At 41.8% G+C, this 144,179-nt stretch overlaps 1 protein-coding gene across 2 annotated transcripts; it reads right to left on the bottom strand.

Annotated features, from left to right (window-relative positions):
* Window positions 1-12,633: 12,633 nt before the first annotated feature.
* LOC149127964 (uncharacterized) lies at window positions 12,634-71,447 on the bottom strand. Of its 2 annotated transcripts, none has more exons than XM_089327383.1 (4): window positions 70,648-71,447; window positions 27,878-28,004; window positions 27,541-27,633; window positions 12,634-24,100 (listed from the first exon to the last, which is right to left on the bottom strand). In XM_089327383.1, the coding sequence occupies exons 2-4, from the start codon at window positions 27,999-28,001 to the stop codon at window positions 21,528-21,530; spliced, it is 2,790 nt and encodes a 929-aa protein (XP_089183509.1). In that variant the 5' UTR covers window positions 28,002-28,004; window positions 70,648-71,447; the 3' UTR covers window positions 12,634-21,527. The 2 variants fall into 2 exon arrangements, with proteins under 2 accessions (XP_089183509.1, XP_089183508.1); XM_089327382.1 differs by having other exon boundaries at window positions 70,652-71,393.
* Window positions 71,448-144,179: the final 72,732 nt, after the last annotated feature.

Genomic DNA, 144,179 nt, shown 5'->3' on the forward strand with positions numbered 1-144,179 from the left:
CCTTGTGTGATTACTGACATCATAAATAAGACTGTCAATTGTTAAATCAACAATGGGAATCACTGTGCACCGTCTTCCCATGTAGGATCTCTGTCCTCAATGTGTTGTACTATGTGAATTAATGGTAAAACTACTACGCAGGCTGGCGCCATGGCTCACTGGGCTGATCCTCTGCCTGTGGCACCAGCACACTGGGTTCTGTCCCAGTTGCTCCTATTCCAGTCCAGCTCTCTGCTGTGGCCCAGGAAGGCAGTGGAGGATGCCCAAGTGCTTGGGCCCTGCACACCCATGGGAGACCAGGAGGAAGCACCTGGCTCCTGGCTTTGGATTGGAGCAGTGCACTGGCTGTAACGGTCATTTGGGGGTGAACCAATGGAAGGAAGTCCTCTCTGTCTCTCTCTCACTGTCTAACTCTGCCTCTCCAAAAAAAAAAAAAATCAGGCAGACTTTATCTTTCTTTTTAAAGATTTTATTTATTTATTTGACAGGTAGAGTTATAGACAGAGAATAAGAGAGAGAGAAATATCTTCCATCTGTTGGTCACTCCCCAAATGGCCAGAACTGGGCCAATCCAAAGCCAGGAGCTTCATTCTGAGTCTCCCACCTGGGTGCAGGGGCCCAAGGACTTGGGCCATCTTCCACTGCTTTCCCAGGCCAAAGGAGAGAGCTGGATGAGAAGTGCAGCAGCAGGGACTCGAACTGGAGCCCATGTGGGATTACGGCACTGTAGGCAGAGGCTTAGGCCACTACACCACAGTGCCAGGTCCCAGACTTTATCTTGAAACTTAACTTTACTCTGACTGAAGTTATCCCATCTCACAGATATTCATCTGCATGTTCAGGCTGTTGAAACAGGATGTGTTATTCAATGCTAATGGACCACATGATTTGTGAGCTCATTTCCTTTAGCAATAAAATTTTTTGTATGACATGTTATGCCCAGTTCAATTGTCCCCAAAGACCACCAAGGAGCCTATACTGTTGTAAAACACATGAGTTTGGCTGGCGCCGCAGCTCATTAGGCAAATCCTCCACCTTGCGGCACCGGCACACCGGGTTCTAGTCCCGGTCGGGGTGCTGATTCTGTCCCGGTTGCTCCTCTTCCAGGCCAGCTCTCTACTGTGGCCCGGGAATGCAGTGGAGGATGGCCCAAGTGCTTGGGTCCTGCACCCCATGGGAGACCAGGAGAATCACCTGGCTCCTGCCTTCGGAGCAGTGCGGCGCTCCGGCCGCAGTGCACCAGCCGCGGTGGCCATTGGAGGGAGAACCAATGGCAAAGGAAGACCTTTCTCTCTGTATCTCTCTCACTGTCCACTCTGCCTGTCAAAAAAAAAAAAAAAAACACATGAGTTTTATTGCAGGTCTGGTCTTGGGCAATGAACTATCACTGATGCCATGGTTCTGGTTGAAAGTCCCAACTTCAGTTAATGGGGTTTTTATAGGGTTTTCAGAGACAATCTATACATTCTAACACCATTCAGGAAATCATCTCATTCCACAGGAAATTCAAAGAACATCTCTTAAAATTGATTAGTGCATCCAGTGGCAGGAATGGACCTATTAAAAGTGGTGGGATGCCTTTTGGGGTTGATGCCTTTTAAAATAATTGGCTAAAGTATAGGGTCTGAGCCACTAGGGTATATGTGCCAAACTGCAGGGTCTCAGGATATTATCAGTTACCTTAAGTGCCTGAAAAGACACCTGAAACTTTAGGTATCTCCATGCTATCTGATGATTGGCTGTTGCAAGGCGGGGTTTATTGCAAGGGGAGTTCATTTATTTATTCTTTCATGAGCTTCAGAGTTCAGGGCTTGGTCAGGCCCAAGTTACAAGATGGAGGCCTATTCTAAAATAGCTGCGCCTTGATCCAGGTTCAGGTCTCTCAGATACAACACAGTTTACTCATACATTCACCTATTGAAGAATATCCTGTTTCAAAATTTAGTTTTTTTATATTATTGCTCATGTGGAAATTTGATTTCTTCAGTCATTGCAGTTGGATAATGTTTGCATTATGGATTAGTCCAGATGTATTCTTCCTCTTTGTCTTTTGACAAGTGTGTAGAATTACATTGGTTTTTCCCACTTTTTCTCCAGTTTTATTGATTTCTGCATCCTGTCAAAATGAAATTGATTATGAAAACAGACTGGTGTTCAGACATCGGGACAGACAAGTGCTTTTGGGGGCATGGCTCAGCAGCAGTGGTGTGCCTTCTTTATGTTGACACTATCCTTGCTGACTGAGGCCATGCCATGCACTAAGCAGTGCTGTGGGGCCTGCTTGGCCATGTCTCAGATTAATTCTAGGCAGCCAAGGGATGAGCCAAGTTTTGTATGGAACTAAGGCCTCACAGCCAGCATGATTCACGTGGTAACCAGTCCTGAAGTGAGCAATCCTCTGCCTGCAACAGGAAGTCCACCAGAGGCACACTCACTGTCCTCTGTGAGACATGGGGAACTCCTGGCCACACTGCCATGGGTCCTTGCCCCTTGTAGAGACTCCAGCTCCAGGCTCCACCACCGCCACTGTGGGACTGTCCTTGTTCTCTGCAGTGATGCTGGCAACCCAGTTTCCTGTAACAGAGAATGGGGAGCCATGCCGGGGTCATGCTGAGGTCAAGGTGGTCAAAGTCAGAGGGGCCTCTGGGTCCATGCAGGAGGTGCTGCAGATCCTCAGGCTAAGTTTTACTGATTTTCAAGGGCAAACGAGCTATGGCCTGACCAGAGTCACTCCATTTTGTCCCTGATTGTCCTCTATTTGTTTCTAACCAGTCCCACAACTGCTAGCTACTCAAAAACTAATCTTCTGAGAGGTTTTTTGTAAGTTTATTTACATTAAGTACTGGGAAACTTGTTAATATCCCCAAGATAAGCATAATGTTGCTTGCTCTAGCTCCTGTAACAAATGCTTGGCTTTGTAATTAACTTCAACAAGATATGGTTTTGGCCTTTAGAAGCTTAACCTTGAGCTCCTTCAGGGCAGTATGATTTGGAGAGCACATGCCCCTGTGCAGCCACTGGCTTTTAGAAATAAAAGACTCCATAATTAGTCCCTGAGACTTCAGCACTTTTTAATATTTCTGAAATTAATAGTCTGTGTGGGTTCTTGCCATGAATTCAGAGACAAATTCTGAATACTGGCTCAAATAGACCAGATGATAAGCTGAGTTTTTAAGCTTTTATTCAGTGAGAGAAACACATAGGAGAGTGAGGGCTCCATCTAAAGGGGAAAGGAAAGTCTGGAAATTAAGTAGGGGCCATACCAAGCAGGGCGCAGGCCAAGAGCTGTGGACTTGTCCTGTGAGGCCCACACCATCAGGGAGAGTGAGGCAATGCTGTTCTTCCACAGGAAGCACCGGGGACAGGCTTCAGTGAACATGTCCACCTTTATTAATCACCATGTAAACTTTTAAAGGGCAGGCAGAAGGGGTGTAACTAATTCAGGGCAACCCTAACTCTATAGGATAGAACCAACACTGGCACCAATATCCATCTCCAATTAGCTTGAAGGTCTCATAGTTAGGGTAGCTTTCCAGGTGGGCCTGGACCACCCCCAGCAACAGTTTACCTAATTGGCAGAAGGTGGGGTTGGGAGAAAATGTGCCTGAGGCTCCCACCTCCCCCCATCAGTCAGGCTAGCCACATGGGCTAGGCAGAAATTCTCACAGGATCACCCACATCTCCCCCCTTTGTTTTAGGGCAAGTGTAACTCTGCAACAAGCTGCAGCCCACAATAAGCTTTAAATTAAATTGAAGAACGCCGAGCACGGAGATTAAGGCAGGGAGGAAAAGAAGGGCAAAGGGAAAAAGGCCAGGCCCACCATGTTTCAGGCCTTTGTAATTGGCAGCAGTGCACAGGTATGGGAAAGCAGGGGCATGAGATCACACGGGGGCTGGGAACAGTGTGATGAAGGTGTAGCCTTCCAGCTCTCATCTAATGATATATGACTGCCTGCATCATTCCCCCTTCAGAGACTCCATTCCCTTAATCCTAGGGATGTTGAAGGGTGTAGAATCATCACATCTTCTATAGCTGCTTCCTGTTTATGAGGGATGTAGTGCAGGCCCTGCCTGTCCTCAGTCTGGAAGGCTCTGCCTATCTCATCTAACAAATTCTCTTTGTGAGCTGGAGCAATCTTGGTTACCACCAATGTCTGTGTCCCCTGCATGGTCAGTGACTCCCAGAAGTTGTTGAGTTCTGGAACATATAAGTTTGTTAATTAGTATGAGCCAAACTGGAACATGACCAATTTTAAGTGGAGTGCCCCTTTAAGATTAAAAGACCACATCCTAGACTCCCAGATAGTGGGTGGTGATACATTATAAACCTATTTAGCTTGAGTATAGAGTATTATGTTAGAAGAACACATTAGGAGTTTTATTGTTCATAACAGGGAGAATCAAAGAGGCAGGTACACCATGCCTGCCTTCAGGTGCAGCACTCGTGATGTGAGGAAAGCAAAGGCTCTACTTTTCTTTTTGCTTAAGATCTCTGGCTTACAGGAATAATCAGGCATGTCTTTTGAGTACACCTGTGAGGACTTGAGAGGTAGACATTTAATCCTAATTTTACTGAGGTAGTCATGTTTAGTAGCACCTGGTAAGGTCCCTTCCATTTAAGCTGTAGCATCTGAAGAGGATCTTTCTATGAATGGCTTGTTCAGGGAAAGGTGCTGAAGTTGGTTTGTAGAGGGTCAGCTTTCAGAGACTGGGTCCAGGGTTTGGCATTTCAGGCTGCTATACACACAGGCTGCAGAGTAATCTCTGGAAAGCACAAGCAAAACCTTTGCCCATAATTATGAGGGGATCAGGCCCCTTCCATTGTTGGGTGGTTAGGTCCCTCCATCAAACCAGAGGCAATTGGATTGCACCTGTGAGAGGTCTCCAGTGTTTCTCTGCTGGTGGCTCTCCAGGGGGTGAGACCGGTAAGAACTTTATGGTGAAAGGAGCAAAGTTAACACACTCATAGTGGGGGTACCGTACTCTCTCCTCTGTTTTTTAAGCATAGTCTTAAGGTCCTGCATGGGAAGTTAGTGCACAGTGACTCCTATGGTTAATTTAACAATTCACACTCTTTTGTGTTCTGTCAGTGATCACCCAAGGCTCTTGACATGAGCTGTCTAGGCTATGGAAGCCTTCTGAATCCACAAACTCCATCAATATTTAGAGAAGGCCGTAAGCAAAGTGAAAGTTCTCCCTTTGAAGAGAGTACATCCTTCTTTGATGACCACTTCTTTCCACAGGAGTCTCACCCAGGGAGACTCTCCATGTAGGCACACCTTTTTGCATAAGTGTCCTAACTTTCCACACCTGAAATGCTCTTGTGGGCTTTTTAGCCAGTCCAGAATGCCTTTAGGGATGACTCTGAGGTCACTGAGTGTTACTTAGAGCAATTGCCATTCTTTGAGTCTGCTGTATGGACTGCTTCCCATGTTGAAGCCTTTACTCCTCTTTAATTCTATTAATTCTATTGATATGATCACTTTAACAATTAGTGCCTCCTATATGACCAATTTAAAACTTAATGCAATCAAATACAGTCACTTTTAAACTTAATCATATATAAATATGTTAAAAGTTAAGATGTCATTTTCACCATCTAGCCCAAGGGGATTTGGAATCCCATGGTGAAGTAAATCCAGCTGTGAAATTATGATTTAAGCTCTCATTTTGGCTATGTTGTTACACAGAATATGTTAGTCACTCCTTTCATAAGATCAAAAAATCAAACTACATCTTGAGGAATCCCTCAGGACAGAGTCAGTGTCCCATCTTAAAGAGAATAGAGAAATGTGGGAGCAAGTCAGGCTTGCCAGAATGCCCACAGACAACGTCAAATGGAATCTTAGCAAGTGGTTTTAACCATTAAATAATAGCCTATAAAATATTTACTGGAAGGTCCAATGCCTTCTATAAATTTTAAGAATACATGTATTTAAATATATCTTAAATATCTAACATGATGAGGCTTGTTTAAACAGCAAACAGAAACATAAAACATTTTTTAGTTCCTTTTTCTATCAACAAATTTAAAACATCTGACAAAGAGATTCAGGTCACATGAATCAAATGTATCTTCAATTAATTTTAGCTATTAAATTTATGAGTAATCTTTCCTTTACAAACCAAGTAAGACAGAGCTCAAAATAAATTTTCCCATGTATACATACAATATGAACACACACATAACACAACATACAAGATAGAACAATAAAGCAGTTTTAGTAATAGTTTCCTAACATCTTTAGCTGTTTTATTATCAACCAATTAAAATTACTTTCTGTTCTTGGTAAACTTGATTAACCATACTTTCTTCCAGTTGGAACTGTGGGGAGCAACTCGGACTAGACTGTTACTGGAATTAAGACTTATTCTATGCATCTGCTCTCCCACAATATGGCGCTGGGAGAGGAGGAAACAGCTTCTACACAACTGCCTCCAGTTCAACCAATAAACAGCAGGACCTGCTCATGATTGGAGGAGAGCAGTGTGCTCGGCGTGTGGGCAGCCGAGTTGGGATTGGTGGAAGAGGACTATAAAGGAGGAGAGAGACAACATGCACCAGGAACATCTATGAGGAATACCTGAGCAGCCCCCGAGAGAGCCGGCTGGCGGTGTGCCGCTCCCCCGCGGAAGTGGGGAAAGTGGCAGGGGGAATCGCCCTTCCACAGAGGTGGAAGGGACGGTAGCCAACCCAGGAAGAACCAGCAGCAAACCTGGGGAGGGCCGAGCAGACGAAAGAACAACGCAGGGTCCTGTGTCATTCCTCAACGAAGAGGGGGAGCGACAGGAACCTGTAGTGCATTATTCACTTCATCTGTTTACAGAACAATTCAAAATTACTGAATTCAATAGAAGTGGCTGGGAAAAATCCATCAGAACCTATAGGAGGGCAGCTAAACACAGAACCAACAATGTTTTAGTTTAGAGCAGCCAAATCTGATATACAAAACTGTGGATGAGAAAAGACTTTAAATAGCTATGTTCAAAATGATAAACTCATTAACCAACAAGAGGCATTTGCTTACTTTACACAGTATTTTCAAAATCACCTGTAGGATTTTACAAAACATTTAATTCTTTTAGGCCTCTGGGCCTTTCTCATTAAGATAACCATTATGTCTAGTAACACAAGATCATTAGACTTTTTAACTTTCAGACATTTGTATCAGTGGCATTTTATATTATCAAAACTTAAAATTTAGCATGACTTCACATTTTAACAGTACCTGTAATATAACCCAAATAGCCTGATTGATTAGTTGGTGCCTCTCCAAGATGAGAGACATATATCCTTTGACATTTCCAGGAACCCAACTGGAAATATCAAAGTCCAAATTCTTTGGAACTTTGATTTTTTTTGAATGCCTGTAAAAGATGACAAGAAGGCTTAAAATATCTGGTTGAAATAAGATCCCTTAACATCATAACAAAGTATAGACCAGATTTGATCAAATCATAACTCATTTAAAACTCAGTTGTTTTAAACAATTAGAACTTAAGAGGCATTAAGAGAACATAATAGATTACTTTAACACAAAATCTGTCTCTTTGGTTGTTCGAAAGTCAGAAATAAAACCTTAAATTTAAGACCTGGTGCATTGAATCAAATCCCATAATTTGGAACAGTTTTAAGGGTCAGAAATAGGGAAGAAAGAATAGCACCTGCATGGGAGACCAGGAGGAAGCACCTGGCTCCTGGTTTCAGATCAGCGCCAGCCGTAGTGGCCATTTGTTGGGGGTGAACCAATGGAAGGAAGACTTTCTGTCTCTCTCTCTTTCACTGCCTAACTCTGCCTGTCAAAAAAAGAAAGAAAGAAAGAAAGAAAGAAAGAAAGAAAGAAAGAAAGAAAGAAAGAAAGAAAGAAAGAAAGAAAGAAAGAAAGAAAGAAAGAAAGAAAGAAATCAACAAATGACAAAACTGCTGAGGATGTGGAAAAAAGTTACCCTGGTCCACTGTTGGTTGGAATGTAAGTAAACTGGTGCAAGCCACCATGGAAGACCGTATGGAGATATCTTACAAATTTGATTATAGACCTACCATTTGATCCAGCAATCCCACTCCTTGGAATTTACCCAAACCAAAAGAAATTAGCATATGCAAGAGTTATCTATAACCCTATGTTCATTGCAGCACAATTCACAATAGCTGAGATCTGGGAACAATCCAGATATCAATCGTTGATTGATAAAAAAAATTATGGTATATACACACTATGGCATACTACTCAGTTATTAAAAAAAAAGAAAGAAAAAGAAACCCTGTCTTTTGCAACAAGATAGATGAAACTGGAAACCATTATACTTAGTAAAATAAATGAGTCCCCAAAAGACAGATATCATATGTTTTCCCTGATCTGAGGTAGCTAATAGAGTACCTAAAATGTAATGTATTGGAGTTAGATACACATTTTGAGATTTGATGATTGTTTACAGCCCTTGTCTCTTCCATTGAGGAACAGTGATTTTTTTTTAATTTATTTTTTTTCTTCATACTATTCGCTGACTTGTTGAACTCTTACTTAGTGTAGGGTTAACTATACAATCATTAAGTAAACTCAAAACAGATTTTGTAAAATTAAGTGGGAATGTGAGAGGGAAGAGGAGAAAGGGTTGGAGTGTGTGTGGGAGAGAGGGTATCGGGGAAAGTGTCACTTACATTCATTAGTCTGTATATATGAAATATATCAAACTTATATTAAATAAAATTTTAAAAGTAAATATTTAAAATTCAAAACATTTATACCAATGACAAGGAGAATTTTAAAGGTGTTTATATATAATATATAGTGTGTGTTTATGACAATATAAAGTACATATATATAATTTGTAATATAGAGAGCAACATTTTGAAATTTTTATAATGTATTTGTCATCAGAAAAGAATAGCTCAGATTTCTGTAATAATTCAGTTTCTGATCATTACAAGAATGAAGAATAAGCCACCAAGTTGTAGCTCATAATCTTTGTTTCTCTGTGTCTCCAAGTCTACCAACCTCTAATGGTAGCCTGAAGTTCCCTGCACTAGAATTGGCACAAATCAGGTTATTATTTATTGAGGTGGTAATAATAAATTTGAATAAACATGAAAAATAGAGACATGTATTCATTTCAATATATTGACAGTTGTGTGTACAAATGGTAAATATAGTAGAAGCAGGAATAAGGTTACAAGGAGATGTAACAGATATTAATAAAAATAGCCCTAAATACACATTTAAATACAGAAAATTTGTCCTCTCTTAAATCAAAGAAAGCTTATGCCATTGAATTCAGTAATTTTAAAACCAAGATAAAATTGTCTCGATCCAATGCATGGAAATTTTAAAGAGAATGACAATTTTGATTCTTGAAATATAAAGAAGCTATAAAAAAGTGTCCTTGAAAGTGTAAAAGAATGTAATGCAAAAAAAAAAAAAATGTAATGCTCTAAAATTATTTGATAGGCCATAAAGATGGAGGTTGCTAAGACAACTTGAACATTATTTAGTGCATTCATGATATGAAAATATAAGTGCCCAAAAGAATCATACCTTGGCAGTGCTAAGATTGCTTTCCATGTGGATATTGACATACTCAGATGAAATTAATAAAATGAAAGACAAAATAAAAAATAGAAACCTGATGCACATGGAAGTTAAAACTTTGCCTTGCCCTTAGTAACAATGTGTCTTTTAATGTGAGCCATAATTAAAAAATAAATATGCGGATGAATATTTGGTGAAAAAACAGTCCGGAATAAACTGGAAAAATTACAGTATGATACAGACTTGCAGTTTGGAAAATTTCCACAATCAGAAAATAATTTACAGTTCCAGGAGCATCTAGAAACATTAAGAATGTATCCTATGCTGATGACCATGATGGTGCTGGCACTGTAATGTACTCAAATCCTATACACATGACAATTGCTGGGACAACTTCCAGCATTTAGAGTGAGTTGATGACCACACAATTATAAATCAAACCATGGTACCCATCATTTCCCTGTGTTAGGAATGTCACAAATCAGGTTATTCATTACACATGCAGGTGATAGTAGTAAATGACAAAATAAATATGCATTCCATGGAAGGCATTTAATTTTGATTATATGGTGTATAAATTAGTAATTTGGCAGAAACAGAGTCATAATCATATAGAGATGGGCTAATAATTGGATGGTAGAGTTGGGAGGGAGCTTACTGCTCTAGCCCAGGAGAAGATAGTTTTAAAAAAGTGGAAATAGAGTAGTCTCAGGGAAGAGTTAGGGAAAAAATGACAGAGGAAATTCTACTGACATGAGAGGGACATGGTGGACCCACATGGAGAGTCTTTATATATATATATATATATATATATATATATATATATATATATAGTATCCTGTATATCCCAACAGTCTTTTTTAGATTTCTAATCTCCTTTTCTTGTGTTTGGTTTGACTGTATACTTTCCTGTACTTTGTCTACTAAGTCTGGTATTCTCTCTTCTGCCTCACTGATTCTATTTCTAAGGCTCTCCACTGCATTTTTTATTATATTGAATTCTTCATTTCATTTTGATTTCTTTTTAATATCTCAGTTTCATGTTCTGTTGAATTCTTCATTTCATCTTGATTCCTCCTGATAATTTTTACTTCATGGGAGAGATTTTCTTTCATGTCCTTCATGGATTTCAGTAGTTTGTGCATTTGCTCTTGATTACTTCTATGTAATCTTATGACCAAATTTTTGAGTTCTATTTCTTGCATTTCGTCTCTCATCATCTTCATGACCTAGTATTGAACTGTCATGTTCTTTTGGGAGCATGATGATGTTTTCCTTATTCTTCCTTCTTGGATTCTTGCATTTGGCATTTGTGGAAATACTTTTTTTTTTCTGGCAATTTTTATCATTGTATTATGACTGTAGATAAATGGACTTTCTGCTTTCACCAAATCTCTAGAGACTTGTAGTGGGTGTGGCCAGAGAGCTCTGTTCAGTTTTCAAGGATAAAGGGTATGCCTAAGGTGACACACCCAGGTTTGGCATGGTAAATCTTTTTTTAATTGGAAGGGAGTTATATTCTGTTCAGCTGAGTTCTTCTCTTCAATGGAGACCAGTGCCTGAGTACTAAATCAAGTGGGTATAATATTCATTCACTATGTCCCAAGGACCACTTAAGGATCTGTGCTCTCAATGTGGGACCTCTGTCCTTAGTGAGAATTAACAGTAAATCTAGTCTTCAAATACCTGTTTAGCTGGGAGCCTAGGAAAAAGTGCTCAGGCAAGTAATATTGTGAAAAATTAGTTCTAAGTAATATGAAAGATAACCCAGACAAAACAGTAGTCCAGCAAATCATTCAACCTCACTGAAACTACCAGCAGCTACATCATTCATTTTCTATTAAATCTGTTTATAGTAAGATTTAATTTGATGAACATTTGTAAGAAGCTGTGGGGACTTAAACAGGGATGAAGAGCTATTTCTCATGGGTAGTAATGGAGGTGGAATGGATTAGTTGCACAGCTATTATCTAGATGGGAAATAAAAGAGCTACTGAAGCTAGATGCATCATAGCATTTGTAGCCCTGTTATCATGGGATAGCCAAGCAACCTAGGAAAAGTGTTCCTCCTGAGGGTATCCTGAGGAACAAACTGAATGTAAATCAGATTTATATTAATCCAGAAAGGACTTTGTAAATTGGAAATAAAAACACACATTTTCAATAAAAATCAGGGCCACCTGCAGGAGCAGGGAATAATGCAACAAAAAAAGGTTATAAAAATTATGTTAAATTAATACAAAAGTGTACTACAGGGGCCAGCACTGTGTCACAACAGGTTAATGCCCTGACCTGAAGTGCTGGCATCCCATGTGGGTGCTGGTTCGAGACCCAGTTGCTCCACTTCCAAGCTAGCTCTCTGCTATGGCCTGAGAAATAGTAGAAGGCCCAAGTGCTTAGATCCCTGCACCTACATGGGAGATCTGGAGGAAGCTCCTGGTTTTGGATCAGCACAGTTCTGGCTATTGTGGCCAATTGGGGAGTGAACCATTGCATGGAAAATTCTGTTTCTGCTCTTTCTGTGTAATTCTTTCAAATAAATAAATCTTTTTTAAAAAAAAATACTACACTTATGCTCCTGCTTCTCTATTGCAATGGGTACCACCTGGATAGACTTCATTCCATGTTCTTGTCTCAAGGCAATTAGGAATAGAATGAAAAAGCGTAGAAAAGTGGCATCATGAATGAAAAAGGTATTATACACTCAGTAATACAGGAAAATTCAGATGAATGTTGCAACTTATAGGGTTTGAGGTTGTCCCTTTAAAGAATGAGGGTAATGTGTGTGGCAACATCTACTTGCATCTTCAAATAGACCTTGGGTAGTGGAGTCTAATCCAGATGTGCACACAGATTAGTTGAAATTTCTCATGGGTATATAAGTCACCACAAACTCATTCCCTTGTGTTGCACACAACATTTATTATCCAGGGCCAGGGTACACTATTATGGCTGGAACATGTGTCACTTGATATGCCTATGGTCACATCACTGGTTTGCACTACAATAATGTGGGGAAAGAATCCTGGGTGGCCAACAAAGCAGCTATAAAACAAATAACTTTGTAATTGATGAAGATGGTATTCCAAATAACTGTTGAAATAACTGTTACTCAACTTTTAAATATTTATTAACAAAATTTACACAAGAGAGCACAGTTCAGTTCATACACTTGATCCCACTTACAATAATGAGAAACCAAAAGTTCAGGTTGAATAAGAGAAAAATTTCTGAAGAACGGTTAACCACTCTTTGTCACAATTCATCATGAAAACTGCCCAATACTCACTAAGGTGTGATTCCACCAAAGAATTCTTCCACACAAATTATATTTCAGGGACTTCTCTCTGTAATCTTGCTATGTTTTGTGGAAGTTTGCCTAATAATAAAGGTATTTCCCATGATAATACAGTCATAGAATTTTTTCTTTCTGTGAGTTGTCAGGTAACCATTGAGGTGTGACGTATGGTACATGACTTTTCTATGCATGTATGTTTTCTCATTTCGGAGTCTCTTCATGTGAATTGATTGATGGCAGAAAAATTTTTTCACATTCATTAAATTCCATTCATAAGCTTTCTCCCCCATGTGAATTCTGGTGTTTTATGAGGTGTTACTTATGGATAAAGGCTTTTCCATATGCATTATATCCAAAGTGTTTTCCCCCATATGAATTAGATAATGTGCAATGAGGGCTGAATTATGGGAAAAAGCTTTCCAAGTGCATTTCCTGTGCATTTTCTGATGCATTCTGAGATGTGACTTATTGCCAAGGGCTTTTCTACAGTCATTGCATTCATGAAGTTTCTCCCTATTGTGAATTCTTGGGTGTGATATGAGCTATGATTTTTTGTTTGTTTGTTTGTTTTTTTTTTTTAGAAGTTGCTAAACTTTATTTTTTTGAATTCTTTTTTTTTAACTTTTATTTAGTAAATATAATTTTCCAAAGTACAGTTTATGGATTACAATGGCTTCTTCCCCCCATAGCTTCCCTCCCACTCACACCCCTCCCATTTCATGCTCCCTCTACCATTCCATTCACATCAAGATTCATTTTCAATTCTCTTTATATACAGAAGATTGATGTGAATGGAAGGGGAGAGGGAGTGGGAAAGGGGAGGGTTGTGGGTGGGACGGTATGGGGGGGAAGCCATAGTAATCCATTATTCGTACTTTGGAAACGTATATTCATTAAATAAAAGTTAAAAAAAAATAAAATAAAATAAAATTTAGCATGCTCAATTGGACTTGTACCAAATGGAAGAGTTAGAAATGTGCCAGGGGATTCCAATACAATCCAATTAAGGTGGCATGTACCAATGCCATCTCACTAGTCCAAGTGATCAATTTCAGTTCACAATTGATCACACTGATAGGTCTAAGAGTCAAAGGGATCACATTAACAAGACTAGTGTCTGCTAATACTACCGGATAGAATAAAAAAGGGAGAGAACAATCCAGCATAGGAAGTGGGATACACAGCAGACTAATAGAATGGCAGATTCCTAAAGAGCACTCTGGCCCCAGAATCAGCCCTTAAGGAACTTGGATCTGGCTGAAGAGCCCATGAAAGTATTTTAGGCATGGAAAGCCAAGACTCTGGCAAAAAAAAAAAAAAAAAAAAAAAAAAAAAGGACTTAAATGAAAGCTCTTTGCGAGCGAGATCCCGGTAAAAAGAACAGGCCATTAAAGAAGGAGGTACCTTTCTCTGAAGGGAGGAGAGAACTTCCACTTTCACTATGACCTTGTCTAAATAAGATAGAAGTCAGCGAACTCAAGAGGCTTCCAGAGCCTTGGCAACTCATGACTAGAGCCTAGAGAGATTTCTGACTCCATAAACAAGAGTGTCAATTTGTTAAGTCAACATCAGGAGTCACTGTGTACTTACTGTGGGGAGCAATTCGGACTATACTGTTACTGGAATTAAGACTTATTCTATGCATCTGCTCTCCCACAATATGGCGCTGGGAGAGAAGTAAACAGCTTCTACCCAGCTGCCTCTCACCAACTTGACAAGCTGCAGGAGCTGCTCCTGATTGGAGGAGAGCGGCGTGCTCGGCGTGTGGGCAGCCGAGTTGGGATTGGTGGAGAGGACTATATAGGAGGAGAGAGACGGCATGGTGGTGTGGGTTGGTTGGAGAGTGCGTTGGAGAGTTCGCGGGGAAGTTCGTTACTTCGTTCTTTCTCATTTCTCTCTACTCATTCTTGCTTTGGGAGTTTGCTGTTTACTTATTCTTACTTTACTATTGAAAGGACTTGTAAAAAAAGGGAACAACAAGCGCCCGGTCCGGTGCGGCTCCTCCGCGTGCGGAGGAGCAGCAAGTGGTGCCATGACTCGGATAGGAAACCTAGGAGGGAAAGACCGGGAAGAAGTGGGAAATTACTGGAGAGAGAGACTAGCAAAGAGCCTAGGGGAAGGCCGGACGGAAAGAGTGCCGGTGAAAAGCTAGTCAGAACCTAGGAAAAAAGCCGCGGGGGAGGAAAATTAGAAGCTAGGAAGGAGGTATTAACTGGGAACGTCTGGGAGACTCAGTCTTCCATTGCGCCCACTGCTCCAACATGTCACAGACGGTACAGACAATGGAGTTCTTTGGCTACTCTTTGCCCACTGGCTACCTCTTCCTCCTGCTGGGCACCATCCTCTGTTTCTCCCTAAAGATCATCTATGGGCTAAATATGGTTTCTCTCTCTCTCTCTTCCTACTCCCCACCTCGTCGCAGCTTTTCCTCTAAGCAAGGGAAACGAGGGGGGAGGAAAATTCATGCATTCGTAAGAGCAATCGTAGAGACGTCCCCCTGGTTTCCACAGCAGTGGAGGCAGGTGGGACGGAAAATGCGCGAGGCTGGGGAACCGATAGAAGTGCTGAAGCTGTGGCAACTTGTTGATCAGGTGCTTCAGAACCCCACGGAAGGGATCGAGTTGTTGCTTAATGAGGGGAGTGAAATGCAGGAAGAATTATGGCAGGGCAGCCAGGCGAGCAACTATTGTAACGAACAAGTGAGAAGAAAATCAAAGAAGGATTTAGAGAGCCAGGAAGCTTATGGGGGGGAGAAGGAAGCTGAGGAGGGAACCTCGCCCCCGAGAGAGATGCCAAGAATATATCCTGGCCATACAAGGCTGGCAAATTCAACCATAAAGGATGAATCACCACCCCGGTATCGCCCATTGGTACTACCAAAGTTTCCTCCTGTAAAGAAAAGCCCCTTTTTTCCATATGAGATTGAAGAAGAGTGGGAGGAAGAAGGAGTGATGGAGGGAGTAGGTATGCAGGAGGAGCTAGAAAGGCCAAGAACCGAAAACAAGCAAAGGGGAGCTGTTTATAGAAAACCTGCTTGGGAGCAGTACCAGGAACCAGGCCAGGTGTTTCCTGTAATTCAGGATCCACAGGGAAACAGGGGATGGACGCCTCTTGACCATAAATTACTTAAAGAGTTGCAGCAATCAGTACAATTGTATGGGCCCCATGCAAGTTACACTCAGGCAATCCTTGATAACATCGGGCAGCAAGGCCTAATACCTGAGGATTGGAGAAACTTAGTAAAGGCGGTGTTAGGCGGGGGTGACTTCCTCTTGTGGCTAGCTGCCTATAAAGAATTTGCGCGAGAATATTCAAAGCAGAACTATCAAACAGGGAATCAAGCATGGGATGAGGAAATGTTAAATGGAGAAGGGCGATTTGCCAGTCCCGATGAGCAGGCCCGATTACCAACAGCTGTCCTCTTACAGGTGAGGGAAATAGTAAGAAGAGCCTGGAAGGTGATACCCAGAAAAGGAGAAGTAAGACACAGCCTAACTAAGATAGTACAGGGCCCTACTGAGCCTTACGCTGATTTCGTGAACCGATTAATGGAAGCAGCAGGAAACATTTTCGAAACCGTGGAAGAAGCAATGCCCTTAGTCAAAAGATTGGCGTATGAGCAGGCCAATAAAACATGTCGGGAAGCTCTTAGACCATGGCAGCATAAGGACATCCCTACCTTTTTGAAAATCTGTAGGGATGTCATGGATGATGTAGTTTCTGGATCACATGCTGCAGTAGCAGTAACCCGACAATTTAGACAGAACATGAGGGGACGTATATGCTTTAGATGTGGTCGAGAAGGGCATCTAATGAGGGAATGTAGGGCCAGATTTCCAGCCCGAGATCGGCAGGGCATAGAGAACTCGAGAAGACCAGGCCTTTGCCCACGCTGTAGAAGAGGAAATCATTGGGTCAGTGAATGTTACTTTAAAATAAACAGCGCAGGCAATCCCCAGAGGATGCCAAATGAGCCGGGCCCCATAAGAAGATCAGGTGTATATGGTCAACAGCAAAAAAACGGAATGTGGGCCCCTGCACCCCGGGGCCAAAACAATCGGTGGGTGCCACGGTCCCAAAACCAAATATTTACCGCGCAGAGTTACGAGCCACCGAATATTCGGTACTGACACCTCAAATGGGGCCACAAGCCATAGAGGTGAGGGCAGAAACAATTTCAGCGGAGCATAACGGACTTGGAATAATCGTAGGAAAAGAAACAAATGCTTTGAGAGGCCTAATGGTCATCACCGGAGTCATTCAATTACCTTGTGATAAGTTAAAAGTGCTAATACAATCTACAAAGGGTATTATTCAAGTCAAACCAGAAGAACCTGTGGCTCAAATACTGATCATGATTGGAGCGCAGGACGTTCATGGACCCCAAGGGGAGAAATTTGCAGCCTTGTCCCTATCTCTAGCAGATCGACCTCTGTGGACCTTAACCATTAGAGGAAAGTCGATTCAGGGCCTGCTAGACACAGGTGCGGATGTAAGTATAATTTCGGAAAATGATTGGCCGAAGTCATGGCCCCTTCAGCCAGGAGATAATACTTTAGTAGGCCTAGGTGCGGCCATGACACCATCAAGGAGCGCTCAGGTGCTTCATTGGCAGGATCAAGAAGGGAACAAGGGAAATGTGCAACCTTATGTTAGTGCACTCCCCATCACATTATGGGGAAGAGACATTTTAGAACAATTGGGACTGACGTTAACAAATGAGGATCAATTGGAGAGTTCTACAGAACGGCGTATTATGTATAAAAAGGGATATCAGGAGAGAGGATTAGGCTCCAGAGAAGGCAGAAGGGACCTAGCCCAGCCCAAAGGCGATTTCAAAAGACAGGACACGGGTTTTTCGTGGGGGCCACTGAGATGCAGCCGCTGCCATTGTCATGGCTGGACAACAAGCCAAAGTGGATACCACAGTGGCCCCTTACCCAGGAAAAGTTGGCTGCGGTAAATGATATAGTATCACAACAATTAGAGGCAGGCCATTTGCAACCATCAACCTCCCCATGGAATACGCCAATATTCGTGATAAAGAAAAAATCAGGGAAATACCGGTTGTTGCATGATTTATGGGCTGTTAATCAGCAGATGCAACCCATGGGGGCATTGCAACCCGGACTCCCGGTTCCTACTATGATCCCGAAGCATTGGCCACTAATAGTACTCGATCTGAAGGACTGCTTTTTTAGCATACCTCTACATGAACAAGACACTCAGAGGTTTGCTTTCACCGTACCTTCCATTAATCATCAAGGTCCCGACAAAAGATATGAATGGAAGGTGCTTCCCCAAGGAATGACCAACAGTCCTGCCATATGCCAGCTATATGTTGACCAGGCAGTAGAGCCGGTTCGACAACAGTGCCCAAAGGTACAAATTTTACACTACATGGATGACTTGTTAATAACGGCTGAAAGTGAAAGTCACCTAATGGAAGCATATAAGCTGCTGCTATTATATTTGGAAAAAGTTGGGTTACAAGTAGCGCCAGAGAAGATACAAAAAGGGGAAGTAGTACAGTACTTAGGACTTAAAGTAACTTCTGAAAAGGTAACCCCATTAGAATTTGAAATTGCAATAGATGGGTTACAGACCCTTAATGACTTCCAAAAATTATGTGGCAATTTAAATTGGTTGAGGCCCTATTGTAAATTAACTACCGAAGATATGATGCCATTATTCAATATTTTAGAAGGAGATGCCCAGCTTGATTCCCCTCGTAGACTGACAATAGAAGCCCGCTTGGCGTTACAGAAAATTGAAAAACAAATTAAAGCAATGCAGATGGAAAGATGTGATCCACAACAAGCCCTAGAAATATTAATTTTTATGGAACAGCTGTATCCCTTCGCAGTCATTTGGCAAGGAGGACCCTTGTTGTTTGTATACCCACATTCACATGCACCGCGTGTACTATACACCCAAGGCATTGCGGTGGCCGATTTAATATTAACAGCAATAAAAAAGGCGACAGAAATGGCGGGGAAGACTCCAAAGCGATGTGTAGTTCCCTTTGCTCAAGAGGCAGTAGAAGCCTTTACAAGGGAATGCTGGCAATGGGCATACATAGTTCTCATTCTACAAATAGAGATTGACAATCACTACCCTCGCCATCCATTTGTTAACTTCTGCACACAGGTTTCAATAAAACGGGTGCAGAAGGTGCGAAGGGATCCAATTCAAGGGGCAGTTACCGTATTTACGGATGGAGCTAAAGGCGGAACAGGAGCAGCTATATTTAACAATCAACGATATTTCGTTTTAACAGCATCCCCTTCTCCACAACATGCAGAATTAGCTATTATCGCAACAGTATTACGCAGAGAGAGTGCACCCATGAATATTTTGTCTGATAGTGCATATGTGGTGAATGCAGTTCAGATGCTCGCTACACAGTGCCTTATTCTTAAATCCTCCTCAGTCTATTCTTATCTAAGTGAAATTCAGGGGTTATTAAATCAAAGAGAGCATGCTATTTACATAGGCCACATAAGAGCTCATTCTAATTTACCTGGCCCACTTACTCGAGGAAACATGATGGCAGATCACTATTCAAGATTCTTGCTTGCATGCACCGCTTTGGAACAAGCTAAAGAATATCACTCTAAATGGCATGTTAACACCCACACTTTAAGTTTTAAATTTAATATTCCCCGCAAGCAAGCAGAAGATATCATTAGATCCTGTGAAAAGTGCGTTGTTACCATAGTTCCAAAGATTCCTGCGGGAGCCAATCCCCGTGGCCTTAAACCAGGACATATCTGGCAGATGGACGTTACACATATCCCCTCTTTTGGGCGACAAAGCTGTGTTCACGTCACTGTAGATACATACTCAGGTGTAATTATGGCCACAGCCATGAATAAAGAAGGAGTACAACAAGTAATCCAACACTGCTTGCAGGCTTTTGCAGCCTGGGGAGTTCCTCATGTGATCAAAACGGATAACGGCCCAGCGTATACATCAAAGCGTTTTGCTGCATTTTTGAAAGAATTCGGAATCTCCCATATTACCGGTATTCCATACAATCCACAGGGGCAAGCTGTGGTAGAACGCGCTCACTTATATTTAAAAAATTTAATAATTAAACAAAAAGGGGGAATAGGGGAAATGGCCACATCCAACAAGGATGTCTTGGCCCTAGCTCTTTATACAATTAATTTTTTGAACAAGAAAAAGAACGGTAAAACACCTGCAGAAATGCATACTCAATCAGCTGATAAGGAATCAATACAGTGGGTAATGTGGAAGGATTTACAGGACAACCAATGGAAAGGCCCGTTCCCCTTACTCAGAAGAGTACGAGGCGCCGTTTGTTTTTTTCCACAGGGTGCGGCACAACCAATATGGACCCCTGAGAGAAGAATTCGGTTGATAAACCTGCCAGCAGAAGATCTAGAAGAAGAAAACTCCATTTGAGGAAGAAAACAATGAATAACCAATCCCTGAGATCTTTGGAATACGGGACATTTTTCAACAAACTCTGAAGTAGCACGACAAACAAGAGTCAATAGCATGAAGATCACACTGAACTTTACACAGGCGCGTATCAACGCCAAAAAAATAAAAAGAAAGGGGGATCTGTGGGGAGCAATTCGGACTATACTGTTACTGGAATTAAGACTTATTCTATGCATCTGCTCTCCCACAATATGGCTCTGGGAGAGAAGTAAACAGCTTCTACCCAGCTGCCTCTCACCAACTTGACAAGCTGCAGGAGCTGCTCCTGATTGGAGGAGAGCGGCGTGCTCGGCGTGTGGGCAGCCGAGTTGGGATTGGTGGAGAGGACTATATAGGAGGAGAGAGACGGCATGGTGGTGTGGGTTGGTTGGAGAGTGCGTTGGAGAGTTCGCGGGGAAGTTCGTTACTTCGTTCTTTCTCATTTCTCTCTACTCATTCTTGCTTTGGGAGTTTGCTGTTTACTTATTCTTACTTTACTATTGAAAGGACTTGTAAAAAAAGGGAACAACAAGCGCCCGGTCCGGTGCGGCTCCTCCGCGTGCGGAGGAGCAGCACTTACTCCTCATGTGGGATCTCTGTCCTTAATGTGCTGTCCAATGTGAATTAATGCTCTAACTAGTACTCAAACAGTATTTTACACTTTATGTTCTGTGTGGGTGCAAACTGAGCTATGATTTATAACATATAATTTATGAAGGCTTTTCCACACTCATTAGATTCATAAGGTTTCTGCCCAGTGTGAACTGTTTTGATAAGAGTATAACTTATAGAAAAAGGCTTTTCCACAGTCATTACATTTATAAGGTTATTTCCCTGTGTGAATCTTCTGATGCATTTGAAGTTGAACTTAAGTTTTTCCACAGTCATTACACTCATGAGGTTTCAATACTGTGTTCATTCTCTGCTGCAATATGAGGTTCGACTTTTGTCCAAAGGTGTTTCCAGTCATTACATTCATAAGCTTTCTGCCCTGTGTGAATTCTCTGATGCATGATGAAGGTTGACTTATGCCTAAATGCTTTCCACAGTTATTACAATCATGAGTTTTCTACCCTGTGTGAAATCTCTGCTGTGATATGAGGTTAGTCATTTGTCCAAAGGCTTTTCCACAGTCATTACATTTATGAGGTTTCTCCCCTGTGTGAATTCTCTAATGTAATATAAGGTATGACTTTTGTCCAAAGGCTTTTCTAGAGTCATTACATTTATGAGGTTTCTCCCTGTGTGAATTAGCTGATGTTTCCTGAGGTGTGACTTTCATCCAAAGGCTTTTCCACAGTCATTACATTTATGAGGTTTCTCCCTTGTGTGAATTCGCTGGTGTATGAGGAGGGCTGACTTGTGTCCAAAGGCTTTTCCATAGTCATTACATTTATGAGGTTTCTCTCGTGTGTGAATTCGCTGATGTTTCCTGAGGCTTGATTGTGTCCAAAGGCTTTTCCACAGTCATTACATTTATGAGGTTTCTCCCCTGTGTGAATTTGCTGGTGTACGAGAAGGTGTGACTTTTGTCCAAAGGGTTTTCCACAATCATTACATTTATGAGGTTTCTCTCCTATGTGAATTCGCTGATGTTTCCTGAGGCCTGACTTGTTTCCAAAGGCTTTTCCACAGTCATTACATTTATGAGGTTTCTCCCCTGTGTGAATTCGCTGGTGTATGCTGAGGTTTGACTTTTGTCCAAAGGCTTTTCCACACTCATTACATACATGAGGTTTCTCCCCTGTGTGAATTTGCTGGTGTTTGAGGAGGGCTGACTTTCTTCCAAAGGCTTTTCCACAGTCATTACATTTATGAGGTTTCTCCCCTGTGTGAATTCTCTGGTGTATGATGAGGCACGACTTTTGTCCAAAGGCTTTTCCACAGTCATTACATTTATGAGGCTTCTCCCCTGTGTGAATTCTCTGGTGTATGATGAAGGCTGACTTGTGTCCAAAGGCTTTTCCACAGTCATTACATTTATGAGGTTTCTCCCCTGTGTGAATTCGTTGGTGTATGATGAGGTGTGACTTTATTCCAAAGGCTTTTCCACAGTCATTACATTTATGAGTTTTCTCCCCTGTGTGAATTCGCTGGTGTATGAGGAGGGCTGACTTGTGTCCAAAGGCTTTTCCACAGTCATTACATTTATGAGGTTTCTCCCCTGTGTGAATTCGCTGGTGTATGAGGAGGGCTGACTTGTGTTCAAAGGCATTTCCACAGTCATTACATTTATGAGGTTTCTCCCCTGTGTGAATTCGCTGGTGTATGATGAGGTGTGACTTGTATCTAAAGGCTTTTCCACAGTCACTACATTTATGAGGTTTCTCCCCTGTGTGAATTAGCTGATGTCTCCTGAGGACTGACTTGTATCCAAAGTCTTTTCCACAGTCATTACATTTATGAGTTTTCTCCCCTGTGTGAATTCGCTGGTGTATGAGGAGGGCTGACTTGTGTCCAAAGGCATTTCCACAGTCATTACATTTATGAGGTTTCTCCCTTGTGTGAATTCGCTGGTGTATCATGAGGTGTGACTTTCTTCCAAAGCCTTTTCCACAGTCATTACATTTATGAGGTTTCTCCCCTGTGTGAATTCGCTGATGTCTCCTGAGGCCTGACATTTCTCCAAAGGCTTTTCCACAGTCATTACATTTATGAGGTTTCTCCCCTGTGTGAATTCTCTGGTGTATGATGAGGCACGACTTTTGTCCAAAGGCTTTTCCACAGTCATTACATTTATGAGGTTTCTCCCCTGTGTGAATTTGCTGGTGTATGATGAGGTATGACTTCTGTCCAAAGGATTTTCCACAGTCATTACATTTATGAGGTTTCTCCCCTGTGTGAATTTGCTGGTGTATGCTGAGGTTTGACTTTCGTCCGAAGGATTTTCCACAGTCATTACATTTATGAGGTTTCTCCCCTGTGTGAATTCGCTGGTGTATGATGAGGTTTGACTTTCGTCCAAAGGCTTTCCCACACTCATTACATTTATGAGGTTTCTCCCCTGTGTGAATTTGCTCAGGGTTTATGAGGTCTGACTTTTTTCCAAAGGCTTTTCCACAGTCACTACATTCATGAGGTTTCTCCCCTGTGTGAATTTGTTGATGTTTTCTGAGGACTGACTTTTGTCCAAAGGCTTTTCCACAGTCATTACATTCAGAAGGTGAATTAAAACTGAGGGATTTTCCACAAGGTTTACTTTTGTAAAGGTTTTCCCTTGTATTTAGTCTCTGGTTTATTGCAAGATGTGACTGGTGAATGACAGGTTCAACATACATAATGTACTTATCAAACTTCTTTCTTGTGTGAGTTTGTTGATGCACACTGAGGCTAGAATTTTCATGGATAGCTTTTTCTATTTGAGTTGCTTTTCCAAAAGTGACAGTTGATTTATTACAGTTTTCTGCCATATGAACCCTCTCAGATTTACAGAACATCTTTCTTGTGAAGACTTTTGCTTGTCCAGTGGGTCCAAATGTCTGCTTCATCATGTGAATATTGTCATGCTGACTAAGAGGCTCACAGAACTGGAGAGATTTTCCAGGTATCTTAGTGTTATCAAATTTTTCTCCAGCCTGTAGTTGATCAGGCCCACTGGGGGGATACAGAGTGTGACATTTATTGCATTCCTCAGGCTTCAATCCTGAATAGATTCCCTTTTGAATAATCAGTGTTGGAATATGGCTTGAATTTAAACTAAGAGTTTTTCTTAATTCAACTCTCTTGAGAGCTGATGTCTCGTTATTTTTCATAAAATCCTGATTCAGATTTTTGTCCTGACTTTCCTGGTTGATCTTAATCAGGTCATCCCTTTTTATGACCACTGAAATGAGAAAAAAGCAATCATGTCACTGAATCACATGTAACTGTTTCTCCTGGCATTCTCATGTAAAGGGAATGAAGTTACTTGTTATCCAAGTGGCATAAGATTTTCACAAAATCAGTATGAAGTACTTATTTGTGACCATTATATGGTTTTTCTCCTTAATACATTAATATACCATAAGGTTTCCCAATGTTCAAACATGATCCTTTTTACTATGGGAATTTGTCAAGGATGGTAGAATGACTTTTGTGCTATGATGTGTGGGATGCCTGCATCTCAAAACAGTGTCAGTTTGAGCCCTGGCTACTCTGCTTTCAGTACAGCTCTCTGCCTATGTAAACTGGAAGGAAGCAGATAATGGTTCATGTGCCTGGGAACCTGTGAGAAACCAGGGAAGACTAGAGGGATTCTAGAGTTTTGGCTTCAGACTAGTTAGACCTAAGTGTTGCAGGCATCTGGGAAGTGAGCTAATAGAGGACCTCTTTCTCTCTCTCTCTTCTCTCACTATCACTCTGCCTTTCACAAAGATGAAATAACTACAAAATATTTTAAAGAATGGGCAAATGTTTAATAAAAATATTCACCCACTACCTAGCAACCATTTTTTTCCCTGTCCTTTTTCTCCAGTTTATTTTTATAAAAATTGTGTGCTTTATGCTTCTCTGATATCTCCACCATAAACATGAGAAAGTTTTACTGATCATTTACTTGCAGGTGGAGAAGAGTGAAATTGCCTGTACTTTAAGCAGGACAACATTTAAGGAGTATGATTTGAATCTATGACTGTCTCATGCTCAGTCTTCCTAGGTAAACATCATTTGTGGGATTTTTCAAATGAAAAACTACTTTGTCTCTACTCTATGACAGCTTCCCCAAATTCCTAAGGACACCCAACACCTTCAGCTTCTCAAAAGTACAACAGGTACAGAAAATTCCCAATATACCACTTTAGTTAAACACTCCCAATCAGTTGGAAGAATTTGTTTCTGCAAACCGGGATGTGCTCATCTTCTTTGAAGTGTTTTCTAGCTCATTCTGAAATCATCAGTGCTGGTTACCTCCTCTCAATTCTTTCTAGAAACATTCCAGTGTGATGATTTGAATTTCTGCAGGCTTTTGATCAGTTGCCTCCTATTTTCACTGAAAGCTTCATTTTCTATGCTTTTCTTATCTTTTTATTTGCTTATTTTTCAATGACATTGAAAAATAAGAGAGAAATCCTTCTTCAAACTCCACCCTTAAAGAAATCTGAGCTACTCAACATAAACCCATGAGGCTACTTGACCTTGGGTCTCAAAATCTCATTAGTTTCTTGGTGAGTCTAGGATCACTTATTTTCATGTTTTATATAAGTTCATGCTTAGTTTATGATTTCTTTTTTTCAAAGATTTACTTTACTTATTTGAAAGCTAGAATTATAGAGAGAGATAGAGACAGAGAGAGGTCTTCCATCTGCTGGTTCACTCCCCATATGGGCACAACAACCAATGCTGGGCCAAAATGAATTTAGGAGCCAGGAGTGTCTTTCTTGCCTCCCACATGGGTACAGGGGACCAAAGACTTGGGCCAACCTCTGCTCTTTTCTCAGGTGCATTAGCAGAGAGCTGGATTAGAAGAGGGCTAGCTGGGACTTGAACTGGCACCAATATGCAATGCTAGTGTTGCAGGCTGGAGCTTTAACACACTGCACCACAGTGTCATTCCTAGCTTCATAATTTCTGAAGTCACAGCACAGAGGCTTACTCATGACCATCTTTTATTTTTAAAGATTTATTTATTTATTTGAAAGTCAGAGTTACACAGAGAGAGGAGAGGCAAAGAGAGAGTCAGGTCTTGATCCAATGGTTCACTCCCCAATTGGCCACAATGGCCAGAACTGTGCTGATCTGAAGCCAGGAGCCAGGAGCTTCTTCTGGGTCTCCCTTGGGTGCAGGGATCCAAGGACTTGGAACATCTACTGCTTTCCCAGGCCATAGCTGAGAGCTGGATCGGAAGTGGAGCAACTGGGTCCTGAACTGGTGCCCATATGGGATGCGGCTGCTTCAGGCTAGGGTGTTAATTCACTGCGCCACAGCAAGCCACATGACCATCTTTTAGCATTTACTTATTTACTTACTTGAGAGTCAGAGAGACAGAATGAGAGATAAAGACAGACTGAAACAGAGGTTTGCCAACTGTAGGCTCACTCCTCAAATGTTTCCAACAGACTATAATTTTCTTATTTATTTGAGAGGCATAGAGGAAAAAAAAGAAAGAGACTAAGAAAGAGAGAGTTCACATTTATTGATTCAGTCCTGAGCAAGTTCTATGCCTGGGAAAAATCATGAGTGGGAACTCAATCTGAGCAATGAGTTAGAAATAAGTTTCCGGGGGCTGGCGTTGTGGCATAGCAGGTAAAGCCACCATCTGCAGTGCCAACACCACTTATGGGCACCAATTTAAGTCCTAGCTGATCCACTTCTGATCCAGCACTCTGCTATGGCCTGGGAAGCAGTAGAAGATGGCCCAAGTCCTTGGATCCCTGTACCCATGTGGGAGACCTGGAAGAAGCTCCTGGCTCCTAGCTTCAGATCAGTATAGCTCCAGCCATGACAGCCAATTGGGAAGTGAACCAGTGGATGGAAGACCTCTCTTTCTCTCTCTGCCTCTCCTTCTTCTCTCTGACTTTCAAATAAATAAATAAATAAATCTTAAAAAAAAAAAAAAGAAAAGAAACAGGCTGGTGCGGTGGCTCAATAGGCTAATCCTCTGCCTGTGGCACTGGCACACCAGGTTCTAGTCCCAGTCGGGTTTCTGGATTTTGTCCCGGTTGCCCCTCTTCCAGGCCAGCTCTCTGCTCTGGGCCAGGAGTGCAGTGTAGGATGGCCCAGGTCCTTGGGCCCTGTGCCCACCTGGGAGACCAGGAGAAGCACCTGATTCCTGGCTTCGGATCAGCACAGTGTGCCAGCCACAGCACACCAGCCATGGTAGCCATTGGAGGGTGAACCAACAGCAAAAGGAAGACCTTTCTCTATGTCTCTCTCTCTCTCACTGTCCACTCTGCCTGTTTCAAAAGAAAAAAAAAAAAACAGAAAAATTAATCTTAAAAACAATAAGTTTTTGTATGTTGCCTAATTAACAAACACTGAAGGAACTAATAAGTGCATAAAGGAAAAGGTATGGAAGTGCAGAGAAGGAGAAGTTAGAATTTGGGGAATGTATCAAACCTAGATGAAAGCCTTAGTAACAGCAGAAAATGACTGGATTTTGTTTAATCAAAGAACATCTTCACTAAGAACAAAAGTTAGAAAGATACTGGTATCTCTAAATGCCTGTGTCTGATGCACAAAACCAGCTGTCATCAGGAGTAAGGCTTGAGAAAAATTCATGGAAAGAACACCAGTCAACATCTGCACACTTTCTGCCTTGGCCTCCCTGTCTGTTATGTGCAGACTGACCTGAAAGACTCTGATTCAAGCATTCATCCACCATCCATGGCTCTTCTCCCCGCTCCAACTTGAAGATTAAGTCAGGTTTGGTAATGCAGTGCCCTATTAATGGAAAAAAAGTAAGACTTTGTAAAATCACTATCTTGGGTTATTTAAAGGACTACAGCTTGGTTCAGGAGCTATGCAACAAATGTTTCAATTTGAATCTTTTGTTAGATGGTAGATATTCAGATTATTCGTAGACTCAAATTCTAATCCTGCCCAATATTAAACATTATAAAGTGTTCCCTTGCTTGTCAAATAGCAAGAAAATGTTATCACTGGGCATGTGATGAGTGTTACTCACCCAAGGAGAAGAGGCTGCTGTAGGTCTCCAGCATCACATCTCTGTACAGGGTTTTCTGAGCATTGTTCATGTTCTGCCATTCCTCCCAGCTAAAGTACACAGCCAGGTCTTCAAATGCTATCATCACCTGTAACATTACACATATTAACATATTAACTCTGTCACAAAACAAACACTGACAGTCATGTATGGATATGAAGGAAAAAGGAAAGGATATGGTTTCACATTAGATTTGTTGAGTGTTTAGAAAGCCATGCAGAGCATTCAACAGAGTCAAACCCATGATCTACAGGCAGTGAGAAATGCCCAAGCTGGAGGGAAACAGGAGGTTCAAATCACAAAGGCCACATCATTCAAGGGGAATTGCACAGCAGGCTAGAAGAGGGGCAATACTGACTCTTGAATGGGCAGTGTTAAGGAGAAGTATGTAGAAGCATTGAGAAAAAAGGCAAGAAACCATCAGTGAAACTATGATAGGAATGAACAGAAAACAATTTCCAGGAAAACACCATGCATATCATTTCCAATATGTCAGAGAAAAAATGTATTAAAAGACAGGGCAGACATTCAGCTTAGTGTTGTTTATGATGCCACTTCAGAGTGTCTATGATTTCCAATGCCAGCTCTAGTTTCTAGCTCCCAGATAATGCAAGCCTGGCGAAGCAATGGTGATGTCACCAATGAAGGAGGGCTAGATTCCATTCCTCAATCCTGGCTTCAGTCCTGCCCCACCTCTGTTTGGTATGGTTATCTAGGAAGTGAATTAATGTGTCAAAGCTCTCTATCTCTCAATCCATCAACTATTTTCTCTATGAAGCTAATAAATATTTTTAAGTAAGAGAAAAAATACTGGTAAGACAAAGAATACAAATTAGATTTGCCCTTTTCTATGATTATTCCACTGATAAACATTTGAAATAACATTATACATAATTAAAGTGAAAGCAATGGAATTATTTTCCCAAAAAGAGAACCTGGGAATGTCTGCCGTACAATCTGCATTTGTGACTCACTGAGAAAAATGCTTAGAGATTTGTTTCAGAACCTGCAATAGTCACCAGAATTGTGATCCAGCAGGCTAAGCCTCCACCATCAATGCTGGCATCCCATGTAAACAGAGGACTTGACTCCTTGCTGCTCCACTTCCAATCTAGTTCCCTGCTAATCTGATTGAAAGAGCAGTGAAAATGGCCTGAGTATTTGGACCCTTCCACCAATGTGGGAGACCCATGGAGTCCCAGGCTCCTGGCTTTGGCCTGGCCCAGTCCCAGCCATTGTGGGCACTTGGGGAATGAACAGTAGATAGAAGATATATCCTTTTGTCTCCCTGTCTCTCTCAATCTCTGCAAGTCCACCTTTCAAATAAATAATCTTAAAAAAAATAAATGAGCCTCCAGTAGATTCTTTTCTCCACACATTCCTTATCCTATTCCAGAATCCAATTCAACTTCTCAAAGGTATTAAGAACTCCATTACTCTAACAATTTGAAAACAAATTTAACTGATTTGTGTTCCAGCACTAGGTAACTCTTCCTCTTGCAAAATGCTAAGTGTTGACTTCATAGGTAGCACTAAAACACTGTTCAGTACATCATCTGTGTGTACACTGTTTCAGACATGACTCCAAAAATGTAGCATATTGTGCTTAGTTTCAACTCAATTCATGTAACAGATATATATTTTGCTATAGCAACAGAAAGACAAGATACCAAATTGCATTATTATAGATGACAGTAATATTTCATAATCATGCCAAATTCATAATTCATTTCTGTATATTCTGTGAGAACAAATTTTATGTTTATTTTTCTATTTTAAAATTTTATAAAGATTTATTTATTTATTTGAAAGTCAGTTACACAGAAAGAGGAGAGGCAGAGAGAGAGGTCTTCCATCTGCTGGTTCAGTCCCCATTGGCTACAATGTCTGGAACTGCACCAATCTGAAGCCAGGAACCAGGAGCTTCTTCTGGGTCTCCCACGTGGGTTCAGGGGCCCAAGGACCTGGGCCATCTTCCACTGCTTTCCCAGGCCATAGTAGAGAGCTGGAGCAGAAGTGGAGCAGCCGGGTCTCAAACCAGTGCCTATATGGCATGTCGATGCTTTAGACCAGGGCATTAACCCACTGAGCCACAGAGCTGGCCCCATATTTTCCATTTTAATTAACTAGTATACTGGGACTGGCACTGTGGCTAGCAGGTAAAGCCACTGCCGTCAGTGTTGGCATCCCATATTTGTGCCAGTTCAAGTCCCAGTGGCTTCACTTCCAATCCAGCTCTCTGCTATGGCCTGGGAATTCAGTAGAAGATGGCCTAAATCCTTGGGCCCCTGAACCCATGTGGGAGACCCAGAAGAAGCTCTTCACTTCTAGCTTTGGACCAGTGCAACTCCGGCCATTGTGGAAAACTGGGGAGTGAACCAGCAGATGGAAGACCCTCTCTCCCTCTCCCCCTCTGCCTCTCTGTAACTCTGACGTTCAAATAAATAAAAAATCTAAAAAAATAAATAAATAAACTAGCATTAAACACCTAAAATGAGTACTGACAAGCTGGGGAATAATTAAAAAAAAAAAAAACACTTATAGGTGATATATTAATTTTCTTTCCTCTTAGAAACATGTGGAGGACCCAGAATCATACCTGGGAGAGAAGGTGAATGGCAGGAGTTCAAAGAAAACTCAGGAGGCCAACACTGTGGCATAATGGGTAAAGCTGCTGCCTTCAGTGCCAGCATTCCATATGGGTTCTGGTTCGAGTCCTGCCTGCTCAACATACAATCTAGCTTTCTGCTATGTCCTGAGAAAGCAGTGGAACATGGTCCAAGTCCTTGGGCCACTGCACCTGCATGGGAGACCCAGAAGCTCTTGGGTCTTGGCTTTGGATCGGCTGAGCTCTGGCCTTTGCAGTAATTTGGAGGGTGAGCCAGCAGATAGAAGACTTTCTCTCTCTGCAACTCTTTCAATAAATAAATGAAATCTTAAAAAAAAAAAAAAAAAAAAAAAACAACTCTGGTTTCCTTCTGCACTGAACAGTGGGAAAAAAGGATATAATATAATGAATAAATAATAATAAATACATTAACCAAGAAAACATCAGCTTCACTGTGGAGGAATAAACCTGTAAAAATAAAAATACAAAGGAAAATGCACCCACCTATATTAAGTGGCAGAGATTAAACAGAAGTTATCATTGGTTTAACGAAAGCATTATCTACAAATTTTGTAAAATAATAATGTGAAAGTAAAAAGAAAAGTTGAGTGTTCAAATGAATAAGGTTATCAGAGATAAACATTATGTTGTTAAAGTTTATACTAAAGAAAGTTAACAAATACACATAATGTATATTTAATGCAGTGCACTTTACCAGTAATGATTCCAAGTAGCACCTTTCCCTGTATTCATCCCTTCACAAAACCCTGGATTGGGGGTGGCACTGTGGCCTAGAGGGTAAAACTGCCACCTGCAGACTGGCATCCTATATAGGCACTGGTTTGATTCCCAGCTGCCCCACTTGTGGACCAGCTTTCTGCTATGGCCTGGGAAAGCAGTAGAAGATGGCCCAAGTCCTTGGGCCCCTGTACCCATGTGTAAGACCCAAAAGAAGCTCCTGGATCCTGGCTTTGGATTGGCAAACTCTGGCCATTGCAGCCAACCGGGGAGTGAACCAGCAGATGGAAGAGCTCTTTCTCTTTCTCTGCCTCTCCCTCTCTGTGTGTAACTCTTTCAAATAAATAAATAAATCTTTTTTAAAAAGACCCTGAATTTCACCATTTCAATTGATTTACCCCATGAGATACCAGTAAATGTGATAGAAATAGACAATTTGTTAAAATATTTATTTATATGAAAGAGTTACACAAAGAGAGAAGGAGAGGCAGAGAAGAGAGAGAGAGAGAGAGAGAAGGAGGGAGAAACAGAGGTCTTTGAACTGCAGGTTCACTCCCCAGATGGCTGCAATGGCAGGAGCTGTGTAGATCCAAAGATATGAACCAGGAACTTCTTTCAGGTCTCTCACAAGGGAGCAGGGACCAAAGGACTTGGGCCATCTTCTACTGTTTTCCCAGGCTGTAGCAAAGAACTGGATCAGAAGTGGAGCAGCCGAGTCACAAACTGACACCCATATGAGATGCTGGCACTGCAGGCAGTATCTTTACCTGCTATGTCACAGAACCAGCCCCAGAAATAGACAATTGGTAAAGTATTTGCCTTCTCAGATTTTCTTTTTCTGACAGTTATCTTCTGAAAAACCCTGGGGCCTGCCTGTTGAAGAGATAGTATGTAGGCTGGTGCCATGGCTCACTAGGCTAATCCTCTGCCCACAGCACTGGTATTCCAGGTGACAGTCCCAGATGGGGTGCCAGTTCTGACCCAGTTGCTCCTATTCCAGTCCAGCTCTTGGCTGTGGCCTGGGGAGGCAGTGGAGGATGGCCCAAGTTCTTGGGCCCTGCACCCACATGGGAGACCAGGAGGAAGTGCCTGTCTCCTAGCTTTGGATCAGCACAGCATGCTGGCCATAGCAGCCATTTCAGGGGTGAACCAATGGAAGGAAGACATTTCCCTGTTTCTCTCTCTCACTAACTCTGCCTGTCAAAAAAAGAAAAAAAGAGATAATATGTAGCCAAGATTCACCACAAACCCCAGACACTGAAGTGAAGCCTCAATCAGTTCCTCAAATGGCTAAACTCTCATTTCTGCTCCTGGACTGATCATAGAAACTGCCCAGCTGAGTACAGCCCATAACACAGAGTCAGAACTGCAAATCAAACGGCTATTTGTTAAGCCATTGTGTTTTCTGATTTGTCCTACATCAAATGCTGATATATATCAGTAATTATGGCAGAAAGTTGAATTACGTGCAAACTACAATGCATACAACTTCAAAATTTCATTTGGAAGTTCCCATAAAACAGGGCCAGCATTGTCACATAGCAAGTAATCCTGCCGTCTGCAATACAAGCATCCCATATGAGCACTGGTTCATGTTCTGGCTGTTCTGCTTTTGATCTAGCTTCCTGCTGATGGCCTAAGAAAAGCAATGGAAGATGATCCAAATACTTGGGCAAATGCTACCAATGTGGGAGATCCAGATGAAGATCTTGGTTGCTGGCCTCATTCTTTCCTGGCCCTGCTCAATGCAGCCATCTGTGATGTGAACAAGCAGAAGGAAGCTCTCTCTGGGTCTCTCTTCTATATACAATATTTTCAAATAAATTTTTTAAAAAACTTAGAAAAAAGCTCCTATAAACACAATATTTGCCTATCAATTAGACCTTAGAAAAGCTGCTGATGCTTAAAAAAAAAAAAAAAAAAAGAGTCCTGGGATTCATAAAAATAAATTATCTGGAGACCATAAGGTTGTTCTTCACATTTTGGCTTATATATGGTCATTGTGTTCTTTTGGTTTATATTTTAAGAAGCTTATTATCATATGAAATCTAATTTAATATAATTTTACTATCTCAGAAGGCAGGATAAATGTTTACAGTAATTTTCTGTAGCTGCATGTATACTGCATATTGTTCAAGATGAAATTACTGAAAGGGGGAAAATGTTTATGATATCTTTTTCTTTTTTTTAAAGATGTATTTATTTATGTGAAAGTCAAATTTACGCAGAGAGAGAGAGAGAGAGATCTTCCATCTGATGGCTCACTCTGCAAATGGCTGCAATGGCCGGAGGTACACCAACCAAAGCCAGGACCCAGGAGCTGCTTCCAGGTCTCCCACATGGGTGCAGGGACCCAAGGACTTGAGCCATCTTCTACTGCTTTCCCAGGCCATAGCAGAGAGCTGGATCAGAAGTGGAGCAGCTGAGTCTTGAACCCGTGCCAATATGAGATGTGGGCACTTCAGGCCAGGGCATTAACCCGCTGTGCCACAACACCAGCCTCATAATATGCTTTTTGAAGTCACACACTCCAAACATAGCATTAGTAGCAAAAGGGAAGACATGCTCATGAAAGTTTTCTAAAGCAGTACTATTTGAACTGGTGACAATGTCTGAAATGGATCTGAAAAATAAATGTTTTTTAATTAAGTGTGGCAAGATAGAGAACATTAGGCAGAAGTTAAGGTGCTGGGTATTCACAAATCATGTGATACTACACAAAGCACTTTTCTCCTGAAATACAATTTATTTCATCTTTTTTACAGAGATCCTGGCAAAACTTCCTTGAGCTACCAGGAAGGACTATTAGAATACAGGGGGCAGGAGTCCTCCAAGATGGTGGAATAGGGAGGGAGAACACTGATAGTCCAGGAAAAGATAGTTTAATAAAAGTGAAGATACTGTAGTTTCAGGGAAGAGTTAGGGGAAAAAACTGCAGAAGAAACTCTTCCAGAACTAGTGGGTCATGGTGGACCTACATGGAGGGCACGGGTGCCCATGGCTCAGGACCCCAGCTGCCGAGTCATCACACCAGTGCTGGAAAGGGAGGTGAGGCAAAACCTCAGTAGCCCAAGACACTGGCAGGGAAGTTGCAGGAAGAGCCTAGAGGGAATGAGGCTTGAAGCCCTGTGGGGGAAAGTCCATCAGGCTAACTAAAGGAGAGAAATGAGATGAGATGAGATGAGATGAGATGAGATGAGATGAGATGAGATGAGATGAGATGAGATGAGATGAGATGAAATGGACCAGTATGGACATGATTCTCTCTCTCCACTCACCTTACAAAGGTGAGCAAGACAAAGAGCAGGCACCGTTTTGGACATATGTAAGAGCTGTGCCACCTCAGGGCTGCACCCACCCTCACACAAGTAGAAAAACCTGACTCTGGTGGGAGAAATAAAAGGAGGTTAGGACCTAGTGATGTGTGGGAGCTTATGAACTGTGACTGTGAAAAAAAAAAAAAACTGAGGGTGTGTGAGAGAACTCATGGAGTGCCTGAGATGAGAGTACTCTCGAGAGACGCCGCAAACTTGGTAACCTTGGCAACCTGGTGGAAGACTTCAGGGGAATCGGAGCTTTCACTGAGGACTGCACAGATATTTTGTGTGGTTCTTGGGACAGAGCAGACGAATATTATACCCACAGGGGCCAGAGCTCAGACACTGACTGCCTTCAATTCCACTCAGCTGTGTGGAATTACTTCCCGTCTTAAAAAAAAAAAAAAAAAAAAAAACAGAGAAAGAGAAAAAATTTAATACACCTCACCAGGGCGTGTCACCCTTAACCCTGAAGAATCAAACAGAGCTCTCTGGCCATACCCATCACAAGCCTCTAAGGATCCATCAAAAGCAGACAGTCCACTTAATCGAGTCATAGTATAACAAGAAAAACCACAACCGCAAAAAAAAAAAAAAAAAAAACAAGGAATAACTCCATAATGCCAAGCAACAAATGCAGAAACTGAGGAAACAAGAACAAAGAAGACATTATGATGCCCCCAAATGAACAAGACACTCCAAGCCAAGATTATAAAAGTGATGAGATAGAAGAAATGCAAGATACCAATTTCCAAAAATATATGATAAGAACACTTAGAAGTTCTCAAAAACAAATTCTTGAACTACAGAAATCTTTACTGGACAGGGTAGAAATTCTCTCTCATGAAAATGAAATCTTAAGGAAAAATCAAAATTAAATGAAGCAATTAGTAGAACATGAAATTGTGATAGTGAAGAGAAATCAAAATGAAATGAAGAATTTAATAGATCAAATGACAAATGCATTTGAGAGCCTTAAAAACAGAATCAGTGAAGCAGAAGAGAGAACACTGGACTTAGAAGACAGAGCACAGGAAAGCATACAGTGAAACCAAAGAAAAGAAGAGGAAATTAGAAATCTAAAAAATATTGTTGGGAATCTACAGGATACTATTAAAAAAACCAACATTCAGGTTCTAGGAGTTCCTGAAGGCATGGAGAGGGAGAAAGGCCTTTTTAGTGAGATACTAGCAGAAATCTTCCTGAATTTGGAGAAGGACAGAAAAATCCTAGTACAGGAAGCTCATAGAACCCCTAATAAACATGACCAAAAGAGATTCTTGACATGACACGTTGTAATCAAACTCACTGAAGTGAAACATAAACAAAAGATCCTAAAATGTGCAAGAGAGAAACGTCAGATTACTCTCAGAGGATCTCCAATCAGACTCACAGCTGACTTCTCATCAGAAACCCTACAAGTTAGGAGGGAATGGCAAGATATAGCCCACGTACTAAGAGAGAAAAACTGCCAGCCCAGAATATTATCTCATGCAAAGCTCTCATTTGTGAATGAAGGTGAAATAAAGACCTTTCATAGCAAACAGATACTGAAAGAATTAGTCACCACTCGTCCGGCCCTGCAAAAGATGCTTAAAGATGTGTTACACACAGAAACACAGCCATAAATATGAAAAAAGGTAAAGGAAGAAAATCTCCCAGTGAAAGATCACAGGAAGTTCAAAGCATATATTAGAAATATCTTTGGGAAAATGGCAGGGCAAAGTTACTACTTACTAATAGTCACATTGAATGTTAATGGACTCAAATCTCCAGTTAAAAGACACAGACTGGTCGAATGGATTAAGGAAAAAAACCCATCTATTTGCTGCCTACAAGAAACACACCTTTCCAACAAAGATGCATACAGACTGAAAGTAAAACGTTGGAAAAATGTATTCCATGCCAACAGAAACCAAAAAAATAGCAGGTGCAGCCATACTAATATCAGACAAAATAAACTTTAACACAAAAACTGTTAAGAGAGACAAAGAGGGGCACTATATAATGATTAAGGGAACATTTCAACAGGAAGACGTAACTGTTATGAATGTATATGCACCTAATTACAGGGCACCGGTTTATTTAAAAGATATGTTAAGGGACTTAAAAGGGAGACATAGACTCCAATACAATAGTATTGGGGGACTTCAATACTCCACTTTCAGAAATAGATCAACCCGACAGAAGATCAACAAGGAAACAGCAGATTCAATTGACACTATGGCCCAAATGGATCTAACAGATACTACAGAACTTTCAATCCTACACTTAAAGAATTTAAATTCTTCTAAGCCGTGCATGGAACCTACTCTAGGACTGACCACATATTAGCCCATAAAGCAAGTCTCAGCAAATTTAAAAGAATTAGAATCATATGATGCAGCTTCTCAGATCATAGTGGAATGAAGGTGGAAATTAGCAACTCAGGAATCCCTAGAGCATATGCAAACACATGGAGACTGAACAACATGCTCCTGAATGAACACTGGGTCATAGAAGAAATCAAAAGAGAAATCAAAAACTTTCTGGAAGTAAATGAGGATAACAACACAACATATCAAAACTTATGGGATACAGCAAAACAGTGTTAAGAGGAAAGTTTATATCAATAGGTGCCTACATCAAGAAATGGAAAGGCACCAAATAAATGAACTTTCAATTCATCTCAACATTCTAGAAAAACTGCAAAAAACCAGACCCAAATCTAGTAGAAGAGAAATAATTAAAATCAGAGAGAAATCAACAGGATTGAATAAAAAAAAAAATTACAAAAGATCAGCCAAACAAAGAGCTGGTTTTTTTGAAAAAATAAATAAAATTGACACCCCATTGGCCCAACTAACTTAAAAAAGAAAAGACCCAAATCAATAAAATCAGAGATGAAAAAGGAAACATAAGAGCAGACACCGAAGAAATAAAAAGAGTCATCAGAAATTACTACAAGGACTTGTATGCCAGCAAACAGGGAAAACTGTCAGAAATGGATAGATTCCTGGACACATGCAAACTACCTAAATTGAACCAGGAAGACATAGAAAACCTAAACAGACCCATAACTGAGATAGAAATAAAGGCTCTCCCAAGAAAGAAAAGCCCAGGACCATATGGATTCACTGCTGAATTCTACCAGACATTTAAAGAAGAATTAACTCCAATTTTTCTCAAACTATTCAGAACAATCGAAGAAGAGGGAATCCTTCCAAATTCTTTCTATGAAGCCAGCATCACTTGAATTCCTAAGCTGGAAAAAGATGGAGCATTGAAAGAACATTCAGACCAAAATCCCTGATGAACATAGATGCAAAAAACCTCAATAAAATTCTGGCTAACAGAATGCAACAACACATCAGAAAGATCATCCACCCAGACCAAGTGGGATTTATCCCTGGTATGCAGGGACAGTACAATGTTCACAAATCAATCAATGTGATACACCACATTAACAAACTGCAGAAGAAAAACCATATGATTACTTCAATAGATGCAGAGAAAACATTTGATAAAATACAACACCATTTCATGGTGAAAACTATAAGCAAATTGGGTATAAAAGGAACATTCCTCAATACAATCAAAGCAATTTATGAAAAACCCATGCCCAGCATCCTATTGAATGGGGAAATGCTGGAAGCATTTCCACTGAGATCTTGTACCAGACAGGGATGCCCACACTCACCACTGCTAGTCAATATAGTTCTGGAAGTTTTAGCCAGAGCCATCAGGCAAGAAAAAGAAATTAAAGGGATACAAATTGGGAAGGAAGAATTCAAACTATCCCTCTTTGCAGACAATATGATTCTTTATCTAGGGGATCTAAAGAACTCCACTAAGAGACTATTGGAACTCATAGAAGAGTTTGGCAAAGTAGCAGGATATAAAATCAATGCACAAAAATCAACAGCCTTTGTATACACAGGCAATGCCATCGCTGAGAAAGAACTGCTAAGATCAATCCCATTCACAATAGCTACAAAAACAATCAAATACCTTGGAATAAACTTAACCAAGGACGTTAACGATCTCTATGATGAGAATTACAAAATCTTAAAGAAAGAAATAGAAGAGGATACCAAAAAAAGGAAAAATCTTCCATGCTCATGGATTGGAAGAATCAATATCATCAAAATGTCCATTCTCCCAAAAGCAATTTATAGATTCAATGCAATACCAATCAAAATACCAAAGACCTTCTTCTCAGATCTAGAAAAAATGATGCTGAAATTCATAGGGAAACACAGGAGACCTCGAATAACTAAAGCAACTTTGTGCAACAAAAACAAAGCCAGAGGCATCACAATACCAGATTTCAGGACATACTACAGGGCAGTTGTAATCAAAACAGCATGGTACTGGTACAGAAACAAATGGATAGACCAATGGAACAAATTGAAACACCAGATCCAAACATCAATAGGCAACTTATATTTGATCAAGGATCCAAAACTAATCCCTGGAGCAAAGACAGTCTATTCAATAAATGGTGCTGGGAAAATTGGATTTCCATATGCAGAAGCTTCAAGGAAGGCACCTACTTTACACCTTCCACAAAAATCCACTCACATGGATTAAAGACCTAAATCTATGACCCAACACCAGCAAATTATTAGAGAACATTGGAGAAACCTTACAAGACATTGGCACCGGCAAAGACTTCTTGGAAAATACCCCAGAGGCACAGGCAGTCAAAACCAAAATTAACACTTGGGATTGCATCAAATTGAGAAGTTCCTGTACTGCAAAAGAATCAGTCAGGAGAGTGAAGAAGCAACTGACAGAATGGGAAAAAATATTTGCAAACTATGATACAGATAAAGGGTTGATAACCAGAATCTACAAAGAGATCAAGAATCTCCAAAACAAAACAATCCACTCAAGAGATGGGCCAAAGACCTAAATAGACATTTTTTAAAAAGAGGAAATCAAAATGGCCAACAGACACATGAAAAAATGTTCAAGATCACTAGCAATCAGGGAAATGCAAATCAAAACAACAATGAGGTTTCACCTCACCCTAGTTAGAATGGCTCACATACAGAAATCTACCAACAATAGATGCTGGCAAGGATGGGGGGAAAAAGGGACACTAACCCACTGTTGGTGGGAATGCAAACTGGTCAAGCCACTATGGAAATCAGTCTGGAGATTCCTCAGAATACTGAATATAACCCTACCATACAACCCAGCCATCCCACTCCTTGGAATTTACTCAAAGGAAATTAAATTGGCAAATAATAAAGATGTCTGTACCATAATGTTTACTGCAAATCACTTCACAATAGCTAAGACCTGGAATCAATCCAAATGCCCATCAACAGTAGACTGGATAAAGAAATTATGGGACATGTACTCTATAGAATACTATACAGCAGTCAAAAACAATGAAACCCAGTCATTTGCAACAAGATGGAGGAATTTGGAAAACATCATGCTGAGTGAATTAAGCCAGTCCCAAAGGGACAAATATCATATGTTCTCCCTGATTGGTGACAAGTAACTGAGCACCAAAGGGGAAACTTGTTGAATTGAAATGGACACTTTGAGAAACAGTGACTTGATCAGCTCTTGTCCTGACGGTTGATGTACAATGTAATACTTTATCCATTTTAGTTCTAGTACCATTGGTTGAACTCTGTAATTAACACACAATTATTCTTAGGTGTTTAAATTTTAACTGAAAAGTGATCCCTGTTAGGAATTTGGAAAACATTATATTGAGTGAAATAAGCCTAAAATAAACCTAAATGAAAGACCTCTGCGAGTGAGATCCCAGTGGAAAGAATGGAACCAACCTAAATGCCCATCAACGGTAGACTGGATAAAGAAATTATGGGATATGTTAATTTGAGAAGCTTTTATATGGAGTTTGAGCAAAGTGCTCAGATTTAGAAAGATGAAGCCCATAGCTAAATTTGAATTTCTGCTAAACAATGTAATTTTTGGCTTGATGATGTGCCACACAGTATTAGGGTGTCCTGAATTTTATCTGGCAGACTCACTCTCTAGCAATGTGATACACATACTGCATACACATATTACCATCCAGTGAAACATGTTTAACTGAAGCCTGTAAAACATAGCTTTAAACTGTGTTTCTGCCTGGCACTGTGGCTCAATAGGCTAATCCTCCACCTGCAGCACCAGCACCCTGGGTTCTAGTCCCAGTCGGGGTGCCAGATTCTGTCCCAGTCACTCCTCTTCCTGTCCAGCTCTCTGCTCTGGCCCAGGAGTGCAGTGGAGGATGGCCCAGGTCCTTGGGCCCTGCACCCACATGGGAGATGAGAAGAAGCACCTGGCTCCTGGCTTCAGATCAGTGCGGTGCACTGGCCACAGTGCGCTGGCTGCAGCAGCCACTGAGGGGGTGAACCAACGGAAAAGGAAGACCTTTCTCTTTGTCTCTCTCACTGTCCACTCTGTCAAAAATAAAAAAAAAGTAAAAATAAAACTGTGTTTCTAAAAGATTTTCAGGCTCCGGAGTAAAACATTCAAGGACAACCTGAGAGAATCCAGAGAAAAAGATGACAATGAGTTGAGGTTGGGGCAACTGGCCTTTGTTTCCATTAGGTCAATGAAATATTAAAGGGAGTGTCCAAGACTAAATGAAAGAAATGGGCAAAGAAAAGACCCAGTCACTTTCACTGCTTTATTTCTAGGACATGTCTGACACCTGCCTATGGGTTGTCTAGTTACAGATGATGCCTTCCTCAAATCCCCCTAAGGGGAGTGCTTTCCTGAGATTAACAAAGTGCTGTCATCTAGTAATGGACTCCTGTGTGGACCTCCTCCAACTGGATGACACTCCATGGATTGTTTCACCATTTTTTCTTAGGCAGAGAGATCAGTTTTTTTCAATGTAATGATTTTATGGTTTAAGTCCTCTCAGAAACTGTCTACATAAACCTTTCTGGGATAAAGAATTAAAAAAATAAAGTATGAAGGAACTATCAGATGGGAAAACACATTGTGCAATATGAAGTCTAACAACTCTGAGTGAAGTAAGCCAGTCCCAAAGGGAGAAATACCATATGTTCTCCCTGATCGGTGACAACTGACTGAACACCAAAAAGGAAACCTCCTGAAGTGAAATGGACACTATGAGAAATGGTGACTTGATCAGCATAGCCCTGACTGCTAATGGACAACTTAATACATTATCCCTCATAGTATTTTTTTTTGTCTGTTCTACTTAATATGACTGGTTTAATTCTGTAATTATCACACAGTTATTCTTAAGTGTTGAAAATTAACTGAAATGTGATCCCTGTTAAACATAAAAGTGGGAATAAGAGAGGGAAGAGATGTATAATTTGGGGCATGCTCGGGCTGACTTGCCCCAATTGGTAGAGTTGGAAACATACCAGGGGATTCCAATTCAATCCCATCAAGGTGGCATGTACCAATGCCATCTCACTAGTCCAAGTGATCAATTTCAGTTCACAATTGATCATAATGAAAGGACTAAGAGTCAAAGGGAGCACATAAACAAGTCTAGTATCTGCTAACACTAACCGATAGAATAAATAAAGGGGAGAGTGATCCAACATGGGAAGTGAGATACTCAGCAGACTCATAGAATGGCGGATGTCCTAAATAGCACTCTGGCCTCAGAATCAGCCCTAAAGGCACTCGGATCTGGCTGAAAAGCCCATGAGAGTATTTCAGGCATGGAAAGCCAAGACACTCTGGCAAAAAGATCTCTGTGAGTGAGATCCCAGTGGAAAGAACAGGTCTTCAAAGAAGGAGGTACCTTTCTCTGAAGGGAGGAGAGAACCTCCACTTTGACTATGACCTTGTCTAAACAAGATAAGAGTCGGAGAACTCAAGGGGCTTCCATAGCCTTGGAAACTCATGACTGGTGCATAGGGAGATTACTGATGCCATAAACAGGAGTGTCAATTTGTAAAGTCAACAACAGGAGTCACTGTGCACTTACTCCTCATGTAGGATCTCTGTCCTTAATGTGCTGTACACTGAGGCTTAATGCTATAACGAGTACTCAAACAGTATATTTCACTTTGTGTTTCTATGGGGGTGCAAACTGTTGAAATCTTTACTTAATGTACACTAAACTGATCTTCTGTAAAAAAAAAAAAAAAAAGAAATTATCAATTCCCAACTTGACTCTCACTGGGATTAAACATGACAATAGGTCTGATCTGATTTCATCATCATTTAAAAAAAATCATCTATTATTTTTCACTTTATGTTTCTGTGTGGGAACAAACTGTTGCAATCCTTACTTAAGGTATACTAAGCTGATCTTCTGTATACTAAGATAATCGAAAATGAATCTTGATGTGAATGGAAGGGGAGAGGGAGTGGGAAAGGGGAGGGTGGCGGGTGGGAGGGATGGTATGGGGGGGAAAGCCATTGTAACCCATGAGTCGTACTTTGGAAATTTATATTCATTAAAGATAAAAAAAAAAAGGTAAAAAAAAAAAAAAGAGAACCCTCTTTCTTTCTTATATTGTCCCAATGTTTGGAGGTTTATTATACTTGAGACTTTCTCTGTCTCTTACGTGGAAGTAGCTTTATTAGTCATTACAAGGACATTAAATGTTACAGATATTTAAATAAAAAAAAAGAAATTATGGGACATGTACTCTATAGAATACTATACAGCAGTCAAAAACAATGAAATCTAGCTGGCGCCACGGCTCACTAGGACAATCCTCCGCCTTGCGGTGCCGGCACACCGGGTTCCAGTCCCGGTCAGGGCGCTGGATTCTGTCCCGGTTGCCCCTCTTCCAGGCCAGCTCTCTGCTATGGCCTGGGAGTGCAGTGGAGGATGGCCCAAGTACTTGGGCCCTGCACCCCATGGGAGACCAGGATAAGTACCTGGCTCCTGCCATCGGATCAACGCGGTGCGCCAGCCACGGCGCCATTGGAGGGTGAACCAGTGGCAAGGGAGGACCTTTCTCTCTGTCTCTCTTTCTCACTGTCCACTCTGCCTGTCAATAAATAAATAAATAAATAAATAAAAACAATGAAATCTGGTCATTTGCAACAAAATGGAGGAATCTGAAAAATATCATGCTCAGTGAATTAAGCCAGTCCCAAAGGGACAAATATCATATGTTCTCCCTGATCAGTGACAACTAACCAATCACATAAAAGGAAGCTTGTTGAAGTGAAATGGACACTTTGAGAAACATTGACTTGATCTCCCCTTTTCCTGATTGTTGATGAACAACTTAATATTTATCCCTTTTCGTATTTTTTTGTTCTACTTAGTACTTTGGTTGAACTCTTAAATTAACACACAATTATTCTTAGGTGTTTAACTTTAACTGAAATGTGGTCCTTGTTAAATATAAGAGTGGGAATAAGAGAGGGAGGAGATGTACAATTTGGGACATGCTCAATTGGACTTGCCCCAAACAGTGGAGTTAGAAATGTGCCAGGGGGTTCCAATTCAATCCCATCAAGGTGGCATGTACCAATGCCATCTCACTAGTCCAAGTAATCAATTTCAGTTCACAAATGATCATAATGATAGGATTAAGAGTCAAAGGGATCACATAATCAAGACTAGTATCTGCTAATATTAACTGATAGAATTAAAAAGGAGAGAACGATCCAACATGGGAAGCGGGATACACAGCAGACTCATAGAATGGCAGATGTCCTAAACAGCATTCTGGCCTCAGAATCAGCTCTTAAGGCATTTGGATCCAGCTGAAAAGCCCATGAGAGTATTTCAGGCATGGAAAGCCAACACACTATGACCTTGTCTAAATAAGATCAGAGTTGGTGAACTCAAAAGGCTTCCTCAGCCTTGGCAACACATGACAAGAGCCTAGGGTGATTACTGATGCCATAAACAAGAGTGTCAATTGTTAAATCAACAACAGGAGTCACTGTGCACTTACTACCCATGTAGGATTTCTGTACTTAATATGTTGTTCAATGTGAATGCTATAACTAGTACTCAAACAGTACTTTACACTTTGTGTTTCTGTGTGGGAGCAAACTGTTTAAATCTTTACTTAATATATGCTAAATTGATCTTCTGTATATAAAGATAATTGAAAATGAATCTTGATGTAAATTGAAGGGGAGAGGGAATGGGAGAGGGGAGGGTTGTGGGTGGGAGGGATGTTATGGGGGGGAAGCCATTGTAATCCATAAGCTGTACTTTGGAAATTTATATTCATTAAATAAAAGTACAATTTGAGACATGCTCAGGCTGACTTGCCCCAAATGGTAGAGTTAGAAACATACAAGGGGACTCCAATTCAATCCCATCAAGGTGGCATGTACCAATGCCATCTCACTAGTCCAAGTGATCAATTTCAGTTCACAATTGATCATAATGAAAGGACTAAGAGTCAAAGGGAGCACATAAACAAGTCTAGTGCCTGCTAATACTAACCGATAGAATAAATAAAGGGGAGAGTGTTCCAACATGGGACGCGAGATACTCAGCAGACTCATAGAATGGTGGATGTCCTAAACAGCACTCTGGCCTCAGAATCAGCCCTAAAGGCACTCGGATCTGGCTGAAAAGCCCATGAGAGTATTTCAGGCATGGAAAGCCAAGACACTCCAGCAAAAAAAAAAAAAAAAACCTAAATGAAAGATCTCTGTGAGTGAGATCCCAGTGGAAAGAACAGGTCTTCAAAGAAGGAGGTACCTTTCTCTGAAGGGAGGAGAGAACCTCCACTTTGACTATGACCTTGTCTAAACAAGATAACAGTCAGAGAACTCAAGGGGCTTCCATAGCCTTGGAAACTCATGACTGGAGCATGGGGAGATTACTGAGGCCATAAACAAGAGTGTCAATTTGTTAAGTCAACAACAGGAGTCACTGTGCACTTACTCCTCATGTAGGATCTCTATCCTTAATGTGCTGTACATTGAGACTTAATGCTATAACGAGTACTCAAACAGTATATTTCACTTTGTGTTTCTATGGGGGTGCAAACTGTTGAAATCTTTACTTAATGTACACTAAACTGATCTTCTGTAAAAAAAAAAAAGAAATTATCAATTCCCAACTTGACTCTCACTGGGATTGAACATGACAATAGGTCTGATCTGATTTCATCATCATTTAAAAAATCATCTATTATTTTTCACTTTATGTTTCTGTGTGGGAGCAAACTGTTGAATTCTTTACTTAATGTATGCTAAACTGATCTTCTGTAGATAAAGACAATCAAAATGAATCTTGATGTGAATGGAAGGGGAGAGGGAGTGGGAGAGGGGAGGGTTGCATGTGGGAGGGACGTTATGGGGGGGAAGCCATTGTAATCCATAAGCTGTACTTTGGAAATTTATATTCATTAATAAAGTTTTAAAAAAAAAGAAAGAAAATGAATCTTGATGTGAATGGAATGGGAGAAGGAGCTGGAGATGGGAGGGTTGCAGGTGGAAGGGAAGTTATGGTGGGGGGAAGCCATTGTAATCCAAAAGCTGTACTTTGGAAATTTATATTGATTAAATAAAAGTTAAAGAGAAAAAGAATACAGTGGGCAGAAGCATAGCCCAGGTACCAAGTATATAACAAACTAGATTTTACATACCTCCATTTCTAGAGATGCTGATAGTGGAATGATGTAATGGGCATATGCAAATAGTGACTCTCAGATTGGAGAGGTTATTCCACCACCCCAGGCTGTACCCTTGAGACCACTGTCTTTCTAATCCACTCACAACTCTTTTTTGAATGCTGGTCCAGAACTTCTATTACCACCAAGTTTTGAAAACTAATGGATGAGGTAATGTAATATCAAGTACATCTTGTTTCTCTGGTCAGTATGCCCCATAACTGCTTGAACCATGCAACTAGGATCTTTACTTTTTAATGACTCTTGTCTCTGCTCTGAGCCTGAAGGTATTATCTCAGAGAGCATTAAGTTGTATTCTGTTAGAAAAGATTCCTATTTATTGAGCTCCCTTCTTCAAATGCCATAAAAACTTCTCGCTTCCAAAGGAAATGGGACTGTCCCCCAGTACCCAAACTTCCATGTTCCCAGAAACTATGTATTGTATAAGTTCTGTAACCTCGAATGAGTAGCACTGGGCAGGCTATACAGTGCAGGAAATGAGAAACTTCATTTAAAGAAGATACACCAGAAACCCCATAAATGCAATTGCAACACAGTGTAAGTCAGCATGCACACATCTCACAGTAAAGACATTTCACTAGTATTGTTGCTATACTCATCTTAAAGATGAGTAAACAGTGACAGAGGTGCAACCTACTTTCAGCTCATATACAATTCAGCTCAAATGGTCTGAATACCCATCTCCATTCCATGACTATCTTGTATGAGACTAGCTGTCTACAGAAATTTTAGAAGCCCTTTCTATATACCTGGAGACCCACTGGTCTTCTGTCAGACACATTATCTTCTTTTTTTAAAAAAAAGATTTATTTTTATTTATTTGACAGATTTACAGAAAAGGGTAGAGAGAGAAAGAGAGGTCTTCCTTCTGCTGGTTCACTCCCCAGATAGCTACAACCGAGCTGTGCCAATCTGAAGCCAGGATCCAGGAGTTTTTCTGGGTCTCCCACACAGGTGCAGGGGCCCAAGGACTTGGGCTAACTTCTACTGTTTTCCCAGGCCACAGCAGAGAGCTGGATCAGTAGAGAAGCAGCCAGGATTAGAACTGGTGCCCATATGGGATGCTAGCACTTCAGCCCAGGGTGCTAATCCACTAAGCCACAGCGCTAGCCCTTCATCTTCTGACAATAAAAAAAAAAAAATCCTTGAAAATCCAACATTATTCATTCCTTCTATGGTTTTAAAACTGAGGATCTACCACTGGGATCCCTTCCTGAACCAGCCAAGGTCTATAGGGTGTACCTGAAAGAGAGATTATAATGCCTCCAATCTACAACTGCACCTATGCCATCAAGAGACAGGAACCTGCCCTGCTCTCCAAAGTTCCTTTTACCCCCACACTAACATTAACAGACATAGAAACCAATCACACAATTCTTGAGCAATATGAGGACAGCTTCAGGACCAGAAATTCTCTAAAGATGGTGGGAGTATTGCAATGGCATATGCTGAGAAGAAAAACAAAGGAGACTTTCCATGATCTTTCCCTGTTGACATCACAGGCTGATGAAGCTACTTTCCATGTAAAACAGTGCACACCTCCATTAGGAAGAAATTTGCTGGAAAATCAACCTCTTAGGATACAGCGAGGATACATAAAACTTGTCTAACCACATGAAGTGCTCACATAATATTCCAATTCCTCATTAATTCCTGGCTTGGCAAATACATTTGAAAGAAACATACTATAAGTTGGCCGGCACCATGGCTCACAGGGCTAATCCCCAACCTGCAGCGCCAGCACCCTGGGTTCTAGTCCCAGTCGGGGTGCTGGATTCTGTCCCATTTGCTCCTCTTCCAGGCCAGCTCTCTGCTGTTACCCAGGAGTGCAGTGGAGGATGGCCCAGGTCCTTGGGCCCTGCACCTGCATGGGAGACCAGGAGGAAGCACTTGGCTCCTGGCTTTGGATCAGCACAGTGTGCCAGCCATGGCAGCCACTTGGGGTGTGAACCAACGGAAAAAGGAAGACCCTTCTCTCTGTCTCTCTCTTTCTCTCACTCTCTCACTGTCTAACTCTGCCTGTGGAAAAAAAAAGAAAGAAAGAAAAGAAAAATACTATAAGTGGAGAAATTAAAACGTGGAAAGAATTTTTGGAAATTGTCATTATATATATCAATTTTTTTAAATTCTCATAATTAAATTGTGGTTCTAAAACCTCAAATACTTCTACAGATACTTAGAAAAAACCTCCAAGGACTCTCTTTAACTTTAGTGTTTAAAGAAGAAAATAATATCCTGAATAAATCATTTTTAATCCTTTAAAATGATGCTTGATCTTACCTATTAAAAGAATTTGTGAACCATCAATGGATCATATTTTACAGTAAAATAGTAATTTGGTGCATGAATATGGCTGGAAAACAGGGTGAATGCCTTGTGAAATCTTTGTGAATATTTAAAACTGCACTATCTAGAAATTCTTTACCCAAAACATCCTGAAATTCATCTATCCATCACATCCAGTTATCTATATATTTTTAACAAAGCTATATTTAAGAAAAAAACTGCACTTAAGTAGTGGTTTCTGACACAAATTAGGCAAGAGACAAATATTAGGGTGTCACGGAGCTCCTGCTTTTACTCCTCTTCTACTCTAAATGAGAATTGCCATGAAATTATAGACAAACTCTTGAGGATTTGAGTGATGGTCTCATGGGCCACTGTTGGCCAACAGCTACTGGTCATTTTTTCTATGTATAGTGTATGAATTGTGCCATGCAAATGCCTATATCAGCACTTATCTGGTAATTGCCTTTCAGTGACTTCATTCTGCAAATTGAAGGACCCCAGTCTTGAACTTCAATCTTACATACCTTCACCTCAGACCCAGAATAAAATTATTACTTCATTCTCAGCATCATACAATGTAAGCAGAAAATGAAGTTGTAGGCATCAAACAAGAATAGTATCATGAGGCCGGCGCCATGGCTCACTAGGCTAATCCTCCGCCTAGCGGCGCCGGCACACCGGGTTCTAGTCCCGGTTGGGGTGCCAGATTCTGTCCCGGTTGCCCCTCTTCCAGGCCATCTCTCTGCTGTGGCCAGGGAGTGCAGTGGAGGATGGCCCAAGTCCTTGGGCCCTGCACCCCATGGGAGACCAGGAAAAGCACTTGGCTCCTGGCTCTTGCCACCGGATCAGCGCGGTGCGCTGGCCGCAGCGCGCCGGCCGCGGCGGCCATTGGAGGGTGAACCAACGGCAAAAGGAAGACCTTTCTCTCTGTCTCTCTCTCTCACTGTCCACTCTGCCTGTCAAAAAAAAAAAAAAAAAAAAAGAATAGTATCATGAAATAGTGAATTCCCTTGTTCTTTCTAAAAATTATTGCTCCCCATAGTGGTAGCCACACACTTCTGACAGCAGGAGTTGCTGATTTTAGAATTATGGTCAAAAATTCTGTGGGGATTGCTGAGAAGAAAGTGGGAAGACAGCATGCAACACTCAATTGTTGTTGATTGATCTTTTACAATTCATTTTCTCTCACTGATTTTAAATACACCTTTGTTTTTATTTGACAGGTAGAGTTATAGACAGTAAGAGAGAGACAGAAAGGTCTTCCTTGTGCTGGTTCACTCCCCAAATAGCCGCTGTCACCAGCGCTGCATTGATCCAAAGCCTGGAGCCAGGTGCATCCTCCTGGTCTCTCATGGGGGTGCAGGGGCCCACGCACCTGGGCCATCCTCCACTGACTTCCCTGGCCACAGCACAGAGCTGGACTGGAAGAGGAGTAACCAGGACTAGAATCTGGTGCCCATATGGGATGCCGGAGCCACAGGTGGAGGATTAACCAAGTGAGCCATGGCACCAAGCCCTAAATACACCTTCTGACCAGCATTTATAATTTCAAGCACTTAGAAATAGGAGCTCTAACACTTGATTTTACTGAATCAATAATGAAAAATATAGTCCCTAAGATATAAAGAGAGTGAGGATCACAGACTGAAACTAATTCAGGATCCTACAAGGACTAAATTTGAGGTCAAGCTTGAGCTACTTATCACTAATAGAAGAAACCAGTGTTATCTGATCAAGTTTTACTAGATGGGAATGGTATCCCATATTTGTGCCAGTTTGTGTCCCAGTCTCTCCACTCCTGATCCAGCTCCCTGCTATTGAACCTGGGAAAATAGCAGCAAAAGATGGCCCAAGTGTGTGGGCCTCTGCCCACACCACAGTGGCAGCCCTAAGAAGTCTTAAAAACCTAAAGAAAGAAAATGTAAAATATATCAATTATAGTTGTATATAGGTATACATTTCTGAAATGTACATAATTTCATCCTTTTAGACATCTAAAACTTATTTGTAAATTATATAATTAAAAAAGATAAAAAGACATTGATTCTTATGTCTCTTCAGCATAAGTCATCAACTTTTCCAGGTTCCAGATGCACTTATTCACAGAGTTTCATAGAAGTAATCAGTAATGTGGCTCAAATAACAGTCTTACACAGGAAATCCCCCTAAATTTAAACAGGGTGCTCAATACCATTTTAGAAAAGTTCCAAAATATGTATCAGAAGAAAAAAATAATTTATTTGGTACATCTCATTTTAACTATAGTATTACCTAAATTTCCAATAGTCAGATGTAATCCAAAAATCCCACAGGTGGGAGAGATGGCCTAACACAGCAAGTAATTATTAAAATAAAAATTTTAAGCTACAACTTAACTAGGGAAAATAACAATCCACAGGTCCCAAACTAAAATAATTAAGATGACATAATAAAAGGAAACTCAATGTCTTCATGCATTAAAATTTATTACATTAGGCTTAATTAACAAAAAGGTGATTATTCCAGCTGTTTCCCACTTGGCAACCCAATTTTACCTGTTGGATCTGGAAAAAAGTAAATGGCATCTCATGGTAGATTACTAAAATCTTAATGCTATATGCCATCGATTTTGTCCACCATACTTTATATCTAATATTAACATATCTGATGCCTCTTAATAGATAAATGACTTGTCTTAACTATTACAAAAGTGGCAAATGTGTTTTTGCTCAAAGCTTTTCCAACAGCTCCTCAGTCTAGTCTGCCTTCACTTTGGAAAGACACTTCTTCTAGGGTATACATGAGCATTTCATTAACAATTTTTGCAAAGAATTTAACTGTACCCAGCTTTTATCAGGAGCACAAGAATATATCACATTGATGACTTCCTCCCTGAATGAGACTATTTGACACACTTGTGAAGAACATACAATGCTAATACCTTTTAGTCCTTCCTGGGTTTTGGTGCAATGCATGCCTCATTTAAAAAATTAATTGTCATGGATGCTACAAATCAGCCCAGCTTATATGGCCTCCCTTCCAATGAAAAGTCAAATTGAATTCTGTAGGCACTATCCTTAGTGCTCTCAGTGACTTCTTCACTTGTGGAGCTCATATGCCTTCTAAATCCTCTGGATCACTTGTGATATCCATTACTTCTCAAGGGCTGTGATGCAAGGAATAACCTCTTTTGGAACCTTGCTATGAGCCAGTAAAATTAAATTAGATTTCTATTAATTGTGCTATACTGAAAAAACAGTCACCTACACACCTTGAGCCTGTGATTCTACAAACTTTGTTATCTAGTAGGACTTTGGCCATGGAGATAGAACAGTAAAACATGAGAATGGCTACTGAGACCTCCTTAATAGATGATGGACCCAAACTTGGCATACTCCATTTGGCAAAGGGAATGGCTTCCAATGTCTGCTGTCTATGTCCGGATGCCAGGGTACAGCAGGAGGTCACTATTCTAACAATAATAAAGAAAAAACATTTTAAGTTCAGCTGGACACCATTCTGCTGACTGTTGATTTCATTACTATTAATCTGGATGCCCTCACTGGTGAAAATCCAGAGACCCAAAGTAGTCACAGCCGTTATCTGCTAACAAAAGCTTAAACCAAGAGTTATAAATTAATATCTATTATAACACAATTCCTCAGAACCCATCTAGTCCAAACCTTGAGAGTTGGAAGCTGTTATACTTGGCCCACCCATAAATAGGACGTTAATTGTGCAAGATGGGCTCTATATCCATGTACTGCAAGGAGGATGTCACAGATATTGATGCTCCAAACTTATCCCGCTCCCTGCTAATGTGCCTGGGAAAGCAGTGGAAGATGGCCCAAGTACTTGGACTCCTGCCACCCCCATGGGTGACTCAAAAGAAGCTCCTGGTTTCAACCTGGCCCTATACTGGCCATTGGAGACACCAGGGGCGTGAAACAGATGATGGAAGATCTCTCTATGTCTCTCTTTCTCTCTCTCTCTCCCTGTAACTGTGACTTTCAAATAAAGAAGTAAATAACTTTTAAAATGATTTTAGAAAGGGCAGAGAAACACACAGAAAGTGGGTGAAGAGAGAGAGGAAAAGAGGTCTTGTACATGTTGGTTCACTCTCTAAATGTCTGCAACAGCTATGGCTGGACCAGGCTCTCAGGTCCCCTAATAAGTAGTAGATATTGCACTTAGGTGAAAGGAACTGAAGAATTTGAGCCACTACCCCATGCTTCCCAGAGATATTAAGCAGGAAACTAGTTTGGAAGTGCAACACTGAAAACTTAGATTAGCACTGCAATATAGAATGTGGGCATCACATGCAATGACCAACAAATTAGAAAACCTGGAAGAAATAAAGATACATGCTAGGTAAAAAAATTGAGCCATGAAGACATATAGAACACCTAAACAAACCAAAAACCAAAACAGATATTGAATCAGTAACAAAACAATCCAAAGAAAAGCCCAAGACCAGAAAGCTTCACTGCTAAATTCTACCAGACTTTTAAAAATAGAACTAATTGGCAGGTGCCGTGGCTCAATAGGCTAATCCTCCACCTTGTGGCACTGGCACACCAGGTTCTAGTCCCAGTTGGGGCACCGGATTCTGTCCCATTTGCCCCTCTTTCAGGCCAGCTCTCTTCTATGGCCCAGGAGTGCAGTGGAGGATGGGCCAAGTCCTTGGGCCCTGCACCCCATGGGAGACCAGGAGAGGCACCTGGATCCTGGCTTCAGGTCAGAAAAATGCACTGGCCACAGCGTGCCAGCCGCGGCAGCCATTGGAGGGTGAACCAATGTCAAAGGAAGACCTTTCTCTCTGTGTCTCTCACTGTCCACTCTACCTGTCAAAAAAAAAAAAAAAATAGAACTAATTCCAATTCTTCTTAAGCTATTCAAAGCAATTGAAAGAGAAGAGTATTCCCAAATTCCATCTATTTGACCAGTGTCACCTTATTTTCTAAACCAGAAAATGGTACAATAGAGAAAGAGAATTAAAGAACAATATCTCTGATAACCACAGATCCCAAAATTCTCAACAAAATACTAGCTAATAAAATCCAACAACAGATTATAAAGATAATTTACCTGGACCAAGTGGAATGTACCTATGGTATGCAGGGATAGTTCAGCATATGCAAATCAATAAATGTGATATGTGACACTAGCAAACTAAATAATAAAAACCACATGATGATCAATAGATGAAGAGAAAGTATTTGATAAAAAACAACCTTTCACTATAAAAACCTTAAGCAAGTTGGGAATAGAAGGAACATTCCTTATCACAATCAAGGCAATATATGACAAATCTTCAACCAACATCATATTGAATGGGAAATCGTGGAAGCATTTCCACTAAGATCTGAAACCAAAGTTGCTCTCCATCACTACTTCTGTTCAATACACTAATGCAAGAAAAAGAAATCAAAGGAAAACAAATTAGAAAGGAGAAAGCCTAATAACCTGTTTGCAGATGACATGATCCTAAATATTGGGAAACCAAAGGACTCCACCAAGAGATTATTAAAACTCACAAGAAAGTTTGGCAAAGTTGTAAAATATGAAATCAACACACAAAAATCAATAACCATTATATACACAAAAATGCCATGGCTGAAAAATAACTTATGAGATCAGTGCCATTCTCGATAACCATAAAATTTTTTATTACCTTGGAATAAATTTAGTCAAGGGTGTGAAAGATCTCTATAAGAAAAATTACAAAACATTAAAGAAAAAAAAAGAAAACACAAAAGGGGAAAAATCTTCGATGTTCATAAATTGGAAGAACTAATATCATCAAAATTCCCATTCTACCAATAGAAATAATTTTTAATTTTACTTTTATAATCATTTATTTATTTGAGAAGAAGTTAGAGAGATGGAGAGACAAAAAGCGATGCCTTCTAACTGTTGGTTAATTCTCCAAATAGCTGTAATGGCTGGTGCTGGGCTGATCTGAACCCAGGAGCTAGGAGCTTCCTCCTCATCTCCTATGTGAATACAGGAGCCCAAGCACTTGGGCCATCTTCCACTGCCTCCCTAGGCGATGAGCAGAGAGCTGGATCAGAGGACCAGCTGGGACCCAAACTGGCATCCATATGAGATGCCAATGCTGCAGACAGAGGCTCAAACTACTATTCCAGAGTGCCAGCCCCTCAAAAGCAATTTACAGATTCAACATGATCTCAATCAAAATACCAACAATGTTCAGAAGGAAGACCTTTCTCTCTGTCTCTCTCTCACTGTCTGTAACTCTACCTGTCAAAATAAAAAAATAAAAAAAATTTAAAAATAAAAGAACATACAGCATTACCTGATGGTTCAGGAGCATGACAAGTAGGACCCTGTGGTGGCCTATTACTGAATAGTTGCTCAAGAATTGATCTGAGGGGTGTTTGTTGTCAGCCATTGTTTGATCATTATGTATTTCACCAAGGGGGTCATTTATATGCCATGCAAATTAGAATGAAGATTGATAATAAAACTCCTGAGTGTCATAAATTTTTATCAAATTAACAGGTCAGTTAAGAGCTCTTAATAAATAGTTGGGGGGTTGGCACTGTGGTGAAGCAGGTTAAAGCCCTGGCCTACAGTGCTGACACACCATATGTGCTCCAGTTCAAGTCCCAGCTGCTCCACTTCTGACTCAGCTCTCTGCTCTGGCCTGGGAAAAAAGTAAAAAGATGGCCCAAGTCCTTAGGTCCCTGCACACATGTGGGAAACCTGGAAGAATTTCATGGCTCCTGGCTTCAGATCAGCACAGCTCTGGCCATTGCGGCCATTTAGGGAGTGAAACAGCGGATGGCAGAGGCCGACTCTCTTTCTGTTAGACCGAACTTGGATGGGACTCAATTATCCCAAAGACAGACTTCAATGATGCAAAAGCAAAGAGGTTTATTGTTCTAGCTTGATCTAGGGTCCACTCCTCCAATCATCACAGTGGTCATCTGATGAGGACCCATCCCGTATACTTTGTAGGGTTTATATAGAGTTTTCAGAGACATTCTACATATTATAGCACCATTCAGCAACTCATCTCATTCTGCGAGAATTTAAAGAACGTCTCTTAAAATTGATTAGTAAATCCAGTGGTGGGAATAGACCTAGTAAAGGTGGTTAGATGGCTTTGGGATTGATGCTTTTTAAAATGATTGGCTAAAGTGTAGGGTCCAAACCACTAGGGTGTATGTTCCAAACTACAGGGTTTTGGGATGTTATCAATCACCTTAATGGCCTAAAAAGACACCTGGAAAAGATTCAGATTCCTTTTGAAGCATTTATCGGTAGCTTCAACCAGTTTTTATTGTCCATTTAATGGCTCCAATAATTTATGGGTACATAGGGCTGATGTTGGCAAAATCCTAAAAACACCCTTTGAACCCTGCTTCAGCAAATGAAAATACAGAAAATATATATTGGAAATAAGTTTTATTAATTTACATACATGAAGAGAATTTTTTAAAAGGCATACTATTTGGACAGATCATATTACTTTGCTGTAAAATTCTAAATCTAATGAAAGATTCCAGAATTGTCTAGATTAGAGATTACCTTTTTGTTTTCCTTAAGGCTTATAAAACAAAAACAAATGTCCTAAAGTGCTAGATTAACCTGAAAAACTTATGTTCAATACACAATTTTTATTCATTAGAGTTTAACATTGACAGAAGGGAAAGTCATTCAGTAAAGAGGTAGAAATGCTTTCAGACTTAATATTAATAATGTGGGTTTCCCACATGCTTTTTCTTATACATTGAAGCTTAAGGTGAATTGGTATTTGCTGCATCAGCAGTCTGACTGCATGTCTTAGAGAATGAAAAATAGCCTAGCCTAGCCTGAAGAGTTGGTGCTTTTAAGTTAAGATTCTTCTCAGCTGCTGAGGAGTTCATTCCATTGAGTGCATAACTATGAATGATTCAGAAGATTTATAAGACTTAAGATACTCAATTATTAAGTTAATCAATTTTATGGGAAATTATGGACTTAAGGTATCACCTGAGTTTGCTGTATTAAAAAAATAAATACAAAGATTCTTTTTAAATAAAACTTAAAAAAAGTATAGGCTTGTATTGAACAAGATGTATCTAAACTTCATAAAATGCTGTTATTTTAATACAAAACATACATAAGCATATGTTTTAAACATAAATAATTGATTATAAAAGCTTGTGTTTCTACTCAAATACACTTGTGAAAAGAAATTACAATTTACTCACAAAATAATCTAGAATTTCCTAACAGTATCTAACTTAAATAATGAAGTAAAACATACTAAAACATCTTTTGTTTGTGTGAATTTAATTACAGTACCTTAAGTTAGCATTCTCCATCCCAAAGGTTATTAAAAGTTTTGAAAGGGAGATAAACTCCATGAGGTTGGTAGATTTTCTGTTCTAAATTCTTCATGTACTTGGGGCTGGTGATGTGGTGCAGAGGTTAATCCTCTGCTTGTGGTGCCGGCATCCTGTATGGGTGCTGGTTCTAGTCCCGGCTGCCCCTCTTCCAGTCCAGTTCTCTGCTATGGCCTGGGAAAGCAGTGGATGCTTGGGCCCCTGCACCCGCATAGGAGACCAGGAAGAAGCAGCTGGCTCCTGGCTTTAGATCCATGTAGATCTGGCCATTGCAGCCATCTGGGGAGTGAATCAATGGAAGGAAGACCTTTCTCTCTGTCTCTCCCTCTCTCTGTCTGTAATTCTACCTCTCAAATAAATAAATAAAATCTTAAAAAATATATTCTTTATATATTCATATCACTTACAACCTCTTATTTTAGAAAAATGAGGGTTAGCCGGCGCTGTGGCTCACTACGCTAATCCTCCGCCTAGCGGCGCCGGCACACTGGGTTCTAGCCCCGGTCGGGGCGCCGGATTCTGTCCCGGTTGCCCCTCTTCCAGGCCAGCTCTCTGCTGTGGCCAGGGAGTGCAGTGGAGGATGGCCCAGGTGCTTGGGCCCTGCACTCCATGGGAGACCAGGAAAAGCACCTGGCTCCTGGCTCCTGCCATCAGATCAGTGCGGTGCGCTGGCAGCAGCACGCTGGCCGTGGTGGCCATTGGAGGGTGAACCAATGGCAAAAGGAAGACCTTTCTCTCTGTCTCTCTCTCACTGTCCACTCTGCCTGTCAAAAAAAAAAAAAAAATTTAATTAATTAATTAAAAAAAAAAAAAGAAAAATGAGGGTTAATGGTTTATGACTTCTGCTAGTCTGTGATTGTTACAAAGTAAAACTTCTAGTTAAGGTATGAATTTGTAAATTCCTTATCAGCAATCAAATTATTATAACAAAAATTGTCATACTGAGTTAATAGTCTTCAAATAAATACAAATTAGGAGAATATTTAGCAACTTAAAAACACCTGGCTATCAAAATTATTCAGATGCAGACAAGATAAGACTCCTTGTCGGGTAACCACATGCTGAATATCTGGTTTTTTTATTTCCATGTCACTGTCACAGGCTGAACAGCAACAGAACACAGTATGAGAATGATGAGCACACCTCTAATTCTAGAGACAAATGTGCCCTGTCAGGACTTCATTGGCCTAACTCATCAAAAGACTCAGGAATAAATGTTTCTGTTTTCAAGAGAATTGTGGGGCCAGTGCGATGGCACAGTAGGTTAATCTTCCACCTGTGGCACTGGCATCCCATATAGGCACTGGTTCTGGTCCCAGCTACTCCTCTTTCACTACAGCTCTCTGCTATGGCCTGGGAAAGCAGTAAAATGTGGCCCAAGTGCTTGGGCCCCTGCACCCATGGGCAACTAGGAAGAAGCACCTGGCTCCTGGCATTGGATCAAGCAACTCTGGCTGTTGTGGCAATTTGGGGAGTGAACCAATGGATGGAAGACCTTTCTCTCTGTCTCTACCTCTCACTGTCTGTAACTCTGCCTCTCAAAGAAATAAATACAATCCTTCAAAAAGTCTGTTAAAGTGAATTACAACCACCATTGTAGGTTTCCTTTCACAACTTCAAGTGGACATAGCTCATAAAATAAAATAAATCATAGGCTGATGCCATGGCTCACTTGGCTAATCCTTCACTTGTGTCACCAGCACCCTGGGTTCTAGTCCCAGTTGGGGTGCCGGGTACTAGTCCCGTTTGCTCCTCTTCCTGGGCCCAGGAGGGCAGTGGAGTGTGGCCCAAGTGCTTGGTTCTCTGCACCTGCACAGGATAACTGGAGGAAGTACTTGACTCTGGGCTTCGGATAGGCAGAGCACTGTCTGTAGTGGCCATTAGGGGAGTGAACCAACGGAAGGAAGACCTTTCTCTCTGTCTCTCTCTCACTGTCTGTAACTCTGTCAAATATAAATAAATAAACAAACAAACAAATAAATAAATAAATCATAGTTTCATATACACTAAAGCTTAGACAATTGGTACCAATGAATAGCTTCTTTCATAGTCTCACTTTATAAATAATTAATAAACCAATTATTTTCTTCCTACTCTGCAAAGTCAGTCAATGTAGTTGATTTCGAATTTAGTTTCCAAATCACCCAGAAATGCACAATGTTAATGCTTTTGCAGCTTTATAAGAGCATAAAATAATAGCAATTTTTAATTCTTGTACTTTTTAACATTAGAGAGTTCTAAGACATTAAATGGCATTTTTTTCTAACCCATGTAAGACTAACAATGTGCAGAAAAAATTGAGGATTTTTGTTATGCAGATAAATAATTGTGCTTTGCCTAGAATCATGCTTCAACTGTGGTTATTTTTCCTCTCCACTGAAGCCAGGAAGAAGAAATTCCTGTGAAACTAATGAAATGCCCCTGATGTTCTTAAATGATTACTTTTTGGACAGGAACTTCCAAGAAACAACATCACAGTCATAGTGAGCTTTTTCTGTGGTTGGAATCTTCTCTTTGCTTCCAGGAGACTAAGGAAAGCCACCTGGAGATCTCAGGGGAAGGCCATGTGGGAATGAAGAGGCATGCATCTCCTCTGGAAGCAGTTGTGTCTGTGAAATTTTTTGCTCATGGCAAATTTGACAGGTCTCTATCCATTGATAAAGATGAGACTCATCATAAAAATTAGTAGTAATACAGAAAAAAAATCATTGAAATCACATTTTTTTCTGCCACAGGCAAGTGGAACAGCATCTCTCACAGTAAAACAGATTGTAAAGAGTCTATCCAATATGTCTGGCTCTCCTCACATTCTAAGGAAAGACCTCAGAGAACTTCCAGCTGCCTCTTCCAGAAAGGTAAGTCAATAAATAAATTATTAATAAAAAGAAAAAGGAGGTAACTTTTTTTTTCCATATTTCTGGATAGGATTCCTGTCTTTGAATCACTATCTCATGTTTTTTATTCATTTTTCCTTCTTTGGAATTGGAGTAGGAGTAGGCAAAAACATGCATGAAAGAAGGGGGAAAAATCTTAAAGTACTAGATTGTAAAGTAGGAGCAAATGGACAGGAAGGCTGGAGGTGAAGGGGTAAAGACTAGGTTAGGGAAAAAAAGCCAGCTTATTAAATCCTTAAAAAGAGAAAGGAAGAAAGGAGGGGGAAATAGAAAAGTATGGTAATGTTCTTCTGGAATTACAATCTTATACAATCTGTTCTCTTTGTATTAATAAAAATAAAAATGTTTAACAATTGAAAGTTCATTCCTTTATTGCATCACTACTGCCTCATTCCAACACTCTATGAAAGCAGAATCCAAAGGCAGGCATGGGTTGCAGGGTGGAAGTGACAGTGATAGCCCTATTTCTCTAATGTCAACCTCTGCACCCCAACTTCTGATCCAACAAAATTCTATACAGTACCCAGAATCAGCTTCATAAAATAAACCACTTAGGGCAAAAGCTCAGAAAAAATCAATGTCCCCATTATTCTTTGCCTATGAAGTACTCATAAAAATTAGCATGCTGCTAAAGAAAATGAGATTGTGGCCCAGCTATGTATAAAGAACATAGGGATGCAAAGTCAAGAGGCAGTTTGGTGTTTTATGAGCACCCAAAGTGAACTGCAGATGATGGAAGGGGATGCATTACAGAATGGGAGCTGAGTAGGCAGCCCAGCCAGTAGTGACCACCAAGCCTTTAACCTGAGATTTGTGAGTATTTGTGAAGTGTACAAATGAGTTCTAGCTATAACAACAGTAATTACTTTTTCCTTAGGACACAAGGCAAAACACACTTTTTCCAATGTTTATCTGTTTTTCATTTTATTTGAAAGGTAGAGGGAGATGGAGAGGGAGAGAGATTTCTTCCATTTTCTGGTACACACCCAAATGCTCACAACAGCAGGCAATGTTCAGCCTGAAGCCAGGATCCCAAAACTCCAGGCAGGCCTGGATGAGATCAGTTGATTCTGAGGACACACAGTCTTCAATGACACCTGTCTTTATAAAGACACATCTCAATACAAAATAAAACTCCCTACTCAGGACTTTTGAGATCCAAGAGAAAACTCAAATATTTTGCAGATGAGTGCAAAACAGAAATCTGGAGACTTCTGTGAGCCAACAAGTTCCCTGTCTATCTGAGAATCAGCCTGGTCACCAAGGAGATCAAGGGAAGAGAACCAAGCAAAGCCACTTGGGACCTGTTCCCAGAGTCTTATCTCTTGAGTGAGCATAAAGGCAGCCCAGTCATTGGGCATTGGCAGTTTTGGACCACCTTAATCCTGAAGTGAGTACACAAACTAGTCAACTCCAATTTGGGCTGAGTTATCAGACTGGCAGTCTGGACAAAGATTGTCACCCATTAAGGAATCTGGACACAGGAATGGCCAAAAAAGAACCATCAGGAGATGCGCACAATAGGAGTCAGAGTACTAAGTGCATAATAAATGCACAGATCCTAGACCAAGGCAACAGGCAATGCCAACCTTCTCTTTTGTTGCAAAATTTGCTTATTTTATCTTAAAGGCCTTGAGAAACAGATCTGTCGACATCTCATGTGTAAGACAAACATGCATCATTCATAATTGGCCTATAAATATTAGCATTCTTGCCCTGATCAATAAGCCTCAGGAACTAGCTCAGGGAGGGGCAAGGAAAGGGAATCACTTCTGTCTCATTTCTAGGGAAGTACACATCCTCCATGAACTGCTTCTTACAAAATATTTCTCTAATTATCCAGGAGAAATACATCAACTCTGAAAAGGCTACTTTTTTTTTTCCATAGAGCGCAACACCTGTCTTGGGAATCACCTGTGATGCCAGGTAGATGGATAAGAAAGCCAATTGGAATCATCTACTAGAAGACAAGATACTTTACCCAAATCACTATATTTCACTCTACAGAAAAATGCAAACTGAATCACAAAGAACTCCAGTTGATCAATCCCCTGGTTTAAGCAAAGGGCTTATTTGCATTACTCCAGATATGCAGGCCTCTCTTTCTATTGTACTCTCATGTGGACTATCTGCATAGGGATACAGAGTGAGGGGGAGGCTGCAGCAGTAAAAATGGTCAATGTTTCAATTATGAAACTGATTTTTAATTGTCTCAAATTCAGTCAAAAATTCTGCTCTAAGCAAGACACACATAAAGCCAAGCTCATCCCTTTCTCAACAAAAATTTAATGCTATTGCATATTTAGGAGTGTACTATTGCATTTAATTCCAGTATTTCTCTACATCTTATTTTTTAAGATTTTATTTATTTGAGAGCTCAAATTATAGACAGTGAGAGGAAGAGACAGAGATAAAAGTCTTCCATCTGCTGGTTCATTCCCCAAATGACTATAACAGAGGGAGCTGCACTGATCTGAAACCAGGAGCCAGGAGCTTCTCTGTTCCCCCTTGGGTACAGGGACCTAAGCACTTGAGCCATCTTCTACTACTTTCCCATGTCATAGCAGAGAGCTGGATCAGAAAAGGAGAATCTGGGACTAGAATGGTGCCCATATAGAATGCCAGTGCCACAGGCAGAGGATTAAACTACAAAGCCACAGTACCAGCCCCTCTACATCTTATAAGCACATCTTATCTGTAAGAAGAAAACTGAAAAGTGAGTCCAGTATATCACAAATCATGTTAGAAATTATCTCTAATTAACAAGAAAAAAAAAAGGAAAACCCTATAATGGAAACCTGCACAAATGACCTGTGTCCTATTACTTTATCCTTTGGAAGACTTTTCAAGATTTCTTCTGGCCTTCCCATCTTCCCTTGTTCCTCATACCCTTTCAATATCACTGCCTCTCTGTCCCTGCAGCTCTCTCCCTTTGGAAGCAGTCTTGTGGACTGTCAATCACTATTTCAAAATGTATTGTAGGAAGGGCCTGAATGGCCTTCTACTGTCCCTTAAATATTTCCATAAAACAGATGATAGAGGGGCTGGTACTGTGTCCCAGCAGGGAAAGCTGCTGCCTGCACTACTGGCATCCCATGTGGGTGCTGCTTTGAGTTTCAGCTGCTCCATTTCTGATCCAGCTCTCTTCTAAGGTCTGGGGAAGCAGTAGAAGATGACCCAAGACCTTGGGCCCCTGTACCCATGTGGGATAACTGGAAGAGTCTCCCGGCTCTTGGCTTCAGTTCAGGGTAGCTCCAGCCATTGCAGCCATCTGGGAGTAAACCAGAAGATGGAAGGCCTTTCTCCCTCTCTCTTTCTGCCTCTGCTTCTCTCTAATTCTCTTTCAAATAAAAATAATAATAATAATAATAATAAACAGACAGTAGAGCATAGTGGGAAAGCCATTGCCTGTGATGCTGGTATTCCATATTGTGCATGAGTTCATGTCCCAGCTGTGCCTAGGAAAGCTACCAAGTTTGGTGCCTATGCTCCTACTCCCACATGGGAAATGTGGAAGAAGATACTGGCTCCTGACTTTAATCCAGTTTCAACCCCAGGTTCTGTGGCCATTAGGGGTGTGAAACAGTGGATAAATAATTTACATCTCTCCTTCTCTCTTTGTAACTCTGCCTTTCAAATAAATAAATACTTTTAATTTTTTAAAAAATTTAACAAATGGCCCTAAATATTCTGACTCATCTTGACATGTAACAAGAGCCAAGAAAGTTGCTGCTGACTTTATGTAGTGCCTCCTCAATCCATTCTATAAGAAAAAAAAATATGTATTTCTTTTGCTATCCAGCCACTCAAATCCAAAAGAAATAATACTACCCAGTACAGCTCTCTTTAAGGCTGCTCCTGCACTGAAGAAAAGTAAAGGAGCAAGGGGCCCAAGCCCTGTGTGGCAGGCTGGCAGTCTCCTCCTCACTCTGCATCTGAATTTCTGGTTAGAGATGGAGACAAAGGCAACTCCAGATACTGCAGTGGTACACAAACAGCCTCAATCACAGACACGCCTTGTGTGTGTGCAACAGAAGGAGAGCACAGAGCACTATGTAAGGAAGGAATACAATGAACAAAAAGGAAAGGATGTGAATGGACATAGCAAAGAATTTCCCCACTCTGCTGATCATGATCTCAAGGATGTCCAGGCCAGAATTCCATTTCACTTTGGAAAACCCACTCCTTGAAGTTTTCTCCACCTAGGTGTATTCTTCTTTGAGGAATCTATCCTCCTGTGAGAGAGGGCACCACCACAAATTGAAAACCAGTCAAAAAGCAGAGTGATGGCTTTAATTCTCAGAGGTGAATGGATAACCATATCTATGAATTCTGCCTTGAAGAATAAGCTTCCTTCTGCTCTAGGAATCTCATGTAGGTTTGGGCTAAAATGAGAAACACAGAGACCAGCTGGGTCTGTTAGGTGAGAAGGAAGGAAGCTTGATTTCCAGTTGTTACTTGTAGCATGTTAGTTTTGAGAGGGTCTACTTCTACTTGAAGAAATGGAAAGGTAGAATCAGTGCCAACCTAACACATGGCAGCTTTAGCCACTGATGACATCACAGCTTGCTACCAAAAAGTGGCAGCCAAAATAAACTCAACAAATGAGAACCAAAATAAAACAGAAGAGTCTAACATAATACCAACAGTTGTTCAGCAGATATTACCCAGATCTTAACACACAAGTCACCAGGATAAAGGTGGGACTGGCTTTGTGGCACAGTGGATTAAGCCACCACCAAATAAAATGCTGGGATCCAATATGTGTGTCCACCCTTTAAAAAAGATTTATTTATTTGAAAGTCAGAGTTTTGGGGGCCAGTGCTGTGGCACAGCTGGTTGAGACACTGGCCTGCATCCCATATGGTCACCAGTTTGGGTCTTGGCTGTCCCACTTCCAATCCAGCTGCCTGTTAATGTGCTTGGGAAAGTGGCACAGTATGGCCCAAGTCTGTGGTCCCCTATATCCAAGTGGGAGATCCAGAAGAAGCTCCTGGCTCCTGGCTTCAGATCAGCTCAGATTTGGCCACTGTGGCCATTTGGGGAGTGAAACAACAGACTGAAGACCTCTCTATCTGTCTCTATCTCTATCAGTAACTCTGTCAAATAAATAAAATAAATCTTAAAAAAAAGTCAGAGTTATGGAGAGGAGGGAGAGTCAGATGGGATGGCATTGTGGACTAGCAGGTAAAGGTGCTGCCTGCAGTGCTGGCATCTGGTATAGGCACCAGTTCATGTCCTGGCTGCTCCACTTCTGATCCAGTTCTCTGCTAGTGGCCCTGGAAAAGTAGAAGATGGTCCAATACCTGGGTCCTTGACACCCAAGTGGGAGACCCGGATGAAGCTCTTGGTGCCTGGCTTGGGCCTGGCCCAGCTCTGGCCATTGCAGCCAGCTAGGAAGTAGACCAGCAGATGGAAAATCTCTTTCTCATTCTCTCCCTTTCTCTATCTCTGCCTTGCAATTAAATAAATAAATGCTAAAAAAGAGAGAGATCTTCCATCTGAGATGGCTGCCATGGCCAGGGCTGAAGCACACAGAAACCAGGAGCCAGGCACTTCATCTGGGTCTCCCACATGGGTTACAATGGCCCCAACACTTGAGTCATCCACTGCTGCTTTTCTCAAACCATCAGCAGGGAGCTAGGTTAAAAGTGGAGCAACTGGAACATGAAAGGCTGCTCATCTGGGAAGCTGGCATTGCAGATGGTGGCTTTCCCCATTGTGCCACAATGCCAGCCCCATGAGTGCCAGTTTGAGTCACAGCTGTTCCACTTCTGATCCAGCTCCCTGCTAATGCAACTAGGGAAGCAGAAACAGATGGCACAAGTACTTGGGTCCTTGCACCAACGTGGGACACTGGGTTGGACTTCCAGGCTGGGCCAGCATTATTCATTGCAGTCTCTTGAGTGAAGCAGCAGATGCAAGATCCCCATCCTTCTGTCTCTGCCTCTTTCTCTGTAACTCTGCCTTTAAAATAAAATTTTTAAATCTTTATAAAATAAAGAGAGAGGGTGAGAGAGTAGCCACAGTAAAGTAACAGAGCAAAGCTACAGTTGTGCTGTCTCTCAGCAGCCTTCTGCCTTAAGTGGGAAGTCTCTGGCTTACAGACACTGACATAAAAGACACATTCACAAAACATTTCAAAGCAAGAGATGAGAGGTTTACAAAGTATATTGATTTCATGATGACTTCAATTCATTAGGTACACTGGGTTTAGATATATGCCTTTTGTGCAGCCATGTTAACCCAGGGTCTAATTCAAAGAGACGCACTGAGGAAGATGTGCTGCCAGGAGAGAGAGCTGCAATGTCCCATTGCTCTTGTAGCATCATAAAGAGAAGGAAAAGAAATGGTGCCACGGCTCAATAGGCTAATCCTCCTCCTTGTGGCACCGGCACACCGGGTTCTAGTCCTGATCGGGGTGCCGGATTCTGTCCCAGTTGCCCCTCTTCCAGGCCAGCCCTCTGCTATGGCCTGGGAGTGCAGTGGAGGATGGGCCAAGTCCTTGGGCCCTGCACCCCATGGGAGACCAGGAGAAGCACCTGGCTCCTGCCTTTGGATCACCATGGTGCACTGGCTGTGGTGGCCATTGGAGGGTGAACCAACGGCAAAGGAAGACCTTTCTCTCTGTCTCTCTCTCTCACTGTCCACTCTGCCTGTAAAAAAAAAAAAAAAAAAAAAAAAGCGAGAGAGAGAGAGAAGGAAAAAGGCTACTCATGTCCATGGTTATAAGGAGGAGAGAAGCACAAATATTTCAGAAAGGGGGAGCAAATTTCAAATATAGTTATTTTAAGAAAATAAAAGGAAGTAAATTTCAGAATATAATGTGGGGTAGAAAAACACCATCAGCTCATCAATTCTCACAGGGATCCAGGAAAACTACCCTGCCTACCCACAGATCAAATGTTTCAAAACACATTTTCTGATTAAATTCAGAAGATTACAGGACTCAGCACTCTGGGTGTTCAAATGCCAAATTAAGTTTTAGTTTCCACTACGGGCAGATGTAGCCCAATCACTCAGAACATGAGAAAAACTTTTCCATAAGAAGGAACATGAAATATTCAGTCACACAGAATAACTGTGCTTAGTGCTCAAAGTGAACCCCAAGATAAGCACCCAGAAAACCTGTTAGGTCTTGGGGCCAGCTCCATGGTGTAACATGTAAAAATTTATTTATTTATTTAAAAGGCAGAGTTACAGAGAGGCAGAGGCACAGAGAGAGGTCTTTCATGCACTGATTCACTCCCCAAATGGCTGCAATGGCCAGAGCTGGATCTATCTGAAGCCAGGAGCCAGAAGCTTCTGTCAGGTCTCCCATGCAGTGCAGAACCCAAGAACTTGGGCCATCTTCCACTGCTTTCCCAGGCCACGGCAGGAAGCTGCATCTCAAACAAGCACCCATATGGGATGCCAGCACAGTAGGTGGCAGCCTCACCTGCCATGCCACAGTGCCAGCCCTCAAAATAAACCTATTTTTAAAAGCATTTTAACTGAGGGATGGGAGAGAGTTTATTTATCCAAAGCAAGGATAACATAACATAACATAACTACTACACAGAAGAAACTCCTGGCTCCTGGCTTTGGATCGGCACAGCTCCGACCACTGTAGCCAACTGGGGAGTGAACCAGCGAACAGCCTCTCCTCTCTGTAACTCTGACTTTCAAGTAAAATAAATAAATCTTTACAAAAAATAAGATAACTACTAGTACTCATTAACTTCAAAAATATAGAAATTTAATGAAACTCAAAATATAACCAAAATCATCATCTACTACAAATTATAATCTTTGAGAGTCATATTAGAAAAATTTAACCCCTCCCCCTCTTTGAAAAATGCACATGGGACTGGTGTAGTAGGTTAAGCAGACCCTGGCAGTGCCAGCACCCCACATGGGCACTGGTTCAAGACCTGGCTGCTTCATTTCCAATATAGCTCCCTACTAACTCACCTGGGAAAGCAAAGGATGATGGCCCAAGTGTTTGGGCCCCTGAAATCAAGTGTGAGAACCAGAAGCTCCTAGCTTCTCATTTTAGCCTGGCCCAAGCCAAGTCATTGTGGCCATTTGAGGAGTGAACCAATGGATGGAAGACCTCTCTGTGTCTCTCCATCTCTCTGTAAATCTGCCTTTCAAGTAAATAAAATGAATTTTAAAAACCCTATACAATGTAGTATTTTGGTGATTCCCTCATACAAGGAAAGCTCAGATAAACTGTAGAGGAATCTTGCTGGCTTGATGCAATTCAGAAGGAGGATTGCTTCTGTCACCCTGTGCTGGACATCAATGAGAGTCATTAATGGGAAGATGAATGGACACATCAGACTGCTTCCTCACATGGCACCTTTTCTTAAAGACATCACTGCTGCATTACCAGATTATGTCTCTCATATGAAACATATCTCTCCTAAAAATTTTAAAGAACTTGCCAGAAACTTATTGCAGAGCAGGGAATGATGTGCCAAGGACAGTGAGTTAGCCTGAGTAGTCCAGGAATCCTGTTCTTGGCTGTTTTCAAGTTCATATTAATGTACACACAACATAGTTGCTAAGAAAGTGTCTTACAGTTGTTTCCTGGGTGTGAAGCAGCTCTTTTCAGCAGAAACACATCACTGCTTGTCCACTCGCAAACACTGTGATAGGGAGTACATGCGAGAAAAGGTAAAAAACACACTGGGTTTGAGGGGAAGAATGCTGTCACCCTAGCAACCTCTATCCAGGAGTCACTTTCTATTTTTACTTCCTAGGTAACCTTACTATGCTAAATGAGTTTCACAGATTAGTAATCTGGTGACAACAGGACTCTAACAGAATCTATGAATCACTCAGTCAATCAAGTGAAAACTTCATTACACTGAAAGTCTATAGCAATAGTTTTCAGGGCCACATTTCTCTTTTTTTAAAAGATGTTTTATTTATTTATTTGAGAGGTAGAATTACAGATAGTGAGATGGATAGACAGACAGAAAGGTCTTCCTTCTGCTGGTTCACTCCCCAGTTGGTCAAAATGGCCAGAAGAGCTGCACTGTTCTAAAGCCAGGAGCCAGGAGCTTCTTCTGGGTCTCCCACATGGGTTCAGAGGCCCAAGCACTTGGGCCATCTTCTACTGCCTTCCCAGGCCATAGCAGAGAGCTGGATCAGAGGAGCGGCTGGGACTCAAACTGGTGCCCATATGGGACGCTGGCACCACAGGCAGAGGATTAACCTACTGAGCCACAGTGCCAGCCCAAAGCCACATCTTTTACCGTACTGTGTGGGCATCTCTGTGGGGGGAGAGGGGCACATTTTCTCTTTTCTTCCTTACCCATCTTCACATTAACACCTGTACAAAGGCTTCCACAGACCAGTCATTTTGAAAATCTATCACCAATATCCTCCCATGTTGAAAATATCATGGGGTTAAACACAGAACCCAGAATAAGAAAAGTAACTTGAAGCTGGTGTTGTGGCTGAGTGGGTAAAAGCATACGGGTGCTGGTTCAAGACCTGGCTGCTCCACTTCTGATCCAGCTCTCTGCTATGGCTTGGGAAAGCAGTGGAAGATGGCCCAAGTGCTTGGTCCCCTGTACCTGTGTGGGAGACCTGGAAGAAGGTCCTGGCTTCTGGCTTCAGATCCATGCAGTTCTGGCCATTGTGACCATCTGGGGAGTAAACCAGCAGATGGGAGCTCTCTGTGTGTGTGTGTGTGTGTGTGTCTTTGCCTCTCTGTAACTCTGCCTTTCAAATAAATAAATAATTTTTTTTTTTTTTTAAAAAGTAACTGGCCGGTGCCGTTGCTCACTTGGTTAATCCTCTGCCTGCAGTGCCGGCATCCCATATGCACACTGGATTCTGTCCCATTTGCTCCTCTTCCAGTCCAGTTCTCTGCTGTGGCCCAAGTGCTTGGGCCCCTGCACCCATGTGGGAGACCAGGAGGAAGCACCTGGCTCCTGGCTTCAGATCAGCACAGTGCACCAGCCATAGTGGCCATTTGGGGGGTGAACCACCGGAAGGAAGACCTTCCTCTCTAACTCTGCCTGTCAAATTAAAAAAAAAAAAAAAGTAACTGGCCCCCTTAATTAAAACCGTACGGACTGTAAGATAATCAGCTTGGTGGAGCATTGAGTGACTGTAAAGAACTAGACAAGAAAAACTGATACTTTTCTGTATTTATGTTTTTGTAGCTCTCCACCATGAAAATCCAGATTGAAGTAGCTCATTATTAACTCACACAGTAGACTTGCATTAATTTCAGTTCACTTCTCACTTTGCAAAGGGATTAGCAGCAGGTAATAAAAGTTCACATCCCTAATAACATGAGAAGAAAGAAGGGTTGAAGACAGAAATCAAAAAGCAGGAAAATAAATCAGCTACGTTTCCATGGCCTCAAGCTCCAGATTGAAAAAGTCTGTTAATTAAACATGGAGGAGCGATCAATCCACAAAGCTACTGCACAAGCTTCACGTGCTGCTGGGAAAGTCATCCAAACACATAGCGCCCCAGCTGTTAAATGTGTCCGCGGGGTTCAGCATGGGGGCCAGGAGCCAGAGCCCACTCTGATCTGCCATCTCCACCTCTCCACTGCCTCGGGCTCCAGATGAGGGCCACTGAGCCCTGCCCAGCTGGAACTACCAGGGGATATAGCCGGAGGCCCAGCCACAAGGCATTCTCTGACCCACCAAAGTGAGAACTGGGCTTATTTAAATATAGGGAATGGGACTCTTTCCTTCAGCGTGCTCTCAACTGCCCTGCTTGTGCTGTTCCTTGTCCAGTGTACTTTAAGGAGAATTTGAGTGAGGCAGCCCGTGGGACCGGCTGTACATCGGGAGACTGGGAAGCGGCGGTGGGAGACACAACACCTGGGCCCCAGCCTTGACTCTGCCGGAGAAGCTCCCAGGATCACTGAGAAGCAAGTGATCGAGGTCTGGGAGCTGCCACCCACCATCGCACCCTCCCCTCTCCCACACACGCATAGATGCCCCTCCTGTTCTCCATACTTGCCGTGGAAAATCTCGGGAGCACGTCCCCTTTCTTCAGGACACACGGGGAGCAAAGCGGAGAGTGTGGGACAGGAGAAGTCGCTGGAACTTGGGGCCCACGGTGGCAGATGCAGAGGCACAGAAGCCGTGGGCGGCAGGTCTGGGGTGTGTGCTCCCGAACCGCCTGCAATTGCACTTGCAGAGCAAGACTCCCCAGTGAATGTGGGAGAAGGAGCAGCGCGGCCTCTCAGGGACCTCTCTGATCAGTAAATCAACTTCTGTTCCCAACCCGGAACCACAGGGAAAGGCACGCGCATGCGCACGTTCTCCCACATGCACGCGCACAGGCGTTCAGAGCAGGAGACGTTAGAGCGCCAGGTGACTCTGGGAAATGGAGTCCAGGCCAGGACATAAGATAGACTTACTGGCCCTCTCCTAGGACTTCAGTGCAGGGTGGGTGGAGACATGCTGGGAACCAGAGGGCGTTTGCTTTTGTTTACATCCCTCCTTCCCTTCCTTCCCACCCCAGATCTCGAGGATCAGCTGCTGTTCATCCTTTCTTGATCAAAATCTTAAGAACTGACAGCCACTGCTGCTGAGTCCCAAATCCCGGTTCCCTCACACATGCTGTTTCCCTCAGGAAAATCCCCCTGCTGCTTTATTCCTGGACAGCTTTTCTCAAGTAATGAATGACAAGGATTTCAATGTAACTCTCAGCACAGGTGTACACGGCATAGTTTAACATCTAGATTTGAGAATACAATTTTTATTTGTGTCTTATTTGTGGTTCTTTTCAAAGCATTTTACACTACCCTCTAATTCACCAAGTACAAAAAAAAAAAAAAAAGAGAGAGAGAGAGAGAGAGAACTGGATACTAACATTGCCAAGTATCTTCTAGGGGCCAGATTAACAGAGTAAATGCCTTACTTTGTATCAATTATACCTTAGGTTAATTCTGGATTAACAAATTTACAAAGAGAAAGCTGAGGTGGAAAGAGATTAGAATTGAATTTGCCCATGGAAGTATGGTAAAAAAAAAAAAAAAAAAAAAAAAAAAGTCTAGCTTAAAGGCCAACCAATGTGACATATTGGTTTAAGAAGTCTTTCAGGACCAGCGCTGTGGCGTAGTGAGCTAAGCCTCCGCCTTCAGCACCGACATTCTATACGGGGACTAGTTCAATTCCCTGCTGCTCCACTTCCAATACAGCTTTCTGCTGTAGCCTGGGAAAGCAGTAGAAGATGGCCCAAATGCCTGGGACCCTGCATCCACATTAGAGACCCAGAATTTCCTGGCTCCTGGCTTTGGATCAGCTTAACTATGGCTATTGCAGCCATTTGGGGAGTGAACAAGTGGATGGAAGTCTCTCTCTCTCTCTCTCTCTCTCTCTCTCTGTCTCTGCCTCTGCCTCTCTGTAACTCTGCCTTTCAAATAAAAAAAAATCTTCTTTAAAAAAAAGAAATATTTCTTTTATCTTGGGGCTCAGTTTCTAAAACCCCAGATTTCTCATCTCTAAAATAAAAAGTGAGGGAGAGGAAGAGTATCTACAATCCTAATCTTCACTGTAGAGAAACACATAGGATTATAACATCTAAAAAAGAAAGGAGGTTCAAAGTTGCTATTGCTGTATGGTTATTTTTCTCATGCTTAATATCAAGATAGCATATAAATATTATGCATTCTTAGGTATATGTGTGGTGTTTGATTTTTAAGATTTTAAGTAGAAATATAAATGGAAGCAGGATGACATGGAGTTCTGTTTGTGATTACTTCTGTCAATTATAATTCATGGGATTAGAATTGCTGGATTAGGAATGCTTAAATGTATCCATTCATTTCACACTAATGTTTATTATATCAGGCAATATTCTTTGTGTAGACTGCTTTTTCTTGCCAGATTGAAATTCAGGAGGGCAAGAAACATGTTTGCTTTGACATTGAAACTCAGCATCTTGATAGAGTCATTCTTTTAGTTGAATGAATAAATGAGGATATAAAAATTAAACAAATACAATTTCTGACCCCCAATAACTACCTAGTTGAAGAGACAATGAAATAGATATCTATTTGACAACAGACACAATTAGATGAATGTATAATTTGTTGCTCAGAGACAACTTTGATAATAAAAGAGACATATTAATAATGACACAGGGTTGAAATGTATAAACAGAAACCATCCAGGGCCAAGTAGGTTAAATGCTCACCCTAGCTTTGTAAGGCATTCCATTCATTATTTAGTAAGCACTTACTGAGCATTCTTTTGTGCGGTGTGTAGAAAGAACTACCAGCCACATGATTTTCCTAGTTATTGGAGTAAGAGAACCTGAGCAATCAGAAAAATATTTAGATGAACTAAGAGGCTTTACACAAAGGTAAGAAAAACAAAAAGCCGAGAGGTCAATTAAAAAGTATATCAAAGGTAATTTAGTAGGAACTGAACCAAGGTATGGTGGTAGTGGGAATGAAGAAGAGGCAACAGATTACAGGGAGATCCAAAAGGCAGAAACAACATGATTTCAATGGTAGATGAAGGCAGGAGGGAACTCATGTGTAAATCTTCATTTGGATTTTATTATTTAATGGAGAAGGAGTTCCCAGTACATTCATGTTCATCAGTAATAAAAGGCTACCTCCAACTGACATAAACTTCCCCTAAATCCAAGACACAATCTCATGGGCAGCTACTATCTATAAGCCTTATCTTGATCATCAAGTCAAATATTTTTAACTGCTACAATCTACAATGGTCCTCATTATGATGCAGTTACTTAGAAACTAGAAGACATAATCCATTTCTATAAGAAAGGTCTAAATAAAAAAGTAAAATTCAAGGGCTGGCTCTGTGCAGCAGGTTAACACCCAGGCCTGAAGTGCCGGCATCCAATATGGGCCCCTGTTCAAGACCTGGCTGCTCCACTTTCAATCCAGCTCTCTGCTATGGCCTGGGAAAGCAGTAGAAGATGGCCCAAGGCCTTGGGAACCTGCACCTGTTTGGGAGACCTGGAAGAGGCTCCTGGCTCCTGGCTTCAGATTGACACAGCTCCGGCCATTGCAGCCAATTGGGAATGAACCAACGGATGGAGGACCTTTCCCTCTCTTTCTTCCTCTCCTTCTCTCTCTGTGTAACTATTTCAAATAAATAAATAAATGTTTAAAAAAACAATTTCCTGGATTAGTCAAAATGCACATTATAAAGTCCAAGTAAGGTGTCTAGCCACTGGCTCACCATCATGACTCATAAAAACTCACTCTGTCCTGGCTACTCTGATATGAGTGGATGGACACAAAGCAGAAAAGAAAGCAACAGGTTTGAGCAGTGAATAAATGGAAAGGGCTCCAACAACAATGCTGCAGAGCTCTGTGGCTCCTAAATCAATGGGATATGCAGGCAGGCATCTCCTTAATTCTTGCCATGTCCTCAGTTGTCATAGGACCATAGAACTGAGCACAACAATCAGAGCTTTCAAGGCCAACATCCACAATTCACTTAGTGATAGTGGAGCTCTATAGCTTCGCTTCATGAGTACAACTAAACCTCCACTCTTGATATGTCATCCTGTTAGGATCCACTGGAACTGGAGAGTGTATGGGGTCAGAGGGAGTAGAGGAGCATTGTTTGTAGGTCTCATGGTGGTGGTAGCTGTGCAGAGGGAGGGGTGGAGGAGGAGGAGAAAAACAAGAGCCCCTGGCACTGTGGGAATGAGGAGCCGAGGATGAATGGAGACAGGGGTGACTTGTCTGCATTATGCCTGGTACTCTCCTGGGTATGATTGATGCAATATGAATAATGTGAATATCATTATTACCCTAAAGGTTATTTCAGTCCTGGTGAACAAATGACAAGGACATAGATAATTAAAAACATGATAAAAGTTGTGGGTGCAGAATACAATCACCTACATCATTTGTGGATGCCATGCCATATCAGGCAGGAACCACCAGGTTAAGGTCAGATCTCAGGGTTGCCAGCGCTGTGGCTCAATAGGCTACTCCTCCACCTTGCGGCACCGGCCCACCAGGTTCTAGTCCCGGTCAGGGCACCGGATTCTGTCCCGGTTGCCCCTCTTCCAGGCCAGCTCTCTGCTGTGGCCCGGGAGTGCAGCGGAGGATGGTCCAAGTGCTTGGGCCCTGTACCCCATGGAAGACCAGGAGCAGCACCTGGCTCCTGCCTTCGGATCAGCACGGTGTGCAGGCTGCAGTGCACTGGCCGCAGCGGCCCTTGGAGGGTGAACCAACAGCAAAAGCAAGACCTTTCTCTCTGTCTCTCTCTCTCTCTCACTGTCCACTCTGCCTGTCAAAAAAAAAAGAAAAAAGAAAAGGATCTCAGGGCTGGCATTGTGGTGTAGAGGGTAAAGCCACCCCCAGCAGTGCCAGCATCCCATATGGGCACTGGTTCAATTCCCAGCTGCTCCACTTCTGATCCAGAACTATGCTGTGGACTGGGAAAGCAGATGGCACAAGCCCTTGGGCCCCTGCACCCTCACGGGAAGACCTGGAAGAATCTCCTGCCTCCTGGGTTCTGAGCAGTGCAGCTCTGGCTATTGCAGCCACCAACTGTGAAGTGAACCAGTGTATGGAAGACCTCTTCTCTCTCTGCCTCTCCTTCTATCTCTGTGTAACTCTGACTTTCAAATAAATAAATAAATCTTTTTTTAAAAAGAGTCAGATCTCAGAGGTAGCAGAGCCCAGAAATGACACCATTGTATGAAATGAAAATAGGAAGATGGTAGGTAGAAGCTTGGTAACTAAAGCTGGGATCAGCACATGGATCTTGACTGGCAGGATGTCAAACCAATCATTAACCTGGACAAGGCTGGGATCTCCCAACTTCTATCCTAGTGCCCATGTCTTTGCAGAGCGGCATAACCAAGAAAGAGAAAATCATCTCTGGCCTTGGCTGAGGGGACTGTGGGAGCTCCCCACATTTGAAGCCAGAATCTTTTTAACCCTGAGATTCCCTCTTTCATAGGAAGTCTCTTTTCTGACCTTGTCTTCTTAGCATAAACCTCTCAAGCCATCAGACCCCCCATAGCCCCACATCACAGGGCACATGTGAATGTGAATGGCTGAATGAACAGAATCTTGAGGTATCATGTAAATGGAAGACTCATGAATCTATTCTCACCTTATGGGTGTACTTGAAGGTGAGAAAACTGAGGCAGGGGACTTTGGTCATGTTTGACCATAGAGTCCTCCTTACAAAGGAAAAAACAAAACAAAACAAAACACAGAAAATCCTGTTCACACTTCAGAAGTGCCCAGCCATCCACCCCTGAGTACATGCTCCTGGAACAATGACAAATCCCCTAAGACCAGAGTTGGGCAGGCACTGTCTTGACAGTGTAGAAAACATTTGGGGAGGAAAGGCCCTGCCCCTCTAGAGCCCATTGGTTAAAGGATCCAGCAGGAGACTCAGAGGCTTGCCACATCACACATCTGCCCACAGAGTAGGATGGTCACAGATGTGCTGTGAGCTGTGGCCTCGTGGAACTGGCTGCAGCTGTTGACACATCAGGGATGACTGGTGGCAGTGGTTTGAGCTAATCCTGCCTCTGTCTGGCCAGCATTGCAGTATGCATGGAGCGAGTCTGCTCCTGGAGTGCCTGATGAGGCCAAGGGATGTGTGTAGACCTACAGTCAGAGGAAGTATGAAGCACTGGCCTCAAGGTTGGAAAGTTGCCATAGCAACAATATTTTCAGAAGGTGATGTGGCAGGGGTAGCCCTGCAAGGCAGGGTGGACTCCTGACTACAGGTCCTTCCCCGTATACTCCTGTGAACTTAGATGAGCCTAAATTGAGTGCAACAACTTGGGTGGGTGATGCTGAGAGACCACCAGATGAGATCCTGGTTAATGTATGCAGGTTGTGGGTCATAATGACAACTGAATGTGCAATGTTGGGTGCTGTCCCATGTGTTCACTCACATGCCTGATATGAATGAGGGTCAGACAGAGGGAGAGTGGGCAATGGGATTTTCTTTTCTTTCTTTCTTTTTTTTTTCTTTGGACAGGCAGAGTGGACAGTGAGACAGAGAGAAAGGTCTTCCTTTTGCTGTTGGTTCACCCTCCAATGGCCGCCATGGCCAGCATGCTGCGGCCGGCGCACTGCTCTGATCCAATGGCAGGAGCCAGGTGCTTCTCCTGGTCTCCCATGGGGTGCAGGACCCAAGCACTTGGGACATCCTCCACTGCACTCCCAGGCCACAGCAGAGAGCTGGACTGGAAGAAGGGCAGCTGGAACAGGATCCGGTGCCCCGACCGGGACTAGAACCTGGTGGGCCAGTGCCGCAAGGTGGAGGATTAGCCTAGTGAGCCGTGGCGCTGGCCGTGCCATGGGATTTTCAAGAAGAACCTATGAGCAAGTGAAGAAGGCTTATTTCTTACCTGGGGCTACTAGAGAAGAAGAAAGGTTTGCAGGCTAGAAAATGAGCAAAGAGACAGGAAACAGCATCTCCTTTGCCCCTTCCCCAAGATGCACACCCAAGGTTAGCAATTGCCCTCCTCTTAAATCTGAATTGGCGGTAGTAATGATGTTGGAACTTGTGAATAAAGGGCCTAATGTGGCTAATATTCTGCTTGTCTTTCCTACAAATGGCCCAACAAATAATATTTGCTTAAAACAAATATAGGCATGCACATAGCTTGAGACTTGACTGAGAGTTCTTGCAACATGTAAGTACTCCTTGCTGACTTGAAAGATGCTAAATGTGTGGCTCCATACTGGGGATTGGGAGTTCTGTCATTAGAGCTGGATTTTGCCATTGGTGGTGCACATCATTTTCTCTACTAGGTCTCTGACAACTCCTATGGCATTTACCCTTGCTAGACATTTCCTCAGGTTCCCAGCTGAAAGGCAGCCAAACATGAATCCCATTATTGAAAGACTGACATCTGTGGTCTCTTTGCGTGAGACCCTCAGCTGTCGGGCTGGAAGAGCAACAGCATCTCTCCACAAGAAACACTGGAGACAGGCCTGATGAGCCTGTCTGTTTATTAGCAATCAGGCTCAGAATTTATAGGCTAAGAGGGGAAGAAAAAACCTTGGGTGGCAACAGCAATTCTATAGAGCAGAAGGGGCAACATGCCAAAAGGCCTCTAACTAATTGACTTATAGGTCACTAGCACACATAGGCCCCTGGGCTCCTTTGTGCAACCAGCCCATGTCTGGGAGTTGCTTATCAGCTCTCTGTTTATGAGCCACAAAAGCATAGCCACAAGGCTTCCAACAGGAAGAGGAGATGTTGGAAATGGGCCTGGAGCTCCTGCCACTTGCCAGCAGCCAGGCTGTGGGGTCCCTCCTGGGAGGCATAGCGCACCATGCCCTCTCAACCTCCTGCATGGGCAGGGCAGGCAGTCCCATGGGATCACCCACAGAAATCTATCCCAACTACAAAAGATTGTGATTGGCTAAATTTTTATTATAGAATTTATATCAGAAATTTCCCACCAAAGTCTGCTTTATTCTGACTTTGTCATACACAGTGATGGAGAAAGGACAAAAATCCTTATGTCCATGTTGACCTCTCACCTACACAACAAGCAGTCCCCTGTTTCTCTGTCTTGCTAATACAGCCTCTTCCCCCCCGCCCCCACCTAGACCAGCCATGCCCTGCCTCAACTTTTGGGCACAACACTATATGAAAACTCTGCTATCAGCCTGAGATCTCCCCCACTCCTCCCAAGCTGTCTCCCTCTATCTCAGCGCTAAGCCTCAGAGTCCAGCCTCAGCCCAAACCCCTCCCAGCTCACACTGTGACCTCAAAGGACCTTGAAATCTAGCCCAAGCTCTTCTCTATCTCAGCAGCCCTGCTTTAGCTCAGACCTCCAAGCTCCTTCCCACCACTTTGTGCTATATAAAGCAGAAGTCTGTAAGACATGGAGTTCTTTCTTTGCTGTTTGCTGGGAACTCTCTGCCATGCATTCACCTTGGAGTGAATCAACCTTCTGAATAAACCTGGCCTGCCTGTGGCTCCATGCTCTGTCACCTCTTTCTTGGCACACAGCTTGTCTTGTTTTGTGGACTTGTGCATGGAGATTAAGATTACTACCCCAATCCCTGACCATTTAAAAGCTAATTTATAAACACAGACTTGGAATGTGGCTCCATTAATGTGTGTCTGTGATCTTAGAAGTTCTTTTGGCTGCTTTTATTGGGAGGTGACTGTCAGGAAATAAACTGCTAGGAAGAGATTGATGAGATTTCCTCTGAATTCTGTGGTGCATCACTGAAACTTGGAACACTTTGGTGATCTAAGATTAAAAACTCATTAACAATTCTTGCTCAAAGATGCTAAAAATAATCAGCTATCTAGATCATAGACCTTGGATAAATTTTCTCTCCAACTTGAAATTTCTTTTCTTTTCTTTTCTTTTCTTTTTTATTTGACAGGTAGAATTATAGACAGAGAGAGAGAGAGACAGAGAGAGAAAGGTCTTCCTTCTGTTGGTTCACTCCCCAAATGGCCGCAATGGCCAGAGCTGCACCAATCTGAAGCCAGGAGCCAGGTGCTTCTTCCTGGTCTCCCATGCAGGTTCAGGGGCCCAAGCACTTGGGTCATCCTCCACTCCCCAGATGCCAGCACCGCAGACAGAGGATTAACCAAGTGAGCCAGAGCGCTGGCCCATCCAACTTGAAATTTCTAAAGAAGTCTTCACTTAAATGTTTTTAGCATTGATGTTTTCAGAAAGGAAATACAAAGAGCTACCCTTTTTCTTTGACTTAGCTGAACTTAGTTGTGGAAAGGAAGGGGAATGTGGAACCCAGTGACTGGTGATGTCTGGAGACCTAAACTCCTAATGGCTACTTCCATGATTTCCTACAGCTTTTAAATCTGAGTGAAATCAGATGAGGAACTCCAGTGTGCAAGCAAAGCACTCTGACAATCAATACGTGGTCCACAGTAGAGACTAGGGTACCTGAGGAGTCAATATAGTCATTTTTCAGCATGGTGATTGCCTTAGAGCCATGCTGGGTGTAAGAAATTCCCAATTTTTGGTCCCCCAAATCCAGAGAGGATTCCATACAGCTCAGGACAAGAGAAGTTTTGACCAAACATGTGAAGCCCTTTTTGCATTCTTGATAGGATTTCTCAGGATCAAGGTTCTAAGCATTTTGACCTTGAGATTTCTAGCTGGACCCTTGGATATGTCAAAGGATAATTTTGTATTTTCTAAAAACACTTGAAATCAGTTTAACAAAAATATTCTTAAATACAGATCTTAGGCTACTTTAGACACTAATTTCCAGAATGCTGAGGGAAAGAAAAAAACTAAAAATCGCATTAAACTGCTAGTAGAGGGGCCAGTGCAGTGGCACAGTGGGTTAAAGCCCTGGCTTGATGCTCCAGCATTCCATATGGGCACCAGTTTGAGTCCTGGGAGCTCCACTGTTGAGCCAGCTCCCTATTCATGTTCCTGAGAAAGCAACAGAGGATGGCTCAGGTCCTTGGGCCTCTACATCCACATGGGAGACCCAGAAGAAGCTCCTGGATCCTAGCTTCAGATCAGCTCAGCTCCAACTGTTTCAGCCACTTGGGGAGTGAACGAGCAAATGCAAGTGCTCTCTCTCTCTGTGTCTCTGTCTCTCTCTGTAACTGTCTTTCAAATACATCGAATTAGTTACATCAGATTGAATTAATCATATTTATGGATTTCTATGCTTTTATTTAAATTTTTTGGTTCTGCATTTCAGTGTTTCATCTAGATTCAGGAAGATTACTTTTTTTTTTAACTTTTATTTAATGAATATAAATTTCCAAAGTACAGAATATTGATTACAATGGCTTCCCCCCCATAACGTCCCTCCAATCCACCACCCTCCACTTATCCACTCCCTTTCCCCTTCCATTCACATCAAGATTCATTTTTGATTCTCTTTATATACAGAAGATCAGTTTAGCATACATTAAGTAAAGATTTCAACAGTTTGCTCCCACACAGAAACATAAAGTTAAAAATACTGTTTGAGTACTAGTTATAACATTAAATCTCAATGTACAGCACTCTAAGGACAAAGATCCTACATGAGGAGTAAGTGCACAGTGACTCCTGTTGTTGACTTAACAAATTGACACTCTTGTTTATGGCATCAGTAATCACCCTAGGCTCTTGTCATGAGCTGCCAAGGCTATGGAAGCCCCCTGGGTTCAATGACTCTGATCATATTTAGACAAGGCCATGGTCAAAGTGGAAGTTCTCTCCTCCCTTCAGAAAAAGGTACCTCCTTCTTTGACGACTCATTCTTTCCACTGGGATCTCACTCATGGAGATCTTTCATTTAGGTTTTTTTTCCCCCAGAGTGTCTTGGTTTCCATGCCTGAAATACTCTCATGGGCATTTCAGCCAGATCCGCATGCCTTAGGGCTGATTCTGAGGCCAGAGTGCTGTTAGGACATTTGCCATTCTATGGGTCTTCTGTGTATCTCACTTCCCATGTTGGACCATTCTCTCCCTTTTTTATTCTATCAGCTAGTATTTGCAGACACTATTCTTGTTTCTGTGATTCCTTTGGTTCTTAGTCCTATCATTATGATCAATTGTGAACAGAAATTGATCACTGGGACTAGTGAGATGTCATTGGTACATGCCACCTCGATGGGATTGAAGTTGAATCCCCTGGTATGTTTCTAACTCTACTGTTTGAGGCAAGTCAGCTTGAGCATGTCCCGAATTGCACATCTCTTCCCTCTCATTCCCACTCTTATATTTAACAGCAATCACTTTTCAGTTAAGTTTCAGCACTTAAGAAGAATTGTGTATTGATTACAGTATTCAACCAAAAGTATTAAGTAGAACAAACAACAAAAATACTAAGAGGGATAACATATTAAGCTGCTCATCAACAGTCAGGGTGAGGGCTGATCAACTCACCGTTTCTCATAGTGTTCATTTCACTTTAACAGGTTTCCTTTTTGGTGCTCAGTTAGTTGTCACCTATCAAGGAGAACAAGTGGTATTTGTCCCTTTGGGATTGGCTTATTTCACTCAGCATAATGTTTTCCAAATTCCTAACAGGGATCACTTTTCAGTTAAAATTTAAACACCTAAGAATAATTGTGTGTTAATTACAGAGTTCAACCAATGGTACTAGAACAAAAAAAATACTAAAATGGATAAAGTATTACATTGTACATCAACCGTGAGGACAAGAGCTGATCAAGTCACTGTTTCTCATAGTGTCCATTTCACTTCAACAAGTTTCCCCTTTGGTGCTCAGTTAGTTGTCACCAATCAGGGAGAACATATGATATTTGTCCCTTTGGGACTGGCTTAATTCACTCAGCATGATGTTTTCCAAATTCCTCCATCCTGTTGCAAATGACTGGGTTTCGTTGTTTTTGACTGCTGTATAGTATTCTATAGAGTACATGTCCCATAATTTTTTTATCCAGTCAACTGTTGATGAGCATTTGGGTTGGTTCCAAGTCGTAGCTATTGTGAATTGAGCTGCAATAAACATTAATGTGCAGACTGCTTTTTTGTTTGCCAATTTCATTTCCTTTGGGTAAATTCCAAGGAGTGGGATGGTTGGGTCGAATGGTAGGGTTATCTTCAGGTTTCTGAGTAATCTCCAGAGTGACTTCCATAGTGGCTTAACCAGTTTGCATTCCCAACAACAGTGGGTTAGTGTCCCTTTTTCCCCACATCCTCTCCAGCATCTATTGTTGGTAGATTTCTGAATGTGAGCCATTCTAACTGGGGTGAGGTGGAACCTCATTGTGGTTTTGATTTGCATTTCCCTGATTGCTAGTGATCTTGAACATTTTTTCATGTATCTGTTGGCCATTTGGATTTTCTGTTTTGAAAAATGTCTATTAAGGTCCTTGGCCCATCTCTTAAGTGGGTTGTTTGTTTTGATCTTGTGGAGTTTCTTGATTTCTTTGTAGATTCTGGTTATCAACCCTTTATCAGTTGCATAGTTTGCAAATATTTTTTCCCATTCTGTTGGTTGTCTCTTCACTCTCCTGACTGTTTCTTTTGCAGTACAGAAACTTCTCAATTTGATGCAATCCCAAATGTTAATTTTGTCTTTGACTGCCTGTGCTTCTGGGGTGTTTTCCAAGAAGTCATTGCCGGTACCTATATCTTGCAGGGTTTTTCCAATGCTCTCTAATAATTTGATGGTGTCAGGTCATAGATTTAAGTCTTTAATCCATGTTGAGTGGATTTTTGTGTAAGGTGAAAGGTAGGGGTCTTGCTTCATGATTCTGCACGTGAAAATCCAATTTTCCCAGTACCATTTATTGAATAGACTGTCCTTACTCCAGGGATTGGTTTTGGACCCTTGATCAAATATGAGTTGGCTGTAGATGTTTGGATTGATTTCTGGAGTTTCAATTCCATTCCATTAGTCTATCCATTTGTTTCTGTACCAGTACCATGCTGTTTTGATTACAACTGCCCTGTAGTATGTCCTGAAATCTGGTATTGTGATGCCTCCAGCTTCGTTTTTGTTGTACAAGATTGCTTTAGCTATTCGAGGTCTCCTGTGTCTCCATATAAATTTCAGCATCCTTTTTTCTAGATCTGAGAAGAATGTCTTCGTTATCTTGAGTGGTATTGCATTGAATCTATAAATTGCTTTTGGGACAATGGACATTTTGATGATATTGATTCTTCCAATCCATGAGCATGGAAGATTTTTCCTTTTTTTGATATCCTCTTCTATTTCTTTCTTTAAGGTTTTGTAATTTTCATCATAGAGATCTTTAACATCCTTGGTTAAGTTTATTGCAAGGTATTTGATTGTTTTTGTAGCTATTGTGAATGGGATTGATCTTAGCAGTTCTTTCTCAGTGATGGCATTGCCTGTGTATACAAAGGCTGTTGATTTTTGTGCATTGATTTTATACGCTGCTGCTTTGCCAAAATTTTCTATGAGTTCCAGTAGTCTCTTAGTAGAGTTCTTTGGGTCCCCTAAATAAAGAATCATATCATCTGCAAAGAGGGATAGCTTGAGTTCTTCCTTCCCAATTTGTATCCCTTTAATTTCTTTTTCTTGCCTAACAGCTCTGGCTAGAACCTCCAGAACTATATTGAATAGCAGTGGTGAGAGTGGGCATCCCTGTCTGGTACCAGATCTCAGTGGAAATGCTTCCAACTTTTCCCCATTCAATAGGATGTTGCCCATGGTTTTTCATAGATTGCTTTGATTGTATTGAGGAATGTCCCTTCCAAACCCAGTTTGCTTAGAGTTTTCATCATGAACGGGTGTTGTATTTTATCAAATGCTTTCTCGGCATCTATTGAGATAATCATATGGTTTTTCTTCTGCAGTCTGTTAATGTGGTGTATCACATTGATTGTCTTGCGCACATTAAACCATCCCTGCATACCAGGGATAAATCCCACTTGGTCTGGGTGGATGATCTTTCTGATGTGTTGTTGCATTCTATTGGCGAGAATTTTATTGAGGATTTTTGCATCTATGTTCATCAGGGATATTGGTCTGTAATTCTCTTTCAGTGCTGCATATTTTTCCGGCTTAGGAATTAAGGTGATGCTGGATTCATAGAAAGAATTTGGGAGGATTCCCTCTTCTTTGATTGTTCTGAATAGTTTGAGAAGAATTGGAGTTAGTTCTTCTTTAAATGTCTGGTAGAATTCAGCAGTGAATCCATCTGGTCCTGGGCTTTTCTTTGTTGGGAGGGCCTTTATTACTGTTTCAATTTCTGTCTCAGTTATGGGTCTGTTTAGGTTTTCGATGTCTTCCTGGTTCAATTTAGGTAGGTTGCATGTGTCCAGGAATCTATCCATTTCTGATAGGTTTCCCTGTTTGCTGGCATACAAGTCCTTGTAGTATTTTCTGATGATTCTTTTTATTTCTGTGGTGTCTGTTGTTACGTTTCCTTTTTCATCTCTGATTTTATTGATTTGGGTCTTTTCTTTTTTTAGTTAGTTGGGCCAATGGGGTGTCAATTTTGTTTTTTTCAAAAAACCAGCTCCTCGTTTGGCTGATTTTTCGTAATGTTTTTTTGGATTCAATCCTGTTGATTTCTTCTCTGATTTTTATTATTTCTCTTCTCCTACTAGATTTGGTTCTGGTTTGCTGCAATTTTTCTAGATCCTTGAGATGCATTGAAAGCTCATATATTTGGTGCCTTTCCAATTTCTTGATGTAGGCACCTATTGATATAAACTTTCCTCTTAACACTATTTTGCTGTGTCCCATAAGTTTTGGTATGTTGTGCTGTTATCCTCATTTACTTCCAGAAAATTTTTGATTTCTCTTTTAATTTCTTCTACGACCCATTTTTCATTCAGGAGCATGTTGTTCAGTCTCCATGTGTTTGCGTGTGCTCTAGGGATTCCTGAGTTGCTAATTTCCAACTTCATTCCTTTATGGTCTGAGAAGCTGCATGGTATGATTCTAATTCTTTTGAATTTGCTGAGACTTGCTTTATGGCCTAGTATGTGGTCAATCCTAGAGAAGGTTCCATGTACTGCTGAGAAGAATGTAAAATCTTTAGCTGTAGGATTGAAAGTTCTGTATATATCTGTTAGATCCATTTGGGCTATAGTGTCGTTTAAATCTACTGTCTCCTTGTTGATCTTCTGTCCTGTTGATCTGTCTATTTCTGAGAGTGCAGTATTGAAGTCCCCTAGTACTATTGTATTGGGGTCTAAGTCTCCCTTTAAGTCCCTTAACAAATCTTTTAGATAAACCGGTGCCCTGTAGTTAGGTGCATATACATTGATAATTGTTATATCTTCTTGTTGTATTGATCCCTTAATCATTACATAGTGTCCCTCTTTGTCTCTCTTAACAGTTTTTGTGGTAAAGTTTATGTTGTCTGATATTAAGATGGCTACACCCACTCTTTTTTCATTTCTGTTGGCATGGTATATCTTTTTCCAGCCTTTCACTTTCAGTCTGTATGGATCTTTGTTGGAAAGATGTGTTTCTTGTAAGCAGCAGATAGATGGGTTTTGTTCCTTAACCCAATCAGCCAATCTGTGTCTTTTAACTGGACAGTTCAGGCCATTAGCGTTCAATGTGACTAATGATAAGTGGTAACTTTGCCCTGCCATCTGCCAAAGATAAGTTCTAATATATGCTTTGAATTCCCTGTGATCTTTTGCTGTGAGGTTTCCTTCCTTTACCTTCTTTCATATTGATGACCGTGTTTCTGTGTTTCTGTGTGTAACACATCTTTAAGCATCTTTTGCAGGGCTGGATGAGTGGCGACAAATTCTTTCAATTTCTGTTTGCTCTGAAAAGTCTTTATTTCACCTTCATTCACAAATGAGAGCTTTGCATGAGATAATATTCTGGGCTGGCAGTTTTTCTCTCTTAGTACGTGGGCTATATCTTGCCATTCCCTCCTAACTTGTAGGGTTTCTGATGAGAAGTCAGCTGTGAGTCTGATTGGAGATCCTCTGAGAGTAATCTGACGTTTCTCCCTTGCACATTTTAGGATCTTTTCTTTATGCTTCACTGTGGAGAGTTTAATTACAACGTGTCATGGTGAGGATCTCTTTTGTTCATGTTTATTAGGGGTTCTGTGAGCTTCTTGTACTAGGATGTCTCTGTCCTTCTCCTAACCTGGGAAATTTTCTGCTAATATCTCACTAAAAAGGCCTTCTAATCCTTTCTCCCTCTCCATGCCTTCAGGAACTCCTAGAACCCGAATGTTGTTTTTTTTTTAATAGTATCCTGCAGATTCCTGACAATATGTTTTAGATTTCTAATTTCCTCTTCTTTTCTTTGGTCTGACTGTATCCTTTCCTGTTCTCTGTCTTCTAAGTCCGATATTCTCTCTTCTGCTTCACCCATTCTGTTTGTAAGGCTCTCTATTGTGTTTTTCATTTGATCTATTCAATTCTTCACTTCATTATGATTTCTCGTCACTATCACAGTTTCCTGTTGTACTAGTTGTTTCATTTCATTTTGATTCCTCCTTAATATTTCATTTTCATGAGAGAGATTTTCTATCTTGTCCATTAAGGATTTCTGTAGTTCAAGAATTTGTTTTTGAGAACTTCTTAATGTTCTTATCAATTTTTTGAGATCTGCTTCTTGCATTTCTTCTATCTCATCATCTTCATAATCTTGAATTGGGGTGTCTTTTTCATTTGGGGGCGTCATGGTGACTTCCTTGTTTTTATTACCTCGGTTTTTGTGTTTGTTATTTGGCATATTGGAGATATTTGGTTTCTTCACTGTGGTGCCTTTTCTTGTTATACTATGACTCTAGATTAAGTGGACTGTCTGTTTTTGATGGAGCCTTAGAGGCTTGAGATGGGTGTGGCCTGAGAGCTCTGTTTGGTGTGCCAAAGGTGACACTCCCAGGTTAGGTGTGGTAGATCTCTCTCTCTCTCTTTCTTTCTTTTTTTGATTCAAAAGGGAAGTAATTCTGCACAGCTGAACAAAGTTGGAGTTAGTTAGCAGGCAAATGATATACCCACAGGAGCCAGAGATCAGAAGCTCTTTCCCAAGGACCACACAGGGAATCTGTTCGGCCCTCAGAGTGGGCTCAAATTCTCCTTCAGTCTCCCACTGGGTTGCCAAAGTTACGGAATTGTAGTGTCTCTGGAGAGTACTCAGGTGAATTCCGTGAGTTCTCTCCCCCACCATCTCTTTTTTCACAGTCTCAGTTCAGTAGCACCACAAATTTACTAGGTCCTAATCTCCTGTTAATTCGCCCCACCCAGAGTCAGGTTTTTCTGCTAGGCTCAGGGCCGGTGCAGACCTGAGGTCGCTCTGCTTATGACGTATGTCCAAGATGGCGCCTGCTGTTTGTCTTGCTCGCCCTTGAGAGGTGAGCAGAGAGAAACCCGTGTCCGTACTAGTCACCTTTTTTTTTCTCTCTCTCTCTCTTCCAGTTAGCCTGGTGAACTCCCACCACCACCGGGGGTCATTCCCTCTAGTCTCCTCTCTCCGCTTGCCTGCCGGTGTCTCAGGCTATTGAGGTTCAGCTCACCTCGCGTTCCAGCGCTGGTGTGTTGAGTCTGCCACTGGTGCCCCAAACTGTGGGCTCCCACGCTCTCCACGCAGGTCCACTGTGAATCAGGCATTCCGGAAGAGTTTCTTCTGCTGTTTCCTCCCCTACTCTTCCTTGAATCTGCAGTATCTCCACTTTTATTAAACTGTCTCTGCCCGGACTATCAGTGTGCTCCCTTCCTATTCCACCATCTTGCCTCCTCTAGATTCAGGAAGATTTCTACAATTTCTACTGGTTACTATTCTTTAGTATAGTTTTGTAAATAGATGGAAATGTTTACCTTTCCATCTACTTAATTCCTCTAAAATGCAAAACTTTTTTGATTTCTTGTGGCAACGTTATTGTATGAGCTCAGTAAGAATCCATTATCAGGGCCGGCACTGTGGCATAGCAAGCAAAGTTGCTACCTGCAGTGCTGGCATCCCATATGGGCAATGATTCAGGTCCCGACTGTTCCACTTCTGATCTGGCTCTCTGCTATGGCCTGGGAAAGCAATGGAAGTTGGCTCAAGCCCTTGGGCACCTGCACCAGTCTGGGAGAACCAGAAGAAGCTCCTGGCTTCAGATCAGCACAACTATGACCTTTGTGGCCATTTGGAAGAGTGAACAAGCAGATGGAAGACATCTTTCTCTCTCTCTTACCTCTGCCTCTTTGTAATTCTGGCTTTCAAGTCAAAATGAATAAATTTAAAAAAAGAAGAATCTATTATCATCATACCACAATATCCTTGAAAACATTAGTATACACAAAAATGAAGCACAGAATATCTGGCATCATGAACTCCTAGCCTTACAATTAGTGAATAGAGTTGTCACTTCTTAGTGAACCCCAAAACTTGAAAATACCAGATATTGCTGTTAAAAAAGAAAATATAAGCCTGTCTTGGATTCAATTTTTAACTTTCAGAATTTTTGGGTCAGACATTATACATATTTCATGTAAGTAGTTAGCACACTGTAATATTCCTTCTTTCAGATCACAACTCTGTTCATTGTTTTTGTTTTATTTCAAAGATTTAGTTTTTAATTTATTTGAAAGGAAGAATTACAAAGAGGGAGAGACAGAGAAAGAGAGATCTTCCATCCATGGTATACTTCACAAATGGCTGCAATATATGGAATGGGGCAAGGCTGAAGCCAGGAATCAGGAACTTCATCTGAGTCTTCCCCATGGGTGACAGGGGTCCAAGCACTTATGTCATTTTCTACTGCTTTCCCAGGTCCATTAGCATGGGGTCAAATCAGAAGTGACTCAAATTGCCACTCATATGGGATGTAGGCATCAAAGATGGCAGCTGAACCACTGGGCCACAATACCAGCCCATGTTCATGGGCCTGAAAACTTTCACTGAGGTTAATAAGCATTTCCTGTGTACTTATATGATGTTAATTATGGTATTCTGCTATTCGCTTGTAACCTTGTTCATTGTTTTAACATATAACTTCTGCATAGCTTATAGGCATAGATGTAACTCAATTTGTTATCATCTTGTTGGTTTTATTAAACACTTTTATTTTGAACTTTGGGCCTATTGAATGGCATACTTCTGCAGAAGTATAATTCCCAGCAAAATAATCCTGGCTAGGTACTTTGGGGCAATGACTTCTGTATACAGAACAGATATATCTAAGTTTAGCAACGGACTACAGATAAAGTTAGTCTGAAGACCACTCCTAAATCTTCATTGTTAATCAAATGTCACTAAAAACATATTTACACTGACATCTTCTCATCAAATGTTTCTATCTTGCCATGAGTCTGCATGAAAAACCAGGTCAAATACAACTTTGCAACAAGAGACAGATGGAACATGATTGATCATCTGTGATTTCAGAACTAGATCTTGATCACATGGAAGAAACAAAAGTCAAGATGTAATGAGTCACTGGTGTGAACTCTAAAGCAAATTAGATAAAGCAAAGAAGTTATAAAGATTTTTAATGAATGATGGATAGTAACTGGCACAAAAAGACTCTGCTAGAACTACAATCTCTAGAGTGCCCTCCCATTTTGAAAAAGAGATGAGAACTAGATATGATAGTTAATATTCTCACACCTAATGCTACATCTATATGCTATTTAAAATGATTGTCATTCTATGAGTCTGCTGTGTGGACTGCTTCCAAACTCAACATGTCTTAAAATGCAATGTCTGGCCTCATTCTAAGTCTTATTTATTTTTGCTAAATATTTATTTATTTATTTGAAAGATAGCCTTACAAAGAGAGAGAGGGAGAGACAGAGAGATCTTCCATCTGCTGGTTCACTCCCCAAATTGCTGCAACAGCCAGAGACGGGACCACCCAAGTCAAGAGCCAAGAGCTTCTTCCAGGTCTCCCAAGTGGTTGCAGGAGCCCAGGACTTGGGCCATCCTCTGCTCATTTCCCAGGTGCATTATCAAAGATGGATCAGAAGTGGAGCATCTGGGACTCAAACCCATGTCCATATGATGCTGCCAAGGCAGGCGGTGGCTTTATCCTCTACACTAAAGTGGAAGCCCCATGCACACAAAGTCTTAATCAGTGACTCTTCCTGGTTTTAAACTGAAAGTTTTCAGGCAGAAAAATCACTAATTTCTCTGGTTTCATTTGAGGTACAGAAATACTAGCATGTTGCTTTTATTACTGCTGGAGAATGGTGATGTACCTGCAAGATAAAGCTATGCAGAAACTGGCTGTGTAAACCTTCTATTTATGCAGAAGATCACTACAGCTAAACCCAGAACTAGGGAGTTTTTTCTTAAAGAAACACCTACAGCAGCTGCTGTTGTGGTGTAACAGGTAAAATAGCCAACTATGACTCTAGCTTCCTATATGAGTACTGATTTTAGTCCTGGCTGCTCCACTTCCAATCCAACACTTTGCTAATGGCCTTTCAAAAGCAGTGGAAGATGACCCAAGTACTTGTGCCCCAGCTGCCCAGGCAGGAGACCATGAAGAAGCTCCTGGCTCCTGGATTTGGCATGATCAAGCCCTGGCTGATGCTGCCATCTGGGGAAGTGAAACAGCAGGTGGAAGATCTCTCCCTCTCTCTCTCTGTTAATTAATAAGTAAGCAAATAAATAAATTAAAGAAATGCCTACAACCTCCTCTCCTTTCACCCTTAAAATACCCTCACATTACCCCATAAATTTCATGAAGCACTCCAGGCTCTCAATGTTATCTGGATAATTTCTCTTCAAATGCAAAAAGAATTGGTTGAAGAGACTACTCATTTTTCTTCATCTGTTCTAGACACCTTAAAAGTCAATTGACTATAGGTTAATGACTTGTTCTCTATTCTGCCCCATTGCTTAATGTATCTGCTTTAATGCCAGTGATATGCTATTTTGATTAGTTAAAGAGGGGCTTGTTGGCACTGTGGTTTAGTGGGTAAAACCACCACCTGCAGTACCAGCATCCCATAAGCATGCCAATTCAAGTACCAACTACTCCACTTATGATTCAGCTCTCTGCTATGGTCTAGGATAGCAGTGGAAGATGGCCCAAGTCCTTGGAGACCTGGAAGAAATCCCGTTTCTTGGCTTTGGATCAGCACCCTGCCGCAGCCTTTGTGGCCATCTGTGGAGTGAACCAGTGGATGGAACACTTGATTCTCTGTCTCTGTCTCTCTGCAATTCTTTCAAATAAATAAATCTTTTAAAAAGTTTTGTTAAAGAATAGCATTGAAACTTTGCAATTGCACTGTGTCTGTATATTTCTTTGGATACTAAGAATATCCTAATATTATTCTCATTTAGGAATGTGAGTAATGTGTCAATTATTTCTGTTGTATTCAATTTCTTTTATCAACATTATAAAATATTCAACATCCAGGTAATTATCTTCCTAGATTAAATTCACTCCTATATATTTATTTTTTCTGCTAGAATTTTTCAAAAAATTGGTTCTTAGGTTATATAAATTCTCTTAATTTTGTATTCTATAACAGCTGCAAAGAAAAAACATCTGGCAAAACAAACCCAGATTCATTATTTAAAAATTTCAAGAGAGAGGGCCAGGGGCTGATGCTGTGGTGCAGCAGATTAACGCCCTGGCCTGAAGTGCCAGCATCCCATATGGGTGCCAGTTCTGGAACCAGCTGCTCCTCTTCTCCTCCTCCAATCCAGCTCTCTGTTGATGGCCTGGGAAAGCAGTAGAAGATGGCCCAAGTCCTTGGGCCCTTGCACCCAAGTGAGGACCTGGAAGAAGCTCCTGGCTCCTGGCTTTGGATCAGCGAAGCCCCAACTGTTGCGGCCATCTGGGGAGTGAACCATTGGATGGAAGACCTCTCTCTCTCTCTCTCTCTCTCTCTCTCTCTCTCTCTCTCCCCCTCTCTTCTCTCTGTGTAACTCTGACTATTAAATAAATAAAGCTTTAAAAAGGAGAGAGAGAGATGGAGCCAGTGTTGCAGTACAGATGGTTAGGCCACTGTCTACAGCATCAGCATTCCACAAGGTCACTGATTCAAGTCCCAGCTGCTCCACTTCTAATCCAGGTCTCTGCTACTGTGTCAGGGAAAGCAGCAGTGGATGGCCCAACTGCTTGCACCTATGTTGGAGACTTGGATGAAGCTCCTGGCTCCTGGCTTTGACCTGGCCCAGCCCTGCCATCAGTTGGGCATTCATTTGGAAAGTTGAACTAGTGAATGGAAGATCTCTGCCTCTCCTCTCTCTTTGAAACTCTGACTTTCAAATACTAAATAAATCTTATAAAAAAAGAAATGTATCTCAATAAAATAAAGGCCATAAATGACAAGCTCACAGCTAACATCACAGTCAACAGTGAAAATTTGAAAACTTTTCCTCTTAGGCAGACATTGTGGAATACTGGATAAAGTCACATCTAATGCCAACCTCTCATATGGCATTGGTTTGTGTCCCAGATGCTCCACTTCTGATGAAGCTCCCTTTTAATGACCAGGAAAAGTCAGCAGAAGATTCTCCAAATGCTTGGGCTCCTGTAACCCATGTGAGCCCCAAAAGAAGCCCCTGTCTTTGGGCTGGCCCAAGGCTGGCCATTGCAGCCATCAGGAATGAACCAGAGCATGGAAGATTTCTCTCTGTCTGTCCTGACTCCTTGAAAATATAAACATTTCCAGGGCCAGCACTGTGGTGCAGTGGATTAAAGCCCTGGCCTGAAGTGTCGGCATCCCATATTGGTGCTGGTTCTAGTCCAGCTGCTTCTCTTCTGATCCAGCTCTCTGCTGTGGCCTGGGAAAGCAGTAGAAGATGGCCCAAGTCCTTGGGCCCCTGCACCCATGTGGGAGGCCCTGAGGAAGCTCCTTGCTCCTGGCCTCTGATGGCACAGCTCCAGCTGTTGCAGCCATCTGGGGAGTGAACCAGCAGATGGAAGACCCCTCTATCTCTCTCTGCCTCTCCTCTTTCTGTGTAACTTTAACTTTGAAATAAATAAATCTTAAAAAAAAAAGAAAAGAAAAACATTTCCTGTAACAACAAAAAATACAAGGATGTCTACTCTCATCACCTCAATTGTGTATAGGACTGAAACATCTAGTGGGAGCAATTAGTAACAAAAAGAAATAAAACTGGAACTTAGCTATTTAGAAAACCCTAATGATTCCATGAGAGGCTATTCATTGTCCTGAATTGTGCAGCATGTCAAGCCATTGTTTGTGTTGCCAGCATTCCATATCAGAGCACCAGCTCTAATCCCAGCTACTTTGCTTCGGATCCAGTTTCTTGCTAATATGCCTGGGAAAGCAGCAGAGGATGGTCCAAGCCTTATGTGCCTGTTACCCAATGTAAGAGACAATGATGGCTGCTGGCTTCAGCCTGCCAAAGATCTGGCTGTTGTAGCCATTCAAGAAATAAACTGTCATTCTTACTCTCTCTCCCCATCTGTCTCTGCCTATCTCAGAGTCTCCTGCTTTTAAGACAAATAGGGACCAGCACTGTGGCAGAGGAGGTTAAGTGGCCTCCTGTAATAACAGCATCTCATATGGATACCAGTGTGGGTTCCATCTACTCAACTTCCATTCCAGTTTTCAGGTAATACACCTGGGTCCAAGGTCCAAGTGCCTGGGCCCCTGCAACCACATGGGAGACCTGGAAAGAAGCTCCTGGCTCCTGGCTTTGGCCTGTCCCAGCCCTGGTTATTGCAGAAGTGCACCAGCAGATGGAAAAACTGATTCATTCTCTCTCTCTCTCTCTCTCTCTCTCTCTCTCTGTAGCTGTCTTTCAAGTAAATAAATATTATAGCAAGCAAACATAGCAAATAAATATTTTTCAAGACTTCTTTCATTTATTTGAAAGGCAGAGTTACAGGGAGATAGAGAGATCTTTGATCTTGGTTCACTGCCCACATGTCTACAGTGGCATGGCTGGGGAGCCAGAAGCATAGGTTGCAGAGGCCCAAGCACCTGAACCATCTTTCCCTGATTTTCCAGTGCATTAACAAGAAGCTAGATAGGAAGTAGAGGAGCCAGGACTCTAATCAGTGCACACGTGGTATAGCTGAATGGCAAGTGGTGGCTGGACTAAAATAGTTATATCTTTAAAAAGGAAAATTTAAAAAACTATTAAATCCAAAAATGCATTCCATAAAGTTGCAGGATACAGAATCAACCAGGTTGTAGTAATTGTGCCACATCAAAAATGTTTGAAGCAATGCAGATTTATCTTGGAGAAGGACAGACTGAAATATTAATGCCAACTGGCACCACAGCTCAATAGGCTAATCCTCCACCTGCGGCACCAGTACACTGGGTTCTAGTCCCGGTCAGGGCGCCAGATTCTGTCCCGGTTGCCCCTCTTCCAGGCCAGCTCTCTGCTGTGGCCAGGGAGTGCAGTAGAGGATGGCCCAAGTGCTTGGGCCCTCCACCTGCATGGGAGACCAGGATAAGCACCTGGCTCCTGCCATCGGATCAGCACATTACACCGGCCACAGTGCACCAGCTGCAGTGGCCATTGGAGGGTGAACCAATGGTAAAAGGAAGACCTTTCTCTCTGTCTCTCTCTCTCACTGTCCACTCTGCCTAAAAAAAAAATTAATGCCTTGCTAGTGAATAAATGTGGAATCTGATGTTACAGAGTAAAAGATGGAAGCATATGAACGTGTATTGTTTCCTAGGCTGCCATAAAATCATGACAAAATAGGTGACTTAAAACAACTAAAATGGGATAGGCATATAAAAATGTAGAATAAATATATATTCTTTTTCTTTTCTGGAGGCTGGAAGTCTGATATCAGGGTGCCGGCAGGGCCATGTTCCTTCTAATGGCTCTGGAGAAGAATGCCTCCTTGCCTTTACCTAGCTTTTGATGATTGACGGCAATCATTGGCATTCAGTGGCTAGAAGCTGTATCTCTCTAATTTCTGCCCCTGTTGTCATAACATCTTTCTGTGTGTCTTCATATGGCTTTCTTTTTTTAATATTTTATTTTTTGACAGGTAAAGTTACAGGCAGTGAGAAGCAGAGACAGAGAGAAAGATCTTCCATCTGCTGGTTGACTCCGCAAATGGTGGCAACAGCTGGAGCTGGGCTGATCCAAAGCCATGAGTCAGGAGCTTCCTCCAAGTCTCCCACATGGGTACAGGGGCCCAAGGACTTGGGCCGTCTTCTACTGCTTTCCCAGGCCATCAGCAGAGAGCTGGATTGGAAGAGGAGCAGCCGGGACTAGAACTGGTGCCCATATGGGATGCCAGTGCCACAGGTGGAGATTAAACTTCTGTGCCACAGCACTGGCCCCTATATGATCTGCTTATAAAAACAATACATATTGGGGGCCAGCACTGTAGTGTAGCAGGTAGGGCTTCCAACTGCAGTGCCAGTATCCCTTATGAGCACCACTTCGAGTGCCGGCTGCTTCACTTTTGATCCAGCTCTCTGCTGTGGCCTGGGAAATCAGTAGAAAATGACCCAAGTCCTTGGGCCCCTGCCCTCACACAGGAGACCTGGAAGAAGCTCCTGGCTCCTGGCTTTGAATCAGCACAGTTCTGGCCATTGTGGCCATCTGGGGAGCAAACCAGCATGTAGAAGACCTCTCTCTTGCTCTCTCTCTCTCCCTCTCTCTCTCTCTGTGCCTCTGCCTCTCTGTAACTCTGCCTCTCAAATAAATAAAAAAATATTAAGAAAAACACATTAAATTTAGGGACCATTCTGACCTTGAAAGGTCTTACTTTAGCTACTTACCTATGCAAAGATTCTATTTCAGAATAAAATAACATTCTGAGATTCCAGGTATATTTGAAGGAAATAATATTCAACCCAGCAGAGTTTAATTTGCAAATGCCAAACAACAAACAAACCAATTCAACAAACAATAAGAAAGACAACATGACAACCCCAAAAGAACAGCATTTCAGTACTAGATTGTGAAGATGATGAGATGGAAGAAAATCAAGGAATGGAATACCAAAAACTGATCATAAGGTTACACAGAAGTAATCAGAAGCAAATGCTGGTTTTTTGAAAAAATAAGCAAAATTGATACACCATTGGACCAACTAACCAAAAAAAAAAGAGAGAGAGAGAGAGAAGACCTAAATCACTAAAATTAGAGATGAAAAAGGAATTGTAACAACAGACACCCAAAAATATAAAGAATCATTAGAAATTACTATGAAGAGCTGGGAAACCTAGAAAATGGATAGATTCCTGGACACAACAAACCTACCTAAATTGAGCCATGAAGACATAGAAAACTGAAGCAGATCCATAACCAAGACAGAAATTGAATCAGTAATAAAGGCCCTCCCCAAAAAAAAGAAAAGCCCAGGACTGGATGGCTATGTTGTAGGCAGAGAAAGAGAGAGAGACAGTGAGAGAGAGAGAGGTCTTCCATCTGCTGGTTCACTCCCCAAATGGCCTCAATGGCCAGAGTTGAGTCACTCAGAAGCCAGGAGCCAAGAGCTCCTTCAAGCTTTCCCATGTAGGTGCATGTCATAAGCACTTGGGCCATCTTCTACTATTTTTCCAGGACACAAACAGAGAGCTGGATCAGAAGATGAGCAGTCAGGACACAAATGGGAACCCATATGGGATGCTGGCACCACATTCAGAGGCTTAGCCTATGTCACATCACCGACCCCCGGGAGATTTGCATTTTAAGAGCCAAACTCTGGAAAGAGAATGGAGTCATAGAGAGGAAGAACTAGAGGAGAAATCAAAAAGAGACATGACCACTAACCATTAGACAGAGTAGTAAGAATACTGAACAGAAAAGACAGGAAACAAGAACACAATTCAGTTATAATTGGCTGGGCAAAGGATCAAAAGTGGAGTTCAATTCCATGATGTATGTATGAAAGACTGCGTGGGCACTGGTATAGGATGTTGAAATTGGGAAAAAATCAACAAGAATATGATGAAAAGACATGAGACTGAAATTGGACACATTGTGTTTGAAGTTTCTGTATGTCAGGATCAACAATGGGCAACTAGAAATATGAGGTAGAGCTCAGTGTACAGATCAAAGTAGCAGAATATCAGTGATCAGAGTGAATGAAATATCATAAAGAACAGGATAATATAATGTGAAAAGGAATGTGAACAGGATCTGAGGAAACTATGACACCTACTAGTAGGGAAGGACATAATAAGAAAAGGACAGGAGAGAAGGAATTTTTATGTTTATTCCAGGGATAACAAAAATCTCAATATTAAAAATCTGGGGCCAGCTATGTGGCATAGTGGGTAAAGTCTCTGCCTGCAGTGCCAACATCCCCTGTGGGTGCTGGTTCAAGTCCTGACTGCTCCACTTCCAATAGAGCTCTCTGATATGGACTGGGAAAGCAGTGGAAGATGGTCAAGTCTTTGGGGCCCAGCACCTACATAGGACAGCTGGAAAATTTCCTAGCCCCTGAGTTCAGATTGATCCAGGTCTTGCCCTTGTGGCCATTTGGGGAGTGAACAGTGGATGGAAGACTTCTCTTCCCTCTGCCTCTGCCTCTCTGTAACTTTTGTCTTTCAAATAAATAATTTTTTTTAAAAAAATTTTTATTGAGTATATATGGTTTCAAGATTTACAGCACCAAAAATAACTTACATCTCAATTCTATTTCCCAAACATTTATGAAGTACCCTGTCATATTTCTTGATATTCAGAGGACTACTGAAACAAATTTCATGATCATCGACAAAGGCATTGAGAAAATACATTTTAAAATATTTCTTTGGTAAAAAAAGATTTATTTAATTGAAAGTCAGGGTTAGATAGAGAGGAAGTGAGATACAGAGAGAGGTCTTCCATCTGCTAGCTCACTCCCAAAACAGTTGCAAAAGCCAGGGCTGGAACCAACTGAAGCCAGGAGTCAGGAGGCTCTGCTGGGTCTCCCACATGGCTACATGGGCCCAGGGAGTTGGACAATCTTCCATTGCCTTCCCAGGAGCATTAGGAGAGCTGGATCAGAAGTGGAGCAGCCAGACTCAAACTGGTACTCATATTGGATTCAGGCTATAGCTTAACCTTTAAATCTTGAAAAAAATTATTATTTGCAAATAATTTATACCTGCAAGACTCAGAATCGCCATGAAAACTCCTATTTGGGTGGTACAATAAAATAAAATAATATTGGAGCCAACACTGTGGTATAGAAGGGTAACCCCCTGCCAGTAACACCGGAATCCCATATAGGTGCCAGTTCAAAGCCTATCTGCACCACTTCTAATCCAGTTCCCTGCTAAGGTATCTCAGAAAGCAGAAGATAAGCCAAGGGCCTGGTCCCCTGCATGCATATAGGAGATGTGGAAGATTCTTCCAGAATCCTGGCTTCAGACTGTCATAGCAGCAGTCACTGCAGCCATTTGTGTAATGAATTAGCAGATAGAATCTCTCTCCTCTTTCTGTAACTCTTCCTTTCAAATTAATAAATAAATCATTGAAAAAAAGATGAAACATGACCACTGCTGGACAAGTAACAGGAGTCAGAGAGTCATCTTATTTTATATATTATTGTTTAAGGTTGCCTCCTCCAGTTCTTACAAAAACTACAAGCAATCCTTTGGGAATCAAGAGCAATCTGTCATCTCTCAAGTAACTGATAACTGAAAGTTATGGCAATGACAACACTGTTAAATATATGAAGGGGTTAAATAGACCCCAAGTAAATGCTTCCAAATGCTCAAAATTGGCCAAAGGAAAGGAGAATGAAATATACATAAAACATGGTTTTCAAAAATCATAGAAGTCACTGTGCACTTACTCCTCATGTAGGATCTCTGTCCTTAGTGTGCTGTACATTGAGATTTAATGATATAACTAGTACTCAAGCAGTATTTTTCACTTTATGTTTCTGTGTGGGAGCAAACTGTTGAAATCTTTACTTAATGTATGCTTAATGTATGCTAAACTGATCTTCTGTATATAAAGAGAATCAAAAATGAATCTTGATGTGAATGGAAGGGGAGAGGGAGTGGGAAAGGGGAGGTTGCGGGTGGGAGGGATGTTATGAGGGGGAAGTCATTGTAATCCATAAGCTGTACTTTGGAAATTTATATTCACTAAATAAAAGTTTAAAAAATCATAAAAGGCAAGATTAAAACATCATGTCTCAAAAAGTTGACCCCATCTAAAATTATGAAAACATATATCTAAGTCTATTTTTTATTTTGTCAGAAGCAACGTTACTGACAAAAAAGTATGGAGGGTTTAAGCTTTAGAGAGGCCAAGGGTGATACAGAGGAAACACAACATGTGAGCAATCTAGCCCTGAGAGTCCTTGCCAATGGGTACAGTGTGGATTGCAGAGGAAGGACACTGCAAAGGGCAGAGACATGTGCAGCGAGGGTGCATAATCAAGGCCTCCGTGAAGAGTGTCTCGTGTGAACTTAGAGGTCTCTCCCTACTTCTGCCACAAAAATGGGCAAATTGCTATGATTCCCCTCCATACTCTAAGCCTCTACATGGGGTACACAAAAAGCACATAACTTATTTCTCTGTGAACAGGTCTATGGACCGAGGGTAGCTACCTCAGGGGATAACACGGGTGCATGGCATTATTCAAGATTCTGGATTTGAGGGCAATATGCGACATTATGACTATTGAATTACACCATAAAATATGAGTATCATTTGGATTACCATGAGAAAAAAAGGAAAGTTGGGAAGCCTATGAATGTCCAAAAAGGGCAAAAAAGACAGGTCTGAAGGTTAAGTTCTACCACAACCAGTGCCATGCTGAGAAATACAGATGAAAAATTATCAGTGCTGGTGCTGTGGCGTAGTGGGTAAAGTGGCTGCCTGCAGTGCTAACATCCCATATGGGCACTGGTTTGGCGAGTCTTGGATGCTCCACTTCCAGTCCAGCTCTTTGCTATGGCCTGGGAAAGCAGTAGAAGATGGCCCAAGTCCTTGGGCCCCTGCACCCACATTGGAGACCTGGAAGAAGCTCCTGGTCCCTGGCTTCAGATCAGTGCAGCTCTGGCTGTTGCGGCCAACTGGGGAGTGAACCATCAGATGGAAGACTCTCTCTCTCTCTGCCTCTCCTGTGTAACTATGACTTTCAAATAAATAATAAATAAATCATTTTTTTAAAAAGGAACTTATGGGATATGTACTCCATGGAATACTGACAGAGGTTAAAAACATCATTTAATTTGCAACAAAATGGATAAAACTGGAAAACATCATACTTAGTGAAATAAGCCAGTCCAAAAAGGATAAATACCATATGTTTTCCCTGATCTGTGGTAACTAATAGAGCACATAAGGTAATCTATAAAAATGAAATTTACACTTTGAGAAGCAATGACTGAATAGCCCTTGTCTCAACTATTGAGGAAGAATTTTTTCTTTCATATTATTTGTTGAAATCTTTAATTAGTATAGTTAATCATATGTGCATAAAGTTATTTGCAAATAGATCTTAGTGAAAAATAAGAGTGCAAATAGCAGGAGAAAGAAAGGGTGTAGGAGTGGGGGTGGGAGGGTGGGTATGGTTGGAAAAATTACTATGTTCTTCAAGTTTTAATTATGAAATGCATGAAGTTTGTATTCCTTAACTAAAAGGTTTCTGGGGAAAAACAGATAGAAGAGCATTCCAGGAAAATTTTCATTCTGATGATTTGGGTCAAGGCTACTTGGTAGTAATATTTAAAAAGAAGATAAATTATGTGTTTTTCATCTTATTTATTTTTAATGATTAACTGATTTGTTTTGAAAGACATAGTTTTGGGAGAGAGGAGAAGACAGAGAAAGATCTTCCAGCTGTTGCTCCACTCCCCAAATGGCTGTAACAGCTGGAGCTGGGCCAGACTGAAACCAGGAGCCAGAAGCTTCATCTGGGTCTCACACATGGGTGACAGGTGTTGAAGCACTTGGACCATCTTCTGCTGCTTTCACAGGTGTCCTAAGCAGGGAGCTGGATTGGAAGTGGAGCAACCAGGAAACAAACCAGAACCCATAAGGATGCTGGCATCCTAGGCAGCTGTTTAACCCACTATACCACAATGTCACAATGTCAGCCCCAGGTGTTCAATTTAGAATTGTGTGGCATGAGGTACCATTTGGACAGCTACAAAGAAACACTCAACAAGGCGTAGATATAGTGGTATACATGCTGTGCAAGCTGGAAGGAAACAAACATGTCAGACCAGATAGGGTCAAACCTGTCAATGTGAATTGCAGAGTGGAATCAACAAGATACCAGTAAAAGGAGAAGAAACCATCAGTGATGTCATGATACAAACAGGATGGCTTCCAGAAGGCTGTCTAGTAGTTTCAACTATGGCAAAGCAAAAGATTCTAGAAGTGAGGCAGTCATTTAGGCTTGTGCCCTAGTCCTACAATAACATTTCTGGCTGTGCTTCCAGCACTGGCTCCTAATTCTAGATTTTTGCAAATCTAGATACCAGAAGTCAGTGCTGACAACTCAAGCAAGTAGGCTTCTGCATCTCAAGTGAGAGGCCAGGACTACATTCCTGGCTCTCAGCTATGACCTTGTTTCAGCCTTGGATGCTGTGGGCATTTGAAGTGTGAATCAGTGGATTAAAGGTCTCTCTCTCTCTCTCTCTCTCTCTCTCTCTCTCTCTCTGGCATAGTAGGCTAAGACTACAGCCATGGTGCCAGCATCCCATATGGGCAACAGTGTGTGTTCCTGGATGCTATTCTTCTTCTTTTTAAGATTTATTTATTTGAAAGTAGAGTTACAGAGATGGAGAGACAGGTCTTCCATCCACTGGTTCACTCCCAAAATGGTCACAAACAACTGGAGCTAGGCCAATACAAAGCCAGGAGCCAGAAGTTTCTTCCAGATCTCCCCTGTGGATGCAGTGGCCTGAAGACTTTGGCCATCCTCTACTGCTCTCTCAGGTCATAGCAAAGAGCTGGATCATTAAGGGAGCAGCTGGGACTCAAATCACTGCCCATATGGGATGCCAGCAGTGCAGGCAGAGGCTTAACCTACTAAGCCACAGCATTGGCCCCAGTGGCTCTTCTTCTGATCCAGCTCTCTGTTTATGGCCTGGGAGACCCAGAGGAAGCTCTTAGCTTTGGATCAGCCCATCTCCAGCAGTTTGGGCCATTTGGAGAGTGAACCAGTGGATGGAAGACTTTTCTGGGGCCAGCGCCGCAGCTCAATAGGCTAATCCTCCATCTGCAGCACTGGCATCCCAGGTTCTAGTCCCAGTCAGGGCACCAGATTCTGTCCCGGTTGCTCCTCTTCCTGCCCAGCTCTCTGCTGTGGCCCATGAGGGCAGTAGAGGATGGCTCAAGTGCTTGGGCCCTGCACCTGCATAGGAGACCAGGAGAAGCACCTGGCTCCTGGCTTTGGATGGACACAGCATGCCGGTTGTAGCAGCCATTTTGGTGGTGAACCAATGGAAGGAAAACCTTTCTCTCTGTCTCTCTCGCACTAACTCTGCCTGTCAAAAAAAATTGAATAATTTGCCTGAAAACATAACATAACATAACTTTGCGAGTATGAAATATTCCTAAGTAGTCTCCTAACTATGGAGAGTTATTTAAGGACGTGCAATAGATAGATTCTGTCCTCTACACAATTTCTGATCTGATCCATGAAACAAGCTCAGCCTCCAAAAAGCTTTTGAGGACACCCTACATTAACAATTCCAAATATAACCATTTTAATTAATTGTTTCTGAGGTAGCCAATTCTTCTCTAAGTTTCAACTCAAACCATGTAAAAAGTCTTGTAGCTATGGCAATAAAAAAATTGAGACCAATGTACATTCAGCTCAGATGGCTTTAGATCTTGCAGCCATGCTTACTTTATCTTATATAAATCCTGATTCTGAATTATATTTCTTTATGCTTTTCCAATTTATTTAACAAAATCTCAGAAAGCTCTTAAAATACAATGTGAAAGAAGCTCAGGAACAAATAAACAACTTACTGGAAATATATTTATTGTCATTGGACTTGGCCACATGTAGAGGTCTCTAGAATCTTATCTGTAAGAGGAATTACTTGGAGGGAGGGGTGAGACAGTCTAGATTCTTCCTAGATTCTACTGTCCTAGCGAGGTCATGAAGGAAATGTATATAGAAAAATGGGCATATTAGCTGTGCAACAAAAATAAAGTACCCTCCCTATGGGGGAATATAGGCTTTACACATGGGAAGAGCAGAACAGACCCTGAAAGAGCACACACAACTCTACCAATCACTCAGGTTAAATATAGACTATGGTTAGGCTAATTAAAATATTAATTTGTTACCAATGCTGTAAAAAAAATCAATGCCAGGGCCATTACTGTGGAGCAGTGGGTGAAGCACCAATTCCAGTACACCTGCTCCACTTCTTATCTAGCTCTCTGCTATGGACTGGGAAAGCAGGGGATGAAGACCCAAGTCCTTGGGCCCCTTGCAGGTACATGGGAGACTTAGAAGAATCTCCAGGCTCTTGGCTTCAGATTGGCCTAGCCCCAGCCAATGAGGCCATTTGGGGAGTGATCAGCAGATGGAAGACCTCTCTCTTTATGCCTCTGCCTCTCTGCAACTCAGCCTTTCAAATAAATAAATCATAAAAAAATCAATGTCAATGTATAGAAATAATTTATAATGTTCATCATGATTGTTCATATAAGTAGCAGTACACATTATGCTTTCACTAGTATCCATATTACACAGAAAATTACTCAGGCAATACTGTTTTCCTTACAGTATTTTATGTATTTAAAATTCCATAAAAGTATGCAGCTTGAAAATCAGTTTTTGGCCACAATTATATCTACAGGAAAAATTGACATAATATACTAGTACAGCTCTCTGTAACTGTTCCATGTGACACTCCTCCCTGTATATAAACCTTGATATAATCCTTCACCACAGGGACCCCCTGACATTTTCCAGTTCACTTGCTCTAGTCCATGGGACAACAGTAAATACCATACCAACATAGTTCAAAGAGTATTTTGCCTTTGGAAGTTTGCCTTCTGGCATAGCAATCATGTGGAGAATCCTGAGACTTGCCTGTTGGACACATGGGGCCTAGGTCACAGGCTGCACAAACCAGACATTGGAAGGGTAGGCTTTATGATTCAGGAGGTTAAGCTACTTCTCTGGACATACCACATCACATACCAGAGTGCTTGGTATGTGTCCTAGCTATTCCGCAGCTCCAACCCAAATTCCTGCAAGTTTTTTTTAAAGATCTATTTATTTATCTAAAATACAGAGTTACACAGAGAAAGGAGAGGCAGAGAGAAAGAGAGGGAGGTCTTCCATCCACTGGTTCACTCCCCAATTGACTGCAATGGCTGGAGCTGCACCAATCCGAAGCCAGAAGACAAGAGCTTCTTCCAGGTCTCCCACATAGGCACAGGGCCACAGGACATGGGTGATCTACTTTCTCAGGCCATAGCAGAGAGCTGGATTAGAAGTGGGCAGCCAGAACTCGAACTGATGCCCACATGGGATTTCAGCACTGCAAGTGCTGACTTTACCCACCACACCACAACACTGCTCCCATGAGTGTTCTTTTGAGTCCACAGCTCATGGCTCAAAAACTTGGTTTCCTGCCATCTACATGGGATACCCACATGGCATTCCTACCTCCCTCACTGTTGTGGGCTTTTGTAGAGTTATCCAGCAGAAGGAGGGTCTTTTTCTCTGCCTTTCAAATGAATAAATTAGTAAAACAGTATTGATATGTGATATAGAACCCTGGGTTGCTACCACCACTGGTTAAAACCCTGGTTCCTCCAATTCTGATCCAGCTCCCTATTAATACACCTGGGAAAATATCTGAAGGCAGTCCAAGAACTTAGGCCCTTTTTACCCACTTGGGAAAGCTGGATGGAGTTCCTGGCTTCCGACTTTGGCCTGGTCCAGTCCTAGCCACTGAAGCCACTTTTTTTTTTTTTTTTTGACAGGCAGAGTTAGATAGTAAGAGAGAGAGACAGAGAGAAAGGTCTTCCTTCCATTGGTTCACCCCCCAAATGGCCACTACGGCCACTACGCTGCACTGATCCGAAGCCAGGAACCAGTGGCTTCCTCCTGGTTTCCCATGCAGGTGCAGGGCCCAAGCACTTGGGCCATCCTCCACTGCACTCCCTGGCCACAGCAGAGAGCTGGACTGGAAGAGGAGCAGCCGGGACAGAATCTGGAGCCCCAACTGGGACTAGAACCCGGTGTGCCAGTGCTACAGGCAGAGGATTAGCCTAGTGAAGCCATTTGAGGAGTAAACCGGCAGAGAGAAGATCTGTCTCTCCCTGTCTCTCTATAGCTCTGCCTTTCAAATGAACAAATAAATAAATCTTTAAAAAAACATACTGGTGTGAGTTAAGCAATCTTGAAGGCAGCAGCCTCAATTAAAGCAGTAGACAACTAAAACCTCATTTGTGATCACAGGTTCCACCAGCATACGAACTGCCTAGCCACCCAAAAATGCTTAGTAAGAATTACAAATAAAATGGGTGTATTTTATACCTGTATAATTTTTGTTTATTTGCTATAAGTCAAATGCATATGTATATGCATTCTAGTCCCCGACTGGAACTAGAACCTGGTGTGCCAGCGCCGCAGGTGGAAGATTAGCCTATTGAGCAGTGGCGCCAGCATAAATAAATCTCAAAAAAAAAAAAAAAAAGAATGACACTGCTGCCTTGCCACAAAAAAGAAAAAAAAAAAAACTAAACGTGACTTGTAAATTAACTGTGGTAAATTAAATAACACTACTCAAAAATAAATAAATAAATCAGGATGTGTGACATTTACAAATCATTTGACATGTCAATGTACCTCATCATAGTTCTAGATATCAAACATGACAAACTAGGTTTCACATTAATTGTAAAACAATAAAGTTTTTTTAAAAAAAATCACAGTAGGCAGGACACACTCTGGTATTTGATGTGAGCATCCCAAACAGCAGCTTAAACTGATGTAGTACAGTTTCTGCCCCAGCAGCTCCTAGTTTTGAGTTAGCGTTTAAGGAACCAGCACTTGAAGGCATTGTGTCAGTTTGTGTCTCTGCCTGAAAGAAATAAAATAATAAATAAATTTGGCCCCCCTCTGCTATCTTCTCCCTATTTCCAAACTTGGCAACACAAAGCCACCACAAATGTATGCTATTAAAATAGAGTTGATTTCTGTGGACATTTCAGGGAGCTTTGAGGGTAAGAAATGCCACTTGTGATAATGGCATTGCATATTGGAGTACCTTGTTAGAGCCTGGTTATTCCACCTGATCCATCTTCCTGCTGATGTTCATCCTGAGAGATGATGATCCAAGTTCTGAGTCCCCTGCCTATCTATGTAGATGCAAATGCAGTTGGGTGCTGGCTCTAGCCTTGCCTAGCCACAGCTGCTGCAGGCCCCTGGGCAGTGAGCCCGCAGATGGGAAGGTCTTTCTGTCTCTGCCTTTCAAAAAATAAAAATAAATAAGACATTAAAGAAAAATGACAGCTAAAATAGGTTATTTTAATGAATTCAACCGTATCAGTTTAAATGTGAATTATCTAAATGCATCAAAAGACAGAGATTGACACAGGAAAAATAAAACCAGACACAACTTTTGTGTGATCAATAAGAAAAAAAATTTTCTTTTTCACATCATACCATTGAAGAATTTCATGATCCATGAAGATAATAACAATCTAACACTTAAATAATAGAACGGCATTTCTAAATAAGTTGGCGAAGTGTAAGTAAAAGGCAAAAAATGGGGCCAGTGGCTTAAACCTCACTTAGTGATAGCTTCTGATCCCATGTGCTTCACTTCCAATCCAGATCCTTGCTAATGCACCCAGGAAATCAGAAGAACATGGCCCACATATTTGAATTCTTGTCATGCATCTAGGAGATCCAGGTGGAGTTCCAGGTTTCTTGCTTTAGCATGGCCCAGCTCCAATTTTTGCAGTCATTTGGGGAGTAAGCTAGCAGATTAAAGTTCTTTCTGCCTTCTCTCTCTACCTCTGTCTTTCAAATAATAAATTTTTTTTGACAGGCAGAGTTAGACAGTGAGAGATAGAGACAGAGAGAAAGGTCTTCCTTTTCCATTGGTTCACCCCCCAATGGCCACTGTGGCTGGCATGCTGTGCTGATCTGAAGCCAGGAGCCAGGTGCCTCTCCTGGTCTCCCATGTGGGTGCCGGGCCCAAGGACCTGGGCCATCCTCCACTGCCTTCCCAGGCCACAGCAGAGAGCTGCACTGGAAGAGGAGCAATTGGGACAGAATCCGGCTCCCTGACCAGGACGAGAACCCGGGATGCTGGGGCCTCAGGCAGAGGATTAGCCTAGTGAGCCATGGCACTGGCCATAATAAATATTTTTAAAATAAATAAAAAGCAGCAAGTTTCTACAAATGTATTAGAGAATGAGCTCTGGGTAGCATTCTGCTTAACACGAAGTTCACCAGGGAACCCGTGTAACCATAATAAAGTCATGTTCCTTACCCTTTTCAGATTTTTAGCTTAATGCAGACATTTTCTCTTTTTCTGTTTTGTGAACATTTGAATTCAGAATTTTGGGAACACACTGAAAGTTGATTTAGAAGGTCAGACTTGGAGCTGGCATTGTGGTGTACCAAGTAAAGCTGCTGCCTTCAGTGCCAGAATCCCATATGGGTGCCAGTTCAAGACCCAGCTGCTCTCCTTCTGATCCAGCTCTCTGCTATGGCCTGGGAAAGCAGTAGAAGATTGTCCAAGGTCTTGGGCCCCTGCACCCACAGGGAAGACCAAGAAGAAGCATCTTGCTCCTGGCTTTGGATGTATAGCCAAACCTTGGTGTGCACCAAATGCATTTGCTTGTCAAATCTGGCAACACTTAGCTAAGGTGGATTTCACTTGCCTTTGCAAAAGTTTTGTTCCCTACACAAGGAATCCAGGATCAACCCAGCTAACAAGGAAACTCTTCAGCTGATGCACCTGACAAAATTCAAATTACAAACCAATGCTTGACTGACACCTTGGTTTCACAGTAAATCATCAGAACACAAAGCCTGAAAAATCTGCCAAATTATCAATTAACTAGACTCAAATTTTCTTTTCTTTTTTTTTTTTTTTTTGACAGGCAGAGTGGACAGTGAGAGAGAGAGACAGAGAGAAAGGTCTTCCTTTGCTGTTGGTTCACCCTCCAATGGCCGCCGCGGCCGGCGCGCTGCAGCCGGCGCACCGTGCTGATCCGATGGCAGGAGCCAGGAGCCAGGTGCTTTTCCTGGTCTCCCATGGGGTGCAGGGCCCAAGCACCTGGGCCATCCTCCACTGCACTCCCTGGCCACAGCAGAGGGCTGGCCTGGAAGAGGGGCAACCGGGACAGAATCCGGCGCCCCGACCGGGACTAGAACCCGGTGTGCCGGTGCCGCTAGGCGGAGGATTAGCCTAGTGAGCCGCGGCGCCGGCCTAGACTCAAATTTTCTAATCTCACTGTAGCTACTCCTTTTCCATTTTTTTTACTAGCTTATGGGCAGGAAGAGCATATTTTGGATCTTGAGATCTCTTTACCCAAGACTATTTAGTCCTTGAAATAAACCTTTATCCTCTAGCCAACTCTAATCTCTGGGGAATTGGTCTAGTAATAAAAATTATTTGATTAATAAATTACTTAAATATCTTAATAACAAAACTATCTTTTCAACTATTAAATTTAAGTATGGAAACCTAACAAAAGTAGAGAATGAAGGGGCCACTGCCTTAAGTGCCAGCATACCATATGGGCACCGATTCAAGTCCCAGATGCTCTACTTCCAATCCAGCTCTCTGCAGTGGCCTGGGAAAGTAGTAGAAGACGGCTCAAGTCCTTGGACCCCTGCACCCACATGGGAGACCTGGAGGAAGCTCCTGGCTCCTGGCTTTGGATTGGCACAGCTCCGGCCATTGCAGCCAATTGGTGAGTGAACCATTGGATGGAAGACCTCTCTCTCTCTCTGCCTCTCCTTCTCTCTCTCTGTGTAACACTGACTTTCAAATAAATAAATAAATAAATCTAAAAAATCAAAAAAAAAGTAGAGAACGAGATTTTGACAAAACATAAAATGTCTTTTCCTCATTTAATAATCAGAAATGTAAAATATTCTCTTATAGTCTGTTTATTTTAACAAGCTGTTCAACCAGATAACTTGGAAATCAAACCTGATGATAAAGTAATAAAATTTAATTAGAAATTAGAATGGTGTTGTTTCTAAAGGCTTGGACTGTCCCAAGTGCCAATTAAAATAATGAAGACATGGTTTTGGGGAGAATAAAACAGAACAGTTAATCCGCAAACAAGGACACAGAAGTCTATGAAATCTCAATGATAATTACCAAATAATCAGGCCCTTGCTGTTGCTGCTCAGATGGTCAACTCATCAGAGTGTTGGTAAAAGGAAAGGGTTAATTTAAAAAATCCAGTACTCTTGGGGGAAAGAGAGATCCCCGAATCCAAAATGAGCTCTTTCCCAACAAGCCAACAGGACAGTTGTAGAGTGAGGTTAGAAATAGAATAATGAGTCTATTTGATTAACAATTATGCAGAATTTCATGCTTTTTGGGTTTTTTCCTTTTTTTAACTTTTATTTAATGAATATAAATTTCCAAAGTACAGCTTATGGATTACAATGGCTTCCCCCCCATAACGTCCCTCCCACCCACAACCCTCCCCTTTCCCACTCCCTCTCCCCTTCCATTCACATCAAGATTCATTTTCGATTCTCTTTATATACAGAAGATCAGTTTAGCATACATTAAGTAAAGATTTCAACAGTTTGCTCCCACACAGAAACATAAAGTGAAAAATACTGTTTGAGTACTAGTTATAACATTAAATCTCAATGTACAGTACACTAAGGACAGAGATCCTACATGAGGAGTAAGTGCACAGTGACTACTGTTATTGACTTAACAAATTGACACTCTTGTTTATGGCATCAGTAATCACCCTAGGCTCTTGTCATGAGCTGCCAAGGCTATGGAAGCCCCCTGGGTTCACTGACTCTGATCATATTTAGACAAGGCCATGGTCAAAGTGGAAGTTCTCTCCTCCCTTCAGAGAAAGGTACCTCCTTCTTTGAGGACACATTCTTTCCACTGGGATCTCACTCACAGAGATCTTTCATTTAGGTTTTTTTTCCCCCAGAGTGTCTTGGCTTTCCATGCCTGAAATACTCTCATGGGCTTTTCAGCCGAATCCGCATGCCTTAAGGGCTGATTCTGAGGCCAGAGTGCTGTTTAGGACATCTGCCATTCTATGGGTCTGCTGTGTATCTCACTTCCCATGTTGGATCGTTCTCTACCTTTTTTATTCTATCAGCTAGTATTTGCAGACACTATTCTTGTTTATGTGATCCCTTTGGTTCTTAGTCCTATCATTATGATCAATCGTGAACAGAAATTGATCACTTGGACTAGTGAGATGGCATTGGTACATGCCACCTCGATGGGATTGAATTGGAATCCCCTGTTATGTTTCTAACTCTACCATTTCTGATGAAGGTCCTACCTTGGCAGGGGAGTGTAGCATGGATCCCTCAGCTGGCAGTTTCTTGTTACAGAGCTCAACATCAGTTGGGAGAGCTCAACATCAATTGGGAGGAGACTTCCTTTAGCTGGGTCAAAAGTCTGCCATTCCAAATCATCCCCTTTCAGTGGACTCCTAAAATTCTTATGAAAACAAGATTCACAAGACTAGGGTTAGAGTAGATGCCTTCATGAAGGTAAAATGTGGGAAGGGAAGGTGCCTTTATTATGGCTAATAATTCCTCACTGTCAAGTTTTCTGATCCCTATGTATGGAATAGGGGAATTGACTCCATTCTGGCTACTTTCTGCTGAATGAAAGTAATGTAGGGGAATTTTTGGAATGGAAAATTGACATGGTTTTGACCCTTGCTTTCTCCCTTTGAAGAGAGATAAAGGCAAGAACATTTGTTTAGCTTCTGGCTCATATGTTCATTTGTGAAGTTTCTGTAACATAGTGACTTTAAACCCTAAGTAAATTCCCAATAATATTATTAGAATGTTAGTCCTAATTTAAAATTCCTCTTAAAATAGACCTGGTTCCAGATGGTATCCAGGAAATTAAGTAAAGCCATTGACGAGGGCTCAGTTTGTAGGTCAGACATAGTATTAAACTGGATGGACATGTTAGCTAGGAAAATGATCCCAGAGCTATTGGGATTTTATACACAATATCTTGTTTTGATGGAGGCACACATTTCTTCTTTGGATGGCCATGGAGGTGTCTCAAGCCATTTGGCTTTGGGGGATTGCCTTCCTCAGTAGGGAAATTTAAGCTCAATTATCTCTCCTTCACCATCCAATAGGCACCTGCATAATAAGAAAAAGCATAGTTTCCTACCTCTTTCTCTGCAACCCTGCTGTTTAAAGAATATCAATCTTTAAAAAAAAATGAATTCCAGATCCGAATTTCTAAAGGGGATGTCAATCACATACAGGCTTGCTGGACTAAGTGTTCCAAGCATCCATGCACATGTTCCTCAGAAGGCTTTAGAAGAAAGGTGTCTGACACTCATCATTTTTAGATTAATGAGCAGGTCATGTGACTGTGAGCTGGGAACCTCCCTGTTGTTTATGAGGTTGCAATAGTGAGATGGGCTGTCCAAGAGTGAACTGCTCTGCCTCTCCACAGTACATCATCAGTGGCTGTTATTCTTACATGCATTAGGCAGTCTTGGCTAGCAATGTCCATATTTTTAAATTTTTAAATTTTTAAATTTGAGTCAGTATTCTGAGTCCTATTTCTTGCTTCTTAATTACCAAGAATTCCAAGACCTATCTCAGATCTAAAAACCCCAGTATGGGTGCTGTATATAGATTCTAGCATAATGTGAGTGTGGGGAGCAACTCGGACTAGACTGTTACTGGAATTAAGACATATTCTATGCATCTGCTCTCCCACAATATGGCGCTGAGAAGGGAGTAACAACTTCTACGCAGCTGCCTCTCGCCAACTTGAGTGATGACCTGCAGGAGCTGATCCTGCTCCTGATTGGAGGAGAGCAGCGTACTCGGCGTGTGGGTAGCAGAGTTGGGATTGGTGGAAGAGGACTATAAAGGAGGAGAGAGACAACATGCACCAGGAACATCTATCTGAAGGAACACCTGTGCAGCCCCTGAGAGAGCCGGCCAGCGGTGTGCTGCTCCCCCACGGAAGTGGGGAAAGTGGCAGGGGGAACTGCCCTTCCACGGAGGTGGAAGGGATGGTAGCCAACCCGGGAAGAACCAGCAGCAAACCTGGGGAGGGCCGAGCAGACAAAAGAACAGCTCAGGGTCCTGTGTCATTCCTCCGCGAAGAGGGGGAGCGACATGTGAGAGTATAAGATGAGAGAACTCCAAACATTTTATTTAGTTAGTATACCTTAGAAATAGTGGCAGTCTGTAGAGGTTGCAAATCTACCTACCAGGGTGGTGAGACATTTAAGGGATTTTAATAATTCCCCAAAATTTATTAAAAGGAAAAACAGCAACATAAGAAAGGCTGGCTTCCCACGAGTCCTAACCCTATTCATCTTCCTGCACTATACACCCTCATCCATCCATGATCCGTACCCACCCTGCATAGCTTGTCTGGGCTGCAGCTGAGAGAAATTTGATGGGGAGCTGATGACAAATGCCCTAAACAGCACATTGACATAGGAATCAGCCCATAAGAACTTTGGATCTAGCTGAAAAGCCCATGACACCATTTCAGGCAAGAAAAGCTAAGACACTGTGGCAAAAAAAAAAAAAAATTATCTACATGAAGAATCTCTGTGAGTTAGACCGCAGTGGAAAGAAGGGGCCATCAAATGAGGTACCTTTCTCTGAAGGGAGAAGAGAACTTCCACTTTGCTTATGGCCCTGTCTGAGTACCGACAGAGTTTGTGGATTCAAAATGCTTCCATAGCCTTGGCAGCACATGAGAAGGGCCTCAGGTGATCACTGACTTCATAATTAAGAGTGTCAATTGTTAAATCAACAACAGGAGTCACTGTGCACTTGCTTCCCATGTAGGACCTCTGTCCTTAATGAGTTGTACTATGAGAATTAATGGTAAAACTTCATCTTCAATCTTCATCTTCATCTTCAAACGTACTTTATACATTGTGTGTCTGTGTACAAGCAAACTGTTGAAATCTTTACTTAGTGTAGAGTTGGTCTTTGGTATATAAAGATAATTAAAAATGAATCTTTATGAAGAATGGGATAGGAGAGGGAGTAGAAGGTGGGACAGGGAGGAGTGGGGGTGGGAGGGTGGGTATGGGGGGAAGAACTGCTGTATTCCTAAAACTGTATCCATAAAATTTGTATTCATTAAGTAAATGCTTTATAAAAGGAAAGGAAAGGAAAGGAAAGGAAAGGAAAGGAACGGAAGGGAAGGGAAGGGAAGGGAAGGGAAGGGAAGGGAAGGGAAGGGAAGGGAAGGGGAGGGGAGGGGAGGGGAGGGGAAATGGAGAGGAGGGGAAACAGAGGGAAGGGGAGGGAAGGAGAGGGGAGGGGAAGGGAAGGGAAGGGAGGGAAGGGAAGAGAGGGGAGGGGAGGGGAGGAGAGGGGAGGGGAAGAGAGGGAAAGGGAAGGGGAGGGGAGGGAAGGGGAGGAGAAAGGGAGGGGAGGGGAGGGAAGGGAAGGGGAGGGGAAGGGAGGGAAGAGGAGGGGAGGGGAGGCGAGAGGAAGGGAGGGAAGAGGAGGGGAGGGGAGGGGAGGGGAGGAGAAGGGAGGGGAGGGGAAGAGAGGGAAGAGGAGGAGAAGGGAGGGGAGGAGAAGGGAGGGGAAGGGAAGGGGAGCGGAGGGGAGGGGAGGGGAGGAGAAGGGAGGGGAGGGGAGGGGGGAGGAGAGGGCAAGGAGGGGAAGGGAAGCAGAGGGGAGGGGAGGAGAAGGGAGGGGAAGAGAGGGGAGGGGAGGGGAAAGGGAGGGGAGGAAAGGGAAGGGTAGGGAAGAGAGGTGAGGGGAGGGGAGGGGAGGGGAAAGGGAGGGGAGGGAAGGGAGGGGAGGGGAGGGAGGATTTTAGGCTCACTAACTCTATGCTAATGAAGACAAGTGCATGTGTGAATTTCATATGCCTGACTTTCCAGTATAAATATATTAATTCTATTTGGAGTAAATGCAGATGGAATAAAAAAAGATGAAGTTGGAGACAGTGGAGTCAGCCGGTCTAGGTTTCTTCAGGGAAAAATCTGTCAATGATCCCATATTAATTGTGTTGTTTGTTGTAGGATCCTTTTAAACACCTTGATCAGAGTAAGGAAGCCACAGTTTATTTTTACTAAAAAACTAGCAAGTTTTATTTAATTACACGCTGATTTTTTAAATGCTTTTCAACATTCAATCTAAATGGTCATGTGATTTTCTTGAATTTTTCAACTACCTGGACAATCTACATGGCTTGTTCAAAATGTTAACCGCCTCTTACATTTTCTCTTATATCTCACTTGTTATTAATTTTATTTTTATTTGTATATCATTGATTATAAAACTACTCAAGAGAAATGCATGTGTTTTTAAAAGACAGGCTTATATTTAATTCATATTTCAAGTTCTGATCAATTTGCATCATAATCAATGTAATGCTGGCTTTCTAAAAACTGTGAAAATATTCTGTGCTTATTTCTACCCTAGTATGTCTGGGAAATATGTGTGTCTGTTTTTTTTCTTAAATGTTTGGAATATTTTGTATTTCTATAACTGAAATTTTGTATCTGTAACTTTTTATTTGTTGGTAATCTTCAAATTATGTTTCAACTTGCTTAGTTTAATTTGGAGTTTTCCTATTTTATAATTGTTATATTGGATTTGGGAAATTTATATTTGTGTTGTGGGAATTTGATTTCCAAAGTGTAGTTGATTTTTATCTCTGGTACAATTTTTACTCCTGAGTTTTACAAAAATTTTTTCTAGCAGCTTGACTAGGCTATATTCTCTGTAAAGAATTGTTTTAATACCTGAAACTGGACATTAGTGTTACTTTTCCCTGTGTTTCCTTAATTACTTTTATTCATGGTTTATTCATTTTGTTAACATTAAAATATATCCGTGTTTGTGGGACTTTTTAATAAGCATTTCACATTATGGCATATATACACTATGGAATACTACTCAGTGGTAAAAAAAAAATGAAATCCTGTCTTTTGCAACAACATGGGTGCAACTAGAAACCATTATCCCTAGTGAAATAAGCCTGTCCCAAAAAGACAAATACCATGTTTTCTTTGATCTGTCATAACTAACAGAGCATCTAAAATGTAATCTATAGGAGTGAAATTGACATCTTGAGTTCAATGATTGTTTACAGCCCTTGTGTCTGTAGTTGAGGAACTTTTTTCTCCTCATACTATTTGTTGAACTCTTTACTTACTGTGCTTGGTAATCTAGTGGATTTTAAAAGTATCGGTCTTTCCTGAAATCTCGTTCAATTCATTTGTAGGGTTAATCTTCTGAGTATAAAGAAAACCAAAAAAACAGCATTTCATATCTGCTGTTATCTTTTTGCTTGCCTTTATTCTATGTACTTTCATGGTTTTTTTTCTTTTTAATTGTTGAAAGGGAATTGTGATGATTGATTTTTAGTGTTTTATTCTAATATAGTCACTTAAGGCTATAATTTCTGTATCCATCCCAGCCCATGGATTTCCTCTTCTCTTTCCAAACCCTGTGTGTGCAGATCCTGTATGTCTCTCAGTGTTTCCACTTGCATGTGCATATGGGCTACCTGTGTTTCCATTCCTGTGCCTGATACACAGAACAGATGTGATACATATTCAATAGAAGCCATATTCACAGTTTTAATTTTGATTTTTCCATAGCTCATAATCTATGTTATGATACTCTCTTGCAATTCTGGGCGGTGGTAGCAAGTCACAGCTCCCCATCATCAGCCAAAAGATCATGAGGTCAAGAAAGTGATTCTTTACAATGTGCTGTGTTGTTGAGCTCTAATGTTCAGTTAGACAAATGTATTAAAAGATTTTTAATGATTTTTCCAAATTCTTAAAAAAACACACACACACAATGGTAAAACTGAAAACTGAAAAATCCTGAGGACCTGTCAGAGACAAAGTAGAACAGGGTAATGGGAAGTCCTGAGGTCTTTGGGCATGTTGGCTTTGACAACTACAGACACACACACACACACACACATACACATACAAACTCACTTACCCACTGAGCACATCTGTAGAAAACATTCTGTGTTAGGAGAAGCAGGGTAAGGTCAAGGGATCAGGACATACTTGCATATTGGACCAGCCTCCCTTAAGGCTCACCAGCTTGTCCAGCATCCAGCCCCTGAGGCTGGCCAGATTTTGCTGTGAGAGACTGGAGTTAAAAATGTAGTTCCAGCCCATAGACATGAGGATGCTCCCCACTTGGTTGTGCACCTGTGCCACAGACCCCTCACAACTCCTACTTGTCTGCCATCTCCTTATTCTCCTGGATGATGTCTTGGGGATTTTGGATGAGGGTTTTCTTTTTGCTTTTTTCTTCTCCATTTTGTGCTGTCCTTTATCTTTCCTTCTTAGATTGCTTCTCCTTGTTTTCAAGTTGCTTTGACCTCCATCCTTAATCTTCACCGTTCCCAAATCCCCTTATGGCTTGTCCTTGGATCTGTGGGAGTCAGGGTACCTTGCTTTTTTCTTTGCCGTTACCACTTGTACTCTTTTTTTATTTTTCCTTGGAATCCTAGAGGCATTTTCTCGGGAACCAGCACCATATCCACCTTCCCCAGCCATCAGCTTCTGCTTCTGCTTGCTCCTGGGGGCCTTCATTGCCAACAGGACTGTGAAAGCTCCTGCTTTGCAGCTCCTGCAATCATTCTTGCTGATCTTGGTGATGTCCATGGCCTTTTCCTTTCCTGCTTCAGCAGCTCCATCAGGACCTTCCCCACCAAGGCCTGCATCTGATTTCACTCGTGAGCTAGGTTTTCCCAGGAGGTGGTGGGAACTATTGATTAGAAGGATTGTGGCTCAGAGGCCCATGACCCATTTCTTGAGCCTCTGAGCTGTGGTGCTTCATGTGGCCTCTTTTCTACTTGCATTGGGAAACATGATCACTGTTGCCTGTTGGGACTGAGTCTGCTGCTTAACATCTAGGGAATCTGGTGTCCAGAGTAGAGGGAACTGGAAGGTTGATGTCTGGCCTGGGAGAAGCCTTTGACACCAGATAACAGGCCAGGATAAGCCTAGGGTTACTCTCTCTAATCAACTCCCTCCCAGCAGGGTTTGACCCCAAGCTGGGGGCTGAGTTGGCCATCTGGGGCCCTTCCCTCCCTGAAGAACTGTTTCTGCTCTTCTCACTATTGTCTGAGCTCCCAGGTCTTTTGTTTTGGGGTTCCCTGAGGGAGGGACTCTGGCTTGCTGGCCCTTGGTTTCACCTAGCTTTTTGGTCACTGTTGCCTGGACAGGGGCACTCTGGAGTTTCATCACAGGGAATTTTCCCACAGCACCATCACCCCCACTTGAAGACTGGCAGTAGGTGGCTGGGGCTCACTTCATTTCTGGAGAAGGACATTCAGGATAGCTTGGTCAGAAGGAAGGAAAATGGACTCTGGCTTGCCTGTTTGTCACCTGCGTGGCTGTTGCCTCCTATTTATTGCCTCTGATACTCAGTGAGACTCCTTGTTGGTGCTGGCCCCAGGGACTGTCTTGGTGGGCAGTGGGCACTGCACTGGTTTTGACAGCAGGAGCCAAGGTCTGCAATGTCAGGATCATGCCTCCATTCATACTCTTTGCAAAGCTCCTGGCCATGCTCTCTGAGGCCTGTGCATTCCTCAGGAAGCTCCCAGCATAGAGTTGCACAGGGGTAGCATCTGGACCAGTTGGGTTATGACTAGGGTCATCAAAATCAGAGGGGTGTAATTACCTGGTTCAAAGAGAACTCCTCCAACTCCTCATCACTGCTCTCTGAAGCTGCTTTGCCTCTTCCGTCAGGGTTCTGGGATCAGGGTCTTTCTTCTGGAAGTGTGGGAGTTACTGTCCTTGTCACAGGTCCAGCTTCATGGCTGCAGGTGTTTCCCCTTCAATGTCTGCCTCCTCTTCATTACACCTCTGAGTTCTTCCAAATCAGAATTCAGGTTGTAGGAACTTGGCCACACAGTTACAGAGTTCAGTAAATAGACCCCTTCAGAGCCAATGTAGAGTAGTAGCATGGAACCTGGACTCAATTGCCTGATTTTCAATCTGGCTCTGTCATTTACTTGTTCCTTAGATTATTTAATGAGTCTCAATTTTCTCATGTGTAAAATATCCATTTTGCTTAAGGTTTTTTTTTCATAAAAGGATGTTGTATAATATCAAATGCTTTCATATGGCTTTTATTCTTCAATTTGTTAATGTGACATATTTATTGATTTGTGTATGTTGAACCATCCTTGAATACCAGGTATAAATCCCACTTGGTCTGGGTGAATGATCTTTCTGATGTGATCTTTCTGATTTGATTAACTAGAATTTTTTGAAGATTTTTCCATCTGTGTTCACCAGTAATATTGTTTTATCATTCTCTTTCTTTGTTCTATCTTTTTCTGGTTTTGGAATTAAATGATGATGCTGGCCTCAAAGTAGGAGTTTGGGAGGATTCTGTCCATTTCAATTGCTTTGAATGGTTTGAGAAGAATTGGAATGAATTCTTTAAAAGTCTGGTAGAACTTAGCAGAGAAAGCTTTGTTGGGAGGGCCTTTGTTACTGATTGAATGTCTGTCTTAGTTATTGGCCTATTTAGGTTTTCTGTGTGTTCATCACTCAGTTTTGGAAGATTGTATGTGTTCAGAAATCTATCCATTTCTTCTAGATTTTCCAATTTGTTGTCATATACCTTTTTGTAGCAAATCACGATGGTTCTTTATCTGTGATATTCATTGAAACATCTTTTTCATCTGATTTTAATATGGGTCTTCTCCCTTTATTGATTAGGAAAGTTGTGTATCTTTTTTTTTAACTTTTATTTAATGAATATAAATTTCCAAAGTACAGCTTATGGATTACAATGGCTTCCCCCCCCCATAACTTCCCTCCCATCCGCAACCCTCCCCTTTCCCTCTTCCTCTCCCCTTCCATTCACATCAAGATTCATTTTCAATTCTCTTTATATACAGAAGATCAGTTTAGCATACATTAAGTAAAGATTTCAACAGTTTGCACCCACATAGAAACACAAAGTGAAAAATTCTGTTTGAGTACTAGTTATAGCATTAAATCACATTAAGGACAGAGATCCTACATGAGGAGTAAGTGCACAGTGACTCCTGTTGTTGACTTAACAAAGTGACACTCTTGTTTATGGCATCAATAATCACCCTAGGCTCTTGTCATGAGTTTCCAAGGCTATGGAAGCCTTTTGAGTTCAACGACTCTAATCATATTTAGACGAGGTTGTAGTAAAAAAAACAGCTCTTCATTTCACTGATCTTTTGTATCCTTTTTGGCTTCAATTTGATTATTTATTCTCTAATTTTAATTATTTCTTTCTTCTAAGTTCGGGTTTGGTGTGTTCTTATTATTCTGTGTCCTTGAGGTGCATTCTTAGATCATTTATTTGATGTATTTCAAGTTTGTTGATGTAGGCACTGGTTGCTGTAAGCTTCCTTCTGAAATCGGCTTTTGATTTTCAATTCCTGGGTCTTCAATCTTCTTGCTGTGTGATCTTGGGTAAGTAACCTAACCTCTTTGAGAGCTCATGTGCTTATTTATAAAAGTGAATATGACTGGATTATGAATTGCAAATAAAGTATGTGAAGTCATTATCTTAAAACCACATTAATGCCATAAAACTGCAATAGCAATTATACACAAGTTTAAACAAAGACAGACTCAGAATGGTAGCAATTCTTTTAGAAAGCAATTGAAGTTATTAAATAATGCAATACATACTTTCTAAGAAGTAAAGGAGTGAGTACAAGAGCTGAGATGCCTGAGAAATCCCTTGCAGAGAATTGTTTAAGGTATTGGAAGCCTGTGTTGGATGTTAGCAGAGGTCAGAGAGGCAGTAGCATGGTCTAGGGGGCCAAAGAGCATTGCCAGGTGTGGAGCTGGGACAGTGACAGCTAAGCTGGAGGTAGGCTGTTTGGAAGGAAAGTGAGTGGGGCAGAGTGAAGGTGGCTAGGATTCAAGGCCAAGAATTTGGACTTCATCTTTATCGTGGGAAGAGAGGGACATCATGAAACCAGAGTTTTTAGGTTTTCATGAAATGTGGCCCATGGAGAGTGGGGAATCTGTGTTCTAGGATCTTGTGTTAGGAGGGAACCCCTTGGCCTGATGTAGTGAGGAGAAGAAGCAGGCAACAGTAAAAGTCAAGGGTAGAAAGAACCTGAATAGGTAGGAGGGTGAGGTCTGATGCTGCAGGCAGCTTGGGGAACTAGCACTTGGGTGAGGTTCTCAGCTGGACAGGCAGTGGGTCATGAGAGATTGTTGGGCCAGAGGTTTCCAGAGTGAGGAGAGGCAGTAACCAAACTGCAGAGAACTGAACAAAGTACCTTGATGAGAAAATTTGTCAATTTATTTCTCATTTATTTGTCAATTTATTTCTCATTTTGACAAGTATTTGTCAGTGATGAGAGTGACATAGGCATCAAGTGGGAGTTCTTTCCACAAGAGTTTATGGATCAGTGTTGGGAGATACAGATGAATGGGAGCAAGGGACACTTGATACGTCACCTACTATGTGAGTATGGGTAGAGTAATCTACACTGAGGTTCAAGTGTTGGGGCTTAACTGCTTGGATAGTTAAGAGTTGGATTCCTCATTTCAGCTGAGGGATCTTAGTTGAAACTAATGACCCTCTCCTTTTGCTCATCTAGAAAATGGACAACAGTAGCATGACCCTCAGAGGGAGATTGGGAGGCTTCCGCGTGTGAAGACACTTGGTACACATGGGGGTTCCTACAGGCACATCTGTATGCATGGATGCATGCCTGGTACACAGAGGTGTTCACACAACCACATGTGTGTGTGCAGCTATGTGCCTAGTACACAAAGGTGCTAACACACACATGCATGCACAGACACATGCCTGGTACACAAATGTATTGGCACACAGACATGCATAGATGTGTACCTAGTACACAGAAGTACTCACCTCTGCACATGAACACACAGTTGTATGCCACATACACAAAGGTGTTCACACAAGCATATGTACATGCACAGATATCACCCTGGTACACAGAAGGTGCTCCCATGTACACATAAATACACAGACATGTGTCTGGTACACAAATGTGTTCACACAGATATGTGGATGTGCAAATGTGTGCCTATTGAACAAATGTGTGAGCACATGCACATGTACATCCATGTACATCCATGGCTGTTTGCCTGATACATAGAAAGTAAATGAGTTTCTTAAAAGCCACGAATACTTTTTAATGTAAGTTTGCCTCATGTAATACTTGTGCCAAAGTATTTTTTGTTTGAAATTCAAATTTAACTGGAATTATGTATTTTATCAGCAATCGTATGTTGGTTCCTGCAATCCATGGAGTAAAAGTTCACATAACTACTCACATTCTGGTTAGTGACGACTCTTGGCAGTAAACATTTTGTTCAATGCCAGGCACTAGGAATAATCTTTCCTTTTCAAGGGTTTTTTTTAAACTAAGAATTAAGAAGTGACATAACTCACCAGTGGATGATATTTCTCATTTTATTGCAAACAACAAATTATATATCCCTAGTAAATCCCATTTCCTTGACACCTTCTTGGACTCTTACACATTTTGGGATGCTAGGAACAGAGCTAGAGGGGACTATTGCAAGCAAGCAGCTTGTACCCCTTTCCCTCATGTGGCCCTAAAAAGTGAGCATGCCAACTATAGCAGTTCAATCATTCTCCCAGAAAACAACATCAATGCCTTCTGTTATAATTCAGAATCCAGAGTTGTTAGACTTCATATTGCACAATGTGTTTTCCCATCTGATAGTTCCTTCATACTTTATTTTTTTAATTCTTTATCCCAGAAAGGTTTATGTAGACAGTTTCTGAGAGGACTTAAACCATAAAATCATTACATTGAAAAAAACTGATCTCTCTGCCTAAGAAAAAATGGTGAAACAATCCATGGAGTGTCATCCAGTTGGAGGAGGTCCACACAGGAGTCCATTACTAGATGACAGCACTTTGTTAATCTCAGGAAAGCACTCCCCTTAGGGGGATTTGAGGAAGGCATCATCTGTAACTAGACAACCCATAGGCAGGTGTCAGACATGTCCTAGAAATAAAGCAGTGAAAGTGACTGGGTCTTTTCTTTGCCCATTTCTTTCATTTAGTCTTGGACACTCCCTTTAATATTTCATTGACCTAATGGAAACAAAGGCCAGTTGCCCCAACCTCAACTCATTGTCATCTTTTTCTCTGGATTCTCTCAGGTTGTCCTTGAATGTTTTACTCCGGAGCCTGAAAATCTTTTAGAAACACAGTTTTATTTTTAATTTTTTTTTTATTTTTGACAGAGTGGACAGTGAGAGAGACAAAGAGAAAGGTCTTCCTTTTCCGTTGGTTCACCCCCTCAGTGGCTGCTGCAGCCAGCGCACTGTGGCCAGTGCACCGCACTGATCTGAAGCCAGGAGCAAGGTGCTTCTTCTCATCTCCCATGTGGGTGCAGGGCCCAAGGACCTGGGCCATCCTCCACTGCACTCCTGGGCCAGAGCAGAGAGCTGGACAGGAAGAGGAGTGACTGGGACAGAATCTGGCACCCCGACTGGGACTAGAACCCAGGGTGCTGGTGCTGCAGGTGGAGGATTAGCCTATTGAGCCACAGTGCCAGGCAGAAACACAGTTTAAAGCTATGTTTTACAGGCTTCAGTTAAACTTGTTTCACTGGATGGTAATATGTGTATGCAGTATGTGTATCACATTGCTAGAGAGTGAGTCTGCCAGATAAAATTCAGGACACCCTAATACTGTGTGGCACATCATCAAGCCAAAAATTACATTGTTTAGCAGAAATTCAAATTTAGCTATGGGCTTCATCTTTCTAAATCTGAGCACTTTGCTCAAACTCCATATAAAAGCTTCTCAAATTAACTAATGAATTGATGACAAACTGCTGCCTATATTGTATCCTGATTATTCCCCCTTTTAACCTAGGATACTTTGATATTTGCACTTTCATCAACCAGTTAACTATCAGTCCAATTTGTTATACTTACTATTGTGAAGTCTATATATGTATAAGCTTCACAAAATACTTTTTAGTACACTTCTATCTTCAATTTTACATTATCACAGTAACATTTTATGGGAGAGAAAAATTGCCCTTGTCAGCTGTGGCTGTTAGTAATATTCAAACTATAGATTCTAGTTGAAGGACAGGCTCAATGTTCCCTTAAAAATAATCACTATTTTATCTTTTCTCAAGTGGCCACGGCTCAAGTACCATGACTCCAAAGCGTAGGATGCCTTGTGTGATGAGAGACTAGATTGATCAAACTATTCGACAAAGTACTTTCATTTCTAGGGGTTTATTCTAAGGAAACAAAAGGAATAGACCCCAAAGACATCTGCACAGGATGTTCCTCATAGTGTTGCTTGTAATAGCAATCAATCAAAAAATAAATAGGAGAAATTGAGGACAACATTCACAATGCCATCAGAAAATGATTGGCTAAGTCAGTGATGGAACTTCTAACCAGATTAGTCACCTAACAGGATCTTACCATTTATTCCTATGCAGCTACTATCCAGTCTCATCAAGATAGGTAAACTTGTTTAAAGAGCAGACTAAAAAGAGACCTTCAGGTTAAAATCTACCAATATTTTCTGATTTTATTATTTGTTTATTTGACAAAAGCATTTTAATTAAAAATTAAGATACAAACACTATATATTCATTTATTATGTACAATGTGTATTTCAAATAGTTTGACGAAAATGGAATGTAAAAGTACATTTATTTTGGTGCATGAAAACTTGAAATCCATGCAGATAAGAGGATATTTAAAAAACTCAATGAAAATAAGTGTTATAAAATCTCTATATGAAGTTTAATTTTTTTCTGAACCAAAACAATTTGTTTCATTTTACAAGAATTTTTGAGGTATCACTGTATATATATTTTTTAAGATAGGTATACATTATGGAATGACTAAGGAAAGTGACTTTAACATACATATTACCTTGCACATATTTTGAGTTAGAACTATTCAAATCTATTTTCTCAACAATTTTGTAGAAAGCAATTCATTGTTATTAACTATATTCACCATGTTTCACTTTTATTTCCATCCTCCAAGTCAATGTTTAAAATATTTAATTCCATTAATATAAAGAAAATAGATTTCATGAATTTTCATGTACAATTCTAAGATAACCATACTTCCAGACCACCCTCCTCCCTCCCTTCCTCAATCCCCCTCCTTCCTTCTTTTTTTAGATTTTTGCAAAGATACATTTTCAGTCCACTCTATAATCACAGGCTTAATGTGTCACTAACCATATAAGTATCAACTTCTTTCTTTTGATTATACACCCACATTTTCTTCCCCTCATTAAGTTCTTTCAGTTTGCTATTTGCTTCCTCAGCTTAAATGCTCTCTTCCTTGCTTCCTTATTGAACATCACACCACATAATAATGTTTTAAGCTCAAATATTACCCATGGATAAAACATTCAAACTATTCTATCTAAAGCAACCTTTTTCTCCTGGGCTAGGATCTATTGAATTACAGTGTTTTATTTTTTTTTCTCCAGAGCATTGAAAAAACTTAAACTAATTTTACTTAAAATATATATTGGCTGTACTGCCTTCTTTAAATACACTCTATGATTGAACAGTTCTGCCATTCAAGTCACTCCAGAATGTGTAGTGAATTAATATAAAAATCAGGTATATGAATCTCATTAGTATCAACACATGCCGGCGATTAAACCATCTGCCCTATAAAGTAAAAATTCTGACAACCACAGTCATCCTGTTTGTTTTGAAAAATTGATTTAGAAAGGCCAGCACCATGGCTCACTTGGTTAATCCCCCACCTGTAGCACTGGCATCCCATATGGGTGCCGGGTTCTAGTCCAGTTGCTCCTCTTCCAGTCCAGCTCTCTGCTGTGGCCCATGTAGGCAGTGGAGGATGGCCCAAGTGCTTGGGACCCTGCAGCTGCATGGGAGACCAGGAGGAAGCACCTGGCTCCTGGCTTCGGATCGGTGAAGCTCTGGCCATCAGGAAAGGGCTGATTGAGAAGACACCATTTGAGCAAGGATTTGAAGGAGGTAAGGGGGCAAAACATGTAGATATCTTCAGGATGAACATTCCAAAGGACAGGAACCTCAAGTGCTAAGAGCTTCTGACATGCACTTGCCTGGCCTGCTCCAGGAACCAGAAGATGACCAGTAAGAATGGCAGAGTGGGATGAATGGAGAGGCTCTGGAGTTAAAGTTGTTGGTGAGACAGTCCCTGGGTCACTGTCAGAACTTTAACTTTGACTTTGGCTTCCATTGGATGGTTTTGGATAGATTGGTTGACTTGGTATTTTAATATGATCAGTCCGGCCACTATCCACTAGAAGGGAATAGGAAAGAGGGTGGAAGTCAGTTAGGAGATGCCTGATGGCGGTGATCCACACAAATAAGGTGGTGGTTCAGATCAAGGTGGCCCCAGTAGAGGTGGTAAAAGGGAGGAGACTCTGGATGTGCTTTGAAAGTAGAAGCAACAGGATTTATTGCTGGGTTGGAGGTGAGTGGTGGGGAAAAGGGTGGGGTCAATGATGGATCCAAGGATTTTGTCCTCAACAACTGGACAGATGGCAGTGCCACGAGCTCAGCAGGAGAAGGGAAGCCATGTCATTTTACAGAAGGCAATGAAACTTCAACAACTTAACCAAACTCATGTAGGAAGTGAACTGGTGAAACCAAGAAGCCCTTTAAGCTTGGTCATTTTCAAGCTCATGCACCAAGCTCATGCACATTTTCTCCCACAGTCCCCTTAAAAGAATATCCAGGCCGGTGCCGCGGCTCACTAGGCTAATCCTCCACCTTGCAGCACCAGCACACCGGGTTCTAGTCCTGGTCGGGGCGCCGGATTCTGTCCCTGTTGCACCTCTTCCAGGCCAGCTCTCTGCTGTGGCCAGGGAGTGCAGTGGAGGATGGCCCAGGTGCTTGGGCCCTGCACCCCATGGGAGACCAGGATAAGTACCTGGCTCCTGCCATCAGATCAGCGTGGTGCGCCGGCCGCAGCGCGCTGGCCACGGCGGTCATTGGAGGGTGAACCAATGGCAAAGGAAGACCTTTCTCTCTCTCTCACTGTACACTCTGCCTGTCAAAAAATTAAAAAAAAATTTAAAAAAAGAATATCCAGGCATTGATGGGTACAGAGTAGACAGCTGCTCATGTCGATGCCATGGGGTTTAACGATTTCACAGAGGAAAGCTTTCAGTTTGGTCATGAAACATGACAAGGTCTAGGAGAAGGAAGGGAATTCCACAGAGAAAGAAACATACAGTGAACTGAAAAGCATGTAGTATAGGAAAATCAGAGAATCTCTAGGTCCATATATCCATTGGTGGGATTATAGCAATTAAATAATTTTATTTTAACTCAAATGTAACCATAAAAATCTAGTGGTATTCAATTTCTCATTCATATGGATCCATTGCATTGTGCGGGGATGGAAGGACAAGGATTTTATTTTTCAGGTGAGAGCGATGATTTTCTTTAGAGATTTATTTATTTGCTTGAAAGTCAGAGTTACAGAGAAAGTAGGAGAGGCAAAGAGAGAGAGAGATGCCTTCCATTTGCTGGTTTACTCCCCATTTGGCAGCAATGGCCGGAGGTGTGCTGATCTGAAGCCAGGAGCCAGGAGCTTCTTCCGGGTCTCCCATGTGGGTGCAGGGGCCCAAGCATTTGAGCCATCTTTTACTGATTTCTTGGGCCATGGCAGAGAGCTGGATTGGAAGTAGAGCATCTGGACTCAAACCAGTGCTCATGTGGGATGTTGGCACTGCAGGTGGTAGCTTTGCCTGCCATGCAACAGTGCCAGCCTCTCTCAGATGATTTTTCCTCTGGTGCCTAACAATGTTGTCTCACAGAGAATGCCAGAGCCACGAGAGAGATTACTAATGTTCAGAGATTATGATATGAGTTGCCAACGCCCAGACCCTCAGTTGAGATGAAAGCAATTTGATATCCTTGAACCCAGTGCTTCTCAATTTTAAAGTGCATCTGAATCATGCAATTAAAATTCTGATTTGGTAAATCTGGAATGGGGCCTCAGATTCTGCATTTCCAGCAGATTCCCAAGGGTTGCCAGTGCTGTTAGTTTGTGGACCACATTTTGATTAACAAGACCCCAACTCTTTGTAATGTACATCAAAGACAATGTCACAAAATGGAAAGACCTAGAGTTAAGACTTAGTCTTGAATATTGACCAAACTAGTAAAAAGTTCATCTATTTTAGAGGAGAGAAAGGTATCGAGTTCATCTTATAGCAGGGAGCTTTTCAAGTCACCAAGACCTTGAAGTGGGATGAGGAAGGAGAAATTGCAAAATACTACAAGCCACCACTGCAAAGTGAGCCAAGAATCCCATTAGAGTTTGACCTTGTGGAGCAGAACAAGGACAGTCTGATACTGACCTGAGCATGGACAGTGTCACCAAGGACTGTGGCCTCAGGGATAGGCACCCCTGTGAGACTGAAGATGTTATAAAGTAAAGAGACCAAAGGAAAATGAAGTCAGCTTTCATTCCAGGTGTGGAAACTTGTTGTATCATTAAGTCTGCTCTGAGACAGTTTCCAAAGTATTTGAGATGTGTTTGTGTGGCAGACAATGGGGGAGATCCTAAGAGAAACAGCTCAATAATGAGTCAAGATGTCTGTGAGGTCCTGAGCTCCACTCACCACACCTTTTGACTTTGGTAAGAGTCAGAGTGTGGGGACTCCATGTTGCCTTACCTGTCTTATCTTCTGCTAGGAAATCCAGAGTTAACAAAGCTCCTGCCACCTGTTAGCTACACAACTGGGGACCCTGAGTTGAATTTCAGAGTGATCAGCCTGTCAAAATGAGGAATGATTCTCAGCACAATCAAGAACTTACAGGCATGACCTTTGGAGCTTCCTGTGCTTGAACTGCAGCTCCACCATGTGAAGCTGTGACCTTGGAAAGGTTATGTCATCTCACTGTGCCTCAGTTTCCTCATCTCTGAAAATGTAGATACTAGTGGTACCTACCTCATATCATTATTATGAGGCTTAACTGAACCTACAGTTATAATGTGTTTAGGAAAGTGCTCACATAGTAAGTACTGCCCACACATTTGATAAATACGATTGGGATTCACAGAGCCCTAGAGATCTATGGACATATTTTTCAGAAGTCCACAATTCTTTATAAATATTTCCCTTAACTCCATGTCATGATAAGTTCAATTTGGATTATCTAGTTAACCACCTGGCGCTACCATGCTATGTCCGTACCCTCGTGTGCAACTGTGTGCTGTATGGACAGAATCTCTTGCTAGCTTCCATGGAGAAGAAGGGTGTGCTCCTGCCAGTTCACACTAGCAGAGGCAGACAGAGGTCTGAGATGCCTCACAGGCAGTTCCATGGTCATGGTACAAGCAGAGGGGCAATTAGAGCCTATCTTGGCACATATGGAGCTTATTCACAATAATAACACCATGAAAACATTTTAGTCCCATTTTCACCATAATTGGATTAGATACATGCTCAACATTTATTGAAAAAGTACTGCAGTATGGTTCTACCTTCAAGTGAATAAGTCAGCTGGAGAGAGTTGTATCATGGCATTTCAAACCTCTGAAGAGGAGAAGCAGCTCCAGTATTGCTGATGTTCTGCTGTGGGGACATGCGGCTGGTTCAGGAAGAGCACAAAGAAGCTGGAAGCTAAAATGAGCAGGACTTCTGCCTGGTGAAGAAACACTTGCTCTGCCAGGAATGATATGCACTTGGGAGAATCAAGTTCCTGCTCTTCCTCCTGCCTTCCAATATCTCTACAAGGTCCTTTTGGGCAGAATCGTGCAACCCTACAAGGAAAACAAGGAAAAAACCCTAAAAGGTTTTCAGAGTGCCAGACCTGCAGCAAAAAATAGAGATTTTGCTTGGAGCCAAGAGACAATAGTATATTAACTAACTATAACAAGCAACAAATTAGGTATAACAATACCTTCTTTGAGAGTCAGATTAGATGAGATATGCAAAGGTCCTTACAAATGTGCTCTGCATAGAAAAGTAACATTGAGGAAAGCTACAGAAAGTGCCAACTGGTCTGGCACTAGAGTGTTTAGGATTACAATGTTTTAGCCACTATCAAGTGTGTAAGACAGCCTTAGCTCAAAATTTGCAACCAGAGTGGGAGATGTCCAACATGCTGACTATAATGACTGCATGCATGAGTGTCACTTCTGACATACAGGACAATTTTCATAGGCCAGAAAATCTCCTGTGCTGGCCCCGGAAGAGATATATCAGACTTGCTGCTGCTCTTCTGCTATGCTGGAGGAAGCCATGGTATGCCACGACAGTGCAGGTCTGTGACATTGCTACAACAGGCTGTAATTAAGCACAGTTTTTTTTGATTTTTGTTGTTTACAGTAGGCTTTGGTTTTCATGTTGACATATTTTTTCAGGGTAATTTTTTACCACAAAGCCTCTCAAATATATTAATCTTTCCATTTCTACTGATGCATTTCACAGAACAAGTTCTGTGTTAACATGTGAGGTAACCCACAAGAACTTGCTGCAGAGCTGTCAATTATCTTTAAGAATCCATGAATGACAGGCACTGTGGCTCAGTAGGCTAATCCTCCACCTGTGGCACCAGCACCCTGGGTTCTAGTCCCGATCGGGGCGCCGGATTCTGTCCCAGTTGCCCCTCTTCCAGGCCAGCTCTCTGCTGTGGCCCGGGAGTGCAGTGGAGGATGGCCCAAGTCCTTGGGCCCTGCACCCACATGGGAGACCAGGAGAAGCACCTGGCTCCTGGTTTCAGATCAGTGCAGTGTGCTGGTTGCAGCATGCTGGCCACAGCAGCCATTGGAGGGTGAACCAATGGAAAAAGGAAGGCCTTTCTGTCTCTCTCTCTCTCTCTCTCACTGTCCACTCTGCCTGTCAAAAAAATCCATGAACAATTTTATTTTGTTTTTCAAAGAAACATGCATTTTGTATTCCATGCAATGTTCATTACTACAAATTATATTGATTCACTCATTCCACAAATAATGACTGAGGGCATACCATGAACCCAACCCAAGGTTAGGTGATCAATTGAAAGTCATTGTCCTTGGCTCCATGGAGATTATAACCTTTTGAGAGAGGCAGGAGAAAAACACAGAAACACACAAACACAAATCTATTCTTTGAGCAAGCTGTTATGAGAAGAAGGTAAGGCACCTAGAAACCTAAGTTAAAGGGATCTCTTAAGGTAGTAATATTGGAACTAAGGTCTAAAGTATGTGTCAAAAAAGCCAAGGACCAGTGGGTGGATTTCTTGGCAGAGGTGAAAGTAAAGGAGAAGATTTCAAGATAGAAAAGATTTTAGCACATTGGAGAGCCGGTCAGGAGTCCAGCCTGACTGGAGTACTGTGAGAGGTCTCGATGAAGCTGGAGAAAAGCCAGATCATGCATGTGGCTGACTTTTGTTCTAAGGTCAACAGGATGCCTTCAGAGGATTTAAACAATGGAGCAACATATTCCACTTTGGCTTATGTGTAAAGAACAGATGAGGGGCAGAAGTAGATAGAGATGGTTAAGAAGCTACTGCAATACTCCAAGCTCCTTAGGGGTAGATATTCATAAAAAGAGAAATGCTAATGCTGTCAATTGGGGGCAGAGTGGAAAGCATACATGGAATTGTATTTGAGGTCCCTTTTGAATTTGTACTCTGTAAGACTTGATTATTGATTATATTTAGAGGATAAGCCTGGCTTCCTGGCTTGAGCAACTGGGTGAGTGTAAGAGGAATTTCCCAGAAGAAAGGACTTTGACAAGAGGGAGAAAATGAAGGAGTAGAGGGCAAAATGATGCCAGGAGTAAAAGCTGTTGAACAACCAATCAACCTAAAAGAACTTCACTCACACACCCAAAGGAACTCACACACCAGAAATTATTGGTGAGTAACTGATTTGCGGAAGACCATCTCTCTTTGCTAAAGTCTGAAATTTCTGCTAGCAACAGTTTGAAGTAGGGCCATACGTTTTTCCTATAAACTTACCTAGGTTAATACACTGCCATTTAAAAATAGTTAATGACTCCTGCTTTTTAAAATGGGGGGGGGGCTGGAAATCTCTAGGAACAGTTGTAAGGTTTCAAGGCATATGTCAACTAATCCTTTGGTGTCAACTTGCTCAGTACAAAGTCATAGTTGTAATAACTTGGAGGAGAGAGAGACTCTACTATAGATGATTTGTAATTTTTCAGAGGTCATGCTGACTTTGAAAACATTAGACTCAGGCTGGTGCCAGGGCTCACTAGGCTAATCCTCCGCCTAGCGGCGCCGGCACACCAGGTTCTAGTCCTGGTCGGGGCACCGGATTCTGTCCCGGTTGCCCCTCTTCCAGGCCAGCTCTCTGCTGTGGCCAGGGAGTGCAGTGGAGGATGGCCCAGGTGCTTGGGCCCTGCACCCCATGGGAGACCAGGAGAAGCACCTGGCTCCTGGCTCCTGCCATCGGATCAGCGCGGTGCGCCGGCCACAGCACGCCAGCCGCGGCGGCCATTGGAGGGTGAACCAACGGCAAAGGAAGACCTTTCTCTCTGTCTCTGTCTCTCACTGTCCACTCTGCCTGTCCAAAAAAAAAAAAAAAGAAAACATTAGACTCAAGATTAGAAGCCAGGGAGAAGTAAGAGTTGAATTGTTGCATGAACTGGGACAAACAGAATTATTCAGACAAACGACCCACTAAGTTCAGTATTCTCATCTGGCTGTCCATACTTCTCAGTCATTGAAATGTTGTTCCATGCTTTACATTGTGCTGTTTGGATATGGTTAGATGCTTTGTAACAAACTATCTGGAATTTAGGTAGAAAAATAAGATCATAATTTCAGGTGTCTTTCAATAATGTTCACTGTGGACTCTGAAATGATGAAGGAAAGCTTTCTAATGCAATAACTGCAAAGAAAAAAAATGTTTAAAAATTATAACTTAATTTCTGTGGTATTTTCCAGTATTATAATGTCAGATCAAGTCATTAATGCCTACTGGGAAAGGGCTTTAAATGTAGAAATCTTCAGTTAAGGAACTTGACCATAGAGTGGCTCCTAACGCATTATTTTCTTTCTTTTTTTTCTTCCTTTCTTTTTTGACAGGGAGAGTTAATGAGAGAGCAAGACAGAGAAAGATCTTCCTTCCATTGGTTCACCCCTCAAATGGCCGCTTTGGCTGGCGTGTTGAGCCAATCCAAAGCCAGGAGCCAGGTGCTTCCTCCTGGTCTCCCATGCAGGTGCAGGGCCCAAAGACTTGGGCCATCCTACACTGCCTTCCTGGGCCACAGCAGAGACCTGGACTGGAAGAGAAGCAACCAGGACAGAATCTGGCACCCCAACTGGGACTAGAACCTGGGGTACCAGCGCCGCAGGTGGATTATCCTAGTGAGCCACAGTGCCGGCTTTATTTTCAATATATCTTGGACTTAGTATAAATTATTTGTCACATAAAAATCCTAGCCAATGATTTTACCTGCAGAGGAAAAGTGGGTAGAGGGGCTGGTGCTGTGGCTGGCCTGAAGCACTGGTTCTAGTCCTGGCTGCTCCTCTTCCGATTCAGCTCTCTGCTATAGCCTGGGAAAGCAGTGGAAGATGGCCCAAGTCCATGAAAGACCTGGAAGAAGTTACTGGCTCCTGGCTTAAGATGGTGCAGCTCTGGCTGCTGCAGCCAACTGGGGAGTGAACCAGCAGATGGAAGACCTCTCTGACTCTACATCTCTCTGTAACTCTTTCAAATAAATAAAATAAATCTTTAAAAAAAAAAGGAGGGTAGAGGCTGGTGAGAGGTTGGCCTTTGATGGATCAAAGACTTGTTTGTGGTGATTCTAAGCAGACTCCAGGACTCAGTGGGTGGGGCTTGAGTTTTGACTCCCCTCCTACTGCCACCAAATTTCTAGGCATGTGATCCTAAGTCACTTGACATCAACACACTGTGCCCCAGTTGCCTCAACAATAATAGGAGATAATAATCTCCCCATTCCTAGGGTATTGTACAGAGTCACTGAGCAAGTATTTATCAAGAAGTTACGACTGCTACATGAGTATGAGCCAAGTGCTCTGGGAAACTGTGTAAGAGGTGGTGCTTGTTTGTGTTTTAGCAAAGATGAACCACAGGAAGATGTGGTGACTTGATAAATGAGGCACCCTATAAGCAAATATTTGTACATAATTCTTTATAAAACCATCCCTGGGTTGTTAGAACCCAAACATAAAGAATATGGAAAGGCCTATTTTGTAAAGAGTTCATAATATTTGAATCCTTTGGACTCTATCGGCTTTAACATAGATATAAACAATGCATTCAGGATGCTTATCCCATTTAAGTATTGTTTAACAAACTTGGAGAAGCAATATATGGTGACTTTTGTATTTTTAAAATTGATTTTACATTTGCCAGGAATCTACTGAATGCAGATCACTTTGCAAGGCTTATGGAAAAGATTGCAAAAATCTTAAAATATGATTGTGCTTAAATAGCTTGTATTCTTATGGGAGAGGCAAAGATACATTCAGAACATAGATCATCCAAGATTGGTGGCGGTGGTGTTGGATACAACTAAAAATAAAGCTTTCTTAGTCTGTGGTTACAAAATATAGCACTGGAGTAATTATAGCTTACAAACCAATTTTAAATTTTATTTATTTATTTACTTCTTTGAGAGACAGAGACAAACACAGATGTGGCCATCCACCCATTCATTCCACAAATGCCCACAACAGCCAGGTCTGGGCCAGGATGAAGCCAGGAAGTGTAAACTCCAATTAAGTCTCCCATATGGGTGACAAGCCCTTGAGCCACTGCCTGCTACCTCCCAGGGCACACATCAGCAGGAAGCTGGAAAAGGGAGCAGAGCTAGAACCAAAACCCAAGGCCTACAATACGGGATGGGACTATCCCAAGTACTGTCTTAACTATTGCCAAGTGCCCCCTCTATCCCCACCCCCCAATCAGCCACTTTTATTTTTTTCCCAAGAGTAAGTGAGAAATAGTGAAGCCTCCTGGGGCCTGGGCAGAAGAGCAGATCTTACAGAAGAAGCTGCTCTTAAATTCCAGCTGATGGTGTGGCAGTACTAAAGCATCTAGTTGGCTGGTCTTTGAAAAGTAGGATAAATAACAGCACTGTTTCTTTGGTGTATGCTTTGAGTTTCAGAGGTTTATGGTTTTCCAGCTCTTGTCTTCACTGTTGAGGAACAGTTTTGCTATTGTTGCTGTTGTTATTTTCATGCAAATTGTTGAACTCTTCACTTGGTATAGAGTTGGTCTTCTGTGTATAAAGTTAATCAAAAGTGGATCTTAGTGGAGAATGGGAGTGGGGGTGGGAGAGGGAGGAGGAAGAGGGCTGGGAGAGTGGGTGGGAAGCTGGCTATGGTAGGGAGAATCACTGTATTCCTAGAGTTGTACTTGTGAAGTGTATGAAGATTGTGTTCCTTAAATAAAAGGTTTCTTGGGAGGGGGAATAAGTAAAGACACATAATAATTTTTTTTAAAAGTTTATTGTTTTCTAAGAGTTATGAGATTATGCAAATAAATAAATAAATACAGGTCTGAGTATCTCACTTCCCATTTAAAACACTTTAATGTCCTTCAGAACAAAGCCAAGTCCTCAGCAAAGCAGGTACCCTGTCAGCTGTAATGAGTATATGCTTTCAGCTGCAAGCAGCAGGCCATGTAATCAACAGCAGCTTCAACAGGCACTTCCCAAGCCCCAGTGTAGCTGCCAACCACTAGGGCTTCTTATTAAAATGCACATTTGGTTGGAGACCTGGGTGGGGTGGGCTTGAGATTCTACATTTCTGACAAGCCAGCAGGTGATACTCATTCTATTAGTCTAAGGCCTACACCTTCCAAAATAGCAAGAGCTTAAAACAGTTCCATTTTCTCCCCTTCGTATACTAAAAAATCTGAAAGTTGGCCAGACTTGATTCAGAAAATCAGCTGTGTCACTAGCCTGGGACTGTCCAATCAGAGATCAGGGAATGGCAAATGACGCCTTCCAGGCTCAATCTAGCCCAACACCTTTTTATTTTATTTATTTATTTATTTGAAATAAAGCTCTCTTGGAACACAGCAGAGCTCATTGCTCCTTTGTTGCCCATGGCTACCCTCCTGCTGGAACTGCAGAGTTGGGACAGAGTCTACTATTTCCACAAAGCCTAAAGGGCCCACGTTCATCGGACCCTTGCAAGAAAGCACTTGCTTACTCCCAGCTTAGATGTCACTCTTGGCTCTGGATCTGGCATATGTACTGTCCCAAACTCAGAGAGGACTCTGCTGACATGGGGGAAAGGGAGGAAATGGCTAGGTCAGCGAGGCACCTCCTCTCCCTCACATCCTGCTGTCCCCTCACCTGTGACTCATCCTTTAGCTGCGGCAACTATGGCAGCTCCCCAAAGGCATCGTGCTTCACTGTGGCTCCAGAATACGCCAAGCGTGTTTTGAGGACAATGAAATCACTGGAGCTGACTGTGTGCAAAAAGCAATGGGAGAGCCCACAGGCCAGGCAGATAAGGCAGGATGGCTGGGAAGATGGCATCAGGTGCCAAGGTAAGGAGTTTGGGCTCACAGGTCAGTGAGGAGGTGCTGGAAGCCGTACAAGCATAAGATCCACTTACTGTTCTTTACGTCTAACTCAGAACACTGGGCATCACCTGTTTGTTAGGATTGGCATGAATACCACAGACAAGGTGGCCTCAACAACTGAAATTTAACTTATAACAGTTCTGGATGCTAGAAGTTCAGACCCTGACACTGGGAAAGTTGGCTTCTGGTGAGGCCTCTTGTCTGTGTGCAAGCTGAGAAAGAGTTGTCTTTGGTATTTCTTCTTTCTCCAGGAAGGACACCAGTCCTACTGAAATCCTGAAACCCACCCCCAGGATTTCAATGAACCGCAGTTACTTCCCCAAAGGCCCACCCTATCTCCAAGCAGTCACATGGGGTTAGGGCAGGGCACACAATTCAGTTCAAAGCTGCTGGTAGAGAGAGAAAACTAGACAAGGAGACAACTTGAATTCTTGATGAAATAGCAGAATCTGAGAACAGAAGGACTGGACCTAAAGTTTTGGGTTATAGGGAGTAGAAAGGAAGGGGAGGGAAGGGGAGGGGAGGGGAGGGGAGGGGAGGGGAAGGAAGGGAAGGGAAGGGAAGGGAAGGGAAGGGAAGGGAAGGGAAGGGAAGGGAAGGGAAGGGAAGGGAAGGGAAGGGAAGGGAGAGGCTGTAGAGAAAAAAGTCTTCATAACTACCTGACTACAAGCCAAGATGACAGCTGTGTTTAAAGTCTGGCGATCAGAGAATGGAGCCACAGCAAAGGGGAAAATGAAGATGGAGGAACAGAGTCTTCTCTGGACAAATTTTCGGCTTTGGGATCTGTTTGATCTGAGGTATTGTGAGGTTATGCAGGTGAAAGAGGGAGACTCCACCAAGTTGCAAAAAGTGTGTATCATGAAGCAAGTATTCATGGACTTCACAGATGTCTTGCACTAAAACCAACTTCCCTTTTAATTACATTTTTCCACAAATGTTTTGAAGTTCCTTTACACTTGGAAGACTTTTAATTCATCTTCTCTTAAGTGAATGCTACCTAAAAGACCCTTTATCGAGAAGTTATCAATATTAAACTTTTTGGAAAGGTCATCAAAACTCCATTTAATTATTTGTAAGGGTGATTTTCAGTTTCTTCATTATGTAACCCAAGCCTGCTGGTATGAGATTTAAACCAGGTTCTCACCGGCACCATGGCTCACTAGGCTAATCCTCCACCTGTGGTGGCAGTACTCTGGGTTCTAGTCCTGGTTGGGGCACTGGTTCTGTCCCAGTTGCTCCTCTTCTAGTCCAGCTCTCTGCTGTGGACCAGGAAGGCAGTGGAGGATGGCCCAGGTGCTTGGGCACCTGCACCCGTGTGAGAGACCAGGAGGAAGCACCTGGCTCTTGGCTTCAGATCAGTGTGGCGCTGGCCATAGTGGCCATTTGGGGGTGAACAAATGGTCTCTCTGTCTCTCTCTCTCTCTCACTGTCTAACTCTGCCTGTCAAAAACAAACAAACAAACAAACAGGTTCTCTTACTCTGCTTGGTGAGCAGGATTCTATCACAACATGTTACTCATTAAATATCCTCTAAAGAAATATTAGGGGACATTCATTCATGCACGCATCCAAGCAATAAATAGACAATAAACAAATTATTCACAAGATCTGGTTCTGAACATGAGATTCAAAGGTATCTGGAAAGGAACTAACTCTAAGCTGTGCTGGAAGTGAGTTTGAGTTCTGATGTGAAACCGCTTACTCATTTTCTCATTTACGCTTTCACTTTCTTCAGTTTTCTTTAAATGTCAGGAAAGAAGATGAGACAGCATTCTGAGAAGGATCGAGATGCACCCTGCAAAACATTTGGATGGAAAGGTAGAGGAGGGAGCCACAAGGTGATTATGCAAAGACTTGAATTAGCAGCCCTGCTCAGCAGGAGCTGGCTCTCTAAGACAGAAAGAGATAAGGCCTAAAGATATGAATGCAAGCACTGCAAAGATCTATAATAATTCTGGCTTGATTTACTTGGCTTATGAAGGTCATCTACTCATGCACCATTGTGAGTATTTATCCCAACTGGCCTGTAGCATAGTCCTTGGAACAAAACAAGGACTTGGAAAAGTGCAAAAGACCTTTAGGAACCTTCCAGCTCTTTCCTATAATTTATCATCCTTATTGCCACTTTAGAATGTTCTTTTAACTTGATGCTGTGAATTCCAAGCACACTTAATGATAAAGTCTTTCTCCCATAGGATACAAGACTTCTTGTGCCACAAGGCTAGCTCTCAGTTGGCTCTGGAGTTTCCTTTCTTGCAGGCTCTGTTTTCCAGTAAAATAACCCTGGCCCAGTGCCTTTGCTTATCTGTATTTTTGAATCAATAAATATTTACTCTCTCCATGTTGGCATACATGGCCTTGAGCTTGGTGTGGACATGAACAAAAATGAATGAGGCTTGGACTTTGCCCTTAACTGTTGAACCCACCAAGAACTAGTGGTTAAGCAGTGAACTCAGAAAGACCTGGGATACAATTCCAGATTTTCCACCTACCAGCTTGGACAAGTTATTTCAATTTTCTAAGTTCTATTATTTCCCCACTAGTGAGCACAATAATAATATCCATCTCATAGGTTCCTTATGAGGATTAATTAAAGAGCAACGTACAGTGGGCATAAAGCATACAATATAATTTTTAAATTTTTTTTAATTTTTTTATTTTATTTTTTGACAGGCAGAGTGGACAGTGAGAGAGAGACACAGATTGAAAGGTCTTCCTTTTCTGTTGGCTCACCCCCCACAATGGCCACTGTGGCTGGCACACCACGCTGATCCGAAGCCAGGAGCCAGGTGCTTCTGGTCTCCATTGCGGGTGCAGGACCCAAGGACTTGGGCCATCCTCCACTGCCCTCCCGGGCCACAGCAGAGAGCTGGACAGGAAGAGGAGTGACCAGGACAGAATCCGGTGCCCCGACAGAAAACATACAATATAATTTAAACTTACTATTATTTCTGTTATTATTATTTCCATAGGGAAGATGATGCTTATAATTTTCCTTCTGAATTCTTCTTCCCATACTTTTTTTTTTTCATTCTGCCTGATAACTGCACAAGAATCTCCAGTTTTCTTTTAAGAGCAGAGGGAAAAACACTCTGAAAAAGATCTGAAATCTAGGCATAACCACGACTGCATATGCACAGGTCAGTGGGAACCGTGTCACCACTCTTATTTAATCTCTCCTATTTTCAACTTCTTACTTCTGACCTTTGAGAATCATTTGTTATAGAAAAAGACAAAGTACACCATTGCATAGCCAATGGTCAGCCACAAGGCATCTACTCAATATTTATTCTGAGGTTTCTAGGTGCCAGGCTCTGAGGGTACAGAGTGGTGGACAAGGCAGCCACAGCCTCTGACCTCATGGAACACACAAGCTCAACAGATGGCACACACACATGCCCCTGGGGAAAGCAGAGGGCTCTGGAGGGGTAGTTGCTATGCTGTGATTACATCCATATAATAATAAAGAATGGGTCTCTAATGGATCAAGGGATAATTTACCAATCAGAACATGGGTTTCAGGTTCAGAAATGAAGATACATGTAGCCACTGATGGCTTCAAATACATTGGATTGGGGACACTAGGAGACAAACAGGTCCTATTCATATAGGGGATGAAAACACATTAGGGAAAAAGAGGATGCAATAAATCAGTGCTTAGAGATAATCCATGGCCTTCAATGATTATGTTAGAATAAAACACTGAAAAGCAGTCATTACGGCTTCCTCATCAAGAATTATTAAAAAACTCAAAAAATATTGAATTCAAGCAAGAAAAAGATAATAGCAGATATTATTAAATTCTATAAAAGTAAGAGTCACAAGCAAATAAACAAAGATATAATGATTTTTAAAGAAATGTTAACAAAGTTAATAAAACTAATAAAAGCAATTAAGGAAACAATGGTAAAAATCACACAAATAACCTATTTCAGAAATTAAAACACAATCATTCCTTAGTAAAAATTATAGCCTTTACTATCCTACTAAAGGAAATGTGTCAAATTCTTAGGAGTAAAATCTGACTACACACATCAAAATCTACCATATTTTGAAAATGAAATTCCCGCAACAAAAACATAACATGAAATAGGAAAACTCCTACATAAACCAAATAAGTTGAATCACATTTTGAAAACTAGAACCAACAAAAAAGTTAATCAAAATTTCTGGTCCATGCTTACAGGTGTATTCCAAACTTCTAGGGAAGAAAAAACAAACATATGTTTCCCAGACCTGTGCAAAGTGGAAATAAGCACACAATATTTTTAAACTTATTTTTGGAAAATGAGAATTACATTGATGATGATGCATGTGTACCAGTATGTGAAACAATTTTTAAAAGCATACCTTTCATAAAGAGATAGAAATATTCTAAGCAAAGGATTATTATAATAAATGAAATCACATAGGAAAACCTAGTAAGTTGATTACAAGCAAGAAACAGTAAAAATACGAGAGTTGTCGAGATTCCCAAAGAAGTTACCCAAGTAGCTGAAAAATGCAAAAAGAAAATCACATGATTGTTTAGATTACATGTTGAAAACATTTAATAAAGTTCAATATCCAGTGGAAAAAAACTTGCTATCAGTAAAAACAAGCAGAAAGTAAATTCTTCAATCTGATCAAGATTAAAAGCAACCTAAAAGAATTAACACAACTAATACAGGATCATTGAGAACTTTTTCACTGGAAGTAAGCCTAGACCAGGAGGGCACTACTATTTCTTTTCTTTTTTTTTTTTTTTTTTTGACAGGCAGAGTGGACAGTGAGAGAGAGAGACAGAGAGAAAGGTCTTCCTTTGCCATTGGTTCACCCTCCAATGGCTGCCGCGGCTGGCGCGCTGCGGCCGGCGCACCGCGCTGATCCAAAAGGTAGCCAAGGAAATAAAACAGCAAAAAGGAAACACAATGTGTAAAGATCAATTTCTAAGGATAAAATGGTATATATAAATATATGTGTGTGTATATACACACATAATTATATAGGATGACACTTAAATACATAGATAATTCATAAAATCTAAAAATAAATACAACTGATACTCAAATTCAACAATATTACTGGAAAGATTAATGTATAAAATCCACTAATTACTAAGTACTAGCAAGAAACAAATAGAAAATAATATTAAAAGTCAAGAAGCAGAATAGGAAACAAATATGAACAGGAGAGAGGTAAAAGAAAAGGATTGAATTATGTAATGTGTGGAAACATTCTTAATATCAGTATTAAAAACCCCACAGAGATGAGTCAGAAATATGAAGAAAATGTAAAAGACCAAAGCCAATAAATAACCATTACTCTCTACCTCACCTTAAGCAGGTTACTGCAGCCTCCAGGTAGGATCCTCTAATGAAGACCCGTGGGGAGGCAGGAGGGTCCCAGCAGGTGGCAGGATCCCGCTGGTAAAAGGGTGCAGCCTAGAGGAGGCCCTTGGCCCCTGAACCCAGGCCTCACCTCTCTACCATCTGGAGCAGCCTGGAGTTTCCTGTCCCTGCTGTAAAGATGCTGATTTGTTGAGTCCTCTGTGTCCTGCGTGCTGATGGCTATGTGAGCTGTCCAATCTGGCGCGGTGGAGTCACTGCCACGTAATCACACCATAGAGTTCCAGATTCCTGGAGGAGAGAGGTCCAAGGAGGGGCCTCTGCCACTTGGAGACTCAGGAGCTAGTGCAGCATCCGCTGTTCTCTGACCTTTTCCACCCAATACAGCCCATCTCATATGCCTGGCAATGGTGTGTGGGGCCAGGTGCCCAGAGTGGGGGAAGGGGAAGCTGGTGGTACCTGCTGGCAGGATGCAGGCTCCTAGAGGTCGTCTCTGGAACCTGTGGGTCCGATCTCAATGTCCCCACAGCACACTCCTGGGTTCCTTGTGGTCTAGAAGATGTGGTCTGCCCTGGTAGGCCCCTTCCCTGTTCAAAGAGATGTCTCAGCCTCAGAGCCCTCTGTGAGGAGCTGTTTCATGGCAGCCCCACGTCTCCCTCAATCGGGCAGTGGGGACAAGATGTAACCAGGGAGATACAGTACTTGTGTATGGTGTACATGCAGGTGAGGAGTTGTCGTTTCCAGGATTGTCAGTTCCTCCTTGATTTGCATGTGGGAAGCAGGGTCTCAGTTTCTAGGACCCGACCTTCCTGCATAGCTTTCCAGGAAATACCCCATTAGTGTAAATATGTGGTTTTACTAAGTAGAAACATTGTAGGGGGGCCAGGGCTGTGGTGTAGCACATAAGCCACACCTGCAGTGCTGGCATCCATATGGGCGGTGGTTTGAGTTCTGCTACTCCACTTCTGATCCAGCTCTCTGCTACGGTCTGGGAAAGCAGAAGATGGCCCAAGTCCTTGGGTCCCTGCACACATGTGGGAGACCCTGCCTCTTGGCTTTGGATCAGCTCAGTTCTGGCCATTGCAGTCATTTGGGGAGTGAATCAGAGGTTGGGAGATCTCTTTCTGGCTCTACCTCTCTCTGTAACTCTTTCAATAAAATAAATATTTAAAAAAAATAGAATTTCACACATTTCTCTTAGTATCTTGGTAAAAGCTATAATATCTACCAAAAATAGATTCTATTTTCCCCCTGAAACCTTTGATTTAAGGAATATAAACTACATACATTTCATAATTACAACTTTAGGAACATGGTGATTCTTCCTACCATAACCACCCTCCCTCCTGCACTCCGTACCCTCTTCCTTCCCCTTCTTCTATTGATGTGGAATACCTAGGGTGAACATTTATAATACCTAGGGTGAACATTTAACCTGCTTGGCCCTAGCTGGTTCCTGTTTATACACTTCAACTCTGTGTAATTATTAATATGCCCTTTTTATGATCAAACTTGTGTCAGAACAACAAATTATATATTCACCTAATAGTGAAAGTTATGAAATACATTTCAATTTCCTTGTCTCCTCTATTAGGCAGTTCTTGGAGGGTAGAAATATTATTTAATTTTTATATAATTTATTCATTCAACTAAAAGACTGACTCTGTCAAGATGCTGAGTTTTAGTGTCAAAGCAAATACGTTTCTTGCCCCCATGAAGTTTACAGTCTGGCAAGAAAGAGCAATCTACCCAAAGAATATTGTAACATAGTAAATATTGGTGTGAAGTCAGTGGATAAAGATTTAAGCATTCTTAATCCAGCACCAACTCTAATCCCATGATCTCTAATTGAGAGAAGTAATCAGAAACATAGAACTCCATGTTACCCAGTTATCTCTTTAAATTTCTGCTTAAAAAATAAAACGTACCAAAAAACACACAAATACCTAGGACTGCATAATATTTATATGCTATCTTGATATTAAAAATAAGAAAAAATAACCATCAAATAATAGCAACTTTGAATCTCCTTTTTTTTCTAGAAAAGTTGTAATCCTACATGCTTCTCTATAGTGTAAATTATTGTTCTGGGTACTCTTCCTCTCTTTCACATTTTTTTCCCTATGACAAATCTGAGATTTTAGAAACTGAGCCACAAGACAAAAGAAAGATTTCTTTTAAAACCAGTATTATATTTTGATTTGCTTTTTATAAAAGATTTATTTATTTATTTGAAAGTCAGAGTTATAGAGTAGGAAAAGCAAAGAGAAAGAAAAATACAGAGAAAGAGAGAGAGAGATCTTCCATCTTTTGGTTCCCTCCCAAATTGGCTGGAAGGGCTGGAGCTTTACCCATATGATGCCAGGAGCCAGGAGCTTCTTCCAGGTCTCCCACACTGGTGCAAGGTTCCAAGGATGTGGGCATCTTTCACCACTTTTCCAGGCCATAGCAGAGAGCCAGATCGGAAGTAGAGCATCCAGGACTCAAACCAGCACCCAATATGGAATGCCGGCACTGCATGCAGTGGCTTTACCTGTTATGCCACAGCATTGGCCCCTTGATTGCTTTTTAGCTTAGACTTTTTAATGATATTACCATGGGCAATTTATAAACTCTTTCCACTCAGTTTTTGCTTTGTAAACTCCATAGAATACTGTCCCCAGAATTAATCTAAGGAATAAATTATATGATGCAAGGCATTTAACCCCTTAACCTGTCTCCCTGAATACTCAGCTATGTTAGCTCTGTGTCCCATTCCTTTGTCTGTCTCTGTACTTGGTGAATTAAAAGACTGTGTAAAGTGATTTGAAAAGAACTATAAGGGATCAGCACTGTGGCACTGCTGCCACTTGGGGAGTGAATCAGTGGATGGAAGACCTCACTCTCTACCTCTCCTTCTCTCTCTGTGTAACTCTGACGTCCAAATAAATAAATAAATAAATAAATATTAAAGAACTATAAACATCAATAAAACATAAATAAAAACTGTAATCTCAAAAGTGGATGTTAAACCAGGCCTTCTACACCTCTGTTAAAAGCTACATTGTATTCATAGTCATCTATGATTCGGGAGAAGTTTCCAGGAACAAGGCAGTAAATAAGATTTTTCTGGATGAGACAGAGGTTATGAGGGAGCCAGGATTTGGGGTCAGTAGCGCAGTGGGTGTCACTCTTTAAGATTCTGATTCAGGAAAGGAAGAACAGCAACTGATCATTGAGATTTTGGGGTGGGAAGGACAGGAAGGAG

The sequence above is a fragment of the Oryctolagus cuniculus genome, chromosome 2, assembly GCF_051225735.1.
Source record: "Oryctolagus cuniculus isolate XC-2025 breed Fujian yellow rabbit chromosome 2, ASM5122573v1, whole genome shotgun sequence".
NCBI lineage: Eukaryota > Metazoa > Chordata > Mammalia > Lagomorpha > Leporidae > Oryctolagus > Oryctolagus cuniculus.

Coding starts and splice junctions, on each gene's coding strand:
- LOC149127964 (XM_089327383.1), bottom strand. CDS start 28,001: ATGATAGCATTTGAAGACCTGGCTGTGTACTTTAGCTGGGAGGAATGG. Junction 27,634..27,877: donor CAGCAGCCTCTTCTCCTTGG/GTGAGTAACACT, acceptor TTCCATTAATAG/GGCACTGCATTACCAAACCT. Junction 24,101..27,540: donor CTTGAATCAGAGTCTTTCAG/GTCAGTCTGCAC, acceptor TTCTCATTTCAG/TGGTCATAAAAAGGGATGAC.